Source organism: Phragmites australis, chromosome 17, assembly GCF_958298935.1.
Source record: "Phragmites australis chromosome 17, lpPhrAust1.1, whole genome shotgun sequence".
NCBI lineage: Eukaryota > Viridiplantae > Streptophyta > Magnoliopsida > Poales > Poaceae > Phragmites > Phragmites australis.
In genome coordinates, this window is record NC_084937.1 from 25646803 (window position 1) to 25769637 (window position 122835).

The following is a 122835-nucleotide window of genomic DNA, read 5'->3' on the forward strand; positions in this document are numbered from 1 at the left end:
TACTTCGTGCTGCCCCTGTCCATGCTCCGCCGGCGGCTGTCCGGCAAGGACATGGCCACGCTCGCCGTCAAGGCCAGCACGGCGCCTGCTGCCGACGCCGGTCTTGCGGTATGGGGAGGAGGGTATGGGGCGGCCGGCAAGCGGCGGCGAACCGCGCGAGTGGCTCCACTTGTCGACGTGAGCAACAAGGAGAACCAGTCAGAGGGTGCCTCCTGGAATCACCACGCGTACAGGGCGTACGGCGCACACAAGACGGTGTGCGTCGACGGTGATCGGACGGTGGGGAAGACGAGACATGGAGCTGGACGTCACGGAAGCGGCGCTCGGGCTCGGCAATATCGTGCCGGCGTGGAAAGGTTAAGCGCCATTGCGGAAGGCAGCGAGTGACTCGTTGGCCTACATCTTCGAAACACACTATATAAATTAGTGGCATACAAACAATTTTCTCCCAAGTTGATGAGGAGAGCCATACATGTACGTATATATAGTGTGTACAGGCAGTTTTGATTCTTTGATGTATTACATATAGATGTAATGTTAATTTGGGTTATGGAAGTGCAGCATTTGCCGTTCAGTTGTGATTCTGTTGCTCATCGTTTTGCCTGGAGATAACCTAAATGGCTGTAGTTTTGTTTCTGTTGGTGAACATTAATCGTCTTGAGACAGATTTGCCATGGCTACTTGGTTTGAGTCTACCCGGTCTTATGTTCTAGTTGGACTCGAAGTTAGGCCTGCCTCTCCTGTTTATAGTTTTTTTTTGTTGAGGTTGTTGGAAAACTTCTGCACGCTTCGTCGGAGTCTGATCTGGATGTAAGAAATGCTATATTCTTGATAATGGATATGGGTTTCCCGTGTTTGGAAAAAAAATCAGTCGTGATTCATCCGTGCTCTTTTGGGCTTGTTCTCGCAGCACACAACCACAGACGTACCAGTGCAGTGCAGCAGGGCTACGTACGCGCGCGTGCGTTGAAGAGTACGGAGCGAACGGCAGGCCGGCCGACGCGCCCGGGCGGCGACGCACGCCCGAGCAAAGCAGAAGTGCAAAACAAGCAAGCCCGATGTGTCGTGGATGGCAAGAAATGCTTGCTCGAACCGATCAAATCTAGTAGTACTGTAGTTTTGTGGGCACGACGTGACATGTCAGTCTGCCTTGAGCACTTCTGTTTCGATTTCGACCGTGAACTCAAGTCGATCGAGTTGATTCTATTTAGACTATCTTCCGTGCATACTTAAAAATTCATTCTCTATAATATTATTATAATATTTTTTAATACTATTACAATATTTTTTATTTTTTTATCTCTAACAACTACTCTATTTTCTACCTTCTATTACTCTCTACTTCTTCCTTCAGACTCATGTACATCCTCTGTAAACAGTGTTAGAGTCCCCCTTTTGCATTCGTAAATTTGCTACCGTCGAAAGGACTCCATGTCACTATGCCGCTCATTGCCGATCCTGCTGGAGCGCACGCCCGGTCGTGCCGATCGGCATCCGTTGCAGCATAAGGATACGAATTGGCAAAGCCGATCCTACTGGAGACGCCCTTAGTATTCATGCTATCCTGTATTGCTACCTTGTTAGTCACTATACTTGTCACTTATGCAGCTTCAATCGTTAAGCTAGCTTTCAGTTTTTTATTTTGTAAATGTGGATAGGAGAAAATGAGTGGAGAGGAAGATTAGAGCTAGCTACTAATTTTTTATTTTACAGATGTAAAGAGGAAATTTGGATAGCTATCTCTTCAACTCTAAGCATAAAGCATGCCTCATTTCAACATCTCTATTCTCCGTGAGGTATGAGAAATTAAAAATAATAAAATTTATATAAAATTTAAAAAATATGCTCTTAGCTAGCAGGTAGATTTAACTATTAGAACTGAGTGGACAAGTGGTACAACCGGAGTGGTGGCATGTCCATCAAGCGTCTCCTGCAACTGCATTCGGAAGAAAGAACAGTAGTGATCCTGGACATTCAGAAAAGTAGACCATGGAAGAAGCTTCAAGATCTACTACGGTTTGCATTGCGTGCGGGATCAAGGATCTCCGAATGATGAGACACCCCGCCCTGCTGCGACCGTCCCGATCGATCTTCGCGCGACCGTGCGGCGTCCCGCCTGTTTCAGTCCCCTGACGCGAGCCGTGACGGTGCGCAGCCGCCGCCACGACACATCTCGCTGTCTCTCTGCCAATCTGTCTGCCTACCAATCGGCGCCAATCACAGCGAAAAAACTAGAGATCTAAAACCCGAATACACGAATTATTAATATATTTAGACCAAGGCCAACGAATTTCCTTTGGATGAAAATCTCGTTGCGAAAAGATTTTTATTTCGTTTCAACGTTTTTCCTTCACGGTTCTCATTAAGAAGAGATTCTCAAGTCTATTCTTTTTAGATAAGATTCTCTCTCATTTCTTTTCACGATTTCTATCAAAAGAGAGTTATTGGAGATGAGAGAAAATAAAGTGAATAGAAAAAAAAAGAATATGAAAAGAAATTAAATGAAGGAAATATAGTTGAAGATGATCTTAAATTTAAATGGTATATATATTTGAGATTATATCTAAGACACGAAATGCACATGTTTGGATGGGCTATAGTAGCTTCGCCCCTGGTCAATCACCGGATTGCATTGCAGCGGACAAAGCAGAGTGTACCACGGAAGTCCTGGGGAACGTACGTACGTCCGTTGAAGATTAATCGTTCCTGGCTAGTTTTGACCGCTCAACTGAGCTGCAGTGCTGTCCTCAGTCCTCTAGCCTCGCTCGTTGATGCTGATTCCGATCACACATGCTACCTTATCACACTTTCAAGGCTACCAATCTGCTTCCATGTTTACTTTTCAGAAATTTGGATGGCCTAATGCACATATGCTGGTGCTGAAAAATTCCGAATACAATTTAGAGCTGCTTTTGCTATGAGCTTCCGGCCAACGATCTTCCAAATATACGGAGCCAGAGATCAGTCATGTTAAGTATTCTTCTGACATGCCATAGTCATTAAGCTCATACATGCTTCTGCCCAGTACAATGAAACAACATCAATTTATTGATTATTTATTATAATATTTTTAATTTTTTTATTCGTTGAAAATCCTTATGGACGAGTTTGCAAATTGAGTTCTGAACTAGTCGCAACTTGTGAAGTATAGAAGACGATCAAATTCGAGTTCGCGCTGGTAGATACCATCGAAGAGAAAAAATACAGTTACGAAATGGAGTAATTCTTTTTTATTCTTCTAATTGATTGCAATTAAATCAAACTCAACCTTTTCTTAAAAAAACTTTTTTTTTCTGCAAAGGAGAACAAAAATGAATCAGATCACGTAAAAAGGTAGTAGCTCTGTGACACCCATGAATATGACGAACATCGACGATTTTTTTTTTAACTTTCATCCGGAGGTATCGAATCTTTTCTGGAGATGAGATTGTAGGAGCGCCCCATTATGAACCGCTAGGAGTGTGATTAGTTGCCAGCAAAGGTTTTGCTCATATGGATCATATATATAGGTTGAGAAAAAATAGATTGAGTGAAATTATATTTATCGAAAAGAAGAGTATTTTGTCGGTTGTATCTATCTAGATAATTTGAGCTGAGTTTCTATTTGATTAATTAAATCTGAGGTCGTACGAGTGGATGCAATAGTGAGACTGTGATTAGTTACTCGTATAAAGATGATTTTATGATAATGATAAGTGGACCCACCTGTATGAGCAGATGCAGCTGCAAATCAAGCTTTCCTCGCGGATCAGGCTGCGGACGTACATTTACATCTATCAGGACATGTTAGAACAGTGCATACGAGCAACCAAGCATATTTCTCTCTTAGGTTATATGTTTGTTTGGTTACTTCACCTATGCGGACCGTATGTGCAGGCTTAGGAGAAGTATGCTAAACAAAATCATATTTGTTAAAAGAAAAATATTTTGTTAGTTGTATATGTCTTGAGAGACTGAGCTAAATTTCTGTTTGATTGACCTAATCTAAGATCGCATGAGTAAATACAATAGTTGAGATTATGATTAATTGCTCAAATTAATAGAATTTTGTAACACTGATAAGTGGGTCTGCTTGTATGAACGGATGCATGAGTCTACATCCTCAAGTCAGACTAAAGACGTATATTTGTATCTACCGAGCCAGACTGGAACAATAGGCACGAACTAAATTTGAGGATGGTCACAACATTTACTAATCAGTATTTGCATCTAGTTGTGCTAACTCTATTTCATCGATAAGGAGATAGCATGCAATAACATATTAGACATACAAAATATCAATAATGTTTACATACATTCCAAAACTGCTGATCAAGATTCAAATGTTTTTAGTCAAGATTAATCGAAAGGAATACCCTCGCTTGAGCCCTAGAGACTCGACAAAGGCAAGGATCAGAGTATCAACGCTTTGCATAATATTTGATGCCTCCTCTATTGAGCATCTGAACCCCTCTGTCACTACTGACACTTTGAAGTCGGGGTTGTAGCTCTTGAGGAGATCAAGCATAGTCTTGGCACTTATGGAGGCCGCTAGGTTCATGTGGTCGAGGGTTTGATCTTTCAGCTCTTGAAGTATTGTAAGTGCAGTGTTTCACTCAGCAGCCATGGTATCCCATTCGGCGGCAATGATGTTCTATTCAGCAGCCATGTTGTCCCGTTCGGCAGTTAGGGCCTTTCGTTTGGTTCTTGCAGTTTTCAGATCGCCTCTGAGCTTTTCCTAATATTTGGAGTTATCATAGATGGTTTTCATCGTGTCATTAAGGATAGCTTCTTTTTTTCTTAAGAAGGATTCAAGGACTATAAAATCAAATAAAAATCAATAAGTTTCCTAGTGATTGAATCACATGTGTATCGTCAGAGGGTAGACTCTTGTTCAATTCTTTCTTTCTTGGCACCCAAATTCTTTTGACAATCGTTGTGATCGATTTCTATATATCGAGCATTGGCAGTGGCAATCTTGACACCTACAACCTAGAAGAGATCCTCTATCTCCGTCCAAATATCATCAGTTGGAGTTGATGCTGGGATCTTGGCTTCGTTGGCTTGTAGGTTTGCTTTAGGTGCGTATGTGGATTCCTCTACTCGAGGAGGCGGAAGTGGCACGACAAAAGAATCCAGGACTAGCTGGTTGGCTGGGTCACTTTCTTCCTTCTCCTTCAACTTCTCTGGGCATGGCAACCTACCATCTACTGGCTAAGAAATAGGCAGGAAGACTGCAAACCAAGACAAATAATCAGATCTATCCTTGTGGCGACTAGGATACGGGCAAAAACACTCGACTTCTTCCTCTTGATTATTACTTTTCTCTACATCATACCGGCAACTTTGATCGGTTGTGCTGAAGGTAAGGTTTGGGGGTTTGATGAAGCCAAAGCTACCATCTCCTTCAGGAAATCAGCACGTAATGACTTATCATCATTCTGGACTTATCGAGTGAATGCTCAGAAGAAAGACCAATGTGAAGGGAGCAACTCGATAAAGGTTACCTTTCTTACCAAGTCATCAGATGTGTCGGCTACTGGAGGAGGCGATCGAGGAGTGGCTCCGGCTGTCTCCTGCAGAAAGGCCACCCATATAGACTAAGCGTTAGTGTGAAAGTGCTCGATAGCCAAAGTAGTAACTAAATAATCACTTGACAACTTGATGTTAGTACTAGTTGGCTTCTTCTCCGCGTGTGCCTGAGGGACACCGGACCATATAGCGGAGACGATCTCTTGGATCGAAGAGACTCTTTGGCCCCTTGTCCAACTGGTGTTTTTCTCTTGTCACCGATGACAAAAGAGGAAGTGCCATCAAGATCAAGGACCTCAGTTGGGAGGATGTGCTCTTAATGAAAGACTGAGACCTGGAATAAAAAAGTCAAGTCATGACGAGTAAGCAATAATCAATGCTAATTTCTTACTTAATAGAATCCCCATCTCTGGTCGAGGGTTCGCAAGGGAGTAGGGCTGTACAAAGCATTCTTGTGCTTCTTCAGAGAAGAGTTTGCCCAATCGAGCAGCAATATCTGGAGGAGACAGAGCTATAAAAAGAAATAAAAATGTCACTCAAAAGAGCTTAACTGCGATAACAGAAGCAACAAATTGCTATATAAATTTTACCTCCAACCGCGTCGTTGGAGCTATCCTTGTCTCCAGAATACTCCCAGGCAAAGTGATCAAGCACTTTCAGTGGGCTCAAACCTTTGACTTATGAAGTCTTTGGGCACATGCCATCCGGTTAAACCACTCTACCTTAGATCGCAAATCTTATTGGCATAGTAGGCAGTATGGTCGGACTCGTGGTGCTTCTTTGACCAGGATAGACTGATTTAGGGAGGAGGCCCTTATACACTAAGGGGAAATGGACTCGATTGGGGTTAGAAACATAAAACCAATGTTTTTTTTCCAATCTTTCTACCAGAAGGAGATTGGCAAAGAAAGATCAACAGCCCCCCGATCCCCGTTCCCCGACGGGGAATTCCCCTATTAGGGGACGGGGATGGGATCATTTTTTCCCCCACGGGGAGTTTAATGGGAAAAAAATCCCCCCCCCCCCGTCAGGGATGACGGGGGCAGGGATGGTTCCCCATCCCCCGTCCCCGTTTCCCCCCGGGCCCCCCGAATATCTATAAGCTTTACTTGTATTGAGCTGGGCTTACTTAACTCCAATCGGTCCAGCCCGAAAATTCCTGCCTAACTCCAACCGGCCCAGCCCAAAAGTCCCTAACACTAAAGTCCTGTGGCTGGTCCTCCACTCCTCCACGAGTCCACGTCTCCACTCGGCCACTCCCTCACCCAGCCGTCAGGCGCCCAATGCCCCAGCGACACGCCTGAGCCCAGCGCCCCAACGGCACGCCTCCGTCAGTCCGTCGCACTGCCCCTGGCCGCCAGCCGCCTAGACGAGTAGGCAGTAGGCCCGCCAGCCGCCATCCCTCTATCGCGCTCGCGCACGCACGCCAGCAGACAGCAGCAGGCCCCGGCCGCCGTCCTATCGTCGCGCTCGCGCACGCATGCCAGCAGGCAGATGGAGGCCCGCCGGCCGCTGTCCCTCCCCTTCCGCTGCAGATGGAGCAGATCGACGCCGTCATGGCTTCTCCCTCCTCACCGTTGAGCTCCAACGGCGACAACGCAAGGTGAGAAGCGAGCTCCCCCCCCCCTCCCCAGTCCTCCTCGTACCTTTGTATTCGAGTTCGAGTCGTCTCGCTGCGCCGTTGTGTAACTAACCAACGTCCGACGGTCCACGCGAAGGAACGCTAGCAAGGACCGGCCACACCTGCTCCAACCGACACAGCACTCGACGCCGCGATCGCTGTCGTACCCCTCGATGCGCAAGGTGCTGCACTTGCACCTGTCATCATCGCGCCTCGTAGCACTAGTGGGAGGGTTCTTAGTGAGCACCATAGCCGGCTCACTCCGGAGATCTTGGAGGCACTAATGTGTTCACAAGATTGGATACGCAACAAGTATAAAGGTATATATGTTGTATATTTCCTATTCATTCAATTTTCAGTGTCATGGTTGCAATGTAATTATTGTCATCTTGTGATTGTGTTTTGTAGATGATGATAATAATGACAAGCCTGAAACCTTTTGGAGTTGCCTTCAAGAGATCCCAGAAAAGATGGAGGTGATGTTCATGTTTTGTTACAGTAGCAAAATGCATGTTTACTCATTTCCTTGTTACATATTTGAGGACAAGAAGTCAAGAATGCATGTGCTTTTGTTGCCTTGTTGCTTCCTAGCTGTTCTGAGGACAAGAAGTCTTAAGACTCAAGAATGCATGTGCTTTTGTGCTTTTGTTGCCTTATTGCTTCCTAGCTGTTCTGAGGATAAGAAGTCAAGACTCAAGAATGCATGTGCTTTTGTTGCCTTGTTGCTTCCTACCTGAACATCCTTAAATCTATAATTATCTTAAAACTTGTAGTGTTGCACTATTGCTGTTGCTCTCTCAGTCTCTCTAGAACTATATCCGTGTGAATTGTGATGTTATTATGATGTTATGATGAACTGGTGCTCTTGTTAATTGTTATTTTTTTTTTCTTGCCTGTTGATCATGACTCATGAGCAATGTCTCTGTTGAATGTTGATCATGGCTAGTATGGGTGCTTGGAGCATTGACCAGTGGTCTGGTTCAGTGCCAGGCCGCAATGCCAGTTGACCAGCTCCCATCCAGATGTGTTGTCAACTTGCCATCAAACAGATTTTTAAAATTTTTGATGTTGAGATCTTGTTTTGATCACCTACTTGCAAGACCAACTGATGATATTTCCTTCTTGATAGCGGGAACGGGGACCCTGTCGGGTACCCATTCCCCGCGCGGGGGTGAGGATGGGAGAATTTTTTTCCCCCGCGGGCGGGGACGGGGGAAATTTCCCCTAATCGGGGACGGGTATGGTTACCCATCTCCGTAGGAATTTTCCCCGTTGACATGGCTACTTGTGCGAGAAGGTTGACGGTGAGAGCGAGGAAATATTGCTACAGTTCAGGATTGTACGGGTAAATAGTTCGAGCTAAACGTCTATTTGGTAACCACTCCAGTCTCTATGGTGCCTCGATCGGTGTAAAAGGTGGGATGATGACATTGGGCGAATCTCTGCCCACCCGTCTGCGCGCATTAAATGCTCTTATACCAAACGGTTCAAATTCCGAATGTTTTTTTTAACTCTACTCAGAGTCGGGTGTCGATTAGTTGAGTTTTAGTCCTTTTTATGAGTCTTGAGTGCGGTTAATAGCAGGACGCTTGACCCAATTATGTTTCCACTCGATACCCAGAACAGGATCCGTTTATGCTTGGTTCTTTCGACTACAAGCCTGATCAACCTTACTCAACTAGACTTCGACTTGGCAGTACTCGAGTGGACACTTGTAGAAACCTTTTCCTCTTGAGCAGAGTTAGGGGGCTATTGTCGAATATCTAACTATAGGGTATATACGTATAAAAAATACACCGTATACAGATAGGGTACACCGTGTGTGTACTTAATAACTCAGAATATTAGGAAATCGAATCTGCGGTACCTAATACAACAGAAAATATAGAATGTGTATACTAGGAAGGCCTCGATTGGTTACCCAACTCGAGTCCGACTATTATCTCAGCTGGATACATCTATTTTGTCTTGGCGGACAAGATGAAGGATTTCCTATCTATTACGGCTAGATAGTAGGTGGTACATCAGTCCTATATAAGGCGAGGACCCAGGCCTCGGGGGACAACAACTCAAGGCATACACATCTCGACGTGAGCACCAAGATCACAGGAGATACTTGACGACTTCATATCTAGTCTAGCTTAGATTCGATCTACTCCTGTTAATAGGTTTAGCTTCATTGCTTGTACTCGAGAGAATACATATAGATCAACATCCATACATGACGTATGATGTTACTCCAATCGAAGGCATAATCCTGTCTATATCGTGTCTCTCGTTTCTTACTCGATCCCTGATTAATGAAGTTAACCCCGTTCTTTACGGACACATTATCGGGAACAAATCTTCGACACGCGTAGAGCTAGGCGACGGTAGGAGGAGGAAAGAGGAGCCCGCAACGGTGGCCAGGGGGCCGCGTGCTAGGGAGGATAGCGCCAGGAAGGGTGGCACACCGCAAAAATGGGAGGTGCCGACAGGAGCGACGAATCATGGGGAGGGAGGCGGCAAGCGCGAGGTTGCTTTGGGAGGGGAGATGGCGGCCATTCTGTGAGAGGGGGAGGGTGGAGTGCCGCAAGGGAGACGAGGTGGAGAAGGGAGCAACGAAAGGATGATATTTTTGAGTCGGAGAATTAGACAACCGACCCTCCTATACCAATCGGCAGTTCACCGAACACGCGGACAGAATAGCGAAAACACCTGCATGCTTGAAATATAGGTTTTGCCTAATTTTATTAAAAAAACAACAAAAATAAAAAAGGCAGTTAAGAAACCGGTTATGTGGATCGTGATGTCGCAGTTATCCCATCCAACCTTTCGCGCGACCATGCCGTGTCCTGGCTCCCGAACGTCGCAATCCCCTGATGCGAGCCGTGACGATGCGACGCCGCCCGCCATGCATGACACCTCTCGCTGTCAGTTAGGACGCCAGACCCACCGTTTGCGCACAAGCCGTGCTGTGCCTGTACCTTTCAGGGACGCTGCTTCCATCCACGCGTTTGCCGCTCACGGCCGAGGTAGCACAGGACAAAGCAGAGTATACCACGAAAGTACTCTAGAAGACTAGAACGTACGTATCTGCTCTGAAGATTCATTGTTCCTGCCTCACTTTGACCGCTCAACTGAGCTGCGGCGTCTCTTATCAGTCCTGTAGCCTCACTTGATGACCCTGACAGGTGACGACTTGGCGTGCGTCATCGCTTGGCTTGAGCATGTCGTGCCTTCAATTTGCACCGTACCCGCTTTTCCATGCATCTCTCACCTATAAAAGTAGCAGGAAGATCCGCAGCTGCCCATGGCCACTTCGACTTCGCTCCATCACGAATTCACGATACATCTTCTGAGATACACAGAAACGGATATCGCAAGAGAAGCTAATGGGTTCCTGCGTCTCCCGCCCAGGGGTGATGTCAACAGCGAAAGAGTCCGTGCACGAGCTCACGGCCAAGGTCGTGGATTTGGACGGCGCCATGGCGCAGTTTGCGGCGCCGGTCACGGCGCACGAGGCCCTGGCCGCCGCCGCCGCCGCCGCCGCCGCCCGCGGAGCATCGTCGCACTTCCTCTGCTGCTCCGACGAGCTCTACTTCGACGCGCCCGTCCGCGCGCTGGGCGCGCGCGACGCGCTCCAGGCGGGGCAGCTCTACTTCTTGCTACCGCTGCCCATGCTCCACCGGCCGCTGTCCGGCCAGGACATGGCCGCGCTCGTCGTCAAGGCCATCGTGGCTCTCAGCGCGGCGCCCGTTGGCGCTGCCATCGATGCGGGCCGTGTCTCTACCGGCGTGCCGTCGCGGGACAAGAGCGGGGTTGGTGCCGGTGCGGCCGGCAAGCAGAGGCGGCAGACGGGACGAGTCGCGCCGCTCGACGTCGTGAGCGGCGATGGGAGTGGACACGCCGATGGCGAGTGCAAGAGATACCACGTGAACGGCGGATACGACGCGCGCAACGCGGTGCACGGTGATCGGACGCTGGGGAAGACGAGAAATGGAGCTGGTCACGAAGGTGTCACTCGTCGTCTTGCACCCGTGCAGAGGTTAAGCGTGATCGTGGAAGCAGCTAGTGAATGATCCATCGATAACTAATCTGATCATGGCTTAGGTAGCCTGTAAATTATTTTAGTTGGTTCGCCGTCACTTTGTGAGGAGATCGATGCACAGAATGTTCAGTAAATGTTTTGATTCTTTGATGTATAAGTTCCCATAACGTTTGGGATTCGATCATGGGAAAAATTGGCGATTGATCGATGAAATTACTAGTGATGAACCAATGAAGTGTTCCATTGGCCCTGCTTTGCGCCTGTTCGAGCGACTTGTCGACGAGAACACGACCTTTCCCCTATCAAGGAGCCTTGGGCCGAAAACAACCGGGCCGGCCCATCACCCATTTTCGAAATCACTTCCTCGTCTCACTTCCGCTTTCCGTTGGGTGCATCACTCGGTTCATGACTGCATGTGCATGTAGCTCGAATACGCAGCAAATGGACTTTCATGAAAAGACACCCAGATTCGCAAAGTTTTCAGCACCCTGTGACAGATGGATACACGTTTCAAGAAGTATTGCCCAGATTCCTCCCCTCTCCTTTGTTCCATCAACCGTACCGTACGTGCCATACTGCCATGAGAGAGGAAGAAAAGGAGAAGAGAGAGAGGGAAAGGAGAGAAGAGAAGTGAGAGGAATAAGAGGAGAGGGGGTGGAGAAATTTCTTACCGATTGATTTGTATTTATTACTGGTTTATTAGGATGACGTGCGTCTATGAATAGTGCGTATACTGAGATGTCGGTTCAAGTCAACTCGATTGTATTTTATTGTATCTTAGGTTAGTTGAAATGTTGGAGCATGAAAAACCACGTAATCATAATTAAGCGTGCAACTGCTGTGTTAACAGCCAATGTTTAGCGTAGCTAGGTTAGAGTAAGGTCTTGATTTGTTCGAGTGTCCACGGCACGCACACGAGTTTTTTTTTTAATAATCGAAGAGGAGAGATTCCGCACTAAAACTTTTGTTCAAAAGATGTACGTGACAAACAGGGGCGGATCCAGCCTAGTGCCAAGAGGGGTGCTGGGCTATTGGACTAAATTTATAGCTTGTGGGCTGAAATGATGAATTTTTTCAGAATTTTTCTCTATCTTCTTCTGGTTTTCTGGGCTGGACCCGTGCTGCAGCCCCCCAGCACGGGCCCTGGATCCGCCCCTGGTGACAAACCACAATGGGTCAGGAGCACGACGCAAATACATACAACATAAATACAAAGGACACAACAGAGAAACACAACACAAAAGACAGGTAAAAGAAGCACAATGCAACCAAATCCCTAACAGTCCCAACAAAGATCAAAACCAAAGCCCTAGATTAAAACTAAGAGCATTTGTATAGACGTATGGGTGCAACTGTAACTGCAAACAAGCATGCGTGCTTAGCTTAATTATTTGGATTTTGTTGGCCAAATCCATAAAAAACCTTAGCGGTTTTATGAGTTTATCTTCTTAAAATTTATGATGCGTTATACTTGAATTGTTAGGTTTCTCCTACTATTTAATACAACGGTCAACTCTCCTATCGGTTCTTAAAAATAGCAATAGAAGGCAATCAATCGACAGTTGAACAACTAGCCTAACGAATTACTAACTAGGTTCCATCCTTGATACTACGCCCTAAGCTACCGTTTGATTCGGTTTCATGATTAGTAGTTCAGTTCGATACTGATTTTGATGGAGAATTATATCGAAGGAAGCCGGTGGATTAGTTGTGCCGGCCTTGTCTCCTTGACTTGTCCATCGTATTTTTCTTTCACAGTAACTGAGAGATTAGTTGGTACTTAGGAGCGGATTGCAATGTTTTTGGCGTATTGCGAGCATGGGCTTCTTAATCACGAGCGTGATCCTGGAGTACCTTCTCCTTTGACATAGCATGTACTGATAGTATACCGTACCCTGATTAGAACAGTTTACCGTACACTGAACGGGGACCGAATAGTCGTGTGCACAATGATCTTTGGTCCACGGAAACGACTGTATATCAATACTATATACTAACCGCGGCGGGATTCGCGAGCCACCAGGCCACTTGGCTACTGTAGCTGCAGCAGTAGATAGATCCCACCGTTTTATACGTGTGTGTATATATATATATTACATATATAAGTTCAGATAAAACTAACGTACTCTTTCGATAACATATACTGACGGTAGAAAAATCAACACGCTACTGAGGCATCAATACTATATACTAAACGTGGCGGGATTCGCGAGTGCGCAGCCACCGGCTACTGTAGCTACTGTAGCTGCAGTAGCAGTGGGTCCCACCATTTTATATGTGTATATATATATATATATATATATGTATGTATGTGCACGTATATATATTATATAATTTTTATTTTCAGAAATTTCTAAAAAAATATCAAAAAATTGATAAATCGATTGAAACTATCTAAAATTCGAAAAAAAACTAAAACTAAAAAAAACAATTTATTTTATGTTCATATTACTGTCGTAGCTATTATCCACCAATATATTATGTACCTATATATAAATATATGTATATTACATACATAAGTCCAGAGAAAACTAACGTACCCCTCTGATAACATATACTAACGGTAGAAAAATCAACATGCTCCTAGGCATCAATACTATATACTAACTGCGGCGGGATTCGCGACTGTAGGTACTGTAGCTGCAGTAGCAGGTGGGTTCCACTATTTTATACGTATATATCTATATCTATGTGTATATGTATATGTATGTGTACGCATACATATTATATAATTTTTATTTTCAGAAATTTCTAAAAAAAATGTCAAAAAAAATTTGATAAATCGACTGAAACGATCTAAAATTCCAAAAAAAACTAAAACTAAAAAAAAGCATAATTTTTTTATGTTCATATTACTGTCGTAGCTATTGTCCACCAATATATTATGTACCTATATATAAATATATATACATACAAATGTACACAAATATATATTTAAATTTATATATTTATATATGTATATTACATATATAAGTCCAGAGAAAACTAACGTACCCCCTCCGATAACATATACTAACGGTAGAAAAATCAACACACTCCTAGGGCACTTGCTACTGTAGCTCAACATAACAATATAAAAATGCAAAGGAAAAAAACTAAAACTAAAAAAAACACAATTTTTTTTAAAGTTCGTATTACTGTTGTAGCTACTGTCCATCAATATACTATATACCTAGATCTAAATACATATACATACAAATCTATACAAAAATATATTTATATTTATATATTTATATATGTATATTACATATATGAGTCCAGAGGAAATCAACGTGCCCCTCAGATATAACATATTTAAACGGTGGAAAAATCAGTACGCTTCCAAACCACCTGGTACCAAACCACCTGCTACTGTAGCTCAACATAATATTTATTTGATACGGGCACAGCAAAGCACGCCAACCTACCTAGTGTTACCTCCTAACCGAAGACAATACAGGAGCCGTATTGATGCCACAATTGCTATTTGTCCCACAGCTGAAGCAATGGCCGGACTAGGATTTCTAGGCTGGTATGCAAGATTGCGAAGGAGTGAACTAGCGAAGAGTAATTAGACCGATGGGTGATTAGATACGTTCGTGTGTAGACCGTAGGCCGATGGGAGTATGCGGAAGTGAGAATCGTAGCATAAGATCTTACCTCATGATTCGTGCTCCAGAGGCTCGTCATTCGCCTCTGTCGTCTCCTTCGTCGTCAGTAGCGGATCCAAGACTAAAATTCATCTATAGCGAATCTATCACTAATAATATGTATAATAAAGTAAGCATATACAAAGTAGCATGCCAATGGATGTGAGGTTGTTATAAAAATTTTAACGAAAGAGTATGGAGTAAATTTTTTTACGTCGCTCCTGCTAAGATGCCCGCACTAGCTGTAGTAAAGGACGGGTGGAGGAAGGCAGGGAGAAAATAGGTACTCCCACTGTACTCGTAAAAAAAAAGGAGGATGGTTTGGTGGTCCTATGATCCTATCAATGTCGGAGCGGCTGCGGGTGCCATGAAATTTCCTCCAGATCACAAAAGCTTCGTCGCAGGGTCCGCCCCGACGGACAGGCGACGGACGGCGTAACGGCCAGATGCTCTGCTTTTGTTCGGCCCTTGGATCCGTCTGCCACCTAGCATGGCAGGCGGCACAATGATTGGATGGATCGTCTCTTTCCGATCCGGCAGACCGCCACCGACACACGGGCGCACGGACCCAACGGGGACAGCCGGACAGGTGAGGTGGACCTCCGCCCGTGCCTCTCTGGAGCCACACGTGTGACATGCACACCCTGCGACATTGCTATATCCTCGTGAAGCGCCGCACGAACCGATCTGTGCCGTTGATCTTCTGGTCACGAGCGTTAATCGCTCTTTTGCAGGACGCAGCCATGCAGGGCCGTCCCTGCCGGTCACGTTTACTAACTCGGGAGCAGGTGGTCGATGGCCAGCTCTCCTGATGTTGACACGAGTCGCCACGCCGACGTCCAGGTGCACCTGCCCGTGCATGCCGATCGGCTATCTCCTCGCCGTTGGCCCGGCCGGCCGGATCGCCACAGGCACGCAGCAGCAAAAATTCCAGCAACGGCGGGAGTACCGATCGGAGACGTTTCGCGCCATGCTCTGCCGGCGTCGGCAGGCATGGGATGGGACGCCTGGGAGTCGGTGCACGCGCGCGCGGACACCATTGTTTATGAGCACAGCGCAGACTCGCATGCCCTGATTCTGTTTGGCCGCTTGCCTTGCATCTCTGCCCTTGGGGTTTATACGGTCCCGGCTCGTGCTACACGGCGACCCAGTGCTCGTCTCCAACTGCTTGAGATTTTTGCAGTATTGTTGCGAAGACCACTGGATAGTGAGATGAAACGTTGCATCAGAGCAGAGACCAGACTGTTTTCTTTTTCTTTCCAGGGGCCACGGGAAGGAGCAAGCATGCAATCCAAGGAGCCACCAGCGTGGTGCTTGGTACTAGTACAATGCACCGTTGGTTCGGTTTGACCGTGAGTTGAGCCGTCCATCATGGCTCACTCAAACGCGTTGCTTCTGTTCCACAGAAAGGTGCAGCAGTTTGCCCCTAGCAGTGCCAAAGAATCTACATCTTCCATCGAACACAAATTTTTAGATGAGAGAGAGCCAATGCTCCATTAATTCCATATAAGGTTAGGTTTCAAATTCCCCATGCAAATTAAGATGCGGTTGAGCAGCCGATTTTACCATCGGATGGCTACAAATGAACTGTCCTGCTGCTAATGGAGCATCAACCCAAAAGTAACCAAGTTGGGTGCTGCCGTGGTGGTCATGGACCAAGAATTGTTATCTTTGGCTTGATTGGTCACTTTGCTTTCCCAATAAAACCAAGGAACACGAGAAGGCAGCAACCAAATCCCCTTATTCTCACGGATTGATGCAATGATGCCATTGTCCGATTCTTTCTGCTCCCACACAATAATCTGTCATCCTCAAATCTCCTTTGGACAAAAAAGAAATAATCATTTCAGTACAGGGATTTGGTGCTTTGTGCCCAGCCTCCCCCAGATTCTGATGCTACCATTAATCCAACGAGTATTATAGCCAAGCTATCATCATACCATACACCTGCTGCTGCTGCTGCTGATTAGACTGCAGTGGTTTGGGAATCGATCGATCGCTAGCCTTTCCTTGTTCCTCCGGTTAAAGAATTAACAGCGGTGGGACAGAAGGATTGATGCCATTGTCCGATTCTTCCATCTCTCTTTCTTTCTCCTCCATTTGCCTCCCTTTAAGCACTGCTTTTTCTGGCCGTCTTTTCCATTCCCATTTGTTTTGGCGGCTGCTGCACCAGCTTTCCTTTGCCTCTTTCGCCTCCCAGGCTAGTCTCTCTTCCATTCCCTCGGTCCTCAAAGCCTCGTCTTATACTAGCGCGGCGCCATTGGTGAGCAAACGATTAGTCATCTTCTCCGTGATCTGGAGTAGCCTGCTCTGCTTCTCCCCCCTTGTTCTTGGCTACCTGTTGCTCTTGCCGTTGATATCCAAGAAAGCCTTCGCCTTTTCCTTTGCATGAGCGAACGAGCTCAGTTCTTCAGAGAACCTGAGCAGTGAGATCCCGCCACCCGGACAAAGCCGAGCCACGGCCGACGCCTTTCTTGCATTCTACATGGACAGCTCACTCTTCCCGGCAGTAACAGCTCAAGGTATGGCATCCCTGCTGTCAGATTCTCTACTATTATTACATTAACGCTAATTGCTGATTCAACGAGATTGTAGAGTAAGTGATCAGACTCAGATGCATAGCTGTGGAGGTTGCTTGCATTGCATATGCTCTCGGATTGACGGTTAGCGCTTGGCAGGTTCTCGGTGAGGGGAGCGAAGGCTCAGGCAGCGATGGAGAGGGAGTCAAGATCAGGGGTGCTCTCGGAGACGGCGTCCTGCGCCGGCACGCCGAGGCTCGCTCACTCATCTTGCAGCCTCCAGCATCGGTACTCTTCACGGAGGTTAGTACTATTCTCTCAGCATGTCCTGAAATCTGAACGAAAATTTTCTTCTGTCACTTGTGCAATTCATGAGTAATTGGTACTGAACATATTGAAGGATTACCTTCAGTGAGAAATTAAAAGTACAGGAACACACATAGGAGTAATTCGCGAGCTCTGAATAGGTGTGTAAGAAAACTGAATAAAGGACACAAGTAGACAACCGCCTCTAGCATTCTGATCCGTGTTTAAACGCTGTTCAGTTCATCATTCACATGGGCGTACCAGAGCAATTACGCATTATTTTGTTCAGCAACTTGTTAATTTCTTGCTGTACCATTCGACCGTCTTCTTCAGATCACATTCAATACCTTTAGACCACATGTACGGTACCACTGTAGAGTGTAGACTGCTGTGCAGACTTCATCTTCTAAAAATGGTTGACAATGATGCCAGTGTAGAGTGTAGACTCAACTTTCTTAATGTTTTTACCGTGCATAACTGTACAAATAGATTGAGGCAAAATTTGAGCGTAGGATTTCTTATGCGTGATTTTATATTAGTGAATAGACCAATAATGGGATTCTGAACAGGCATAGTGCTGAATGTCCTTTCAATTAATGTGTTAACACATTCAAATGAAAAGTACTGTCTAATTATTTACTACTTGTCATTTTAGCATTCTGAAGACACATGAAGGTGCACTGGACATGTCACCGCGATTCTCCTATTGCAAGCCTGTGAGTAAATTGGATCCATCTTGCGTTTTTTTTTTGTTTGCGTAACATATTTTATTCAGTTTACCTATTGGAATGACTTTTAATCATGCAGACCACCCATAGAGATAAGTTACTCCACAGAAGGCACTCACTTAACTTGCCAGAGCAATTGCTGGGCCATTACTCCAGAAAAACAGCAGAAAGAACCCAAAAGGCTACCTCAAAGGTTTGTTTCAACTCCTGCAAAATTGTTTCAAAATGTCAAATCCTGTCTATTCTCTCAAAACCGAAGAAATATACAGACGCATGTGTTGTATTTGGTGTTCGCTTTTATGCTACTGTTTAATAATCTTAGCAAGTCCTAGTACGCCACTAACATTCATGAAACCATGCTTGTCATATCTGGAGGGGTATATGATTGTGGACCAAGACTATACTTAGAATTATGTATCTGATTTACTCAGGAAACTGGTTTAAGCTCAAAACACAAACATTCTCATGGCATAGTTTCTACTGGAAAGGGAGAAATTAATTCTGGGATGCATGTTCATCTATGCCTTTTAATTATAGATGTATTATAAGTTGTGACTTGCGGTTGTGCAGTCTGTTGCAGATTTAGTTGGGGAGATTGCAGCTCTCGAGCAGGAAGTCATACGCAAGGAACTGCATCTGCTTTCTCTCTATAGAAGAACATTTGATCAATATCTATCTGAATCCCGCAGTTTCACAAGTGAGGTACATAACTTAGGACGCTAGATTGGACAGTATAAAGTCTAAATGTCCAATGTCCTAATATTAATGTCACTAGCAGCAGGTGGATCAAGAAACACTGAAAAACATCGACGAGGGTGCGCTTCGATTGAGGGATATCAAGCATTCCGCAGCCATCAATTTGCCAACCGTCTCAAATTCTGTTAGTGCACAGACTATTTCTCTTCATTCTTTCATACTAGTATAATAATCTTTCTAGCTGGAAATATCTGACATATTTCTCATATTTATAGGAGGTATCAAAATCAGGTTCAAAGCATTCCAGCCTTGTGAACTTCTTGAGTGCTTCTATTTCTGACTATGTACCTAAGATCTCATGCAAATTATCAGAGGACATTTTAAGCTGCATTGCCTCTGTCTACTGCAAACTTGGAAGCATGCCATCACAAGATGCAGACTGTATGACTTCACCGAGTCCTTCGGTTTCATCTTCAAGTACTTTTTCTCCGATGTGCCGTAATGATAGCTGGAGCCCTCGGTACAACTTTGATAGCCCTCGCCAATATGGATTCCAGAAAGAGAGGAATGAACAGAACATAGGCATGATTATTGTTCCGAGGATACGTATAGATGCTGACAAGTTTGATTTTGCCTCAAAAATGCTTCAGACTATCAGGTAAGCAATCAAACAAGAAAAACAGCAAAAAAAATTGTTCGAACTATTTATCTTCTCGACCAGGACAGTAGACTTAAGTAAGACACAAGGGTTCAGTTACTGATTTATATATTTGTTCATAATGTGTCCCAGGTCCCTGATACAACGCCTCGAAAAAATTGACCCAATGAAGATGACACATGAGGAGCAGCTCTGCTTTTGGATCAACATCCACAATGCTTTACTGATGCATGTATTGCTCTATACTGAAATTCCATCTCACTTTTTCCATGTCCATGTTTAGCCCCATAAGTGCATGCTTAACTTATGTTACTGCATTTTTGTATGACAGGCTTTTCTGGCCTATGGTCTACATGATAAACACATGAAGAGCACAGATATGATTTTGAAGGTACATCTCATTTGCTAGTGCTATCTATACTTGCATACAAATGTATCTGACCATTCTGACAAAATTTTCGTCAGGCTACATATAATGTGGGTGGCCAATCAGTAAATGCTCAAACTATTCAGAACTCAATTCTTGGATGCCAATCCCATCGTCCATCATTGGTACGTGCAGAATACTGAATTTCCATAAGAAATGCAAACACAATCGCTTGAAACAAACTAATGAGCATGGCCTTGCAGTGGGTTCGTGCGCTATTCACACCGACAAAAAGATCCATGGCAGGGACGACCAAGCACCCCTATGCTCTCCACCGTCCAGAGCCGATTGCGCATTTCGCCCTCTCGACGGGGGCATTTTCAGACCCACCTGTAACTAGCCCTTCAGCATAGCATCATCTCCTGCTGCTGATTCAATTCTGTTTGCAAAATCTTACCGCGAAACCTTATCATTTCAGGTTCGGCTGTACACTGCCAAGAAGATACATCAGCAGCTGGAGGTAGCCCGGACCCAGTTCATCCAGGCCAACGTCATGGTCAGGAAGCAGGTCCTCCTGCTGCCCAAGGTCCTGCACTACTACGCCAAGGACGCCACGCTCGAGCTGCGCCACCTCATGGAGCTGGTGTGCGAGAGCATGCCTGAGGCCCAGCGCTGCCTCCGGGTCAGGAGGATCGACAAGTGCGTGGAGTGGATGCCGTACAAGTCGTCCTTCAGATACGTTGTACATAGGGACCTGGCTGAGTAGGCAGGCATGCGCCACCGTTTCTCTTTCTTCTTTTTTTTGGTTGATCTTTCTCCATCCTGGATGCGTCGTTACAACTTGCAGGTGTAAGTAGTGAAGCTAAGATGACCTATAAACCAATGGTGTAGTGGGGTGTGTATGCGTGTGTGTGTGTGAGAGAGAGAGTGTGTGTAAATACAGGTGTGGCTGTGAATTGTGATAACTAGTTTTTAGTTTGGGCTGGTGGCTTGAAACCTTGTACCTTTTTCTTTGTGATCGTGCATTGGGATTGAGACGATGAACTTGTTAATAACAACTTGTATTTAATGGTAATCCTATAAAAACAACATATATAAGTATGTAAGGGAAACCTTGAGATTAGAATATTACTATAATATCTTTGATTATTATATCCTTTACATCCCCATAAAATGCAAAGCATATGTAACGTTGCATTTGAAAAAGTGAACAATAAGCATTAACTTAGATTAATATATTAAAAACTTGTCTCTTCAATGTCATCATAGAGTGAAGCCTTGGTAATTCTATTGAATCAAATCGAAGAAGTGCAAAGCGAAACACATGAGTAGAGTCGTGATGATGACAACAAAAAAAATACCCTTGATTAAAAATTACAACAAAGCAATGATGAGTAGCAAGACGACAAATGAAATTGTCACTAGAATTACGGAAAGACAAGATGATAAAATGATGCTCGAGATCAAGAATTACAAACAAAACAATGACAAGTAGCAAAACAACAAATATCACACTCGGTTTCAAGAGAACAAACCAGATGTATTCCACATGTATGCCAGAATCAAGTTTCATACATGCGGTGACTTTATAAGTGATAACATAACAGTATCATTACATAACGATAGAATTCGTTACATAAGGACCCTAAAGAAAACACTAAGATAACTTCCAGCGGTAGCGTGTCTTCCATCCATCCACAGACGTTGTCCGGGGAGCACCAACCTAGAACATGGTCATCAGGTCGAAAACTTTCTTCGCCTATAACTCAGCTCTATCATCCGAGACGTCCTCAAAGTCTTCACCTTTTGAGTAGCATCCAGAGGTTGGGAGAAGGCAAGCGCGAGTACATGAAGTACTCAATAAGTGTAGAAAAATATGACGTGAAGGCTTAAGGCAAGAAAGGCTCAACTCAGGTTGACTGCATCTATGCCAACCTAATCTAGGACTCAAAAAAGGACTTATCAATTATTTACTATATGTAACGACACTAACATTAAAGAACAGCTTATTGGATTCCATCCAACTACCGAACTCAGTAGGTATTCCATATCCGGCTACCAACTCATCGGGGTTCCACCACCTGACTACCCAAAACCAACCATCCAAGATCCCCATTAATCATGAAGAAGTCCAAGCTCGCTCTTGACTATGAGCACGACCGATCAATCAGTTTTATACTCTACAGAGGTTGCACACTTTACCCACGAGACGTGATTCCCGTTTTGCTTCACACTTCTGGGGGGCGGGATCTCACTACAAGACCTTTACAAAGCACCTCCAAATCCATATGCACTCACTAAGATTTCACCGTTAACAGGGACTCCATCCACTGCAGAGGCCCCATCTTGTGCCACTCAACCGTCCACTTGCGTGTAAAAAATAAGGAGGATATCTAATTAATTAGCCAGACCGTACCCATATAAGCCTCGTGGTTACGCTGTTCAGCCGGGTTACATGCTTCACAAAATGGTCCTTAGGATCTAAAGCAGGTACTTGCACATCACCCAATGTGCACAGAGCAGCTATACCAACCAAACCAATCTGCCTAAATCCCTATGATCCATGTTGCTACAAAGATTACCCAAACCAATTCATGTCGCATAGACCGTTAATCAAATTAATATTTATCCCACCCAACTTGACAGCACAACTAAGCATTTCTACCCTTGTCATCTAAACTACAACACCGGCAGTAAGGATAATCATGGAAAGTACTAATAAACACTAAATATGGGATTCATATTAACAAAGCATGCAATTAGAAAGTAAAAGACACCTTTCATACAATAGTGTCAATGTGATCAAGGACACTTGCCTTCAACAACGGGTTGCTCAAACTCTTCAAAGATCAGGTCCTGCAGGTTCACGTACTGCTTGTCTCTTATTGCAATCACGCACACTGAAAATAAGCAAGCACAACATCTAAGAACAGTACACCAAACAGTAGCAAAACACTATAAAAAGCCTACTAACAGAAAGTACTCACTGCTACGATCGCGTGAACGTAAGAATCACATAAAATAGAGCTATAACGGAAAAATTATAAGGGTTTGAAGCTTTAGGGGCCTTTTTGTAAAAGATCAAGGGCTAAATTGTAGAAACAGAAAGTTCTAGGGACTTATTTATAAAATTTCAGAGATTTATTTGTAATTATATAAAAGTTTAGGGGCTAAAAATAAAATATAATAGAGGAGACAAGAGCTTATTTGTGAAAACAAAAATTTTTTGGGACCTAATGTAAAATTATCTAATTTCAGAGAATAAGAGATCTATTTTTTTTTACTGAAAACCCTATTTATTGTGTCAACATGCTGAGTGGGCTCAAACGGATGACACGGCTTGCCACGTAGGACAAAAAGGTGACGTGACACCTATGTGGGTGCTGACTGGGCCTATGGTCCCATGGACTGACTGAGGTGGCCTGGTCCACCAGTCCATGCTGGTTCAATTACACAAATGAAGGGGTATGCGATCTTGGCCTTCAATTTTAGATCGGATGACTCTAGATGGTTGGGGGGGGGGGGGTTTGGCGGCCGTGGCGACTGGAGAGAGGCGGTGCCACCGCAGGCATGGCCGACAATGCTCGATCGAGCGTGTCGGGGCACAAAACTTGAAGGGATCTACAACAATAGAAAGAGGCGTGCATGTGGATCCTCACCGAGGGGTTCTCAACGGTCAGGAAAAGCTCGGGGATGGCGGGCAGTGGAGAACGGCAGCCGGGGTCATTGGCGAGCTTTGGAGACGGGTTTTCGGTGTGGGAGACGTGAGATTAAGGGTCAGGGAAGCTGGTCGGCGGTCCTGTGATGCTGAAGAGGCGGTTAGCGGGCCTCGGGGTGTAGCGGAGAGTCCTGATGACAGAGAGAAGCAAAGCTTACCGGCACTCGCCAGGGAGATGGTTTTGGCGACAAGGAGTAGAATTCGATGGTCGGAGAAGCTTCTGCGTGCTCCTGTGGAGGCGATGGCGTCCTCAGATGCGCTAAGGAGGGCTCGGCTACGGCGCGCGGTGGTGCTCTGCGTGTCGGCAATGGTGCTCAACGCGTTTGACGATGGGGTGAGGGAGAAAGAGAGGGCGACGGGGTGCTGCGGAGATCATTTTATAGCGCAGAGAGGGAGTGGCCCGTTGCAGAGATGTGGGGCGTGGGTGCAGAGACGTGGACGGAAAAATTGGGCCGCGCGGTTGTAGCGGGAGCGCGAGCGCAGGCACGGGAGGAGCGGAGGGGAGGGGGATGACGGGTAGGTACGGCTTGTCAGAGAGAGAGATGGGCTGGGTTGTGCGTGGGGAGACGGGCCGCAACAAAAGAATGGGCGTCACAACAAATGAAGTTGTCACTGAAGCTATGAAAAATCTAGATGGCACTGTTGCATCAATAATGACAAGAAAAAATTAGCCAAACAAAGACAAATATTTGGCTAACCACAAAATAAAATGACTAAATGATGAAGAAATATGTAGACTCGCACGACATAGATGAATTCAAATAAAGACTAAGACTTGAATGGACGCAATGGAAGACGAAAACTAAAGCATGGACGCAATGAAAGACAAAGACTAAAGCTATATGCACAGTCCTGAGATCTCAGTGGCCTGGGGCGAAACTAAAAGTAATGCCCTATTAAATATAAATATTAAAATATTTATATACCAATTGCAAAGATAATATTTTGGCTAGAGTCCACGAGTATTTACGATGAGCTGGAACAACTTAAAATGCGTCATTTACGATAAGCTAGAACAACTTGAAATGTGTCCGATCAGACGTATTCTAGGTTGTTCCAGCTAATAATCAGATGTATTCCATATTATTCCAGCTTATCGTAAATGCTTGCGGAACAAAACTATCGTAAATGCTTGCGAGAACAAAATTGTGAAATATCGGAGTATACGTACGTATGCTTGCGTTAATACATGTTAGCTAGATAGAGATACTTACTCGATCAGGTGTATCTGCATGCCTATATACAACTTGCTGCGTGCAACTCTAGCTACTCACCAGTGCATGCAGTAGGCAGCTTGCAGCCACATTATGGCTTTGGAGCTATCTGCTCATAGGTGCCAGCACCACAGCTCAAACGTTGTGCTGGTAGGCAGCTGCTTACTGCTAAACGGCTAGGTTCAGCTGTGGGTGGTTGACCGGTTGTGTGCTTCTATGATTGGTAGCGTGAACATTGGGTTTTGTGATGGCGATGATTGGGCACACGCGGGAGCCGCCCCCGTACCGTGCAACGGAGCCGAACCCATCGATCGCCAAAGCGAGCGGAGACTTTTTTATATTTCAAACGTGTAATCTCAGTAAGGGTCAGATCCATTTGAGGTGGAGTAAAAACTATAGAGGAGAAAAACCAGGGACGCAAACTCATATAGCAATGGTTGACGCCTATCCTCGATCGAAGCTGTGGGCATATGGAACGCCTTGGAGTCGTGGTTCCACAGAACACAGAAACCTAGACTGACTGAACAGAAGAAAATACAAAATAGGCAAACCGCCAAATAGGTTAGGCATGCAGACAGATCACTTGATTTTTTATGAACCGAAAGAAACAGACCACATACGTCCTACTATACGGATTATTAGATCTACCTACTATTTTAAACCTAACTCTATCTATTATCGTACGAATTGTTAGATATATATTATACATAGGTATATAAAAAAGGACCTCTCGATTTTAAGAGCCCGGAGCGACCGTCCTACTCGACCCCCTCAGGGCCAGCCCTGGCTATATGCAAATGAAGCTAGCAAAGTTGCAACTATGACCACGGACAACAACAATGGACCAGGAGCAGTATCAACATGCAACATAAAAAAGGCATGGCGTGTTCCCTCGTCCTGCTTGATGCGCCCGCCCGCCTGAGCCCTCCAACAGCCGCCATCACCGACCAAGGAACGACACTTGACCGACGGAATGCGCCTGTGGCATCCCGTTGAACAGCATGAGCGCGCTGCTTTCAGTCGGCGACGCCATGTCCCACGTCCCCCGGACCGGCATTGCATCGAACAACCCAAGGGCATCGCCGACGCGCGAGCATGAACGTAGGAGGTGCTGCTGTTGGTAGTCGGAGAGGAGTTTCCGGAGGAGCTACTGCAAAGTTCACTTGATGCTTGCGGACCGCCCGGTGAACCAGTGATCAAAGCATGGGGCCAACGATGCCGGTGCTACTGTCATCGCAGGTGGATGCTTTCGGCTGACGATAGTTGCACGACATATGTGGTGACGGGGTTGGTAGCGTTCGCCGATGGCAGCCCGACCTCGCGAACCATCCGCTATGTCGGCCGCCCGGATATTTTACATGGTAGCCCTAAATTTTGCAAAGCCCCCTATTTTTATCATAATTAATTATTATCATGATCCTGTGTTTTATTAAAACCTTCTATGTTAGATCGATCCGGTATTTTACCTAAAACAAATAGATCGCGATCCCATATTTTGCAAAACGCTCCCTATATTGGACTGTGATTCATTTTTTTGCAGATAAACCCTCTTCCTCCTCCATTTAGCTCCTCGTTCTCTCCCCTCTCATCTCACTAACCCGTCGACCCCGGCGGCTGTCGCACCTTCCGTCCAGAGCAAGCGCAAGCTCCAGAGGAGATGCGCCGGCTCCTGCGGCAAAGGACCGAAAGCACACAATTCGCCGGCATCTCCAATGTACGCGGCATTGCCAATCCTCCGCCCTTGTTTGGTCAATGGGGGCGCGCGGGACGAGACGGGGCCTCCAGAGCCCTCAAAACTGTAGCGGAGAATGATCCGAAATAACTCAATTTGATGTTCTTTTTTAACTTCTATAGTTTCCTACAAATCACAATGAGAATAATCTTTTCCATGTACTTAACATCTATGTTTACATCCTTATTTGAATCTTATCCGCATATTTTTTTTCAATAAAGAAAGGTTTATTAACTTGTAGGTGGTCACCGGATCGGATGAGCTGATCCATCTAAGCATCCAGCGAGCTACGAACATTCATCAGTCGAGCTAAATCCGTGTGTTTCATTTTTCATGTCATAGAAATGTGAAATCAAGTTACATTATCTTTTGGGACGAAAAGGTTGCGGCAATGGCGTCAAGGACACCATGGAAGCTGCTAAACCTGGTGCTCACGACGTCCACGTCAACGCCGAGCCTGCCGGCGCCGTCGGCGGTTACCGGCCCGTGCGCGGCCACGACCATGCAGGGCCAGCGCGCCCTCAGCCGAGGCCAGCTCCATCCCGCGGCGTCCAGCCCCTTGAGCAGCCCCTCCACCTCGGCCGTGCTCGTGAACACGATGGCGTCGGGTGCGGCAGCGGCGCCAGGGGCCACCAGAGCCTCCGCGCAGCCCGGGCCGGCCCAGGACGTGGTGTACGCCGGCGCGCGCACGGCCACCCACCCGGCCGCCTCGAGCCCCGCGAGGAAGTCCGGCACGACAGGCGGCTCGCGGAGGCCGACGACCTCGGGGACGGGGCAGAGCACGCGCCTGCCGGACCCACGGCCCAGCGCTTCCACGAGGCCGACCGGGGTGGGGACGTCCGGGACGAGGACGGCTATCCTCCCGGCGTCGCGGCAGAGCTTCGACAGGAAGGCGCAGTCGAGGAGGTCCGCGTCGCTGCCCAGGGCGGCGACGGTGAAGCGGAGCGCGGAGGCGGCGTCGGAGAGGGGGTGGTGGGAGGACGGGAGGGCGCGGGAGAAGGCGGAGATGCCGGAGCGGGAGGTGAACGCGAGAGCGGCGAAGGGGTCGAGGGCGCCGGGCAGGAGGAAGGGGCGGAGGCGGTCGGGGTCGTGGGCGTGCACAGCGATGGTGGGCACGGGGACCGGGCGTGCGCCGCGCTGCCGCAGGAGCGCGTCCATGCGGCCGCCATATCCGCCGCCGCCGCCGGTCTGCGGCGTCGTGAACGCCACCCGGCGGCCGGCGAGCGACAGGGTCTCCGGCTGCGCCATTCTTCTCCACAGCAACGCGGCGATGCCAATCTAGAGAGAAGGATAATCCAGACTGCCTTGTGCCTACAGTTCAACTCGTCACGCCGGAAAGCTGAAGCTTTTTGTGTACAGTTGAGTAGTCAGAATTCAGAATCGGAAACGCAGTTAACCCGTCAGAATTCCCTATATCAGGTACTGTAAAACAATGGCGAGCTAATGAACAGATAACAACATTCAACCAGCAAACTGCCTACACGCAGTGGAATATATCCAAGATGTAGTTTCATCCAGTGAGCTAATCTTACAACGCTCGCGTTCGTTTCAGGATTGAGAAAATGAACTTCCTGGTTATCGGTTAAGTCAAGCACGGTTGACAAGAACAGCATCATACATTTAGAATCTGACAATCTTCTACCTTCCATTCCTCTTTCTGCCAACATTATTTGATAGTTCATACAAATAATACAGAGCCTGACAATACATAAGGAGAATTTTTGCATCAAGGTGCCACTTTTGCGCTTTATGAGAGCAGTAGCAGGTAGCATTTGTCAGTTGTGACCAGGGCACAAGGCTCTCTCTCTCTGGGCAGCTCTCCGCATATGATCAATAAGATGACGATGTCAAGAATTTCGGTGATACATTGTTGCTTGGCTTGGCAAAAACCTCACTTCTCAATGGAGCAAGCAGTCAGTTGGCTTGATTGCAATGCTTCCCAGTGCTGGTTCAGATACCAATCACTGGAATTGGGTGTCAAATGGGAGTTCGATGGGTGTGGCGTTGCCGTAGAACTCTTCCAAGTTATAGAATGCCCGTTGTTGCGGAAGAAATATATGGACTACAACATCACCTGTAGAAGTGTGAAACATTAGAAACTAGTTCCATGGAAACAGTCTGCATCCCAGCATTATGCATTCAGCAGAAGATTTTATCTGACAGAAGGGGTACAAACACACACTTACTGATCAACCCATTTAAGATCTAAGAACAGTATAAAATTATGCTTCTCAAAAAGTGAAAGGTAGAAGTAAGAGTTTGTAAAAGAATTGCGAAACCAGCCTAACCTATGAGTAGGAACAAATAAACCCTAAAAAACTCAAAAAGTATGATACAAAGCCAGTGTTGTTTTTCTGGTCAGACAGAAACCTGATATGAACCTGTTTCTTAAATTGAAATGTGAGGTATGGCAGCATAGTAAATTCATCTCAAAACTTTTGACTGAACACTAACAAAAAAACAATCTTGGACTTGAGTGAAAAGGGTCATTTTGCACTTCGGCAAAGTCAAAGAGTTAGTCTGTGTCGTCAAGGATATATAGTTCAAGATAGTTTTCTTTTTTTCTTCAGATAGCAAACCTTTAGATCTTGTAGTAGAAGTTGAAAATATGAAATGAGAAACACTAATATCGAAGAAACACACGCCAGAAAGTAGGAACTTGCCAAAGTCCAGTAAGGTCCAAGAATTTGGTTTCGTATCACCAGATGCAACTTTGCTAAACTGCTTCTCGCCAATATCTCTCATCTTGGAACTACAAGGTAAAAGCACAGTTCCGTATCAAACTAAATTGCATAAACAGTACATTGTCAAGTTCATCAGTAGAAATTACATGTGCAAATCGTTACATAATCCTGAAGTTCAACAATACAAAAACTCAATGTGTACCTGATAGCATCAATCTGAGCATTTGAGAAGGCAGTGATAATTATGAAAAACCTAGTCCAGTAAACGAGCCGCTCCACGCAAAGTACACGAATATCTTGTGCCTTTATCTCGCTTGCAACTTTAGCCAGTGAGACAGCAACTGAAAAGGAAGTAAACAACGATCGGGTTTAAGCTTTATAACAGAAGGCGAACTGTAAAAGAAACGACTTTTATTGGGTGACTATTAATACGAAGAACAACTTGCGACAAAGTAATTTAGCAGATACACTAGGCAGGTACAAAATTTGACATGACGAGTACTTTAGCAGCGAATCTTTTACGTGTATGGTTCATAAAAAGTGTAATAAAGAATTTCTGAATACTTCGGTTCAGCTAAGCCTGATGTCTTGGTTTATCTGAATACTTCTGTTCAGCTGAACCTGATGTCTTGGTTTAGCCTCACAGACTGGCGATAACGCCGCTAAGCATTAGCATAGACGAGACGGGGAGCGGGGAGGCACGTACAGGACAAGCACTCGTTGTCGTCGTCGGCCTCAACAGCCGGAGCCGGAGATCCACCGGAGCTGTATACCACATCGCCGTGTTGTTTGAGCAAATCCTCGAGCAACTTGTCTGCATCATCCTCTCTCCCAAAGTTCTACTCAATCAAGAGAAACCCAGAGAGAATAATCAGAGCAACCGTACAAGAACATTTACAGACAGGCCCAAGAAACGGGGAGCTAGCTAGCCCTTCCAGTACTCACCACATTAGACGAGGAAGAAGACTGAGAGCGAGCTCGGCAGAGGACGGCGGGCGCCGGCAGCAGGTCGCTCCTCAGGAGCCGCCGGGGACGGCTCCGGTGGCCGCCACTGCCAGCGGAAGCGCGCCGCGCCCGCGAGTTCAGCGGGATGGCGGCTGACGGTGCGCAGGCGAGGCCGTGGCTCGGGATGGCGGCGCCTCCCATGCTCGCTTCCGCTACAAAATCTTCCGCGGGAGGAGGACGAGGAGCACGGCGAGTGAAGGAGATAAGCAGGCGGCACACCGGCTGAAGGGGATAGGCCAGATTTTATTTTTCTCTCTTCGTTTTTTCCCCCTACCTTCTCATTTCTATTTTTAACGGTCACCTGAGGGTACCAGCTGCACCTTGAGATTCGTGCATAGGCTTGTTCCATTTGCCCCTGGAGAATATGCCTTCGATTTGTAAATACAAGGAATCGTCACGTATTTGCGCTACATACTTACTGCTCGCTAGAATTCAAAATTAGTATCGTTTTGGGTATTAGTCAATTATTTTAAATTTTAACTATAAATTATTATTTTTTATTAAGTTTAAAAATTTAAAAATAACACGAGTAGATTTGTCTCGAAAAATATTTTCATAATAATATATTTTTACTATATTTTATTAATATATTAAAAAAAGTAGTAGTTAAAGTTGTATTTTAACCTAGAGGGAGTATAAGTTGGCATGTGTTTGGACAAAAGGTTTGTATTTGGCTCAAATCCAGACTGAATTCAAACTTGCCACTGAAATGTCCTAAATCGAAACAGGCCCTCATTATTTTCTCTCATTTCTTTTCCTTCTTTTATAACAGAAAATATATTTGTTTTAGGTCAACAGAACTGACCATCCCTGTCAAACATAACTCAAGGTAGGATCGAGAGAAGAAGAATAGGACTCTTGATCTTTTTGGCTACCAAGTTCCAACTATTCTTGGGGAAACGGCACTCTGTTCACCTATACATTTTCCGTGTCAAATCTGAACACACAAGAGGAGGAAAATATCTGATCCAGAACTATAGTATCTATGAGGCTGCAGGTAGCAGCATGCCCATCAAATTTCTGTCTTTTGACGCCACTTGAAGATCAGAGACCTTTCCCGGAAGGTGAATCATGACAGTATAAGACAAATTCGTCAGTATTGGTTCTCCTACTAGTTGCTACCCCAGCCCTCATTGCAGGGCAGTGTGCAGAAGATCTATTTCTACAAGGTCTGGGCAGCGTAAATATTATGAGGCATTGTGCAGAAATGTACCACAAAAAATGTGACAATCCACTTCTCCAATCGGTAGCAACAGAGATATCTACAAGGACTTGATCTTCGATTTCGCAACCGTCCTCTTCACTGGTATTCGGTGGTATCATTATGCTATTGACAAAAACTGTCCTCCTCTTCACTGCTTATTTTTTTTAGGAAAATAATTTCTGTTAAACTATAAACACAGCAGGATCGCTAGTCACCGGTGGTAAGACATCCACTGGAACCGAATCGTGCCATAACATGATGGCATTCGGTTGAAAGTTTGAACCCACCCTCGCCAACTTTTTTTCCAATAAAAATAAGTTTTATTAATTTCAATCGTCATAATAAGAAGATATAATTGTATAAGAGCTTGCTCTGGCCTATATTGGTAGCATGTAGCATCTTGGTGTTAATGAAATTATAGGACAAAAGAAATTTGACAAGTCTAAGATCAGAGCTCCGTAAAGCTTGTTGCAACTTGGTTGCATCCATTTGAAAAATCACTCTACCCGTACCTGAATCGGTTGCAAAACGGATGGCCTGAATACATGCTCCCGCTTCCGCTTGGAGTGCACTTTTTCCGGTTTAGGGCCAGATTTTCTGGGTTAATTATTCTAGTTCAAATCAAAAATCTCATTATGAGGAGAATTGGATATTCCGGTATGACCGGAACTTATGATTGGAAACCAGAACTTCCGGTTCGAGTTGGATCCGAGATTTTAGAAAGAGATATAGTCGAATTTGAATGAGAGTTTTGATAGATTCTAACTCAAAACAGGGCAAGACCACCCCTCCCTATAAATATAAAGGGTCATGACTGATTGAAGATGACCAACATCCAATCAAATCAATTCAAATTAATTTTATCGCTCTTTTATCCGTTTTACACTAATTCGCTTTTCTAACCTACTATGCTTCTCGTTCTTGATCTCTACAGCCAAGGATAAGCCACCGATCATCTACGCTCTGACGGAGTCTCTCCCGAGATGGGTGACGATAAAGGATCAACAACACGGTGCCACGATGACGGTGTTGCCCACTGAGCACTCAGACCGAAACTTCCAATCGGGAGGCCGAAACTTCTGTTTTTTCCAAGGGAGCTTTAGTTTGATTTGCACATGAGGTGCTCAGTATGTTTGGTGTGACAACTTTTCGTAACAACACACTTTTTGGCTACTTCACTGGGGATCAAAGTTTTTCGGCTATTTCTTGGCTGAATTCTAAAACCCTAGGCATGTCTACTTTGGAAATTGACAAAGATAACATCATCATGATATCCTACGATGAGTTGCCGGAAGAAAGTGTGTATGGCAATTGAAGCCGACTTGGAAAAGAGTTGGCAACAATTGCTCTTGTGCTATATGAAGACTCGATAAGGTGTGTTCAAGAAAGAAGAATCTCCATCGCCCACTAATCAAACCCTTAAGGTACCGACCAATGTAAGTGTTCAACCCTCTCTCTCGCATGAAGAAGTTGTTAATATGATTAATCAATCTGTTGGTGCAACCATGACTAATAGTGTTCAAAAGATGGTTGATGATACATTAGCTGAAAAGATTCGACCTTTAATTTTATTAATTCATGAGGAACAAAATTTGAAGAAACCTCTTGCTAGTAATGTTAGTGATCCAATTCTTCCTACTGTTGTTAATACATGACCTAGCGTTTCTTATGCGTATTTGAGTAATCCTCATGATGGCCGAACTAGTGGAAGCTCCCATAACCTTAGGCTTGGTGCCATCGTCACTAAGCAAACCCTGACCTCCCATGCTGAAGCTGACTTTGGGACGAAGCAGGCGTCGAGAAATCTAATTGTGCTTCACCGTGCTCCTCCTGATCATTTCCAATTTGGGACATCAAGATCACCAATAGGAAGCTCACGGTCAATATGCTCCTTGAATGTAGCAACACAATTAGTGGTGGTAGGAACATGATATGTAGTGGTTTTCTACAGGTGATGTTGTCGTCCCTACATTTCCTCTGCAAACAGCGAGCATTCTACAACTTGGAAGAGTTCTATGGCAATACCACACCCATCGAACTCCCATTTGACACCCAGTAGCAGTGACTGTTATTTAAATATGCACCAGGAAAGTTACAATCAAGCCAAGTGACCACTTGCTCCACTATGAAATGAGGTTTTTGGTGAAGCTGAGCAACATTGTATGACCCAAGTCCTGACAACAATCTTATGAGGAGAGTTGCCCAGCCCAGTGAAAGATAGCCTGGCCACTGCTCTCTCGTGAAGTAAAAAAGTGGCACCTTGAATCCTCGATGCAGGAATTCTCCTTATCTTTTGTTAGGTTGTGAACCATCTGTATGGACTATCACGTATTGTTAGTAGAAAGAGGAATAACAGCTAAAACGAGAAGATTGTCAGATTCTAATTGTAGGGAAAATTAGATTTTTGCCACTATTATGTTGGTGTTTTGAACAATTTCCACCTAATTTTTTCTTCGATCTTATACCACTAGAATGCATTTTCTGTTCAGAGATTTGCCATTTCAGTCTTTTCGACCCATTTCAATTCATTTTTGATTGTTTGGGCGACATGAAATGACCATTTTGTTCCTTGCTCTATTTCTCCTTCTATTTCCCTATAAAATTGCATGCATCCTCTCCAGTAACGACCCCCTCCCCCCAATCTATTTCCCCACTCTCCCTATCCTCTCACACTCGGTAAAATCGAAGGCAGTGATGTCACTAGGGTCAGCTCAAGCCAATTCTTCGGCCAGCTCGGGCCGAAGGGGGGGGGGCACATCATTATCAACGGGTTGCCGCTAATCGACTGCCCAAGATGCAATTTGGGGAAGATCTTGGAGCTAACCTTGAGGACATATCAGAATCCTGATAAGTGCTTTGCCAAATGCCCTAGGAAACAACCAAATGTGAGTTGATGATTTGAAAATGTGTGTGCTTCTGGTTTGGTTTTGGCTTCTGTATGATGATTTAGGGGTTATGCTTCATATGTTCAAGGTGGATGCACATTCTTCATGTGGTTGGATGATTACTGTGATTACCTTGTGAGCAATGACATTGTTAGAGTGGAGGCCAGCATCACCGTGTCAATCCTGGAGCTAAAGCAGCAAGTAGAAGGCCTGAAGAATGCTCTTGGTGAAGTGAACTCCAAGTTGGTGCTTTCTACCTGTGCAATCCGAGAAGGTGAAGTGAAGTTGGATAGATTGATTGCAATTGGGTAGATTCTTGTGTTATCAGTTGTTGTTTTGGCTGTGTTTGTTGTGTTGAATGTGTTTGTCAAGTAGACAATGTAATGCTTGTCAGTTGAATGTGCAATCCGAGAAGCTAAAGTGAAGTTGAATGTCAGTGTTTGTTGATTCTCAGTGTTTGTTGATTCTCAATGTTTGTTGAATGTCAATGTTTGTTGTATTGAACTGAAAAAAACTTTCATAACTGACTTGGTTAAATAGAAGTTTTGAAAGAAATGGTGCTACTAAAAGAAGAGAACTACCCTGAAACATAACTGACGGAAAATGGGGCTACTAAAAGAAAATGGTGCTTTCATAACTACCCTAAAACATAACTGAAGTTCTCAAACAAACTGAAAGAAAATGCTCGGCATAAACTGAAGTTCAAACACAACACAAATTACAACTGACACAACTCACACTGACATAGTTCAGACATAATTCATAACTGACATAGTTCAGACACAAAGTACAACTGACATTCCCATCACACTTTAATTGGACATAGTTCACACTTTAATTGGAGTAATCTTCTTCCTCCTTGTAGTCATCTTCCTGAGAGTTCTGCCTAAGGTGAAGTTGTAGGTGTTGCTGGAGTGGCTACCGCTGATGGATTGTTGGAGTTAGGAGAGTCAACACCAAACAACACAGCAAGTTTTATGAAAAATCAGAGGCAATGAGCTTAATTACTGAGATGCATTAAAACATCATGCAAAATTGAAAGAAAATGCTAGAATTTCACCTCCTAGTCATCACTCCCGGGCTTTCAGTCACTAGTTCAGACACCTCGGCCATAGCTCTCTTTTTTAGAGTTGAAGTGCCCTTCGCTGCATTCTTCCTTGGATAGTATTTCCTGTGGTGCATAAAAAATAATACATAATTCAATTATAACTTACATGACAAGCAAAAATGGCTGAAATGAACTTGACTTTTTTTTTATTCAATTGGATGGACATCCTGCCTGTCTATGCCCTATTAGTCCACATTTCTTGCACTTGTCAGGATTCCTCTTTCTTGTACCAATTCCACTTTCCATTTAGGGCAGTAGAGTCTATGCTAATATAGGGTCTACAACCATGCACAAATCCATCAATGCATGGCCTAAAAGCACAAAAGAATATGTTAAAATACACCTTGCCATCAACTATCTCAGTATCAATCTCTACAGCACTTCCAGGAGACCTCAATTCTACCCCAGCCTTAAAGTTGTATAACATCCTAAATCCCTCTTCACATATCCCACATAGATACTCAATGGCCTTCTCTTTCCCTCTCCACATTGTGTCATAAGCAATTGTGACATTGTGCCTATCTTGCAGCTCCTTCTGAAGTTCTTCAGCACCCATATTAGGAGACTTCCTAAGAAAGCCACCCACCCATTAGAGGTCATTCTAGTTTTAATTCTGTTGGTGGAGGCACATTTATGGTCCTCAGGCGACATTGTGACTAATTGTTTTTTATCTGCCATAAGGTGGCCAACAAGTGAAGTGTCCCGGGTCATCCCCGATGCTTAAAACTTTATTATACCAGTCCCTAAATCAATCTTTGGTAAACAAGTCTTACAACAGGTGATACCATAGTCATGCAACAAATGGAGAGGTGAAATAAATCCACTATCCTAATAATACATAAAGGATTCCCGCGATCAATTGCATAGTTACACGCCACCACCTAGGTGCGGACGTGACCAAGACTTAATCGTCAGTCTCACCTTCAGCGTCGGTGAAGTCCAAATCTTCTTGATATCATAAGGATGAGTACAAATGTACTCAACAAGTCTCAGCCCTTGCTCTACACCAAGGGTTATAAACACATGCATACAATATTGGTAAGGGTAAGGCTGTACGTCAAACATTTGCAAAAAAGTTAAGTTTACACATGCAAGGGTTGATTTTTATAAGGCCGGGTTTTTTAAAAACCATATTATCATTATTAAATGAAGGAGGGTTCCGACCACGGTGGAAGTCACTAGGGTCCAAGTTTTAATATTGCTGGACACCCCATCCACGGCAACCCACGACACACTGTCGGACCTATTCTCCAAAAACAGGCACACCTTACCCACTCACACTCCAACGAATACGCAAACAACCCATGCTAGTTGTTGTGACCGAATCATAGTTCGTCTGTGACCATGGGCACGACTATTCAAATAGTTTTTACCTTTGCATAGGGATACACTTCACCCACAAGCTGAGTTTGGCAACTTACTACCGTCGTGGCAGTGTGACTCAACAAAGACATTACCCACCACAACATCATCCCACTAGCCATCCATAGGAACTAACCAAGGGTTCTTGGCCTATAGTAGGCCTCCAACCGGGTCGACAACTCTGCACCTACTTGTACCTACTCCATGGTCTCCCATTTCACACCTGCCTCCAGACATCTATCAGACTAGCTTGTGGGGTTTACACTAAGCCATACCTCATACAGAGTCAAGTGGTTGTATGATGAATACTAGGTAAGATGTCACACCAACTCGGTCCTTAATCGAGTCAAGGCAAACATCTCTACACTAAGTCTGTCACACAGGCAGCACTTAAACTCCCAAGGCATTCTCGATGAAAACCCTGATTTGCCCTAGCTCTAATATGCTCTCTGCTATTATCATTATAGCTCAAATATGCTCTCTGCTATTATCATTATAGCTCTAATATGCTCTCTGTTATTATCATTATCTAGTACATCTTCCCATCCCAACAACTCACTCAACACCAAAGTACCGAGTTTCACACATTTCGTAAAGCTAATTATGATTAAGCATGAAATGACAGTAAGGCACACAATCCTAAGCATACTAGTATCAAGGGATTCGTCTTAGCGTATTTGATATTGCCGTGACGGAATTCCTAGGGTTATCAAGGTTATATATGGAATGATAACAATCAAGTTAGCTAATCTACAATAGGACATAACTAGCTCAACAATTCAAATTATGCCGATAAGTAATACATCATGTAATTATTTGGTGGAAGAAGTCTGCTACGAATTATGGTGAAAAAATTGGGTTCAATATGATCAATGAGGGAAACGGATTGAGACTTGCCTCCGCTAAAGTCCTCGAGAGGGTCTTGCTCGAAGTCTTGCACTCCCAGCTCCTCCTCCTCCTTTAATTCTCCGATCTCTAAAACACGGGCACACAAGCAACACAAACACACAAATAAATATAAAAAGAATAAAAATTAATTTTAAATAAATATGAAACTGATGGAAAGAATATGATTTGAATTTAGATGAATATCGATGAAAGAATCGTCAAAATCGAAGTTGAAACGAAGGAGATATGGGCTTAGGAAGTTGGCCGGCAAAATAAATTTAGAAAAAGAAAAGGGGAGAATATTCCCTAGAATATTTTATGGAAATGGATTTTTTTAAAAAAATAGAAAAAGGTTACTGTTCTGTGGAATGGATTCCGGATTTGTGGAACGGAGGAACTCTAGCCTATGGTCTATGGTGAACCGGGGTGTGGACCAGATGACGTGACAACTGACTGGGTTAAAGGGGTGGGGCTAGTGATGAGGTGGTGCTGATGTAGCGCTGATGTGAATGACACATGTCACCACGAGAGCGGCGGTTGCTGGGGCAGCATTGGGATGGCAGTGCCGAGGCATCCGCGGTGAAGGCTCATCGGAGAGCTTGCCGTCGGTGGCTCCTGGCCTCGTATTAGACAGAGAGCAGTCCACGAGGGCCAGCACAGCACGCCAAAGCCGGTGGCGGGCACCTTGACGATAGACGGCAGCTGGGACAGTACCAGTCACATGCCAAAGCTAGGGAAGGTTGCGGCTGAAAGGTGAAACAAGTGGGAACGTGGTCTAGGTAGGGGTTTAGGGCGTTGAGAGCGTGCACAGGGTGTGAAGGAGGGTATTCCATGCTCGGCTTGGCTAGTGGGGCATCAAAGATGGTTGTTGACGGAGATGAAGGCTGGCAGTCATGGCGGCTTGGTGGTAGCTCAAGAGAGAGGGAAAGGGCTGAGCGGAGGGGCGAGGGAGGTGGAGAGTAGTACAGTGAAGCTCGCCGTGGGGTCCAATTGGCCAGTGGCAGCTCCAGGGAGTGGATTAATGGTGGCGGCCATCGGAGGGAAGATAGTGAGAGAGAGGGGGGGGGGGGAGAGAGAGAGAGAGAGAGAGAGAGAGAGAGAGAGAGAGAGAGAGAAATAGCGTCGAAGCTTGCCTTAACATGCTTGGTGGGAGGTGGTGAGGAGCGGAGGAGCGAGAGGTGGGGCTTTATAGCATGGAAGAGGGTTGACAGTGCCAATGGTGGGGTTCAACAGTGGAGCTCCACGTGCGGTACGGCATGCGTGTTTTCTAACAATGACACAATGTTGGTAGTGTAGCATTGAGGACTTCGCGCAGCGCAGGGTGGGAAAGGTCGGGCTCGGCAGTCGAGGTGGTGGCGCTCTTTTTCTTCGTGCGCGTGTTCGTGCCGGCAGTGCTCTCGGGCATGGTCATCGTGTGTGGTGTCAGTGGAAGGGAAGCGGCAAAATAGTAGTGTGGACGATGACTTTGTTGGTAGTACGGTGCAACGGTGGCAGAGTTAGGCGAGCGGCATTGTCACGGCTCGACGGCGGGGTCCAATGGCTGCAACGCTCGGGCTCGGGCACGAGTGGTGGGGGCAAAAGGAAGAAGAAGGAAGGGGAGGGGTGACGGGCTGGCTGGGCCGAAGGGCCGAAGGGTGAGCTAGGTAGCGGGAAAGAAAAAAAAAGAAAGAGAGAGCAGGCTGAGGAGAAGGAGCCGGGCCAGATTGAGCCCAAGGAGGGGGAGAGAAGGGAAAAGGTTTTGAATTTATTTTCTAATCTTTGATTTCAAGTTTTGTTGGAATTTGGGATGTTACAACAAGTTTCCAAGGGCAACCTTCTTCCTTGCAGTGAACCATGTACCTAGTCTTTTCTGATTTCTCGGTTGCAAACTGAAATTCCTTGTTTATGGCAGGCTGTCTGACAGCTAACCTAAACTCTTGCATTGAGGGGAATTTAGCACCTATTGCCATAACAGGATGCTCTCTATCATACACTACTTGGTTATCCTCTTGAATGTTGTCATCTACTCAAAGTGTATCTCCATCTTTGCTACTTGGATCACTACCTAGAGTACTTGGTTCACTAGGTACACTACTAGGATCAGTAGCTACATTGCTACGATCATCATCCGCAACCCCTGCAGTCCTCCTTTCCTCCTCATCCCTACCACACAACAACTCATATATAGCTTCGTCAGAGATTGGGTCATTCAATCCTTCCTCATCAATGATTTGATGATTTTGCATACTGCCCCAGTCTACTACTGCTGCCCCCTTCCAAATCTACTGCTAAAGACGCACCATTGCTACCTACAACGGTTTCAGACCCACGCATGTTGCCACCAGCACTACCAATCGAACAATGGTGGAAGCTACACTTAGGGTTCCAAAGAAAAGAGGGGGATACCAAGATTGGGAACTCAAATTGACCCAAAAACACGAGCAAATATGAGGAATACAAAAGGGACTACTCTAATCGGCGAAATGCTTGAGAGATCTAACCTTGGAGGCGCCGAATCCACCGTCTGGGAGCTGGTCGCCATGCTTGTTGTTGGGGGAACAACTCAAGTCGAGGAGGGTTCAACGCTATGTTGACGGGATGCCCGACTGAATATAAATGACCATTTGGGGCAAAACGGTAACGACACATTAAAAAATGAGCTAAAATGGGTCAAAATGGCGAATCTCCAAGCGAAAAATGCATTCTAGTGGTATAAGATCGAAGAAAAAAATTGGGTCGCAATTCTTCGAAACACCAACATAACCGTGGCAAAAAATCCAATTTCCCCCCTAATTGTATGGTATTACTGTTCTTGTCAACTATGTTTAACATACATAACCCATGGCCATGTTGTTCATCATGTCAAATTGTCAATTCAGAAACTGTGTATGAGCTTGCTGTTATTTACGTTGTCTGATAGACTCTGACGGTTCGCTATGTTCATCGCGTTTCCAAATTCGGATTTCAGAACCGTTAACAAAAGCTTTAGCTTTCCAGCTTGAAGTGTGGAACTGCACGCACAAGGCAGTGTGGAACCGCAGCTTCAGCTTTGCCGCGGAGGAGAATGCACAGCCAGAGCCCCTGTCGTTCGCCGGCCGCCGGGTTGCGTTCACGATGTCGCAGACCGGCGGTGGCCACCTCCTGGGCGTGCTCTTGTGGCAGCACAGAGCACACGCTGTCCCCCCGTGACCATCATCGCCGTCAGCCTCCACGACCCCCGCTAGACTTCCTCACGGTGCTCGACGCGGCAGGGTTGGTGGCCGTGCGCACGCCCGCGTACACCACGACGCCGCCACCCCAAGGTTTACAATATTATTTGGACACGAAAACCGGTCCCTAGCGGTAACCGAAAATTCGTTATTATCACAAAAACTACTCAAAATTCGGTGAGAATTCGTTCAAAATTCACTCGATCTAATTTGAAAATCGGAGAAAAAAATCGATCGAATCGACATTTGGTAACCGGTCGAATTGCACCGATAATCGAGCGAATTCACCAATTTATCAATCAGTTTTTCGTATTGACCGTATTTCTCAGTAACAGTTCGGTTTCCTAATTTATCGAGTGATTTTCTCGAATTTCAGTGAAGTTCAACCAAAAAAAACCAAAAAATGCTCAATATTGTAAAATCAATAACTAATTCATTTAAGCTTCAAATCAAGTGAAACAAATTTTGTTGGTTTCCTTGTAACATGATCTACATAATAAAAGTATTTATACTTTTAAAAAAGTTGAATATTTTCTGTGAGAATGTAATTGCTAAAACTAGTTAAATGCATAGTTAACTCTTTGCTAATTCAAAAATCATGAAACTAATTTTTTTAGTCTTCTTACATGATCATATGTATTTTAAAAATACATGAACTCATGAAATAGTTTTTGTAACATGCAGGATTGTGTAAATATATTGTAACTAGATTAATTCATAACTAACTCATCATACCTCCAAAATTAGTGAAACCACTTTTATTAGTTTACTTATACTATGATTTATGTAAGAAAAATAATGATGATAAAGTTAATTACAGTAATGTTTTTTACATATTCACTTTATGCTTATGAACTTTGTAAATATTATGAAGAAATTAATAAAACTCTAACTGAAGTGAAACTAATTTTAAAGGTCCTATTAAGATATGACTTAAAAAAAAATGTGTTTGCATGTTAAAATTTTTCTTAACATGAGTTGATAAATGAGCTGCACGTTTCAACTTTTTTTTCAAACTTCCTTCCTATAGAAAATTATGCAAACGACATTTTTTTATTTTTTAGGATTTTTTAACTCAAATTCGAAAACCGTTCATATTATAAAATCGATGCAGACCCATAGATTCATTTTTTTTAACCCTGCACCACCCGTCGTGGTGGCGGGACAACATGTTACTACTGGAAATTGAACGTAACCCAACCTAAACATGTGTGGCCTGAATAATTAGGAAAAATAAAATAATTAAATGTCTTCCTGTCTACTAGTATCTCCAAGTGATTTGCTTTTACTTATCTAAATTTGTATCCACTGTATTTCTATATTAAGGTTGATCTTGATTTAATATAGGTCCGATTTGTTTTATTCTAATTGTGGATTCTAGCTTTAAAAGCAAATCATCACAATCTAAAAGCTGATTCTTATCATCCACATTATACTATGAAATCCTACATTTTAAATCTGATGGGAATGAGTTTCTTTACCAAATCTAGATTATGGCAGTCTAGTGTAAAAATAAATAGGACCTTAGCCGGATACCAAAAACAATCCTAGTTTTAAAAAAAATGACAAATTCTTATCAGCCAAATTTGCTCTGAAACTCGTTGATTTCCGTTGGATCTACAAGAGGCCCTGTTGCTCTTGCGATCGATGACCATGCCTTAGGCCAGCTCCAGCAGTGGAGATATGCAGTGCTACAGTGCCCGCAAAGTACTGTAGTATTGGAAATTCATCTTCAACAGATCCCCTACCCAGTGCTACAGTGTTGCGGAGAGATATAGGGTCCTAAATTTGTTAGGTTACTGTAGAAGCCGCAACACTGTAGTAGTACTGTTTGTAGAGGCTGACCGTGGGTCCGGAGCGAGGAGAAGAGTAGTAGAAGGTAGGAAATAGAGTAGCTGTTAGAGATTAAAAAAAAAAGAGATGTTGTAACAGTGATAGAGGATGCTGTAATAGTATTTTTGAGGATAAAAATTTAAGGTAGCTGTTGGAGATGACCTTACCTACCATATCATCAAAACGAGAACAAATATGATGGTATTGCAATTTTGATACGTGAAACGAAAAGTGTATTGAACTAAACATAAGCAACATCGCCCTCCAGTGCTCCTATGTTTAATTTCTTCCCCACAAACATATATGCTGCTTTCCAATTTAAGTTGATCTATCCACTTTCTTTTTCCGACTTTCACACGACGATGAAATGAACATAAGAAAGCTGACCACAAGAGCTTGCAAAACTCATTGTAAATCACCCACTTTATTCTACACCAACTTGTCACCTGGAATGTGATACCTCCTGAATTTGTTGTAAATCCACTTTCAACCAACCCAGCTTTGTATCTGTTAACTATGATCAGCAAAATTGGGTTGATGCATCATGCTTTCTCTTCCTTCTCCAGAATATTCTTTCTTTCTTTCTTTGTGGTGCTTGCTTATAAGAGAAGGTAGATTTGGGCCGGATCTCAGCATCGCCTTCAGCAGTCTGACAAAATGGTGACCTCAACCAAGGGCAAGGTCTGTGTAACCGGGGCTTCAGGCTTCGTTGCCTCTTGGCTCATCAAAAGACTTCTCGACTCAGGGTATCATGTGCTAGGGACGGTCAGAGACCCAGGTATTCTACATACACCATTCCTTTGGAGTATCCTTCCTCTTTATTACATTATTGTTCTTGCATATCGATCCTTGTTACTCGCAGCTGCGAGCTAATGATTTTGTTTGTAACTTGACAGGAAATCACAAAAAGGTGGCACACGTTTGGAAATTACCTGGAGCCAAGGAGAGGCTGCAACTTGTGAAAGCTGATCTGTTGGAAGAAGGGAGCTTTGACGACGCCGTGATGGCTTGCGAGGGTGTCTTCCACACTGCATCGCCTGTCCTCGCTAAGTCTGATTCCAGTAGCAAGGCATGCTACATTTTCTTTAAACGGCTCACTTCATTTTGCCATCATGCGATATATGTAGCTGAATAATCCTAATGCATTCTGTTGAAGTGCATCGATCTACCCTGAAGTTCACTTTTTTTTTGTGATATTCATGCTGCAGGAAGAAACGCTCGTTCCTGCAATAAACGGTACTCTGAATGTGCTAAGATCGTGCAAGAAGAATCCATTTCTCAAGAGGGTTGTTCTTACATCTTCATCGTCTGCGGTGAGAATTAGGGATGATGCTCAGCCAAACATCTCACTGGATGAAACAACATGGAGCTCTGTGCCACTCTGTGAAAAGATGCAGGTGATATATGGAAACAATCTAGCCCTTAATACGGTTTACATTGCTATAGTTATATCATCTTAAACCTTGATCTGAAAACTGCTCTTCTCATTGTTCCTCCAAAGCTATGGTATGCCCTGGCAAAGGTATTTGCAGAGAAAGCAGCATGGGAGTTTGCCAAGGAGAACAACATTGACCTTGTGACTGTTCTTCCATCATTCGTGGTTGGGCCCAGTTTATCCCATGAATTATGCGTTACCGCTTCAGATATCCTTGGCTTATTTCAAGGTACTTCTGCCCTTCTAGTATCACCATTAATCTCCCAAAGTGTGCTTCTACGTTTTTCATATGCTAATCCTTTTTTAGATGATATGCTAACCCTTAATAGTACTAAGAGATCTCTAGTACTAAGCTAAACTACGCCGAAAAAAAAAAGTTATTCAGTTCATCAAACGGATGTTAGAAAAAATGGTCTTTCAGGTGACACTGGCAGGTTCAGTTCTTACGGAAGAATGGGATACGTTCACATCGACGATGTCGCAAGCAGCCACATCCTAGTGTACGAGACACCCGAGGCTACTGGGAGATACCTGTGCAGCTCAGTGGTGCTGGACAACAACGAGCTGGTCTCCTTCCTTGCAAAACGATACCCGATCTTCCCCATACCTCGGAGGTTACTCGTCATCCTAAACTTGGCTTCAATTCTTCCTCCACACCGCCACTGACGGATCGATCAATTGGACCAAAATTTGACTGAAATTTCGTCTGAAATTGTTGTGCAGATTGAACAACCAGTATGGGAAGCAGTGGTATCAGCTGAACACGTCCAAGCTGCAGGGGCTTGGCTTCAAGTTCAAAGGAGTGCAGGAGATGTTTGATGACTGCGTCCAGTCGCTCAGAGAACAGGGCCATCTGCTGGAATGTCCGTTGTGATGGAAGGGATCTCCTGCAGGATAATAACAGGCTGTAGCCAAACGCAGTTACAATCGCGTCTAGAAAATTGTTGGCTCTCCGTCACTTTGTTTTTTTATTATTAATAATTCCATGTCAGCTTAAACCGCGATTGTCAGTTTAGCGCTCACGGATTATGAGACTTAGTATGAAATATCTCCATTTGCTCTTTTTACTTGTGGGTGATGATTAACGAATCCTTCCTGGAACATCAGATCATGGGATAAAAATCATGACTGTACATTCCTGGTCTTAATGAAGGGACATTGGAGAAAATTTGGATGATCAATTCCTAGAGAAAAAAAAATGGAATGCCACAACTTTTCTTTTAAAAACGCTATTTGTTAGGAGTCTTGGAGGAAAACAACCATAAGGTTCAACCACATATTTTCTTTGTGTCTTCAATCGCCATGTATTCCCTATGCAGCATCCAAATGCTTCTTTTCCCGTGTCAAATCTGAACGCACAAGAGAACGAAAATAAAACACCTGATCCAGAACTATAGTATCCTCGAGACTTCAGCTAACAACATGCCTATCAAATGTTGCAGTTTTCTGACACCACATCTAGATCACAGGCTTTTCCATGGAGGTTAATCATAACAATACATGACAAGATTTGATATTGGTTCCTTCATGATTGCTAGTTGCTACTACTTGCTACCCCAGCCCTTATTACATGGCAATGTGGTGAAGATCCATTCATACAAGGTTGGTTTCTTGTCCAACGTTGTGATCGATGATATCTGTAAATTTGATGACACTCAAGAAGCGAACTGCAAGTCTTAAATGTACACCAAAATGAGACATCTACTTCTCAGACATAGAATTCTACTAATAGATCATGATGCTATGCTATGCACAGAAAACTTTATTTTCTTCACTGCTTAATTACATTCAGTATACATTTTCCTCAGAACAGATGAGGACAATAACTCATTAGTTACAAATATTACCATCATATATCATTTTCCTCCTAGCATTCTCTTCTTTTTTTCCCCTATCGCATAAGCTCATTGCTAACACCTGTAATCATTGTAACACCCTCGAAATGCTTCTACCTCTTTGCCCTTTTGAAAGGGAAGGGATAGTGAAACAGTAACTCGTACTGAAGACAAAAAAGAATTAGAGATGACCAGATTGCCAGCATAACAGGGAAAAAGTTGTTGTCGGTCCTGTCATGCAGAAGAGGATTTCCATAACCCCGTGAAAAAATTGACTGCAGACCCAGCGGTAAAGGTCCACATGACAGCAGCAAGTATAACCAGTAGAGGGAGGAAGATCAGTCTGCCACCTCTTGTAGCCTGAATAACTGGGATGCTTGCTTCTTCACTTGCAGCATGCTGTGACCTGAAGCTAGAGATGCGCTGAAGTGTTCTGTTAATAACAGTGTTTTCTTCACTTGCAGCTTGCTGTGACCTGAAGCTAGAGATGCGCTGAAGTGTTCTGTTAATAACAGTGTTTTCAATTTCAGCAGCCATTGCAGGACTGCTAGGTATAGAGTCCAACAACGCTGATAAAGCCGCATTAAACCATGATTGTGAAGCACTTGCACTCCGGTTAGGTGGCTCATTCTCTGTATGAAGATTCAGAGTGCCTGCAATGTTCAGGAGTAATGGGCCAAATCAGATATCGGATAAAGTTTATGTTTCCAGTGATCACGCAAAAGAAGTTCCTAAATGAAACGAAATAATTAAGCACCTGATGCATGCGAGGATAAGACAACATGATTATGCTTCATATGGCTCCGCACGTTAAGAGCAACCTGATTTTGTGTCCTTACTTCAGCTGTATACTGATATCCCTGGTTCTGGATTCCACTGTTACCAAAATCAACAAATTCATTTTCAGCTACCAATCCAGCTGTGTCAAATGGCCCAGGTAGGAACATAGGGGCATCGGAGTACTCCAAATTGTCAAGCATCCCACTCGTTGCAGATATCAAGTGTTCAGTTGCTGTACAATTCGTACTCTGTTCAACATCCTCCAGATCAAAGAAATCGTTGATTTCAAGGAACTCATCAGCATCCTGGCTGTTGTAACTGATCAGACCTGACACAGAACGTAACGCACTTGTTTCTTCAGCACAATTAGTTTCTCCAATAAACGGCACATTGGCGAGATTGGAATGTGGAATTTGACTACTTGGCTCAGTCCGTGGATCAAAATATATGCTTTGTTGAACTATACAAGAAAGACCACCAACTGGAGCACCATGAGATTCACGGACATCTCCAATGCCAACCTACATAAGTCAAAATAAGATATCTTACGAATCTGAAACATTGAGTAAAATACTTCACGCATATTATTACAAGATGTAGCTGCATCATGCAAGGTCAGAACATATTCTAAAATACGCAAAAGACACTAGAAATTATTGTGCGTCTTTTAAAATTCTAAACTGAAGTGATTGTATGAGCATGATGCATAAGCGATTAGAAATCACACTGCAACATGTTGAGGTTTCCAACCTTCTAAAGGATTAACAGGTGCAAAGTATAACTTATATACACACAACAAGACAAACCTGACTGAAGTTACAATCAGGAAATGGTGTGGAGAAATCTGACAGAGGTTCAAACATTTCTTGGTCATTGGCTATTTGCAGCAAAAGCCCTTCAAGATCCCCTAGTGGAAGCTCTGTGCCAGAACATTCTGCTGTCACCACAGCATCACTGCTGGTGGTAGGACCTGCAGCGCAAACTTCCTGCCCCCTGCCTGCATCAAGCCAAAACTGCTGATTGTCACACTGAAGCTGCGATTCCGGAAGTGATGTTGGGAAATCAGAGAACAATTCCGTGTTTTGCTGATCATCGGACATTTGCATCAGAAGCTCCTCAATATCCTCAAGAGGGAGATCAGTGCCAGTATTCTCCGCCAGTACCACAGCACCGCTACTAATGGAAGCATCCACAACCTCAGCCTTGTCGACACCATCACTGAGCAAACCCTGACCATGACAATGCTGAAGCTGACCTTGGGAGGAAGCAGGTGTCGAGAAATCTAACTGTGTTTCACCATACTCCTGATCATTTCCAATCTGCGACAGGAGCCCCTCAAGATCCCCAACGGGAAGCTCACGGTCAGTATAGTCCTCGACTATAGCAGCAGAATTAGCGGTGGTAGGAACAGGATGAGCGGCAGCATCCGAAGCCACTCCTTCCTCGTCGTCCAACCAATCCTCCTCCCGGAAGGGCGCGCCGTACTGCTCGCCGTTCTTGGGCCCGGCCCCGCTCTTCTGGAACAACTTGTACAGCGCGTACGCCTCGCGCGCGCCCGCGGCCAGCGGGAGCGCATCGGCGAGGATGGTGTACTCGTAGATGACCCAGTCCGTGCGCTCCCCGCGAGGCGCGCGGCCGTGGTGGTACACGAGTGTCTTCTTGCTCCCTACCGGCCGGCCGCCGCCCAAGACGAAGCGATCCTTCCCCGTGGCCTTCCAGTAGCCGTCGCCGGTGGTGCGGCTGGCGCGCGACCCGTTGGGGTACTTGCGGTCCAGCCGGCTGAAGAAGAACCATTGCCTGTCCCCCGTCTGCAGCGCCGACCTCTCTGCAGTGCAGCTCCGACGATTCCAGGTCATGAGACCGTGAAGGATTGAGAGAAACCGAGGCGATTGGGGGAGCACGCGTACCAGGGAGGTGAGAGGGGTGGGACTTGTAGACGTCGACGTCGGCGATGTAGGGGGTGGGACGGCCGGAGGCGATCCGGCGCTTGAGGAAGTAGAGGACGAGCTCCTCGTCGGTGGGGCTGAAGCGGAAGCCCGGCGGCCACCGTCGCGGCGGCGGGTTCTCCATCTCGCGCCGGATGGTTGGTGGCGCGTCGTGTGCCGGGTCAACTCGACGCTCCGGCTACCAAAAGCTAAGAACTCTCAATCTCTGTGGCCCCATGGCTTTACGCGGCTTCCTGGTAACTTCGCGCCAGATTTTCCGGGCCCAAGGCCCAAAGGCCGAATGCTACACAATACAAAAAGGCCTGTACCTCGTCTTAACAGAACTTTTTTATTTTTATATTTTTTAAATCAAAAAATTGTAAAAACAGACGTCTGTTTTGAAAAACTGTACATATAGATTATTAGAAAATTCAAAACATTATTAAAATAATAATAGAAAATATTTAAAAAAATTATAGTGTAGAGAATGCTATAATCTAGCTCTCCAAAAAATTTCAATTCAAACAATTACTTGTACAATAAGAAACAAAGAAACAAATTTCATTGAACAGAGTTTGTAGTATATTTGTCTGAATTTTTTTTAAAGAGCTAGATTATAATATCCTTTATACCACCAAATTTTTTCAGAATTTTTTATGACTATTTGATAATGTTTTAAATTTTAAGAGCAATGTAACGCATCAATTTTTATTTATAAATGGCAACAAGAGTCCAGAAGTGTGATTTTTCTCAAAATGTATGTCTATTTTTGTAATTTTTTGATTTAAGAATATAAAAATAAAAATGTCTTGAGAAGAAAAGGACTATTGGCCCCACTGGTCAGTGACAAAACACAGACAGACGAGCGATCACTTACACATGGAAATCGGGTGCATGTCCAATGAAAACAGGCTAACTAGTACAAATACGTGAAAATAGGGTTGAGAATTGGGCATTTTGACCAAACATTCCAATCCAATGTTACAGAGAAAACAGGAGATGATCGATTGCCATGAGACACGATGTTGTCGTAATCGTAACAGATGGGCCATAGGCTAAAACAATTATGCACCCATACACATGAAAGAAATAGTTCATATACAACAATGCCTGATCTTGTTGCTGCCTCAACAGTCAACAAGCCTGCCTGTACACAACACAAGACTGCCATCGTTGCATGCTTGATTACACAACTGAAGAATAGAAAGGGATGCAATGGATACCCAGCTGCTGCCTCACTCTACTACTAATGTTACAAAGACAAATGAGGACCATGCGATTATCTACTACACAAGCGGTATGGTACAAAATGGCAACCCATACAAAACGAAGCTGCTACCCTGAAAGCAGTCATGGAACGGGATCCCTCTGAGCGCCAGGTGGAGCAGTAGGCATGGGGAAGTTGAATGAACAGTAAGCTCCGCCAAACTGAGGGGCCTCCACGTATGGACTCTACACAGAAAGAAGTGCAGTTTTCAGTCTTTGTTCGAAGGAGCAATCTTTGATGTTCAAAAAGGGGTTTGTTTATCATATAGCATCTTTAATCGGAAACAACAAAAATGGACCCAATTATTTCCCAAAGTGGAACCAGTTCGCAGCGCCAAGACTGTGCAGCCCCAATACATTGCTACTAGCTGAGCTAACTTGACAAAGAACCATCTAGCAAGGCCTCTGACAAGGTGAGTGATGTGAGTTTTTCAACATCTTTTGCAGTGGAATTGAATGATATGCCATTTTCAAGACATACAGTTCAATGTTGTAGGTGATCAGAAAGAAAATGCAGTAGCAAATAGCAATTCTGTTAGCATTGCAGACAGAGAGAAATTTTGGGGGTTGTGTGATAGGCGGGCCCTTCTATGGATATCAGAGCTATTCATGTCTAATTTGTATGCTCAGATGCTCATTTTTCTATTTGTGTGTTAGTTAAATGCATCGTTGTATATGGAATTAGGGATTGTGTGTGTTCTTAGTAGAGGTACAACCAATGAAATGACCAATGGTTGTCAGTATGTGGATTGTGCATGAATGGCAAAAGTTATTCTTCATCATTTTGATTTCTCTTTTCATTGAGCTGATGGGATGAAAGACAATCTAGGATGGACAAAACTCAGAATGATGTTAAGCAATGGTGGTCTGAGCTTGGAGTTGGGCTTCAGAGCATAAAGTGCATGCATAAGACCAACAGATTGGTTGTCTTCAACGTGAGACATAAGTTCTTTTGCAAAGCTCACATCTCACAGTACACGGTCATTAGACCAGGTGGTGGAGAGACTAATAAAGGACGGTTGTATGTAATTGAAAGTGGAGATAGGTGGAAACTCAATGCAGCTTGACCTCAATAGGTCACCAGGAGGTGTGGTGGATACCCAGACATTTATGTTGGTCGAGGTGCACCAACATATGTTGAGATTTCTAAATAGCAGTGACATATCCTAGAGGCAAGTGGGAGTTGAAGGTGAATATGGAGGCGTACAGCAGCTAGGACAAGGAGGATCCAGTTAAGATGTCCTGTTTTTAGGTAAATCTCTTCCAAATTTACTCTAAACCAGCTTACGCTTGTCTCTGTATGCTAAATTATATTCATTTACACTATTCTGTAACACCTGAAATCTGACTCTATCTGTTGAACCTATCACATATTGCTTTTAAGCAGAACAAAAATGGCCAACTTTGTGATACTTCTTCAGCTAACACCATTTAACCCCTCTCCAGTACCATTATATTATCTCCCCCAATGCATGTAGCAATTAGCATTGGCCACATCACCCAATAGGCTAGCGCTGGTCGCCGTCTACAGTTCGGACGACTTTTAAACTCTTCTAATAAGTCAGGTTGGTGTTGCACTGCAGCAGTTCAATGCCACTCTTGATAGGCATTGCAAACTGGGCCTTTTTGGAATTTTCGTTGGGTTTTTTTCTTTTTGAAATTTTCGTTGGATGCCATTATTTCATAGTAAGAATCACAAATAGCAGAATATAAAACCTTGTGTGCATCAGGTCTAGTCCATGCTACTAAGTCATCAGGGAGTCCATAAGACTTGTAATTCCCACAGATGTGAGTGACAACAACAATCGTAGCAAGTACGCACCTGGGAGTATGGTGGATTTGGATCAAATGATTGCTCCATGGGGGATTTTGGTGATGAATCCGGAGAACTGCCATCATTATCCGAGTTATTTATTGTATTCTTCATTGCTGCTGGTTCCCCCTCGGTAGCATTGAGTTTAAAACGCTGCAGAATAAAAGCACAACTAGCTCATGAAATAACACTAGATAACTTACACATCAGAAATGCATGGATGAAGAACAGTACCTGGAATATCTTTCCTAAGGTTTTCAATCCTTTAGCTCGAGCTCGCAGTTCCTCTTTCCTGGCACTGCTGTCTTGAAGCACCTGATATTGGTAAAAATATTTAAATCCACTGTTACAACTTAAGACAATTAAATGTAAGATAAGTACAAAAACATCTATAGAAGGACTGGGAAAGGTAGTCGAGACATGAAAACAGACCATTTGACACACATGTGACAGGGTTGCCTCTATATCAGCAACATTAAGCTTCCATAAGGAATCAACCATAATACTTTTGTGGGTCTGCATGTACGCTTCAAGTTCCTCTTCGGTGTAGTGGCCCTCAGCACTGAGATGCTTCTTCCAGTCTTCCTGCAGCTGCATAAGAGCTACTGCACCTACAGAAACATAAGAAAACCGAATTCCACGAGCAAATTACAGATCTATGCTAACACCAACATTAAATAATTTATTTGTCACAATTCAAGCAGAAAATGATTAAACAAAATAAATTTTACCTGTTGCAGCTGTTACTTGGGATTTAATAAAATGACCTTTGTTTCTGAACCATTCAGCTATAAATGGAACACCCAAATATATAGCTTTCTTTCCAAGCTCCTTCGCAGCTTGTCTTGAATATACGTAACCAATAGTACCCAGCATATCAATCCCATATGCTGCAGAATATGCAAAACAAAACCAGAAAAAGAACTTTGAGTTAATACTTAATTGCAGTCAGGCTATCATCATCAAAAGGAAAAGAAAGTGCTATTGAGTGTTGATTTGTTGCTTGATTCATATAGGGATATAAAGGGAGAAAAGGGTGAAAAAGATTCAGAACTACTGGGTTGGGCTAAAAGCAGAAAAGGGTTATCATTAACAAGTGATAAAAGGGTTATCATTAACACTTTGGGGTTGTGATGGAAGGATTATCTGAACACATACCTGCATTAGAAAGTCTAGTCACCTCAGCTTCAGCAAGCTGGATAAATTCCTCCTTGTTCCCTTGAACATAGAGGTGCAATCTGTTTTTCAGTGTCTCTGCGAGCTTCTCCTCCCTTTCCTTCTGTACAACCTACAGTCATAATTGAACCCTTGAATGAATACTACAGCAGAAACTAGAAAAAGCATGAAATACGAAGTAGCATATTTTATATATTGAGTATGTAAAAGTAAAACAATAAAAAAAACAGAGATTTGGGTAGCATTTTCATACAGCTACAGTATAACTGCATCAAGCGCACTTAATCTCAGTCAATAAGGATAAATACCATGCAGAAAGAACTTAGAGAGTGTATTATGTGATGCTGGTGTTTCTCAACTTCATCGTGCGTGGAGGCTTGCCAGGGTTTGCAGTACATGAAAGTTGTCAAAGAGTTGAAGAGGCTGAGCATGTAAGCCGACACTCCACATGTGAGGTGTAACACACAGGTAAGGCATTAACTGCAAAAGGTAATCTGGCATTCTAACATTCAATTTTATTTACTTTGTTGAGTAAGTGAAAAGTAAGTCTGCCACAGATTGAAGACTTCTCCTTCCGTATCAGGATTTAACAAACAAATTGGAGAAATAAAAAATTATTTAAAAATTCAGTGTCAAAGTTTTAGTGTTTGACGATTGCCTTTGTATAACCAGACACACATTATGTTAGAAAATGTAAGTTTAACGAAGATAAGATAAACATTCACAAATATTTCCTCTGATGTCTCACGATGTTTCTGACTTCTAGTGTCAGGAGATGTGTTTCGCTGGACAAAAGTTTCAGTTTCACTATTAAATTCTTAAAGTAATAGTTAAAAGTGTATAACAATAAGATGCCATGACTTGATTGCATAGTATATAGTGGGAAGCTAAAAGAGAATCGTAGGCTTGTTTGGTAGAGCTCCCCCTGATGCAAATTCTTTAGAGAGAGTGATTCTCTGAGGAAAGTAATTCTGTGGCTGAAAGTGATTCTCTAAGGTAAACTCTATAGAGAGTGATTATGTGTGGAAAATGAATCAGAGGAAATTACTTTTTTCAGCTCCTAGCATTTAATTCATTTCAAATAATCACTCCCACAAATTCCACTCAGAGAGCTAAAAACTGAAAAAAGTTGTTTGGCAGAGCTCCCCCTGATTCCAATTGGGAAGCTGCTCTAGGAGCTCTGACAAACAGGCCCTGTCTTATATGCAAAACAAACAGTTCTGGATTTCAAATCAATAATGAATGTTAGATAGAATGGATTATCCATAAATCATTCTGTTAAAGGCCCATACTCGCATTTGCTCTTGCAATATCCTTTCATCGATCTGTTCCTCATCACCACTAAAGACATCAAGTGAAGCCATGGACACCATCACCAGTTGACCAATATAATCCTCAAAAAGCTCGCTACCAAACAGCAATGCAAAAATTGCTGCAGGATCAATTATTGCTTCCCTACAGGATGTTGACAGAAAACAAGTTAGAATGTTATCATCTCACAAGATTTGACAGCATATGAGATCAAATCACCAGTTACATTGTCAGAGCTACAACTGGGAAAAGAACTAAAGAAGAAAACAATTCATTGTCTCTCTAAGCACAGTCAACAACACAAATATTTTCTCCTAGACCACTCCAGTTCTTTGAAAATTGTTTTCACAAATAACATCATGGGAAGTATTTCAATTGTACGTACGTCGAAATACCAGCTTTCCCATATGAGTCATAGGCTTGACGCTGTGCGGGGTCATTGAGTACTTGGTATGCCTCCCCCAATTCCTGCACTTGTAGTAACTCAGATGAGGATATGTTTCCTCTTTTAAAGAGTCAAATTTGTGTAGTGACATCAAATCGTATTCCAAAGAGACAAGATGCATAGCAGAGTAAATATACTGCAACTATGCTCAGCATATTGCAAAGGAAACTTGATAATGCACTAAATGCTCTCGCAAGATAGCAGCTAATGCAAGCCATTAGCGGTTGAGAGAGTCACATGACAAAGTAAAATCACCCATTGTCACTGATATCAAATGTGGCCCTAGGTCCCACATGTCAGCCTCACATCAGATGGCATCCAATTTATGCATGTTTGTACCTGGTACTGAGCTAATTATACCTAATAATTACGATATTTTTTCTGCCAATATAGGACAGTTCATGATGTACAAATCAGTTGGTAAAGTAAAGTTGTTTTGGCCACAAAACTTGTAGGGGATCTAGGTTCTATTGTCTGATTCTTGATTGTGTATTGATGGGCAGAGAAGATGTATTTGCTTAGTTATTGCAAGGTAAACATCTTTCACTGAACCATTTGTAATAAACCTCAAAATAATTTTATCTGCTTAGCATCAGTTCATCACCCAATAAGTTTGCAACATGCCAACATAAATAATGCTCCCTGGCGTTTGTTTCGCTCCCTTCAGCACAACTAGGGAGAGTGAACACCTTTCACAATCACCCCATTGCAAACTTATGAAATATTTGTAGGCTTCATGGCGCAATGATACCACCAGATCCCGAAAGGCCACAATGCTACATTTCGAGATATGACAGGATCAGAGGAACAAGAGTGATTGCCCGCATCCGGGCGCTAGCCCGGTTGGGAAGGACGGCGCTAGCACAGCGCGAGCGCTCGAGCCAGCCCGCGTTCGCTCGCACGGAGCGGACGCGCACGGAGCGGCCTCGCTCAACCCCGCCTCCAAAGAAGGCCGTGGAAATGGGTCCCACTGTTCAAAAAAAACAGCAGACGATTGCCAGTAGACGATTTCCTGCTCAGTGGCAGCAGCAGCAGCATGATAGGTACAGAGTGAGTAGGATCACGGTGTTGCAGCTGAGAGGCTGAACAACCAATGAGTATGACGCAACCAAACAACAGTAGGACAGGGCGAACACTTGCCTGGAACTTCTCCGCCGCGAGCGGATCATTGGGGTTCTTGTCCGGATGGACCTGCCTCGCCTGCAACACCATCAGCAACCAGAATGAGCCCAAATCGACGCGAAACCCACCAGAAACATCAACCGGCAAGGGGGCGTGTCACCTTGATGTAGTATGCCTTCTTGATCTCGGCCTCAGTGGCCGCCGGGCTCACTTCCAGCACGTCGTAGTACCCCGTCTCCCTTACCATCGAACCAATCTACTCCCTACTCCTCCCTTCCGCTCTCTCTCTCTCTCTCTCTCTCTCTCTCTCTCTCTCTCTCTCTCTCTCTCTCTCTCTCCTCCCCCTGCTCCGGCTCGATCGGAGCCCCCGAGATCTCCGCCCGCCGCTCCTCTCCTCTCCCTCCCTCCCCGCGGCTATGTGGTGCGGTGCGAGACAGCGAGACAGGGGTCGGGGTGGTGGAGGAGGAGCCGGCGCAGCGCTGCTGTGGCGGCTGGGGATTCCGATGATAAAGCGCGTCGAATAATTCTTCGCGCACTTTCCCCGTCCGCCGTGTTACTATAATGCGAGGATGAGTCACATCGACATGGGACGACGAGACCCAGAGTCCAGATCGGGTTTCCTGGTAAACCCCACACGCACGCTCAAACCGAGGTTGTTTAGCGTAATCCGCTCGCTAATCTCTCTGGTTAGCGAGTGATTATCGCGCTGGCGTGGCTCCAATTAGTGAACTGGAGCACATGGAGCGCCGGACCACATGGCCGGTGGAGGCAGGTGGGCGCTGGCTCGAGGACCTTTCTTATTTTTATATTTTTTAATCTGAAAATTGCAAATATGTGCGTTCGTGGAAGCAAGGTTAATAAAAAAATCGTTTTAGCATTCGACGATTTATCAATCGATTTTTTTATTATCCACGTTGCCGATAACAGTTCGAATTTGTCTGTAATAGTTTGATTTTAACGATTTATCGAGTAATTTTCTCGAATTTTAGTGAAATTTAAAAAAATCAAAAAATGATTCAACCTTATAGAATTAATAACTAATTCATCTGAGCTCCAAATCAAGTGAAACAAATTTTGTTGGTTTCCTTTTAAGAAGATCTACATGATAAAGGTATTTATACTCATAAAAAACTTGAATATTTTCTGCGAGAAAATGTATTTGCTAAACCAAGTTAAATGCAAAGTTTATTCTTTGCTAATCCAAAAAATCATGAAACTAATTTTTTTAGTCTCCTTAAATGATCCCATGTCTTATAAAATACATTTTCTCATGAAATAGTTATTGTTACATGTAGGATTGTATAAATATGTTGTAACTAGATTAATTCATAACTAACCCATCACACCTCCAAAATTAATGAGATCACTTTTATTAGTTTACTTATACTATGATTTATGTAGGAAAAATAATGGTAGACATGAGAAAATTAGTTACAATGTTGTTTCTTAACATATTCACTTTATGCTTATGAATTTGTAAAAATCATGTACAAATTAATATAACTCTAAATAAAGTGAAACCAATTTTAAAGATTCTCTTAAGATACTCCCTACATAAAAAAATATGTGTTTATATATTAAGATTTTTTTTAACATAAGTTAATAAATAAGCTGCACGCTTCAACTTTTTTCTTTTTTTTTTCAAACTTCCTACCTATAGAATATGATGCCAACGACACTATTTCTGATTTTTTTAATAGAATGCCTTAGAATTGTCTCTAGTTTTTTAGACTTTTTAGACTTTTTTAATTTTTTTAATTCAAATTCGAAAACCGATCGGTTTATAAAGTCGATGTGGTTCGGTAAGCTCGATAACCACAGTTACAGATCGATAACCGGCGATTTTTCAAACCCTGCGTGGAAGAGTGACATAGATTTGCCTTCCAACAAGAGACAAGTTAAAAAAAATAAAAATACAGTGTTCCAATGTTCTAAAGAATTAAAACACTATTGAAATAGTCATAAAAAATCTAAAGAAAATTATGGTGTAGAGAATACAGTCGTCTAGCTCTGAAATTTGTCCTTTTTTCTCATTCTACAGGTAATTATTTGCGTTGAAATTTTTTGGAGCACTAGATTATAGCATATTCTACACCATAATCTTTTTAAAATTTTCATGACCATTTTGATAGTGGTTTGAATTTTAAGAGCATTAAAACATTGTATTTTATTTTTTAACTTATCATCCATGGGAAGGAACATAGAATTACATAATTTTAAAACAACGTAAATATTTGCAATTTTTTGACTTAAAAAATTAAAAAAAAAAAACCTGACTCGAGAGGCAAGCGGTGCCGTCGGAGACGAAGGCCTAGTACCGTGTGGTGACTGGGTTTGGGGTCTGTGCGGGCGCATCAGCTGGTAATCACTGAGCTGGACAAGGCCCACATGCTGCTGATTGCCTGATTGTACCTGAAAATTTCCTTTTGGACTGCAACTGAAATTGAACTTTTGGAAAGCATGAGCAATTTCTCCAGTCCTGAAAAGTTTTCGATTTCATTCAATACCCACGAGGCTAGAATGCAAGAAATTTTAGGGGTGTAAATTAATTAAATTAAAAGTATCCACTGACTCTCTTTAATTCAATCAATAATATTATTTTTTAAAAATTTACTTAATTTAAGAAAAATAGTATTATTAGTTAAATTAAAGATTGTCGGTAGTATCCTTGGCTCACCAATTGACAAATTCACTGGAACTTGTACAGATTTTAACAGCAAGCAATACCGATATCGTCATGGATAAATTCGCTGCAATGGAGACTTTATTCAGGGGATATAGTGGTTACTGGAAAAAGGCTTATGGAATTCCAAGGCTTATTTCGAAGACGCGTCAGGACTTCAGGAACTCGCCCCCATTTGGTCTGGCTTTTGCTGCACCCGTGGAGCCTGAGTGGATTTCTTCAAATCAAAAGAAGAAAAGGGGCTCGGATGGGCGGTGGATACAGCCTAAATTGTACGGAGTACATACGTGTAAACCCATTAGTCCGACACCCCTAAGCTCGGAAAGCCACCTAATCGCATCCGCATGTGTATAACTAGCGCAGAACATGCATGGATCACGTGTTCATATGCATGGCTACATCTAAGGATTAGGATTTGCGAAGAACATTATGGAGGCTACACCAGCGGTGAATCTTTAGGGAAGAGGTGGAAAAGTCTCAAACCCTCGTATCGACTGCTATTTCTCGATAGCCCTCTCTATTTCTTGTAAGAGAAGGAGGAGAAGATGAGAGAGGTAAGGTGGGAAAAGAGCAGAAAGAAGATTGACTCTTCTATGACTTTGTTCTATTTATTATTGGCTATTATAAGTGATGAAGTTTATGCCGAAATTTAGCGAGGATCAATAAAATTAAATGAGCTCTAACTGAACTAAGAAGAGACCGAATTAATAAAATATGAATAATTATGTCCAAAATACATTACAAAATACAGAAAATTTATTAAGCCGAAAAGACTACGGTCTACCTTGATCGCCACCATGGTGCACCCTTGGCTACGTTGGGCGGCGACGACAGGACGACAACCCTTCATCGCTAAGGCAGAACAATTCATCGGCCTGCTTTGTGTTTGTGGGGGTCTTCTTTTAAATTGCTTCCCATGGAATCTTGATCCAAAGTGTTTTTAAAGTCCCCTCAAGGCGAGCTAATAATGAATCGATGGTTCATAATGCATGCCTCCTTTAGTTGCTGAGCAAGCAAGCAAGGGCAGGATAGTGTGGCTGGGTTACCGAGGCTGACGCGGCGACGACCAAACGAGACGCGAAACGTGGGTGGGGAATGGATCACCGCGACAGGCTCGTGAATTATGTATGAGTGGTGAATGGCGAGAAGATGTCGCGACCTGGATGGCTGGCCAGGCCCGGCCCCTGGATCTGCTGTATGCGAATAACGCTTCTTCCCCGGGCCTCGCAGCCCAGCGTGGCGCGACCACCAGATATCGCCAGTAATTTGGATGTTGCGGCCATGATTAGTACGTACGCCCACCATCACGTACCTAATTCGATTACAGTATTCACATGACCAGCGATCTGCCTTTGGGGCTGTGAGCTTGTCGCTTTCAGAAATCAGAAATGGAGAATGCAAATTTCAATCGGACTCATGGAGTGTGTATATATCTCTACCGTATAAAAATGAGTTAGTACTTATATCATATCTTTCCTACTCTACTTTTATCTAATAAAAACTCTTAAAATTTAAATAATTTACTTATTTTTACTATTTATACTCGTCCTCTAACCTCTCAATCTTATTAAAAGCTATGGATATAAAATCAGTTTTACTACTAAAAATAAATAAATAAATTAAGAGAAAAATTAGCGGATAGTCTCCTTATTTTTTCGGATCTATCTGAAATCAAACTACAATATTACTCCTATGACACATCTACGTCTCCATATCTTGAGTATATGCTTAATGTTATCATGTTCAATGTTTTTATATTTTCGTTGTAACGAATAATGATTTAGCTAGTATATATCTAGCACTTTGATAAAAAAAAAAACTAGAATCAGGTGTTCCATAGGTTGACAAATAAGAAAATGAAAGAGCACGACTGAAATTTTATCTTGCATAAGCCACTGTTTACGGCTTTATGCCAACCACTACGTTTGGAGGGGGCGAAGGAAGTTGAGGTGCTGTTTGGTTTCTTATCATGCTATGTCAAAGTTTTCTGCTAAAAATTTGGGGTCTGTTTGGTTCTGACCGTGGTTTGCCACAACTAAGATTAGGTATATGCTAGAGTAGTGGCGTGCTAACTTTGCAGTAAAATTGAGTTGTTTGATTTGCTGTCATGCCTAACTTTAGTTGTGACAAATTTGAATGAGGCCACTATTTAGATTGTTGCAATAAAAGATACCATAAGTTTAGCAAATATATGCGGCAAATATTTGATTCATGACCAAAGTTGAGTATAATCAGCTCAATATATGAAGTGGTAAGGTTACCACTTGAAGTAAGTACATAGCATGTGGACATAGCATTGGCAGCGTAGGGCTGTATCTGTTGCTCACATTTCAGTTTTAGCAAGATTAGAAATAGAATAGTAGAATCTGCACTGAGTTATTGCAATGAAATCCTACTTCAATTTCTACGTTTTTGATTAGCTGGAGAAAGAAGCTAGGAACGTTGATAGAGCATTTGCTGACATTGTTGCAATGTATGAATGGGATTATTCTTGTTTTGTGCATCAGTTGAAGCATTCTATGTCATGCATCAAACAGAAGCCAAGACCTATCTACGTTAAATCGTTCTTATGTATATCTCTACAGTCTACATATTCACAAACTGTGAAGAGAACTCTGTACCTGAATGAAATTCTCCAGGTGAAGCCTTCAATTTTGAGAGAAAACAAGGCCCCATCTTTTGGCTCTAAATTTGGGCAAGATCAATAATATTGTGGGTATCTGGAACTACTCCAATCTGTCTATAAACAAGGTTCAACAATGGAGACATCGACATCATGCTTTGACAAGATAATATTGCTGGCCAGATCCTTTATTAATTGCTTAATGCTTTGAGCTATGATGATTCTACAAGTGCTCCAGTCGTCTGCTTCCATATCAACTCTCAGGTAGGTGAAATGGTCCTGAATGCTCAAGCTGGACATGGAGATGCACGTAGCAGCACAAATGAAGGGGCAAATGTTAGAACAGAAGCTACAGAGAGACCGTTTTTGAGTTGTTAGCAAGTTATAAACTTTTAAACCTGCAGCAATCTAGGTCTTCATCACTGTCATCACAAATCTACTCAATTGTGTTGCCTTCAGAATCCACTATACACCTTTAACCAGAGTAATACAAACAAATGAATATTCGACCTTTTGTTTTTATTGGAAAAGAGGGATAGACATATCACTAGCATTAACCTTTGCATTCGTCATGTTTGGATAGCTTAGATCAAGCTGCTTCCATATCAAGTCCTTGATCCAATTCTATACACTGGTTAATCAAGTTTAAATACAAATCACATCTAAACTGAAAACAATAACATGTAAAGCAGAATTAGTATAATTGAGAAGCAAATGCAGCTAGCTAAGTACTTGTTCTCTTGAGTTCCTTTGATTGCAACAACTATCGAATTTAGATTATGAGCTACGCCAAACAAATGTCATATATTCACGTTACATGAAACCGCACCACATAATTAAACGCATCAATAATCATTGACAACTAATTCAAAGCATTACATTACATAATTTTGCAGCTAGCATAAATTAAGATGTTAGCATAAGGCATGGCATCACATAAGTAAAACAAAAAGAGCAATCTTTAAATTGTATCCCACCGGATGCAACATAGCATCCCAAAATTACACAAAAGCATCAACAACTACTAGTCATCAATTGCAAAGGACCACTCCAATCTGCCCTATCCAAAAGCATCAACAAAAGCATCAATAATCTGTGTGCTTGGCTGATGAGCACATACATGTGCAGTAGCAAAAGAAGGTCACCAATACACTCTTTAATAGAATTCCAACTACCATTAGTGACCATCTTGACCACATAAGAACCGGTACACCCAAGTCTCCGTAGTAGTGTCACTGGAACCATCAAGCCAACCATGCATACCCTCATTTTCAGGGTGTGCCAAGTAAACACCAAGACTGATTTTATCATTTGTACGAATGGGCAAAGCCTCTAACCTCTTCCACAATGTAGCATGTGGGTTATCAAGCTTTGGGACTGGGGGTGAAGGAGGTGGCTCAGTAAGAGACTTTGCAATTACCTTCATAGTGGTGCTGATTTCTTCAGTGGCATATGACAAACAACTGTTAGACTTTGGTGACTTCTTACTAGAGGACTTAACTCCTCTTGGATAGCGATCAAGGCGTTTGACACACGTGGAGTGGTCTATCTTGCTGAAGGTGAGGGGTACCTTCGACCACTTCAGACACGGGCTCAGGCCCGGTGTGGTCACCCAATCGAGTTATCAACACGTACCGAAATGTAAAAACACGTCTCCTTACCTGACGCGCCAACTATCGATGGTTAATTCCTGACAATGTATCCATGATATGTCGGATGATGGGTGCATGATCAACGTTTCTGGTGGTTATTGGTGTGTGTATCGAAGGAACTCAAGAACACCATGGTTTATCTAGTTTCAGGCATCCCTCGGTATAATAGCCCTACATCCTATATATTTTCTTATGAGTTGGATGGACTTATTCAGAGTCTCCCTTACAAACTCGGTCCTCCTCCCTTTATATAGCAGGAGGCGAGATGTACCATATACATACAAGCAGACTACGCCAAATAGGTGTCTGCCCTATGCCTAACAAAAAACAGCTATGCCTAGGTCATCATTACAGGGGTATGACATGCCCGGCTCGCCCTGGTCATCCTGCACGCCTTGTCTCATCCGCCAAACACCGTCCCGCCCGCTGTAAGCCCGCCACGCTCGCCTGCCAGGCCATCCCGTAGCATTAAATGCTACGGGATCGGTCATACTGTCTCTGCACCAGCCCACGACTTCGCTTATTGAAAGGGTGCCTGAAGAAGAAAAACGCATGAGTAAATGACATTAAATGTGATTAGACTGGTTACGTCCCTCCAGAAAATATCAACTGCTAACTGGCATCTACCAGCTTGGGCTCTCCTGACAGGGGATCCCCTTATTCTTTACATTGACAGCAGGAGGACGGACGGTTGGTTGGCGTACACTAGCGGCCGGTCGGCGTACACAGGCGCATATACGGCCGGTTGTCGCTGCACACGGACTGATGGTGACGAATCCGAGCTCGGCGACCAACCCTAGCTCTGCAGCGCACCTAAGCCCCACGACCCTGACTCCAAGTGCCATTCACCGGCTTCTCTACCACCATGGGGTGGGGGGCTACGCACTAGGCGAGTGAGGAGCACGCCAGGTGAGGTGGGGAATGGAGCACCCCAATGGTGAAGAAAGGACAAGGCTAGGAGCTGTCCAAGAGCCGTGGAGAAATATCCAGACACCTGTTCACGCCACCGAGAGGTACACGTGCCAAGAGTGCACGCCATTTTCTTTCCCTAGGCTGTAATCGCAACGCAGACTTTGGCGTGGCGTCGAACAGGTGGCGAACAACAAACATTCGGTGAGAAACGCTATGGCAAACCTCTTTAGACGCGCCTAACATTGTTTATCACCCCACAGTGCGGCAACGAAGCAAACACATGCCTAACTCGGTGTGACACGCCTAACTTGCAGCGTGACAACTTGTAGATGCCAACTAAACAGACCCTTGGTTTGCCACGGTTTCTATGACAAACAAATCATCTGCCACAACTATGGTGACATAAATATAGAATTCAACTGTTGAAAACATTGATAACATGCAAAACTTTAGCTAGGTAATGGGGTAAAAAAAAAAGTACCTGCACATTATTCCATTCCATGTAGAATATCCAAGAAACATCGGCAAAGCACAAACCGGAAAATGCCAGTCCCATCCAATGGCAGTCCTGCGATGCTACCTTTTTGAACACGAAAAATTCAACTAGCAAAGTAGATATATAATTTATCAGAACTATTTATTTATATTAAGATTTATATTGAAAAGATAAATTAAAAAATTATAAAGTAAATTAAAAATTTATCAAATAAATAAGTATGAAACGAGAGATAAACAAAAGATATGAATAACCGAGATAAATCTTACAGGCGCAAAGACATACCAAGCTGTATTTTCCCTAGCTTCCCTAGTGCCTCTTCCCCTCGACGGCCTCCCGCCACCGACACTTACCACCCCCCTCCGTCGGCTCGGCACACGTGCACTTGCTGTTGCCACTTCTCTTTCACAGATTGATCTCCTCCTCTTCAACCACCGCGAGATCTCCAGCTACCGCGCCCGCATTTCACAGATCCAGATCGACCCCACGTCCGAGATCCAGCTTTCTAGCCAGCCTCCGACCGAGCAGCGCGGAGCTCGGGGGAGGATGAGGCGGAAGACGCGGAACAAGATCATCCTGTGGACGCTGATGCTGGCGGCGGCGGCGGTAATGATGGGCGGCACGGTGGCGTTGGTGCTGACGGCGGGGACGTGGAAGGCGAAGGTGAAGGAGTCGCACGAGAAGGTGTGCAACAAGGGGTGGGAATGCTCGGGGAGCAAGTACTGCTGCAACGACACCATCACCGACTTCTTCAAGGTCTACCAGTTCGAGAACCTCTTCTCCAAGCGCAACACCCCCGTCTCCAAGGCCGTCGGCTTCTGGGACTACCAGTCCTTCATCACAGCCGCGGCGCTCTTCGAGTCGCTCGGCTTCTGCACCACCGGCGGCAAGGAGATGCAGATGATGGAGCTCTGCGCCTTCCTCGGCCACGTCGGCGCCAAGACCTCATGTAAGCTTGCTCTGCTTGCTTGATTCCTCTGCTTCCGTGCTTCGATTCGAGGAAAGCAATTGACCCGCTGCGGCTCGCCTCTATTGTAGGTGGGTTCGGCGTGGCGACCGGCGGGCCGGTGGCGTGGGGGCTCTGCTACAGCCACGAGATGAGCCCCAGCCAGATCTACTGCGACAAGTACAACACCCAGTACCCCTGCAGCGAGGGCGTCGAGTACTACGGCCGCGGCGCACTCCCCGTCTACTGGTAATGGGAATGCTGAATTGCTGGCAATGCCAACGCAATAACTCGCATCGACCTTCCAGTTCATCATTTCAAGTTCCCTCTTTGCAATGTCTCGATCGATTGATTCAGAGTTGGAGAGCAGTAGAAGGTAGCAAGCTATGAATTTTCGGTCGAATTGATGTGATTGGTTGCTTCTGATCAGGAACTACAACTATGGCGCGGCCGGCGACGGGATCAAGCAGGACCTGCTCCACCACCCGGAGTACCTGGAGCAGAACGCGACGCTGGCGTTCGAGGCGGCCATGTGGCGGTGGATGACGCCGATGAAGAAGAAGCAGCCGTCGGCGCACGACGTGTTCGTCGGCAACTGGAAGCCCACAAAGAACGACACGCTCAGCAAGCGCTTCCCGGGCTTCGGCGCCACCATGAACGTGCTCTACGGCGACCAGATCTGCGGCAACGGGTTCGTCGACTCCATGAACGTCATCATCTCGCACTACCAGTACTACCTCGACCTCATGGGGGTCGGCCGCGAGCACTCCGGTGACAACCGCGATTGTGCCGAACAGGCCGCATTCAACCCCTCCAGCAAGACGGACGACCAGCAGCAGCAGTCAGGCTAGGCTTAAACGGATCATTGCTGCATGCTAGACGATTTCCTGGGCCGTTTGGCTCTCTTCGTCCGGCTCGGTCACGCGCTCACCGCCTGGACTCCTGGTGCACGACGCCACGCACGCGTCCGGCTGCCGTGCGTCCTGCCTCTGGCTGACGCCCGCCCAGCCTCCTTGTCTAGCTAGGATTCGGTCCCACATAGCTCGCCTACGGGACTATATATTGTAATCCTAATGACACGAATCGATACAACAATTATTCGCGTGCTAATCTGGCTTGCATGGTATCATAAGGTGTGTTCTTCCTTGCGACCACGTATTTCCACCTAACCCTAACCACATGCCACCCGCCAACATGGTTGACGCCGCCGCCGCTCGGCAGCGCGTCGAGGCTGAGGCCGTTGCTACCCAGCCCAATCGCGAGGCCGCTGCCGCCCGCAAACGTGAGGCAGCCGTCGCTCGCGAACAGGAGGAAGTCACGGCCCACGCACGTGACGACGCTGCCTCCCATGCGGACGACCTCACCCAAGCCCTGCTCCTCTATGAAGCTGCCGCCCTCGCCAATTTACATGCGCAAGCTGTTGGTTCCGAACATTCGGGCACTCGTTCTCGTGCTTCTGGACCTTGTCTCCCCTAACTACAAGTGGCATGATAGCTTTCTCGCTACCCTCGGGATGTACTCCCTCTCCGATGATGTCCTCTCCGACGCCGTCCGCCGCGATGTCTCCAATTGGGTTCAGATGGATTGCGTTGTTCTCGAGTGGATCTACAACACCATCACACTCGAGCTCGTTGATATCGTGATGGTGCACGACACCACCGTGCGCGACATGTGGCTTGAGCTTAAGCAACAATTCATTAGCAATTGGGAGACACAAGCTCTCTACCTCGACACCGAGTTCTGTGCTTTTGTCCAAGGTGATCTCAATGTCTTCGATTACTGTCATTGCTTGAAGAGTATGGCTGATGCCCTCAGTGATCTTGGGGAGCCCGTCCTCAATTGCACACTCTTTATCATCGTTCTGCGAGGCCTCAACGAGAAGTTCTAATATATGGCAGCTCTTCTCAAGAGGCAACAGTCATTCCCCACCTTCCTAGATGGCTACGCCAATCTCCTACTCGAGGAGCTCACTATGGCGTTGCACCCATCGCAGCCCTCCACTACCCTCCTCGCTGCAGCGCCCCCAGGTTCACGGGGCAACAGCGGCTCCTCCTTTAGGGGCAGCAGTGGCGCACTGCCTGCCGGGTCCTCGGGTGGGTGCCCGATTGCCACACCACGAGGCGGCAGCCAGACCTCCAGCAGCTCCTCTCACCGCCGTCGTCGCAATGGTGGCAACAAGAACGGTGGCAGTGCTGGTGCTCTCCAGTATCTGACGTTCACTCGCTCAGATATTGCTTACGTCATTCAGCAAGTCTGCCTTCACATGCATGATCCTCAAGAGCCTCACTTTACTGCGCTAAAGCTCATCCTTCGTTACATTCATGGCACTCTGGATCACGGACTATTTCTCCACCGGTCATGTTCAACGGAGCTGGTTGCTTATTCTGATGCGGATTGGGCAGGTTACCTGAATACGCAAGTCTACTTCTGGCTATGCAGTATTCTTGGGTGATAATGTTATTTCCTGGTCCTCCAAGTGTCAGAACATTGTACCCTGTTCCAGTGCGAAGACGGAGTATCGAGCTATGACGAATGCCGTTGTCGAGGCTTCCTAGTTGCGATAGTTACTTCAGGAGCTTCACAGTCCACTGTAGCGTGCGACCGTTATCTACTGTGATAACATCAATGTAATCTACCTCTCCACGAACCCGGTGCAACATTAGTGCACCAAACACATGAAGATTGATCTACACTTCGTTCGGGAACGTGTCGCCCTTGGTGACATCCGTGTTCTTCACATCCCGACCTCATCACAGTATGCAGACATCTTCACTAAGGGGCTTCTGACGTCAGTGTTCACTGAGTTCAGGTTCAATCTAAATGTTCGCTCTTGTGATGCTCTCACTGTGGGGGCGCGTTAGTCGATTTCCTGGGTGGTTTGGCTCTCTTCGTCTGGCTCGATCACGCGCGCACTGCTTGGACTCTTGGTGCACGGCGCCACGCACGTGTTCGACTGCCGTGCGTCCTGCCTCTGGCTGACGCCTGCCCGACCTCCTTGTTTACCTAGGATTCGATCCCACATAGCTCGCCTACGGGACTATATTTGTAATCCTTGTGACACAAATCAATACGGCGATTATTCACGTGCTAATCTCGCTTACACCACCGTCCGGTGTTGTATACATGCTCTTGCCATTGCCATTGCTGAGCTTCCCGAGCATAGCTGAGTCATTAATTCTTCAGAATGTGTGGAGCTGCTTTGGATTAATCTTGTTTTTGAGAGACTGATCTGAAAACTGTATGTGCTGCCAATGGGAATCGGTTATAGTCCTTGTACCTTGGTGTCCATAGGTAGTCTGTTTTGGTTTCTTTGATTTTGTCAGATATATCATACATGTTCAAAGAGGATGATTCAAATTGAACATACCATTACATTTTTCTGAACTTCAGTATGTTTGCTACTGAGCTGTTGTTCCCTTTCGTTTCCTTCTGTTTACAATTTCTGTCTACAGTGCTGTGCAGCCAGCCAGTGTGAGTGCTGTGCATTGCTAGCATTTGGACAAGAGTTTACACACACCATATTTCTTGATAGAATTATTTCTCAAATGTAATCAGAGACAAGCAAACAAAGCAAATCCGACACTTTTGGGAGCAATGGAAAGGAGAATATGTTAGTTTGTCACATAATCATATTGATGTACCTGTTTCTAAAGACAAGGATGACATCTCAGTATCTCAGTACCTTTGGAACATGATAGTATGAGCTCAGAAGATTTTTAAAGCAGCAATACTGCATTAGTACCGGCAATAGCTCAAAGAAAATTTCACGATCACAGCTACTGGTCCGTCTAATAAAGAACAGGAGATTAAATCCCATATACAGCAGAACTATGTCACTACAACAGTTTTTCATCTTACACAAAGAAAGGTCATAAAAAGCTAATCTTACATAAGCAGGTTCTCCTAGCTCAGTACATGGTAATAAACATACTTATCCAAAAGAGTGCGACAGGCTCTCAGATACAACATTTTGTTAAGTTGCTGCTCCAAAGCTCTCGATTTTGGGTTCAGCCAGCCTCTGGGCATGTAAGGCCGGCGTGGCCTCACAAAACAGTGAAACTGACTCCCGCAGACAATGAAAAGCAAATAGAGAATCAATATAAAACCATGGATAGGGGGCAGTTGGCATCACGGCGTGGCAGTTTTCACTTGTCAAGTAGATGTGTCTCCGTTCTGAGCATCCTCTAACTTGGGTTTGGGTTCGTCAGAGAGATGGTTAGCCTCTCCTGACAAAGTGCTTCCCGCTTTTCTCTTCCGGGTTAGCTCTATTTCTTCTGACCCAAGTGTCTCATCAGCACGGGAATCTTCTTCGCTGGCTTCACCCTCATGTGCTGTAGGAGCTGCCCAGGACAAGGGGCTCACTGAAACGAAAAGTTCAAATATGGGATCAGAAAAGTATAGTGACTATAGCAGATATACAAACTACAACAAACAACAGCCACTTGACAGCATAGCTAATTAGGTTTCTTATTGAACAGTGGAAGAGAACTTGCTGCATAAGCTAACAGTAAGTAACCATGATGAGCAATGGTTTGTGGCGCAATGTAGCAAGCCTTTTAGCATCTACAATAGAATCACGGGACATTACAGGATAATTTGTAGTAAACACGTAGCCAACATATGGCAGTTATGCAAGACCTGTTTGGAAACTCATTTTGAGTTCTTATGTACCATAAAACTATTTCAACAGGTTAAATTAACTCACCACTCCTATATATGATCAGGGCCTGAATCTAATTTAGTAGTCTGGAACCCAGATAGCTACTGCATCCTAGCCAATCTGATATTTTCCAAACCTCTGCTAGTCTGCCCATACATTTTGAGCCATATCATTCATCATTCAAAGGGAAAACTTTATCTGAGAAATAATAATTCATTCATCATGTCGACGAGTTATTTTTAGTTTGTCGGTACCCAATTACGGACCTTCTTCTGGTTGAAGAGACTTAGACGTAATTGTACTTGCTTCGTCACTTGGACTTATTAACTTAGCTTTCTTTTTTACATAGCCCTGCCGCAGAGGTCTAGGTATCTGGAACGAAAATTGAGCTAAAGTTATGCCCTGCGCAACATATTCTGGATTCTCTTGGAGGTACCTGCCAAAGTAAGGCATAGAAACTTTAAGACAGACGGGTTGAGGCATATGTACACAATTTAGAAGTAGAAAGAATAGAAGCAGTACATATAGTTCACATTTCATTTGGAATATCTAGTCATAAGAACTATAGAAGAAAACAGTCAATATTTGCAGTGTAAGTCCTCCATCAAGTTCAGGATGCTGCGACTTCCCATAGCAATTTCAGGAAAAAAATAGAGCCAGTGGATAAATAAAGGCGTTCAAGGGAAATTTTGGCAAAATAAGCATGGCATACCTATCGATTTCAACCAGAGACCTTAGTTTCCTCCCAGTAGGAGAGGTATAGTACCTGAAAGCAAGTTGAAGAGTGTTACACAAACATAGTAAGTTCACAAAATGCAGTCAGAAATGTAAGATTTTGCGCGTCCTCTTTATATGTCCCATGTATCAATATTCGTACCCACAATTGCAGGTGTGCAAGTCCCAATGCATCTCATATTTATGATATTTTGGAGAATCTTTTGGAAAACTCCTAATGTTCCAACCAAAATGCAAGCGAAAGCTCGTATAATCACTTATGCTTTTCCTAGGATTATATAACATTAATTTAAATATTTTGCAATTATTTAGAGGAAGGAGGCAGATGATTTTTTGGGTTCTTTTCCTGATCACAAAAAGTGATTTGGAAGGAAAGATGGCATCCACAAAAAAAGTGAAATAAAATCGTCTTGTAAAAAGCAACCAGAGCAAAGCAAATATGGCACTGAGAGAAGGATTGCTCACACATCAGCAAATTTGGTGCCTCCTTCACCTCTAATTCTGATCTGCCTTTCCCATCCACGAGGGGGCTGTGCAATGTTGGGTTTGTCAATAGCCCAAAGCCTGCTGCCATCCTGAGATATGTCTTCTGGGTCATCACATGTTACGTCGGGTCTCCACTCATGAGCTCGTTTGCATACAAAAGGTTTCTGTATAATACGTTCACGAATTTCTTCGTACTTCTCTTTTGTTGGAATAAGTCTCCATTTGAAACACTTAGCACATTGGACAGTGAATGCCCCAATAGATGGCGATATCCCCCTTGTTATGACTGGTTTCTGCAAGGACAGGGAACGATTTTCTCCCAGTTCATCTTGCTCTTTATCTACTGCTTCATGGTTGAAAACAACCATTTGATTCGATGCACTTTCAGACAAAAAACCATCATTGTCAAATCGGGGGCCATTAGTATCAGAAGGCACAATCTGACTCTTCTTTGATGATTGAGGAGATTTAGAACTTTCCATTGGTTTGGTACAAAGGCCTAGGTACCTGCAGTTTGGTAAACATAAGAATCATTCCACATGGAACATGTGTGTGTTATGTAAAGAACATGGGATCCCCGATTCACTAATGAACAAGCTAACATTGTAACACGGAATAAACAATGAAATACAACTGGATGCAAGTGATAAGAAGAAAATAAACTGAACATACTTAAAGATGACCAAGACAATGTTGTATAACATACTAGAGTCCAAACCGACTTAGGCCCACTCACACGTTGGGTGAACCACACACTTACACTAACCCACTTACGCTTCTGTCATCGCTTTGTATAAAAGGGTTAACCTGGGGTTGACGGTATGGACTCTATGACCTTATAAGTAGGTTCCACTAGTGCTCAACTAGCAATGTGGTACTAAACATGTGCACTTATGTACTCATGTGCTCGATCCAAATTAGGTTGGATGCCACGTACCCCCAACCCACATTCAAAGGACCCCGACAGTCTCGTCGGATCAACATACCCACACTTCGGCAAATAACTAGGAATGTTCCCTCTTAGCACACGTCTGTGCTAAGTCCAATCATCAAGTGCCAACACATATGCCGTGCCGTGTGATCACTTAGGGCCCGCACGCACCATGTGCCACATGTCCGCGCCCTGGCCCGCACGTGCTTGTGTAACCATGATGGTCAGCTCTGATACCATTTATAACAGTCCAGAGTCCAAACCGGCTTAGACCCACTCGCACGTTGGGTGGACCACACACTCACACCAACTCGCTTGCGCTTTTGTCCTCGCTTCGCGTAAAATGGTTAACCCGAGGTTGGTGGCATGTGACCTTATAAGTAGGTTCCACTCTTGCTCAACTAGTAAGGTGGTATTAAACATGTGCACTCATGGGCTCAATCCAAATTGGGTTGGATGTCACATGTTGTCTATTACTCTTTCACAAGTGATACAAAATAAAGTCAATTAATTTAGTTGATAATGCCCTTTTATCTTTGCCGTGTATTGCTCTGCAATAGCAGTAGTAACTACAGAAAGATCCTTAGAGTGCCGGGGAGTCATTAAAGGCTCGTTTGATAGGGATTCAGATTCTGTCGGAAACGTTTTGGTTCTGAATTTTTCCTGGAAACATTTCCATGGTGAATCAGAATCACCTCTGAAAATCGTTTGGCTAGCTGGCTAGGTTTCTTCAAAGAGAGGATGGCTGTGCAATTGACCACTTTGCCCTTATGTTGATTTGCTGTTTTTTTGTTTTTATACAACAAAATGTATTCCGGTGGAACAGATGGCTCACAAAATATCAAAAATCATTCTCTAATACATTCTCACTCGGCTCAAAACTTACACCGCAAAATATATCAATTGCAAGAAGGGATTAGCAACGTTGTAAATTGTTTCTCCACCAGAGCAATAAAAAAATGGCAATATGATACAGCACGAAAGATAACTAGGAACAGAGCTATACATCATGCAAATTTGACAGTATACTGCAAAGAAAAATTTGCTTCAGTAGCTACTCTACCCATGTCGATGCATAAAACACCTTTTTATTTTTTTTCTTCAGTAGCTAACCACACCCAGAGAATTGGACATTTGTTGCTGCTGCCCTTGGTCACCCAATCCCCAATTTGTTGCTCCTGAAGTCACCAGACGGAAGAACCAAAACCAAACAACACCAACAGCCTCTGATTATGACACAATCAATAACTAAACGAGCTTAGTCCTTGCAGGAATGCTTTCATGACACATCCATGCAGCACTAGCAGTGGTAAATACCAAGAAGAATGAACAGGGGAGAAAGGGACTGGGAATAAATATTCCACCTTTTTGCGCAAAAATCAGAAACCGAAGAGATTAAGTTTGGGATAGATGCCTCCGGATCTGAAGCTTGTGCGGATGCAGCTACTGTCTACTGCTACTAGTCTAATCGCACGAGGACAAGGAGACAAGCAAACGAACCTCTGCTCGTAGCTCCTGCGCGGCGTCCGGTAACACCTGAGACGCGGCCCGGCGTGGTGCAGGTCGGCACGCGGATCCGCGGAGCCTGGAAGAGCGGCGCGAGCCTGCGCCTGTGCCGGAGGGGCAGCGCGCGGAGCGGCGGGGCGGATCCGGGGATGCTGTTGTGCGCCTGGCTTTGGGACGGAGGTAATCGCGCTCGGGCACGGGCAGTGGCAACGCGTGAAATTATCGCTCAACTCGACGGGGAGGTAGGAAAGATGGAGAGCAGAATCGCTGAGAAGCAGCCTTCCAAGCTTTTCACGCCCGAAACATTTCGCCGGTTCCGAGACGAGGGGGAAAATTCCGCCAGGGGAAAATTCCGCCAGCTCCTAGAGATTCGTGCTAGCGACCTTTATCTGTGTTAATATTTGTACTGAAAAAATTGATAAAAAAATTATAGATAAATAAACGGATGAATGAATAGCATATAAGAGATAAATGTATGAGATAACTCGTTTACGTTTCTCATAGAGTAACCTTTTTCATTGATGTTTGATGAAAACTATCGTTTAATATGGATCAAGTGAAATGTTGAGAAACGAAACAATCCACACGTCCAAACACCCCTTAAATACAATGGATAATTCTAATCTGATGGCTTAAAGTGAGATACACCTACTAGTAGATACTTAAATTGTGGACCAAAGACTAACGTAAAGATAAAATGGAAGGCTATATAGGTAATTTGATAGGAGCTTTTTATCGATTTCCTTTTATTAGGTGACTCGAATTTTAGTAAGAGTGTCATGTCTAGAACTTGTGAAGTTCAAAGATTACATGTACAATGATAGTAAGATGTGTTGCAACCTTAACCTACGTAAGCGAACCAGCTTGGATAAAATGTAGAGCATACATGGGTGTAAAGGCTCATACTAGGGATTTCAATTTCATTTTATAATTTTTTCCATCAGTGAAAAGATTGAAATTCATAAAATTTTAATTATTTTTCTTCCTCTGCTCTATGAATCTCATGTGCCAGTAAAAAAAATAGAATTAGATATTTCATTTCCCTCCAAAATTCACGAAATTTCACTAAAATTTGGGTAAAATTTTAATCTCCAACTCATTCTACCTTTTGTACCAAGTTAAAAACGGGTGTATAACAATAACTCACAAAGCAGCCCTGAATTTAGATTAATGGGCTTGCCTGATGTGCCTATGTCTCCTTCAAATACAATTAATATCACCAATAATTCTTAAATCATACAAGATCCAATTACAAGAGCATATGCACAACAATTAGATCATCAGGTGAACTCATTCTTTACTGTTCATGTTTCCTTGGATGGATTACTACTAAATTCTTGTGATGTTTTATTGCATAGGAACGTGGGAGAAGCACCACAACCTTATTCGGACGTCACTCCTCGAAGGCCAAGTCTACTCGGACTCAAGGCTAAGCTCTAGTCGTGGTCGTGGTCGTGGTCGAAGTCATAGTCATGGTCGAAGTCGAGTCGCAAGATAGCACGTCAGTAAAACAGGCATAACTCTCTCATACGAAATCCGTTTTAGATAATTTTGGACATTCTAAAAAGCTTATGATGAGCTCTTTCCAATAGATATGAGCTCGACCAAATATTCCTTATAGTTTAGTAAGAGTCAAAGGAATAAGGTGTTGCGTCACCGTTTTGAACCCTGATGGATTTTATAATCGTGTCGGAGTCGGAGTACAGGTTGTGCACGCTTCTTTCCATGGTTACACAACCCTAGGTCAACCTCCTCACGCCCTCTATATATACACAGTAGCCGTCGTAGTTTAGTCTTGAGTTTAGCTTAGATTATTCTGTTTAATACAGTTTCGCCGTTTATTGGTTTGTTGAACCCCAAACTCGAGTGCTTCATTGGTAATTAGCAATATTCAGATTGCATCTACCTGTTCTTGCTTGTGTTCTCGAATCGCTTATAGGAAAAACTTTCTTGGCAAAACCAAACGCCTCTTAGCACGGTTGATAACCACGGAGTAGTGGTGTAGTGGTTGCGAGGTTCCTTGATATGTTCTAATCGGAGCCTTTGAATCATCAACATCGAAACTCCACTAATCGACTTATCATATTACCTTCGGAAGATCGGGCAAACGCGCATCATTGACGATGTTGAACTCCTTGATATAATGGATGTGCTTGGAATTAAGCATGTCCTTGAAGTTATCAGCGATGAGCCGAAACTATAATACCCGGGTTTATTAGTGTTTCTAGTTTTGGTCCGTGTGGATTAAGCATTCTAGTTTGGTGGAATTAATCTCACCTTGATAATTTAAATAGGTAAGGGCCATCTTATAAGCCTTCCTGCTCCAATATAGCACATCCGGGTTAATCCTTTTACACAAAATAAGGACGAAAGTGTAAGAGATATGCTATATGTATGCGGGCTTGCCCCATAGGTGGGCTGAGTTATAAGTGAATTTTAGACATGAGGTGTTATAGATAGTATCAGAGCCAACTCTCGTTACACGAGTGCATGCGTGTCGGCCCGTGAAGGGGACATAGCATGACTGTGGCACCGATGGGAGATCATGTGTATTTGTCTATCGTCTATGCGATAAGCTGCCAAGGGCAGGGGAGAATGTAATGTCTCAGCTCATTAGTGTTTCTCGTTTTGGCCTATGTGACATAAGTGTTCCGGTTATATGAAATTAGTCTCACCTTAATAGTTTAAATAAGTTGAGGTTGATTTATAAGACTTCATGCTCCGAACATAGCACCTCCAATGTCATGCCCTCAAAATTTCAGAATAAAATCGAAGAACAACATCAGAGAACAAAAAAAAAAATCTTTTCTCTCTCCCTCCTCTTTCAACTCGGCCCTTCCCCACCGCCATTAGGCGTGCACAATGTTGCGCTGCCCTGAACCTGTCACCGCCCGTTCTTGTGTGTCACTCGTGCTTCATGTCGCCCCCTCACACGTCGTCTCCCATGCGTGCATATTGTGCAATGCTACGAATCCCGGCCACAGTGGGCGCCACCCGCACTGTGGCCATCCTAGCCATAGTGGTCGCTACCTCCCGCTCGCCCCCCGGTTGCCTATAAAAGGGGTTGAGCTCCCCTTTTTCCTCACACACCTCGCCACCTCCTCCTAAAACTCTCTCTGCACTTCCACTAACCATTAATTCCGAGCACACCGAGGGTCAAACCTGTCACTGGTAAGCCACCTTCCCATCTCCTTTCTTCCATTTCTCACCTAAAATCCCTAAATCCCACATACATTGGCCTCCTCCACCGAGATCCATCTCCACCATGTGGTTTAGATACGGCCGCCCTCATCTCATTTTGCCCATCACCAGAGCCGCCATGCCCTTAACTACCAGCGCCATCACTGACCATCCCCTCCATCCTCTATGTTCTCTCTCTATTCGTCTCTGAGCTGAGAAGAACTATCGGCATCTCTCTCTCCTTATCTCTTCCAATGGGCCCATCAACTAAAAACCAAGCCCGAGCCAAGCCTAAAAATAACCTGAGCTAATCCCACTAAGCCGAGCCGAGCCACTGAATGAGACGCAAGCCAAACCTGAGCCAAGCTAAAACCATGGAGCTGAGCCAAATAAAATCAAGATGAGCCAACATCCACTTGATCCGCCAGTTGCCTGAGCCTGAGCCAAGCCGCCCAGGTGAGCCAAGCTAGGAATATTCTGTCATTTTCCTTTTTCCTGAATTAACTCCAGCAAATCTTCCGAAACCTTTTTCTCCTCCGTTCCAACTCTGTTTTTTTTATGATTCTTCCACCAATATTCATCTAATTTTGAGATCTTTCCAACCATGTCAATTTCATAATTTTTTAATCTAATTAGTTTTTAATATAATTTGTTAAATCATTTATGCATTACAGAAAACTTAGAATTACCTCTTTAGCTAGTTTTATCGTAGTTTTAGATGTTGATAAATTAGATAACCATGACCTAGGTTATATATGAAATCTTAGTGCCTTGTTTATGCTAGTTTAATTCATGTAGATAATAATTAAAAGTAACTTCCTTTAGATAAATAGTAGCTTAATTAGGATAAGTAATAAGTAAATACATGTTAATTAGGTTAAACTGCTAGATAAATATGAATTAGGGAATATGACACACGTGCACTTAATAGTGTACTCAATAGTGTAGAATCACCACATAGACCTCATGTTTCTGGCTCACATAGCAGTTGATAGTAATAGAGCCTATCTCTCTAGAGTCATTAGACACGCTCTCCCTAGTGTTTGTTCTTTATTAGAAATATGTATAGATGTTTTCCAATCAAGCGCTTATCGACATTCGCTTTCATAGATTAGAAGAAGTGTCTGAAGAAGACCTCGAATACTGAACTACGAAGGAGAAGCAGACGAGCACTACAATAAAGACAAGTCCTATATCATTGATCATAATGCACCTATATTTTCAAACACAAGTATAGCTTTATTTTAAACTATAGTAATATGCATGCTTAAGTTGTTAACTCGAATTTAAAATGCTGAGATAGTTATGACCTAGCTTGTTAAAGTCACGCCTTGTTATTTATTAACTTTATTCCGTTGAAACCCTATAAAATCCCTAAAATTAACTATATTGATTGTTTGGATGATTGATTGCCTACTAATATGCTTAGGACTGCTCTGCTTAAACAAAAGAATCATCATAGTAACCTGAATCATGTTTTTCGAAATGTGGTGTGTGTGCTTGGTGGTGTATGTGAGTGTGTTAATAAAGAAACCCTAAAGATGATTTGACGAAGGTGATTAAGATAAGCATGATGCTAGAGACACTCACCTCGGTCGCATAAGGACCGGTTCTTTTTGACATCTCACCTAGCGACCATCATGCAACCACATGTCATGTATGGGCAGGACTTGACCCAACCTCTTTCAACTTAGCTCGGTACCCACTTGGAGGCCGGTAGTAGCAACGGGGGCTAGGAGAAGACTTAGGCGATATACAATATGAGGTCTGGCTGTTTGATACATGGGATTTCTATGTGGTCATTCTCTTGATTTATACGGGCCATGTTTGAGCCATGGGGCGGCTAAGTGATCTTCCCCTTATATTATTCTAAGTCCCCTAATATCTTAGTGCCATGTGGGTAGATATCGTGGCTAGGTTGAAAGTGTGTTGTGTCTCGTTATAAGAGTTTCAACCGCAACAGTGGTGTGGGTCTGTACATATCATGTAGGTAAAGTTGTACAATATCTACAAAGTATAAATCTATTCGATTAGTTATGCCCATGGTCATGGGCGACACTATGGTGTGATCTTAATAATTAGCTCTGTGGTTTGAGTATTTTCTTAATATGTGAGTGGACAATGTGCTCGTGTTTTAAAAATGCAGGTTTTGAACTTTGAGTTGGCAAGGACATGACGTCCACCAACTATAAAACTTGAGAACTAGTGGGACAGATTTCATCCCCCCCAAGGCCAACAACCCCATGATCTTAAACTCAACTATGATTTTCTCAATTGTTTTGAAAAAAAAGGCTTTGTAAAACTAAACCCTGCATTAAAATTGGCTTTATGCAAAATCTAAAAACTCTATAGTCTTATCCTTGTTCTACCCTTATACATCATTATTCCCCTTAAGATAGAACTTGATGAGTATCTTATGTACTCACCTTTGCTTTCTTGAAATTCAATTAAAGATCTCGAGAAAGACTGAGCCGATGGCTATGAAGAGTAGAAGACTAAGGTTCTGTCCGCACCTAAGTTGTCTGTAGGGCTTGAGTTTACCCATTGAGTTGCAGCGTAAGTCTTTAATTCAGGTAATATTCGAAGTATGTCTGTGATATTCATTTTTGTTAAAATTGTGCGTGTCAGTTACCGATCCAGGAACTGATATTGTTTGCATAGGGAGACCCAAATCAACTAGAAATGCAGGCTTTGAATCTTGAGTTGGCAAGGATACAATGTTCACCAACTATAAAACTTAGAAACTGGTGGGACAGATTTCATCTCCCCCAAGACCAACAACCCCATGATCTTAAACTCAACTATGACTTTCTCAATTGTTTTAAAAAAAAAGCTTTGTAAAACTAAACCCCTCATCAAAATTGGCTTTCTGCAAAACCTAAAAACTTTATAATCTTATCCTTGTTCTACCCTTATACATCTATTTATTCTCCTTGAGGTAGAACTTACTGAGTATATTATATACTCACCTTTGCTTCCTTGAAATTCAATTTAAGATCTTGAGAAAGACCGAGCCGATGGCTATGAAGAGTAGAAGACTAAGGTTATGTCTGCATCTAAGTTATCTGTAGGGCTTGAGTTTACCCATTGAGTTGCAGTGTAAGTCTTTAATTCAAATAATATTCAAAGTATGTATGTGATATTCGTTTTTGTTGAAATTATACGTATCAGCTATCGATCAGGAACTGATATTGTTTGCATAGGGAGATCTAAAGATAGGTTCCAATATCCCGGTTAACTCTTCTACACAAAACGAAAACGAAAGTATAAGAGATATGCTATATATACGGACTCGCCTATAGATAGACTGAGTTGTAAGCAAATTTTAAATACGGGTGTTAAACAAGTCGCCGCGGGCCCCAACAGACAAACCGGCCGGCCACGCCATTACGCACGCACTGCTTCAGATCGGATGTTACTGATGCTTTAGTTTCCAAATCAATTGCATGCCCTCTCTTTCTTTCGTGTTGTATACATGGGCACGCCAGCTTATATATACATACGGTCGAGGCCGACATCATAGGCCGTTGAGGTGCCGCTGAGCCTGACCAACCATGTATACAACTGGGGAACAATTAACCATTCCTACCACTGGACTATCAGCCGGTTCTCAATTAGGGCCTAATTTAGCCCACGGTCGCCGAGAAGTATAACCCACCGTCACAAGCAACTCATTCTGCGATTCTGTCAGGGTGGTGGTCTCGTAGCCGTCGACAGTAGATCTCACTAAACGTCTAAAATACAGGCAAGGTTACATGCAAATTGCAATGCACGCAAGATCGATACACGCATCGAGGATTTCAACTGCATATCTCCTGGTTTAGGCCTTTGGTATAGAGTATTTAACTTGTTTGAAAACTTTTGCGATGCATCATGCATGACCATATCAGTTTTAAGATTTAGTCTGTTTTAATTTCTTTATGAAAGACTGGCGAGTGGCTCCGACATTGAGTTAAGTAGGTGACGACTGCCTGCGTAATTTTCTCTATTTTAGGCCATGTCTGAAAAACATGAATTTTTTTCCTATATATCCTAGTGGTGATTAAAATGATTTTTGCGAGAAAAAAACTGGCCTCCACTCAGGCCCTAATCATGCTTCGTCACGTACTGATGAGTACCAATTAACTGAGCATCTGTAGATCATGGATTTAATACTGTAGCTATGTACCAATCTTTGATGCACGTATCAGGGGTGGCCAGTGATTTTCCCCAAGAACTAACGGAGCAATATTAGTTATACAAACATGCATGAACATCCTAAAAAAAGAGTTGAAAATAAATTATTGAAAGGGTATCGACCGATTGGTAAAGTCGATTGTGTAAAACTTATTTAATATAAAGATATCTGATCATTAGTTATACGTATTGAAGAGAAGGACACCATATTTTATAAAGTACAAGCCTCGCTTAAAATAATAGTCATATGTTATGTTCCGCCTAGGGTTCCAACATTCGTCGAAAACAGGTCAAAATTCGTGATATTTGGTCGATTTGGTCCGCACCGCATTCTGAATTCTACCAGTTTTCAAATTTGAATTCAAAAAATTCAAAAATATCACAAAAATCACAAAAAAATTAAAAATAATAGAGATAATTCTAAGAGCTTATATGATTATTTTTCAAAAATAATATCATTTGCATCGTATTTCATGGAGAGGAAGTTTGGAAAAAAAAAACTAAAATGGGTCATATAAACAGGATGATTTGGCTCATCATGTTAAGGAAAAGCTTAACATGTAAACACATATTTTTCTTGTGTAGGGAATATCTTGAGAGGATCTTTAAAATTTGTTTTACTTCATTTAGAGTTTTATTAATTTCTCCATAATTTTTACAAAGTTCACAAACATAAAGTGAACATGTTAAGAAACAATATTGTAATTAAGTTTTTCATGCCTGTCATTATTTTTTATACATAAAGCATAGTATAAGTAAACTAATAAAAGTGGTTTCACTAATTTTGGAGGTGTGATGGGTTAGTTATGAGTTAATCTAGTTGCAACACATTTTTTCTAATTTTGCATGTTAAAATAACTATTTCACGAGTTCATGTATTTTTAAAATATATAGGATCGTGTAAGAAGACTAACAAAATTGGTCATGATTTTTGTATTAGCAAAGAATTAACTATGCATTTAACTAGTTTTAGTACATACATTTTCTCATAGAAAATATTCAACTTTTTTATGAGTATAAAATTTTTATCATCTAGATCATGTTACAATGAAACCAAAAAAAATTATCTCACTTAATTTGAAGCTCAGATAAATTAGTTATTGATTTGACAAGGTTGAACTATTTTTTGATATTTTTTTTTTGTTGAACTTCATTGAAATTCGAGAAATACGCTCGGCAAATCGGAAAATTCGATTGGTTTTTGATGAATTCGTTCAAAATATGGAAAATTTGGTTGGTAAATTGGAGAATTCACTCTGTTTTTTGTGGAATTCGAGCGGTTTTCGCTGACTCGATTCGATTGGTTTTTGTCTCCGATTTACAAATTTGCCCGAATTCTCACCAAATTTCAACCGAATTTTTCAGTTTTCACGAATTTCGAAAAAATGTTGGGTCCTGATTTTCGGTGCCAAGCGGTTTTGAATACCTTGGTTCTACCACGATTATTTTCAAAAAAAGATAATTACAATAGGATATGTCTAGATTTTCTTGTAAAGATCTCAACGAGTTCTCTCGTGTTCTAAATCCTAAAGATCTTGTTGGATGAATCTAATTGTGGTGCGATTTTGCTATGGATTTTGATGGGTTGTTTTTTCTCCTGTCCGATTAGGTTTGATCTGTATTGCTTGTCCTACTTCTCGCTTCCTTGGTTAGATAGCTCTATCTATAACCTAGGATTCAATTATCTGGCTTGTTCCCCGTTTGTCTCTAGACGACCCCTCCCCTTCTTACATAATCGGATCAGGAAAGCATAATGTACTTAGAATCTTCGAGTGTAATCATCCCAGATTGTATTACTTCTAAATATCCAGAAGACTCCTACCTAATATGAGTATCATTTCCTTACACACCAGACCATAATAAGTTGCCTGAAATATCGGCACATGTCTTATATGAACCCTACCGTATCGGATGAATGTCACGTACACGATGGTGATTTATCTTCAGGATATACTAGTCTGATTGGCGCACGTACACCGCGCCTATTTTTATTTTGCTGTGTAGAGCATGACAAAAGAAGACTAAAAAATTAAGTTCACAAATTTTGTACATTTCAATATTTATTTATAAAATTATTAATGTTAAACACATTAAATTAATTATAGAGAAAACAATAGTACTTTTATGCATGCACATAGTTTTAACATGTAGGTGAATGTAATACTAACCTAAAAAAAATTGTTTCATATTTTTTTGAGTTTTAGATATTTTCTTTGCATTTTAGATTTTTCCAGCTGATTTATTAATGTAACTAATATTCATTTCGATATTTTTCTAGGATTTTTTGAAAAAGAAAATTACATATATACATACATATATACGTATACATGTATACATATACCTATATATATACGTATAGATATACATGTATACATATATATACATGTAGGTATGTATACATACTTGGGCCTACTGCTACAGTAGAAGGTCCTGAGAGGCGCCATTACTTTCACCGTTAGGATATAGATATTGATATTAATATGCCGTATGTTTGGTAAATCTTTATTTATTTAATTATCATTTTATCGTAAGAGGTCGAAAGAAAAGCAATCTGTAAATAACTAGTGGTGTTTGCACCGGCTAGTAAAGGGGTCTTATCGCCACGCTTGTTTTTTTTTTCCCTTTCCAAAAGCAGAAATACTTGGCCTCCTGATCTGCAAATCAAAGCAGCACTGCCGACTCGACTACACACCAGGAAGGTGGGTGAGGACAGTGGCCATGCGTGATGCTCCCATGCACGGGCCGGGGTTGTACCGGGACGACGCCCCGGCCAGGTTCATTTGGATGCACTCGGCTAAGCTAATTCGAGTGATTGCATGTCAGCGCATATTTAAATATCCCCCATGGCCTTCTCCCTGGAATCTATACATGAGAAGTGTTTTTAGTATCACTCCCTCCATGTCTCTTTGCAATATGACGACATGATAATGATAATAATAATTTACCACTTGTAAAGTCATCGGTTTTCTTTTACTTTAGCTTTTGTTGAGAAATCGACTAGATTTGTTGTTTGATAGGCTATGAGTTGGTATATACGAGAGATGGTTGCCGATATCAATATAAAACAAATTAAACTACGCCGAAACTATGATCCATATGATAACCTAAGAATAACACCGATCCTAACATATTTTTTCAAGCTAATTTATATTCAAGTTGGAGCCTTCGACTACTTGATCTATGATCGACCAACTGTAAGAGAGCTTCAGCTTCAGCTGAAATTCATCAGGAATTTAAGCTTCCGCAAACAAGTTATTGACTCTTTTTTGGCTTTTGCCCTCTACCACCAAATAACTCCTCACATGAACCAGCTTGTGGAGAACCCAAAAGAAGGCACAGATACAGTCTTGAAATGAGCAAGTGACCAAAAATTCTTTATATATATATATATATATATATATATATATATATATATATACACACATATTCACGGTAGTGCTATTTTATATATATAGTGTAACATATTATTCTACGTCTTTTGAATAAAATTTCAATAATAACTATTTAACCGTGATTTACTACTGAAATTTTGTTTGTTAGTACTGAAATTTTGTTCAGTACTGAAATATCTTTACCGTTAACGTCAAGGTCCAGAAAAGAAAAAGTAGCTAAGCTTTGCTTTAGTACGTACGTAGTGCTGTCATATATAACATGACACGTAGCTTTCGCATCCCAGAATTGCAAGGTGGCCAAGCTCGAGCCACAGGCCTGAAAGGCTCAAACAATTGCCAACCAATCTCTTTCCAAAGAAAAAAAAACAATTGCCAACCAACGCAGACATGCACAAACCGCGGTCGGGGCAAGCGCCGAACCACGTACGTGTTGTAGCCCATCGATCTCACCAGCAGAACCAAACAGAGTTCCGGCCTTGCCTGCTCGCTCGAATATGACCACTGTGGAGAGTGTGAGTGTGAGGCAGCTGATCGAGTGAGAGTGTGAGTGTGATCACTGTGGAGTCCGCGTGCTGCGATTAGTATCTAAATCAACTAGCAATGCAAGTAAGTATCTAATAAATAGTTCTGAATTATTACTTAGTTTATTTTTTATTTAATTAGGTAAGAATGAATATCTATTTTTTTAGTTTTGGTTCGATTTGATAATCTAAAAACTACAAAACTTACGTCCTACAACCAACCTACCGCAGCTCAAGATCCTGCTTTTGAATAGAGGGAGGGATTTTATTTGGACATTCGGACATATAGTAGCAGAATCACCGTGGAACAACGCCAATCGTGACTGGTAAGTATGCTAGTAATAGTGATGAATATAACGAATTTAATTTTGACAAATTGAATCAGCTGGAATGCTGTATCATGCTAATTTAGGACGTGTGAGAACTTAATATCAATCTTGCTTAAAGTAAACAGAACATATTTAATTTTATGAATTTTTAGAGAGACGATGAAAAAGTGCGTCCCACTCTAGCAAATTTGCAAACAGATAGTATAAGTATCAAAGCATGTAAATGTTGTAGTCGAACCAACAATCTATATATCTATATACGTGAGGATTGGGATCAGACAAAAAATATTGTTGCCATCGCATGCCCTCCACCAGGTGCGGTGTTGTGGCAAATTCGGTTACCAGTGAGGTTAGCAACGCCGATATGAGATAGCTAATAAAAATATGATAATTGGTATCAGAGCCATCCACTCTGTCACTAACTGAGGATTGTTACAACAAAAGACCAGTGAAATTGTTGCGAAGCAAATAAGGAAAAAACACTCGAACACCTCCTCTGAGTTCTTCTTCCTCTCCGCGTCTTCTGTCTCGCGATGCTCCTCCCTCCCGACGTCGGAATCGCTCTCGCCGGCGAGATTGGCCGACGGGAACGTGACACAGCACGCGTCCGCCCGCGCCCCACGCGCAGCAAGCCAAACCCCGGCTCCGGCCCCTGCACGCGATCGAAGTGACGCTGTCATGCAGTTCTGCCGGTCTCCCGTGCTAACCGGCAGCATGCCGGCCTGCATCCAGACCGAATTACCTGCATGATGCCGAGAAGAGCTTGCGATTGCATGTGTAACTTGGCTGGCGATCACAGTCTTTTCTTCGTGCCTGATTTATTAGTGGTTGACGCTGATTAATCTGATCACCCTGCCCTGCTTTGGTTTTCCACTTTTAGTTGATTGATCACTACTGCTAAAGATTGTGGCATTTGTGTAAGATGCCACTATATCTTTCACCATCGATCACGATCAGTGTATCTCTCTGGAATCCTTTCCTTCTCTATATATATCTGCACCCGCGCACAGACAGCTCCAGACGCCTGATCGGAAAGCAACGTTTCCCCAATTCGACGCGTCGAAGGACCATTACAAGTCAGAGACGAGCATACTGCATATAGGCATTCGGCTAGCTTGGCCACAGACTTGCTCGCTTGTGTAGCGTTCCATCGATCCATCGGTTGGTTGATCATGGAGTGGAGGGACAGCTTCTTGGACTTGGTGCTGATCCCGCTCAGCTTGCTCCTGCCCATGGCGTACCACGTCTGGCTCTGGCGCGAGCTCCGCCTCCGCCCGCTGCGCACCGCCGTCGGTATCAACTCCGCCACCCGCCGCCTCTGGGCCATTGGCATGATGAAGGTACTACGAACATACGCACGCATTCTGACACGTACGATCGAGCTGGTGTCGCGTCGTTGCACCGGTGACGAACGACCCCACCCCAGGTTGACTGATACGTTCGCCGTGCGCGGGTGCTTTGCAGGACAGCGCGAAGAACGCGGTGACGGTGGTGCAGTCGGTGCGGAACGTGATCATGGGGTCGACGCTGATGGCGACGACGGCGATCCTCTTCTGCACGGGCATCGCGGCGGTGCTGAGCAGCACCTACACCATCAAGAAGCCGCTCAGCGACACCGTCTTCGGCGCGCACGGCGAGTACATGATGGCGCTCAAGTACGTCGCGCTGCTGCTCCTCTTCCTCTTCTCCTTCCTCTGCCACTCCCTCGCCATCTGCTTCCTCAACCAGGCCAGCTTCCTCATCAACACCTCCGCCTCCCTCTTCGCCGCAGACGCCGAGTCCGGCAGCCTCGGCCTGCCGTCCACCAGGGACTACATCAACGAGATCCTGGAGCGCGGGTTCACCCTCAACTTCGTCGGCAACCGGCTGTTCTACGCCGGGGTGCCCCTCCTCCTCTGGATCTTCGGCCCGCTCCTGGCCTTCGTGTCCTCCACGGTCATGATCCCGATACTCTACAACCTCGACACCGTGAATCTCAAAGGAGACAGCGGCTGCGTCAATGGGAAATCTGCAGAGATGATGAACGGGAGCGAGTGCATGCATGTCTCAATCTGATCAAACAAGCGATCGAAGCTAGTAAGCTGCAGTTGTTCTGAACAATTCGATCACAAGTGGTTTCTTATTTCTCTCGATGCTTAATCATGTGTCAAAAATGTGCCTATATATGATTCAGTAGACTACTGCCACATTGGTGCAATGCATGCATACACGCGAGTCATACTACAGTGTGTGCGGGCTTTTCTTGTCAGAAGACAGCAACTGGCGAGCACGTAGATTGGTAGTGCATGTCGTCCTACCTATCTTAGCTGATGTACTAGGAAAACCTACCGTTGCATGGATGACATGGAACCCATGCATGCAGTTGCTGCTGGTTAATTTCATTGTGAGTGCTGCTGGTTCTTGACAAGTTGACAGTGTGTGCGTGCCGACTGTTCCACCACAAGGCATAGATTTCTGGTCGTCTTTATCTGGTTGTCTCTTTGTTTTATTCATTTCAACATTTTTTCCCTGGCAACTGAAGCAGAAAAAAGGGCAGCAAATGCTGGTGGGTATTAGCATGCGCAATGTGCAATTGCACAAAGGGAGCGCAGGCAGCTAGCCATATCAGCAGGAGCATTTTCCGACAGGAACACAAAGTGCTTCTGTGTCGGGGCTGTCGTCCAATACCCATGCCCAAACCAACTGATATTATTATTATTATTGACCGAAACTTATGCTATTATTGGGATGTAGGGTGTGTGGTACTATGGGTAAAAAGTTTATGGGGAAATTTCTTATAAGCCACTGGATATTTGCATGACCTATTATATGCAACGCATCATTATATTGTGCTGTGGCAATCAGGCTAACATGCATGAAAAGAGTTGGACTCGGAAGCTTTCAGATTTCGATATTAGTATACGAATAAATTTTTCTCAAAATGGTATGTGGGTGAGGTGGCTTATCTCACAACATATTGTGCACTGCATATGTGTTTTGTCTCATGTGTACTGCACGAATCTCAGTAATAAAATAGATGGTGTGGATTAACCACCTCGTCCATAAGCTATTTTGATAGTGCATCTTCCACTAGTATACGATACACTCCGTTCGATGATGTTTCATGTGCAAAGAAGATGGATCGGTGGGTGCTCATGCGTATGTTGGCTCTGTTTGGTTTGATTCTCACTAGAGCAAAATCTGAACCTTGCCTTATTAAGATTTGAAAATTTTAATCGTGGCTCATGTAATTTATTGTATAATTCCAATAATTAATTCTTTAGTGTGATGATTGCTAGATTAAAAGATATGAAATTATTGTTTTTCACTACGTAAGAAATCAACATAAGAGACATCATATTAGTGACAGCCGTTTAGAAACCATCACTAATGTTCTATTAGTGATTGGTCCAATAACGACCTATCACTAATGTGACCTTGGGCTGGGACTCGGCTAAGATCCGTCACTAATGACATGTTATTAGTGACGGGAGAGGAAATCACTTGTCACTAAAGACCGCGGTGATGGCTCACATGAAAACCCATCACTAATGACAAAGTCGAGTAGAAACGACACACGTCACAAAACATAGCCTCTGAGCCATATAGTGTCGGGAGCAGTCATTAATGACGGGTGATAATTATGACCCATCACTAATACCTGTCACTAATGATTGGTCGGAATCTCAAGCATTTTATGAGATTTTATCCGTCATTAATGTGAAAGTCATCAGTGATGGGTCATAGTTATCATTCTCATAGATGTGCTTAAGATTGAGTCATTAGTAACAGGTGATAGCTCATTTCGGAGATTCATAATTTTTTCATACGGAGTCGGATAAAGATAAACTTTATATGAATATTATAGCCTTTGATGAGATTTACAATTTTGTAGTTGATCACTTTTTTTTTATTTGAGGCCATATAGATACACAAATAAACATATGAAAACTATCAAAAAAAAACCCACACACTTGACCACAAACTAATTGCTGGATCCAGTGTAAAACTAATATGAATGATTGAAAAAGTTACGCACGGGGTCACAAAGTTGAAAACTGCAAATTCAAAGATTTTTATCGTGAGTTAGGTAACTTAAATTGATGAAACGTCATTGCATCACTGACTTTTAGATGTAGCAATATGTCTCCAAAAATTACAAATTAGAGAAGGTTAATTTTCGATCAAAAACTTTAGAGGTCATGTCGATGATTTTTCGAGCCTTTTTGGTGTCAAGAAATATATATGTCTAAACACTTGTATTCTTTCGGATGCTTCGAAAGTAGAGGTCGAACGTCGAAATTGGACTATGTATGTAATAGTTATGGCTGTTTTACCAAACACTGTATGGATTGGACACATTTTTCATACGAACTCGGATGGAGACAAACTTTATATGAACATTGTACAACTCGATGAGATCTACAACTTTGTAGTTGATAACTTTTTATTTAAAACCATATAGATACCCAAATAATTATAATAATTTTTAGTAAATGAGAAATAAAACGAAAATATATCATATTGCCATCAGCAAACACTCTATGCTGGGATGGTAAGATAGCCTCGCGTAAGGGTTCTGGTCCCGGGTTCGATTCTCAACAACCACACGCGTGCGTATTTCGCGTGACTTGTGACTGGTTGGGTACGTGGTCAAGTGACTTGTGACTGGTCGGGTGAAAAAAAAAATTAGGCAAAAAATGTTTCCTGACAATCAGTTTGCGTTTTAAAAAACAAAAAAAAGGAAACATCATTAGTGATGAATCTAAATCCAAATCTATCACTGATATATATCATTAGTGACGCGTTCGAAGTGACGGAGACTTTACCCGTCACTAATGAGGATTATCATCTGTCGCTAATAAACTATTCTTACGTAGTGTTTAAATACCCTCTTCTCTTCCTTTTAATATGGTATAAATGAGTGTATACATGCTGTATCAAAGTATTTGCCATGTATATTGTCATGGGGACCTTGCACTAGCAATGCTCTTGTACCAATGAAAGAGGTTAGTCACCCGGTTAATGAACAGTGGAGTGCGGTTAGAGCAACTGTGACGTGCTGCCTTTTGCCGAGGTGTCAAACTGGTTCGCATGCATGCACCTGTTGGTGTAATACCCCTCCAGTCAAAATTGCTTGAAGTTTTTATTTTTTATGATCTTTAATATGCAATTTTAACCACTGTTTTTTATTAGAATATAGTTATAATGTTTAATAAAAATATAATATTATGAAAGTATTTAATTTTTTAAGATAAATCCACACGTATTATTTTTATATTTTTAAACTAAATATTTTGGAAGTTAGTGACGGTTAAAATTTTAAAAATTTGATCGAATCTTGATTAAAACTAAGTATTTATAACTTGAGAGAGTATAAATGAGTGCTCTCCAGACATACACACATGATCATGAGGACGATCGTTCTTCACGATCTGAGTGCAACCAAAAGAGATCAGCTCATGTTCGCGCGCACACACACATGCATATTAAAGTGTCGTTCTCTAATCATCAAGAGGCCACTTAGAGATGAAGGAAGAGGGGAGAGTGAAAAAATACTCTACAATAGGTACCTATGATGTGTATTCCATGAGACCGTGAAGCAATCAAGGTATGTATATTAAGTATTTAAAGAGTTGAATGTGCTTAAACGATGTTGTCTAAAAGTTTCCGCGTATAATTTTTTTCTTAAAGAGTAGTGTCAAAATTTTGGTAATGTGACATTCTAGCTCGTTTTTTAGGCAAAACGTAGTGAAGTTGTCGCACCTGCGAGCGCAGCGCTGCAAGCCGGCCCGCGCGCACGGGGCACCGGAGTCAGCTAAGATCGGTGGAGCAAGAGAGAAATAGCCGCATGCAAGCGATCGAGTAGAGGACGTCGGCGACGACATCTTCACCAGCGCACTCTGCATCTACGACGACTACGTCACTGCATCAACTAATCTACATCGCCAGACTCCACTGCGCTACTAAGAACTGATCCCTGTCACGACCCTACTCCGACGGAGCTGCAATGTCATCTTCCTCATCGGGTATGTCAATCACGCTTTCGCAAATAGCTGTTCATGCTCTAGGCTAGCGATTTATGTTGATTAGATAAGCAATTAGACCACATGTTTGTTTGGTTTGTGCCTAAATTTGTCACACTTAAGTTCCAGACGGAGGACTTCTTCGCCGTCCAGGAAAGGTTCTCGCGCGAGTCCAAGGAGGCGTGCGCTGCGCTCAAGGGCGAGGTCGTCGGCTTCTTCCGCCCGCTGCTGGACAACTTCGACCATCTCCGCTCTCTCAAAGACCCGATTCGATACGGAGGACTACCACATCGGAATGCAGTTCGGTACACGTACTCGCGGATATATATTCGGATCACACGAAACCGAGCAATATTTTTGCGTTGCTCTAATCTGTAATTGATCTTTGTTTAGGTGATCTGATCTCATCGCATGCGTCGGGTGTTATCATCTTTGGAAGATGGATCCTTCAATGTTCCTGGATGCAGCGCTTGGCTTTGCATTCTACGATGACCTCATCACCCGGGTTAAATTTGGCTAGTTCTTGAACTTGCAGTTTGTATGTAATATTTTGGAGCCACGTCCAAGCAAATTGGGACGTGATAGGCGGAAGTATTCCGGCCAGAGCCAGTAGGGACTTCTCTGATGCCGCTGAATCGCTGATTGCTGGAGCCCAAATGGTTTGGAGCACGTGTTGCTCTGCTCTTGCTTGGGATGTTTCACCTCACATGGTGATTGAAAAAGATTTTCTGAGGATTCTCTAAGATAAATTTTATAGAGCAAGTAATTTTATGTAAAAAATAAATTAGAAAAAATTATTTTTTTCAGTTTTTAACATCTAGTTTATTTCTGAAAATCACTTCTATGAATTTCACTTAGAAGCTAAAAATCTTCTAATTCCACTATAAGAACTGATTAAAAGTTCTGCCAAACAACTTAAGCTAGCAGCCGCAGATCCGCGGTTGCGGCATGAGGGCATGGACTCCAACAACAGCGACCGAAAAAGGCTGACATGTTCCGGGAGGAGACGATGGAAGCCGCCATGCTCGGCCGCGTGAGCTCAAGCGCGCGGTTTCTTGCTCGGCTCCGATGCGGCGACGGTGAATCGGGAGCAGAGCAGAGGAGTTGAGCTGGCCCGAGGGCCTGAGCGGGGGATTGGTGGGGTGGACAGCGGTAGGGGGCGACGACGGCAGCGGCGGACGGGCGAGAGGAGAAAAGCGACAGGGGGGAAGAGAGAGAAACGGGCGTTGATCGGGGAAGTGTTCGTCACGGATGCCGGCATCGTAACGGTAGCCGTGGGCGTGCAGGTGGCATTCGGGGGGGGGGGGGGGGTCCCGGCCGGCTCCGTCTCGTCCTGCTGCCAAAGGCTGCCGGGCTGGGCATCCGCGGTGGCGCCGTACGTGACGGCGAAGGGCACTTCCTTGACCGTTGACGGTGGTCTCACATGCATTATTCAAGTGTCATTTTGGCGGGAGAACTAGATCCTGTCTCCTGTAGCTCTGCAGTGTCGTCACGGATGGATGGTCTGTGACTCTGTGTACGTCTGTAGGATTCATGTATCGTCTTGTGATGGGGTCATGCATGGTGTAGCTAATTTGATCGCTTGTGAGCTATCAATGGGGAAATCATGTCAGTGTCAACCAAACATGCATTCCATTACTTGAACCCGATCGCGTGACTTGCGCCCCCATGTACAAGGAGTAATTCGCTACGCATGGCAAAATGGCACCAGGCTGCGCTTCAGTTTGCGCCCTCTCACGCACTCACGCTTCAACCTGTGAGCATCTGATTTATTTGGCCAGCCTTCATCGCTTCAAAAAGGCGATTCAGCTGAGGCTGGAGCTTTGGTGAATGATGCTTTGAATACCTTAGTCTCAAGCTCGTGTATTGGATCTATCGACACAGCTTAGGTTTTCTAAAGAGGGTTTAACATCATATTCTTCATTAGGCATATAAAGATCCTGCGACATAAGCATCAAGCGGTGATCCTCTCAGGGGTCTAGTGGTTGGAGAGCAAAGAACTCACCCAGCCTACCCGGATTTAATTATCACATCAACTTAATAAAACACAGGAGGAACGTCTTCCCCTCGTGTTCTCATTTTTGTATATAAGCATCAAGCAAGGACAAACACGCCGGTAAGTCGTACCAACAAAAGGTAAACCTAAAAGCAAAATTTCAAGCATAACATTTATGAATATATGAGGAAATAACATTTGACCTTTTGCTTTTATGAATACGTGCCTACAAAAGTTATAGCCTTATTTCACTTGGAATCGTACTTTCACTATCCTGACACAGGGGCAAGTTATAACAATGAACTCTAGTCGCTGTATTTTCTGTGCAGGTTTGGAACTTTTTAAATTTTGGGGAATAGGCACAACACAGTAGACAAAACTAAGTCATGCACACGAAAATTCATTGAACTGTCAAGGCTTCGTTCTGACCAAACACACGTGATATCTCTTCTCATTTTGAAGTACACCGGCAGGTACATGTATTGAATTCTGTCAACGCTCTTGCCACAAGGGTGCTATTTGCAAATATTTACAGGGCAAAATTGGCTTGCAGTTCTACAAGCATTTTAATCACTTTCTACTTCGTCTGTATGGTCCCATTTTGTTCGCATTCAAATGGGATGGTAAGGGGAAAGAAAAGGCTCCAAAAAACAATCTACGGATGTCAGAAGAATTCCTGCACTAGGAAAACCAGCTGCTACTTAGGCTTTCGAAAATGGAAAGACACAATTCAAGCATCTCCAGTGCTGCGTTATCAAAATCGCGATACAAAAGCCACAGTATCATAAGATCAGCCCAATCCCATCAGAATCTGTTAAGGATCTGCAGTGCAGATGAATTGATCTGCTGCCACCTGATTTTAATTTTACAGATAAGTGCATTAGCTTCAGAACAGCATATCAAAACACTTGAAGTGAATGGGGAATACCAATATACACAAAGAGATGAAACCTTAACACAAAAGTAAAACTTGCTTTCAGGAAATACATAGAAGAAAACATGAAAGGTGCAGATATTTAAGTTGATGTGGATATACAATTATTACTTAATCAATTATATGTGGACCCAGTATGAAAACTCTACCATCAAGGACATTTTAATCAAAAAGGGAAAAAGTTTTATTAACAACAATAGAAGATCAAACATAACAGAACAAGAATGTGCAGCCTTCAACTATAGTGCAGACATAGAGTTCTGTATATAGAACACAGTGACCGTTGGCAAACAACCCTTAAGTCTTAATGGCAAAGCACTGACTAGCAAAAAAACATAAAACCAGTTCTGTTTTTATCCATAGCAGTGAAGGTAGCATGAACTTGCCTTTGCTGGAGCCTCTCATTTCTGTTTCTTGGTAGGACGCGTCAAGGAAGGTTTCTTTGATGATATAAGAGCTGAAGGAAGCAAAGACTCGACATCCTCACGCTGTCGTTTCCTTGCTGCAATCAAATGTTTTTTATTGGTTAGAGCTAGGTTAGTAGCTTGACTTTTCTTGAGCTTTGGCATATGGCTACTAGCTTCATCAAAATGAGATGAAAGTGAGGAATCCACTTGATTTGAGTTGCCAGATCTTGGTTGCTCAGAAAACTTCGTAACTCCTTCGGCCTTATTCACTATCTTCTTCATATCAGCGTATGTTTGTGAACGAGCACCATCATTCTTATTTGCTGGATCCAAAGCTTCATCATGTTTAAGTAAGAGATCCACCTGATTAGAATTATCACATCTAGGTTTTTCAGAAAACTTCCTTGGTCCTTTAGCTTTTTGTATCAATTTCTGCAGATCAGGATGTGCTGTTGGAGAAACATCATCTTTCTTGCCTGCTGATTTCAAATTGACATCATGTTTCGATGAGCCCTTGATGGCTCCCGTATCATTGTTTTGGCTGCCATTATTTTTATCTTTCCTATGTATTCTCACCTTGGAATTCTGAAATGAGCCTTGGTTGGATGAGGCCTTATTAGTTTCCTTGCAAACATTCTGCTCCATAGGTTTATTCAATTCCTTGCACTCGTGATAGTCCCCCGTCGCCAAGCTTTTAGAAAGCTCTAGATGATTATCATTATGCACGCTTGACTTTTTTCCTTCCCTTTGTTTTCTCAGCATAGAATGTTGATCAATATTTTGTTCCGATGAGCACTTGGCAGCTCTCAGATTATCATTCTGTTTTTCCGACTCTTCACTAGATTTCCTCACGATGGACTCTTGAGCTTTAGGAACCTTTTGATCCCCGTGTGAAGCCCGTTTTAATTGCTCATTTGGTAGACTTTTACCTTCTTTTTCTACATTCCTGGCAGCATGTGACAGTTGCTCTTTCCGGAATCGAGCATCACTTCTCTGTGAGCTCGTCATAGCAATTTTTTCGTTTTCCTTCTGCTTAAGATGACTTGTGTGGTAGCTACGAGTAATACCATGAATATCTTTGGAATAAGGATGAACATTTTCAAACATCGAACCATATGGTCGCTTAACTGAGATGAACAGTTTCCGCTCTTTAGAATTCTGTATTAAGGAATCCCAATGTGAATTGGTCTGCAAAGTTCTTGCATTTCCAACAATCCATAGAGAAAGCCTGGCACGTGTTAATGCAACATTCATGCGTCTGACATCTGCAACAAACCCAATGCTGCGTGTTTCACCAGTGTGATGCCTATCACCTGAGGAAATTGAGGCTCTAACAGTTGACAACACCAAGATATCAACTTCACGACCTTGAAATCCATCCACAGTATTTATTTCCATCTCAGCAACAATCTCAGGCCCAAAAAAGGAAGTGAACCTTGATCGCAGTAGAGAGAGTTGGCTTCTATATGGAGTGATAATCCCTATTTTCATAGAGGAGAACTCTGATGGATATCTGTTCATGAAGCAAGTATACAGCCTCACAGTTTCCAGCAGAATTATAAATGTTAAGCAGGCAGAGAAAGACAATATTCTTACCTGTTCTTTAAAAAGGTCAGTATTTGAAGAGCTGCATCAGCTTCAAACTCATTACAGAGTGATTGTGTAGCAGCATTTCTTCCACAATATTCACGGCCGTCAACAATATCAAAGAACATGTATGGACCAAGATAATTATGATCATGGAAGGGAGCTGATTTATCATCCATCTTAGCACCATCAAGCAGTTTATTTTCGTAGAAATGCAACGATGGAAATCTGCTAATCTCTGGATGCATGCGATACTGCAAACAAGTAAAAATAATAATTCACAAGAAATCAGCCTAAAAGTTAACTACTATTTCAGACATATCTAGCAATACATGACATACAAGATAAGAGAATAAAAGCACTCTGAATGCACACAGACATGACATAGAAAAATTCACAGGCCTAGTTACTTCTTTTAATCATGTCAACAAGGTTGTTGTTATTTTCCTGTAAGATTGCACAAGGTTATTCATACATTGGAATCGGTCCATGTTGCACATAATAACAGACAACATTAAAAATCATAAACTACCCTCCGACAATAACATTGAGCCCAGGGGATTCCAAGTCCTTGTGGTAACTGGACAGTTACTGAAAATCCGAGGTAGGTACATTAATTGTAATGCCAGCCTGTTTTCGTGATGCCATATGCTATTTCAAAAGAACTAAAGCTGGTACATGCTTGAAGGTACACCAAAAATCAAGAATTATCCAGGACTAATAAATAACCTGTTTAGTGAGCATAATAACTGGGTAACCAGCTCTTTGCAGGCGTTCAAACATGCTGCACTCATAGAGAAACTTGCTAGCCAATCCAGACATCACAGTAGCGGGTAGTTGCCTTGGGTCACCAACCTTCAAAAAGGACATCAACAAGTAAAAAACTAGAAATCTTGAAATTGTTTCAGTGACTCAGTGTACTTGAAAATAACTGTACGGTCAAAAGTACAAATAAGAAAAGTAATGCAGTACCATTATACATTTAGTTCCTCTCGATTTCAGAAGCTGAAGTGGAATCAAAGTTGCAGGCTCAAGGGCCTGTAGAGAACGAGACCCAGAGAAACTTATTGTTTGGTCCAATAAACATAAAGCTATCATGATTTAAAAGAACCAACTTAGTGCTCAGACAATACCTGTGCGGCTTCATCAATAACAACAACATCAAACAAAGCATGCTCAGAAAAATTCCCATATTTATTAGATGAAGCAGTTTCTGAGCAAACTCCATAAATGTCACCTCCACACCCACTGAGTGTAGTCACAATAATTTCTGCTTCTCCAAGAATTGACCTTCGTACCTTGTGCTTTAGAAACTTGTTTTCATTGGCTATTTTCTTTTCCCGTGCATGAGCAGTGGCAAGTTCTGCAGAAACTTTCCTTTTCTGTGCATACAAAAAATTGAGCTTTCCACCAAGCGCTTCATCAGAAATTTCACCTATCTCATCTTCATCAGGTACAGAAGAGCCATTTTCACCTTTATCAGCCTCAATTAATTTTCGCCTTGACTCATAACATCTAATTCTGTCCACAACCTTCTCCAATTGAGCCCTAAGTGAACTAGAGGATTCAGCATCGGATGAATTTTTGCCATCATTATTAGTCTTCAACTCATCTGATAATCTTTGTTCAACAAGTGTGTCAATGAAGAAAGGCATTGAATTAGAATGAACAGTCTTTGCATTACCAACCCTCACTATATAAGGCCTATACAGCTTTCCGTCAGCACCATACAATCCCTCACTGAGTCTTGACACAAGCTCATCAACTGCAGCATTTGACTGCGCACATATTAGAGCCCGTCCTCTTGGAAGTCGTTCTGTCATTCTAGGACTTTCTCTCTGAGAATCCTTTAACTGTTGCTTAGCAAGGGCTGCATCCTGCCATGCTCTAGTTATTGCGGCAGATTGACTGATCTTTGCTCTTGGCTTGGCAAAATCAGCACTGTCAATGGGATCATTTCTTGGCAACTTGTAAGAATTATCCGCGTGTAAGGATAGCAATGCACTTACAATTGCTACGATTGTTCTAGTTTTACCTGTACCTATAGAAAAAAAAAACAGGTATAAATGTTTGTGCTCTTGACAAGAGATGGCAGAGTTGCAGAAAATTGCTAGTAAAAATCAGGAAAGGACAAACCTGGAGGGCCCTGAATAAGAGACAGATCAAATTTTGTTTTAGAGCTTGCTGATCCAATGGCAATACTTACAGCTTGGAGCTGGCTGCCATTGTATAATGACTTCAATACTTTCCGCATAGGGTGCGCAAGTCTATCAAGATAAACTTTTCCAGATTCATGATAGTTTGCAGCACAAGAAACAGGATTCAAGATTGCTGGAAGCACTGGGATATCATTTAATGATGAGAGAGCACTGAATTCTCGGATTTGGGGAGTCATGCTCATAACCCGATTCAAGAACCACTTACTTCTTTCAACAAGCAGTCGTTTCACTTTATTTAGACGTGCATTGTCATTAGAAAGGAAGAACTTTATCACAAAAATCAATGCCTTATTTTTATCAGTCTCACGCCGCTCCACCTGAAAGAACAGTAAAATATATTAGACAACACTTACAAGAGTATAGTACATCGGAGTACCAAACAATGGTAGGCAACAGCAGTACCTTTCCAAGCACATGGACCTGATGTCCAGAGTTTTTCAGCGGATCTTTGGTGAGCAATATCAAATCATTCTCTGTGCAGCTTTTGAATTTGACAGACTCACTATTCTCAGGGCGGCCACGGACGATAAGGAATTCATCAACTCTTTCAACTGAGAGGATAGACATGCATCCACACATCATGTCATCAGGAGGGGTTTCTACATAAGCATTCTGCAACTGAGCTTTGAACTCTTCTAGAACTAGTGGCTGGAAAATCTCAACATATTGAGCTTGTGAATCGAAGCATACAGGAATTTCTTTTAAAGCAGCTTTTTTTACTATCTCGGAAGAAGATAGCCCAACAACAGCAAAGTAGTCCATTTCCAATATGCTTTTAAACCAGCTTCCCAGTTTAGGTGGCTGAAGTCGCCGAGAACTTGTAACCATGCTGCCAGAACCCAATCTTTTTCCAGCAAGCAATGGAAGCTGAACTACTTGTCTTTTAGGAACTACTATGCTAGGCTTAGCAGAAAGATGTTGTGGCCTTCGGCAATTATCAAGGGCATGATCTAAAGGATCATCTTCATCATCAGATATATCCCTGAAGATTGACTTAAATTTTTCTGTATCTGACGAAAAATTTGGACGCGATGGTTGAGAAGTGGCAGTAACAGATGATTTCGCCGTTTTTGGTAAACGGGAATTATTATTTGCATTCACTGGAACTCCCGGCTTTTTCATTCCACCTAATCCTTTTGATGCAGCAATGCTGCTTCTACTATCTTTTGATACAGGTCTAGAAGAGGGACTAATGTTACTAACCAGGCTACTTATCTGCAGTTTCAAAGACACATGCCTATCATCAGTCAGCATTCTTTGTTCAAGAGGCTTAACTTCTTTCAACATATTGGACGCAGTGGATGCATCATTGTCCATAACTGATGATAAAACCTCCTCGCTGGACACATCAGCAGCTGGCAAATTTTCTTCGTTGTCTGAAAGGAGGATTATTTCTTGAATATCTGGTGCATGGGAGGGCTCTGTGCTTTCAACATTCACGACATTGTCCCTGCCAGTATGTCTCTCCTGAACTGCATGGTTAATTGGAGAAGGAACCTTAACAATTGGTTCTTTAAACATTGGTGCATCAATTAACCCTCTCTTTTTAGTTTTTGCAGGAGCCTCCTTGGACAATGCAAGTTTAAGATTTGAAATTCTCTCTTCAAGTTCATCGATATTGACTGCATCTGAAAGCAAGACATAAGATGTTACCAAATATTTATCAAAACATCTAATGTACGTGAAGAAATTGGACATTTGGACGCTCTTAAATATCTAACCATGTGAAATGATATCATCAAGATCTTCAATGTAGCGCTGACTGGTACCACTATATGAGCCTTTTAGTTCTTTCGATATAGATAGCATGCACTGTTTCCAATGTCTGATAATCACAGGGAGAGATGATTTTCCCCAATGAACCAAGTGAAAAAGCCATGCAATATCAGTAAGGTCCAGAACCATTGTCATCATACTGCATGATTGGGTGCGACAATATGAATTGACCCCCTCATAGACCAGGGGAAGCAACTCAAGCAAACGAACACATGATATCTGAAACAAAATGTGAATATGAAGTGAAGAGGTGGAAATAATGACAATCGATCTGTGCAATGATGTTAAACTTATAAGAAATCACAACGATAGATATGTACCTGACACTGTTTGGTACATACTAACTCCTCTCCTCTCAGGCATGTGGAAATGAGAGGCCAGAGAGTTGCAGAAAGCAAAGTGCAGAACTTCTGCCAGTTAGTAATATCCACAACATGTTCTGGTGGCCTAATTAGCACGCTTGAATAGGATTGCCGCAGAAAGCCCCCTTCAGAAGGTTTTGCTGGTTGTGCAACTGAAGGTTTTTGAGCAACAACCTCCTTGAATAGTTTGCACACGACAAAAAACAAGTGATGAAAACTATGAAAATCTGCCAAAACTGATCTCGTTTCCACCTGAATATTCCAAAGAAATAGATCATATTATTATTGACTATTACCAAGTTCAACAAAAAAGAGAGAGATAGAACCGAATGAATAGGTAGGAGAAAAATAGGATTCTCTTCGATCCTCAAATTGAATAGTACTACGCCCTTTAGAACTTAGAAAATACCAGATTGTTCCCATCCTAAAATCATTTCTACACAAATTCAGATTTAAATTATGATCAAATTGTTTCTGCAGGTATTCCTCCAGTAACCACAAGAAACTGGAACAAGCCTGCCACAAACCAAGCGAATTTCAAACCTAGGTTCATACTCCGATTCCAACACAATTCAGTGAATATAAATGCCAGAGATAAGGAAGTCAAAATCTTACCAGTTGCACTGCATATCTAAGACCCAGAAAAACAGAAGACAGTGAAGATGCACTCGAGCACAGAAATTGAAGCCCAGAAGTCAAACCCCGTGATTGGGATACATGTTCCAAGATAGCCCTCCCAACTTGCCGCACATTCTATACCAGTACAGTAACAAGAAATAGTACCTAGTTAGATGCAACCAGGGAAAGGATGGAAGACGATGGAAGTAACCTTACATCATTATGATCAACTAGCGCCAATATCAAGCTTTCTGCCATCATTGGTTCCCAACTCCATTGCTTTTGGAGTCCACGTTGCTCAATTTGCGTCATGACATGAACGGCTAATCTAAAAGGTATTAATTTCATGTAAGTATGACATATTGACAAAATATGTAGGACTTCATGTTTGCAATCAGTACAAGATATGTCAATGCAAGATATCGATATAGCTTTAGGATATAAAATAGACAGATAAAATGAGATGAAAGAGAAATTAATAAAATAGAGCCAACCTTTTAAATATTCTCAATAAGAGAGTGCAAAACTGTGACACCTTGAGAGTATTGAGGCAATCCTTCCCATCTCCACCATCATCAGCACCATTTGGAACTTGCCAAGTAAATGTTGGGGAGACTTCTCCAGCATGTAATGATAACCAAGCATTCACAGGCATCAACGACTCTGTAGCTAATCCAGGCTCTAAAATAGAAATATGAGACAAACCCCAAAGGACTGCTTTTGAAAAAGCTATGGGCAGCTTAGAGGGCTCCAACTGAACCATTGTAAGATACCATAGCAAGGGGATGCATTTCCAATCCTTGCATTCCTGACATGTCAACTTGTTCAGAACACTGAAGTCGTTCCAACAACTCTGATACTTTTCTTCAGCGTCATTCGAGAAAGGCAATTCATCGTCGTCGTCAGCAAACATGATAGAATTGCTTATATTAACCTTTGTGACAGCCTCATACTTCAGGTTATAGGAAATCAAGGCAGAAGCATCAGAAATTATGACAATATAGATGAGACCAAGTGCAGGTTGACGCAATGAACCATGTAAGGATGTATCCTCTATCGAGCTAATCAAAGATGGCCCCCTATTCAGTAAAATCAAGATCAGAGGATGACATGTAACAATAGATAGATGAAGCTAACCTCAAAGGAGAACATTAGTGGCAATCCAGCAGCAATAGAAACATAGGTTTGATAGAAACAAACTAATAATACTTCTCCAAATTTATTCATTCAGAGAACAATGGATTGCCTTGTGAAAAATATATGAGCAGTCAGTAAGACAGGATAGTTTTAGTTTCATTGGGTTACTTCATTCAAGTAGCCCATCAATCAAATCCAAGTCAGTACATTGCAACAGTCGAAACAACTTGATGCAACCCAGTTCAGTAGACAATTGAACCCATGAACAGCCCATGCAAACCACTCAGCCCAAACCTGGTAGCATGCATGTGGATTGTGTTGCAAACCCTGCTCAACCTGTGAAACCAGGTCCATTATAATCCTAATTTCCATATGGCCACCAATCTAGTATTAACTAGGATGTTGTTGGTCAGAGTTAAAATAGTTTGACAGCACATGTTCTAGGGCACCATGCTATTTTTTACTGGGTAATTTTAAAAACAAGACAGGTGCAGAAGAAATTTAAAAATAATGACCATCGTCAATACCTGATATGTTGGAACCATGTTCACCAATAATATAGCACATTAGCACCCAACAAAAGCAAGCGTGACGGCATAAGAATCCTATGAAATACTGAAAGGCATATCTGTTATGGGATATTCTGTGAGCTTTCCTCTCTAGTCTCTACTTCTATTAATCAACATCACTAAAGGCTCAATGAATTATTACAGATGGCCTCATGATGAGCTATCTAATATATAGTAATATATTGTCAGGATAAGCATGTTTGATCATTACCACATATGGGCGCATTCGGAAGGTGGGCACGGAGGGCTCATCGTGTAGCCTCTTTGTACAATAAGAAGAGCAATCTGGAAGGGGATTAGAAAAACCTTCACAATCACCAAGTAATAACAGTATATGATATTTTGCAACATCAGTAAACAAAAGGATGACCAACAACCAATACAATTTGAAATTTCCAACAAGACTCTGTGGTAGCTTGGTCTAGCTGTTTTTACTTGTGGCTATTGATGACTCAGCTTACACGAAACGGTGATATAGAATTTAAAATTGAAATTGAAACTCCCATGATAGACAACCCATTCAAGGACAAGTTGGCTCCTCAAACCAAACACCCCATGTATGACAAATCAAAATTGTTTATAGCATTTTTACACTAATAGTATAGAAGCTGTAGTACTAGGATTCTGGGAAAGAATGTCCTATCCAATTCATGTGGCTAATCCTTTTAAGTCAATCTTCAGGCATCACAACAGATGTGTCACTTGACATTATGGACAACCTTTCAAACAAACACAACCATTGTGTGTATCTTATATTGTTTTGAAAGAATGTGTATCTTGTATTGTTAATCTTTCATAATGCCCTTTGTTTTCTTTTTCGATTTTGTATTACAGTCTGAAGCCATTTGAATGTGAGCCCAAGTTCCCAAAAAAGTGGCACTTAATAACCAAAAATACGATGAGGGGATACAGGAAAATAAGTCTGTGAGGGCACTTAAATAGAAATTTGAATAACTAAAGAAGCAAATATACACCAAGATAAGCTAACCTTAGTAGCATTTTTCCTCATCAGAACACTGAAATTACTACTCCGGGTTACTTGATGAAGAAGGAAATACAGAATATTCCTCCTTTGCTTTTCATGTTCACCGTCCTGTAGCGCTTCAAGTGACTGCATATAAAGAATTGACTTAATATTTCATTAACATTTGGTAGATGAGGAGGACAAATCAGTAAAGGAACAACAGACATGCCTGAAGAAATGGGAGGAAAAGATCAAAAATTTCTTTGTGACTTTTCTCATCTCGAGTGTGAAAACAGTGACCCAATAATGTGTTCCGCATAACACCAGGTGATAGTGTTGTTCTCAACCAAAGCTTGCAACCTACAGCAAGTGAATGTATAAGTTTGCAACAGGGCAAGTGTCATACATCAGCAGAAACTCATAACACACTTACCAAGCATTTCAAATGAAGCTTTGAGGCAACTTACAGCACATGATAAATCAGATCTGTCATCACTGACATGGTTAAGTACAATATTCAGGAATACAGGGTATTTCTCCAGAATTCCATCTTCATAAGCAGGCGCCTCAAGAAATCCCAGGCTGCAAAAACCAAGTCAGCACATTAACAGGCACGATATTTAGAATTTATACGTGGTAAGTCATGTGTTAAACTTACATACAGTGATTTAAATCCAAGCCATATGTCGGCTCTTTTGAGGTGCACCCTAGGCCTCGAATATTCTGAAGTAGATGGAAGAACTTCCGCTTCCAAAAAGTTGATATACTTTTGCATTAAGGGTTGCAATGGTTCCAAATCAACTGCTCTCCTGCAAATTATTGTCAACATAATTGCATGTGATGACTTTAGACTTAAAACTGGACCTGGTTAACAAAACCCAACATGTTAAATCCGGACTGTGTTAAACTAGACCCAACATGCTTATATGAAGTGATGAACAAAAGTAGAATGCAGAATTATTATTTTATTAGACCCGTGGAAGGATAGCTTGATAGATCATAGGCAAAGAAGAAGGAAGAGATGGGAGGGTTTTTTTTCAGTGACAAGATTGGAAAGGGGGTATTCAAAGGACAAGCACAGAGGAAAGAAGCATTTATATTACTCCCACAGATTCACATTATAGGTCCACCTACACTTCCATTTGTATTTTACAGTACAAGTCATTCTATCTTTACGAGAATAACTTACCACAATCTTTCCAACCAAATGATCTTCAATAAATTGCAAAAATGTACCTGTAATTAATGTTTTGGATATTCCAAGAGCTATCACGGCAATATTTGGTCATTTTACCAATCGTCTTAATTATTGTGCCAAGGGCTAAAGAATGACTTACAATATGAAAAAGATGTGATAGTTTTGTAAAGAACTGTTTAAGAGTTCCCCAAACGCTGTACATGAGTTAAAATTTGGGGGGAAATGAGACTAGATGTATAAATAAATACAATACAGCTTTACCAAAAGTTACTCAACTTATATGAACAATAAACTGATTTATTGACTCAATATGGACAGAAATATGGAGAGCATATTACCTCAATTTCCCCATGGATCGAGCTAATCGAAGCCCAATAGCCCGCGCTTTGCAACTTTTTAAGAAAAGTAAGGCATAAGCACCCTAATTTTTGAAAGATGTGAGATACAGGTGTTAGGTGAAGCTTAATGGAGAGAAACAAGTATCCTGGACTACTTGATTATTCAGAATGTATCCATCTTTCAAGGCTCCAATACTCAAGTGGGACATCACTAGTTGTGTTATGCGCAGAAATCAATGAAAAGAAGTGACTTACAGGGTATTGCTGATTAGTTGAAAGGCTCAATTCATATGATTCATCAATTGTTTCAATGAACATCTGAAACTGATTAGCCAATGATTGGTCGTCTAACAGGGCAGGATACATCAAAACCTGCAAATACAAGGTTGCCATGAAACTTAAGAACCAACATGATGGTTTATTTAGTGAAATATGACTCGTAAAAGATATTGACGTTGCTTGTTATACAGATAAAAGAAACAGGTTTAATGGCAAGAACAGAAAAAGGTCAAAAAAAAAAAGAGAAAGAAAATAAGGTGTTCATTTACACAGTACCCCGTAAAGGCCAATCATGTTTTGCTTATGTTTTCAATCACGCTTGATTAATTCATGGAACACATATGAATTCAGTCGGTGTCGATCTCCACCTAACGAAAAATAACCTCAACTGGACAGATACTGCAACATTGGTAGATAAAACGTGTATGCAGATGCAGTAATAAATAAATGCTAGTCGTAGCTAGATATACTCTAGTAGTGCTGTCATTTGTAAGAATTTCAAATGTTACAAAGGGAAATTAGTATTATTATGTTGCAAAAAAAGGAAACTAAAAAGTATCACATGAATGGAGCATACTTCAAACATTATGCTAACAACTTCTGCACCATGGCATGAAGGGTCATATTCCTTGCGCTGAATCTTTGCATTGATCTGTGCAAGATGCTCTGTTACCCGCTCTTCATCGAGAAGACGTAATACTTTGAGAAGGGGGTCAACAGTATCTGGTCGATATTCAGTATCGAAAAATCCCTGCCCCTGGTGGTGTTCACACACACATTGTGTGCAAATACCCAGTTCTTGAGAAATTCGTTTCCATATTATTCTAAGAGATGAGTTGTCATCTTCATCATTAAAGAAGCCATGGAATGTCTCCAAAAAAGGGCCCATAATATCAGCATATCCACACCAAATATGCTCTTCTCTCGGCAAATTTACCAGAAAATTGTAACAATGCGAAGACCTGCAGGTGATTAGAGAAACATGAAGCTTCGTATTTCATTTGGATGACCAGGGAAAATAATAGAGAGCATCATAAACTAGTGCATTTACAAACTTTTGGTGTTCCAGCGCAAGTCAATTCCAGATAGACCAAAATGTCCATTTGTAATAACCATAGATTACATCAGCCTTCGTCTAGTATCAAAATGTCAACAAAAAAGCACTTGATTTACAGAGCTGTATAAATTGAAACCCCTCTCACCATTAACTACGAGTTATTTCAAGATCTCTCTTAGTGTGGTAAAAAAACATCAATAATGACAGTTTTCTCCTAAACACGATACTAGAGAAGTACAGACAAAAGATTGGAATTGTAAGATGTAGAATAGGAGTTGAAAAGTTGGGTATTGGTCCTTGAACTTGGTGCCCAAGCAGTGGCCTATACTTTGTTTGTTTTGTCAGTTGCTTGCCACAAAGCTTTAAGCATTTTGAACTAATAGTCCTCTGGAAGAAGCACTATTGTCAAGCCAACCATTGAACATTGAAATCATTCAGCTTAGCACATCCATAATCCCTAAACCAAACACCTCAACACATCCAAAATCAGAGTGACAAACAGAAAATCAGCAACATAACTCATACCATGCTAACTAAGATTTTCTTGGGGCTTACTGTATCTTCTGCGAAAATGTCAATTCAATTTCAGAAGTTCCTTGTTTTTCAAGTCAAGTAAATGTGACAACACTTTAAGATTGAAATAATCCATTAATTAAGTTTCCATCAATGAATACGTCATCAACATACCCACAGTACATGAAACTGTTCCAGTGACCAAACTAATAATAGAAAATGATGGGCCACAAAATAGAGAAATGTAGGTTCATGCCATCACTTCAATTACCGTTTCGGCTTTTGCCATCACCTTTGTAATTATTCGGTTTGTGCCACTGGCTTTCGAAACTTGTTCGGTCCTTGCCACTAGTTGGACCGAACAAGTTTTTCGGTCCAACCGCGCCAACTAGTGGCAAGGACCGAACAAGTTTTTTGAACCAGTGGCATGAACCGAATAATTACAAAGGCGATGGCAAAAGCCGAAACGGTAATTGAAGCGATGGCAAGAACCTAAATTTTCCCACAAAATATATAGAAGTCAGTTATAAATGCTCCAATCCACTGTCTAGCATAGCAGCCTGACGTTAAAATGCTACAAGACTAAACCAACATTAATAATGTCATTTAGAGTTATTTTGAAACTTTCATTCTTGCCAGTGAATCTTAAACCCATAGAATCCATTTGGGCTCACACCGTTAGCTTGCTTAGTTTCCATTCTGGTCGTAATCTGATCGTTGATCTACACTGTAATTTCTTACGCTTTATGTGCAACAACAATCACATGGCAACCTATAATCATCTGATTCTCTAACTTAGCATCAACAAACTCAGAAACCTGAACAATAAATCTTTAAACCCTAAACTTTGTCAGGCAGAGCTCCTGCAGTTTCCCAAAAAAAAAACCCTACACTTTGTGTCCAGTGATCTACATTTGTGCACATCAGAAATCTGATCACAAATTTACTAGTGTGTCTGATAAAGCCATTTAAAAATTTCAGTTCCACAAAACCCAATTCCCATCAACTAAAAAAATAGTAGCGCTGAACTTCCAACAGTACGAATGCTTACTATCAATGCTCATATTCACGGTGTTAATAAACCTTGAAATCTGCAATAGTTCCTCCAAATATATCGATCCAGCTACACCCCAAAGTCAATGTGAGGAGAGCAAATCAAGCCATAGGCACCCACATTCGCATTTTTTGATCCAAGTACCCAAAAACAAATCCCAAGCTTTCTGCGACGCAGCCAAGCTGCCCGAGTCCTAATCGGCACAGGCACTGATCGTTCCAATTGGTGAATCTCAAACCCGCGATGAGACCACTAAACCCGCGCGCGATTACGCATCGTAACGACCGCCGCGGAGTGATGCGAAGTGGGGAGCAACGAAGGGATGCAGGGCTGCAGCTGCACGTACCACTCCTCCTTGTCCTGGATGAGGCGGCGGTGCTTGGCCGCGGACGGCTCGCCGTCTTCGGCGGCCTCCTCGTCCTCCTGGATCCCGCGCCACCGGTCGGCCAGCTCGAGCCGCCGCGCCGCCGCCATCGCCATCGCCGCGGATGGCGGAGGCCCGTGGTTGGCGCCGAGGCGCGCGGCGGGGTTCTAGGGTTCAGACGAGGCGGCGATGTCGCGCGCGCGCGCGCGAGAGAGAGAGAGACGGGAGAGTGGGGGGCTTCGGAATGGAAGAGAAATTTGTGAATTGTGATTGGTGAAAGCTGCCGCGCGAAATTTGTGAACGGTGGTGGGCTGGTGGGGACTGGGGATGCTGCTCCGCCTCGTGCCCGCCAATCTCCCTCCCCGGTTGCGGGAAGTACGACGAGCGTTCTCGCGCCTGCCGCAGTCGCCCAATTCGTTTCTCGAGTTGGAATACTATATAAAATATGTGTTGATTTTACATACATATTCTCCGTACTCTTCTACTATTTATAAAAAAATTAAATTTAAATAATTTACTCACTTTATTATTTATACTCGTCTTTCAACCTCCCGTCTTATTATCGACTATAAATATAGAACTTATTTACTAATAAAATAAATTAAAAAATTAAGAAGAAAATTTGTAGATAATATCTTCTTTCTTTTTCACATCCCATTTAAAATTAAACAACAATATTACTTTGATGTATTTATTAGATGGTACTTCTATAATATATCTATATTTTCTGTCTTAAATTTATACTTTATATTATCATAATGGATATTTATATTTTGATTGCATCCTATGGCTAGTCAGTGTAGTATTTCATAGATCACCCGGTACCCTCGCCCTCCCGGGACCGCGAGGCGCTCAAAGCAGCAGCGACAACGTTTGCATTCGTCCCCCCTGTGTTCCTTTTATTTACACTCTCGCCCTCTCAAATCCAAAAGCAGGACCGCGAGGAAAGCGGTCACGCGCCGCCATGGGCTACGAGAACGCGCCGGGCGGCGGCGGCGCGGGGAAGCTTTCGCTCGCCAGCGTGGGCTTCGCCGGGGCAGGCGGGAACGGCGTGGGTGGCGGCTACAAGGAACTGCTCGTCATGGCGCTGCCTAATGACGACGGCCTCGACGGCGCCAAGGTCGCCGCGGTCATCGGCGTCAGGCTGCCGGACGTTGGAGGGGCCGTGAGGGTAAGGAAATCTCCCCCCCCCCCCCACTTTAGATGGTTTCTTGATTCCTGGAGCGACGAAATTGTGAAATCTCAACGATTTTGCTTGGCTAACCTTTCTAACCCGATTGAACCGGTAAACTGTGCTTTTCCCCAATTCGATGCGTGGTTCTGTTTCAGATTGTTGATTCAATGATTCGTTATAGGGTTTCGAATCCCTACGTTTCGTCATACGGGCAAGCAGTTTGCTGCAGAGCATATGAACTTTGTATGATTTTGCGAGATTTTTACTATCATGTCGCATGTAGCTTTCACCGGCGAAACTGCTTAGTTGTTCATTTTAGTTGCTACTTCGCTGCATAAATTTTTCTTTGGCCTAGTTCATTTCCAACCCAGGAAGCACCTCTGTTGTCAACTGCAGGTGCCTCCTGTTGATAAGTGCTCCCCACATTGATTTTCTTAACTTCACACAAATAATTGTTTCTACCTTATTCTTTCCTTCATAGCTCTATGTGAGTATGTGCCAACTTTCCATTGATACGTAAGATACAGCTGAGGCCATACTATTGTTACGACCATATTGATGCATACAATCAATTTGCACGTGCCCTGTTGTCATATTTCCAATATTTTTCTCACCTTAAGTTGATAGCTGGTTTGGGGAAAGTTCGATCTGGCTTTAGATAGTGATGTACAGTGCTAACGTAGGATAGAAGTGAAATACTAATATTTAAAACATATGAGCTGAGAAAATTTATGCACTTTATACCTTTTGCAGCTTGCACCCATCTTAGTTAGTTGAAAATAAGAACTTGAAAGCGAAGATTGAACAAGCTTCAAGAAGTCAAATGGAATAAATAAGGTTCAATAGAGAGTACTATTTTCAACCTCACTTTTATTTTATTGTTTGTTTGAATGACTCAACTAGTTTTGTGCATTAGCCAACTTAGAGAAAATTTTGGTTTATGTAGGGAATAGGGATATTGTCCATTATAGGTCTGGACAAAGTGCTTCTTTCAAATGGAACAATATTTGTCCTTCTCTGTTCATGTTTTTTTGGTGGTTTTCATCCACATATCTGGATGATGTCATGTATAATATAAAATCGATTGTCTCTTAGTTGTTCTGTGCCTTCTTCATTTACTTCATGTTCTAACTACCAAATTGGACTGTGTTATGTGCAATAAAATATTCAAACTTGTCTTTACTGTGATGTTGCTCCTGTTTGAGCACTCTTATGATTGACAACATTGCAAACTCTGTCCGCTGTTTGTGAAACCAACCTTTGGGCTATGTGAGAGGTCAAGACGTGGTGGCCCCCTGCCCAGAAAGTAAATAATTCTAGATCAGACAATGTGATTAATAATTTGTTACATTCTCCAAAAACAAAAGAACTGTCAGCTGTACTGTGTAAAATAAAGAATCTCGCTCTACCATCTTAATTACATCAGCAACTATACAGTACCCAAGCGCTTGCTGGTAGGTTTTCCCTAGAAAAGTAGTTTTAATTTATTCTCTCATAAACGCCTTGTGCATTTATCTTTGAAGCTGGTGATGAATTTATGACTGATTGTTTGAGGCATTCCTTTTTCCCAATTCACCTCAGGCTATTTTGGGGCGCAGAGAGGTCAGAGAATTTGCCAGTGGGGCATTAGCTGGTGCTATGTCTAAAGCTATTCTGGCCCCTCTTGAGACTATCAGGTATTCACTGGCTTTGGTCTGTGTTAACCTTTGCACTTTACTTGGCCAGTTTAATTTTTTTAAGCATTACAAGGGTAGATGCAAATCCTACACCTAATTCTCAAAATAACTGTAAGCTTGGTCTTTATTGCTTTTTGATTTGACTCCGATGCATGCACTTCAGAGACCAGATGTGCCACCAATTTGGCACCAGCTAACTGGCAATAGCATCTTATCTTTTGCACCATGCTGTGTTCTGAAAGATGACATGTACCGACAATTCGCAAACAACTAAGGCCCTGTTTGTTTCAGCTGTAGATTGTGAAAAGCAGCTTATAGATTGTGGATTGTAAGAAGCTGGATTGTAAAATCTGGATTGTAAAAAGCTGGATTGTGGATTGTTAGAATCTGATGGAAAGCAGATTGCTGGATTGTTACAATCTGTGTGTTGGATTGTAACAATCCAGCTTTTCCAACCAGCTGTTTGTTTCAGCTTTTGGATTGTGATCAGAATCCAGCTTTTACAATCCAGCTGTTTGTTTCAGCTTTTGGATTTTGATCAGAATCCAGCTTTTATAATCTGAAACAAACAGGGCCTAAGTTTCTCTAGAACACCACCTTAGTGACATGCTACAGAACTTCATAGGATTGACCCTCTAACACAATGATTAGGAAAACAACTTGTGTTTCTGATTTTCTCCATCCAGTTTCTCATTTTATTGTTCCAACATATAACCAAAACCATTTAATATTGAAAATGGAGGACTTTCCAACATAGTTATATTCTCATGTATAAACATATTATTTTGTTTAGTGCACAGCAGAATATAGGTTTTAAAATTTATGGGATTTTTTTCAACTGTGCTGTAAAAAACATGTAGTTCTATGCATGCTGACGGTTAATTTGTTTCTGCGTCATACAATTAGTTTTATAACGTGTCTCTTGATTGAAGCAAAGGAATGATCACATAATATCATGGTATGCTAATTTCAGGACAAGAATGATTGTAGGAGTAGGATCTAGGCATATTTTTGGTAGTTTTGTGGAGATCATCGGACAAAATGGGTGGCAAGGGCTTTGGGCCGGTAACACAATCAACATGATCCGTATTATTCCAACACAAGCAGTTGAGCTCGGAACATTCGAGTGTGTCAAAAGGAGCATGGCAGAAGCACAAGAGAAATGGAAACAGGATGGATATCCAAAGATACAACTTGGTAATCTGAAAATCGAACTTCCGCTCCACTTCTTATCTCCGGTTGCTATTGCTGGTGCAGCTGCTGGAATAGCTGGCACATTGACGTGCCATCCTCTTGAAGTTATTAAGGTAATTGCCGAGTGAGTCCTTGTTGACACTCAGCGCCATTTCTTCTTCCATTTTTTTCAATTGTAGAAATCATATTACTTAATGTCATAATATTAATTTTGTAACAGGATCGCTTGACAATCAATCGAGAGGTTTATCCTAGCATTAATCTTGCCTTCAGCAAGATCTACCGAACTGATGGTATTGGTGGTCTCTATGCTGGCCTCTGTCCAACGCTAATTGGCATGCTTCCTTACAGCACATGCTATTATTTTATGTACGATACAATCAAGACCTCTTACTGCCGCTTACATAAGAAGTCATCTTTGACTCGTCCTGAGCTACTAGTTATTGGAGCTCTGTCAGGTAAGGATTCAGCATCGCCTACATTACATCGAGTTTCAGTCAATCACCTTCGGTTTACTAGTTCAACATTTTATCTCAAGTTATGACAAAATACCAGAATCAGGGACATTCATTCCATATGTTGCTTAATAATAACTTGGAGTTTGAGCAAACAACATTGTTGACATTGCTGTTGGATCCACAGGTCTCACTGCAAGTACAATTAGCTTCCCACTAGAAGTAGCGAGGAAGCGGCTAATGGTCGGTGCTCTGCAGGGGAAGTGCCCGCCCAACATGATCGCCGCCTTGTCAGAAGTGATCCAGGAGGAGGGCCTCTTGGGACTTTACCGTGGGTGGGGTGCGAGCTGCCTGAAGGTCATGCCTAATTCCGGCATCACCTGGATGTTCTACGAGGCATGGAAGGATATCCTTCTGGCTGACAAGGACAAGCAGCACGCTTAATGAACGAGCTGTTGAACAATGAAGGCATTGCCGTAGATGAAGTTTGCTCCTTGGCAGGGATTCCTGTTCCCTTTTCAGTTTTGGAATCCCGCCCGTGCTGGTTAGATAGGATGCACCGCTCTTTTTGGCCGATGAGTAGAAGCATTTATTGTTTCTCACCAATTCAGAACATCTAAGCACCAGTTTTTTTGTTTTTGTTTTTTGTTAGCAAACCGAATTCATGAGCTCGTAATATTATGAATGCAGTGATTCATCGAAAAGAAAATATTATGAAGGAAAAAGGTTTATTTTTCGTCCCTATCGTTTCAGTTTAATTTTCATCCTTTAACTTCAGTACTAGAAATTTTTCATCTTCCAACATTTAAAACTGTTCGGAACTTATTCTTCGATTTGTTTCAGAGTGGTTTTGCACACGTGGCGTTGTTGACTTGCATCTCGTGTGGTGAGACGGCTAGCAGGACAGACACTAGGAATCGCTTGTAGATGCCTTGGGTGACCAGGTCGAGCAGCTGGAATGCGTTGATGATGCCCCTCTCGCCCTTCTTGGACAACTTCTGGTAGCCACTCGACGTCGCTGGTACCGATGTTGCAGATCTCGGCCAACGCCATGGGCAAGTTCCTGCACGCGGGGGTGCCGAGGGAGACGAGCTGCAAGAGCAATAGGATGGCACCCTCATCGCGGAACGATGGGAGGAGGTCCGGGAACACGATGAGGTTCCGGAGAACGACGACTGCAACAGCTTGGGTGGTCAGCGTGCCAACGGCTCACAGGCTGAGGAGGGCCACCTCCACTCCACCTCTCATCTCCTCCCTCCTCCGCTCCGCCTCCCGAGGTCCTCTCTCCTTCTCCTTAGTCGAACAACACAGAGCAGAGTAGAGCGCCACAGAGCAGCCACCGAGCCCAAATATGTCGCGCCTGAGGTCGAATCAGCCAAGCCAAGCCCTGAGAAGCAAGGAGGAAAGCCGTTGAAGCATCCCCGAGCTTCCCTCACTAAATCCCCATTGAGTCCTGGCCAGATTTGGTGTGCCGGCCCTCTTTTCCCCAACTCTAGCGTGTGTCCTCACCACCCCGCCGTTGAGCCACCACGACAGATCCTACCCCGACAAGCTGAGAGCATGCTGAGCATCGTAGGACCTCCCCAAAGCTTCCTTGTGCGCTATTTTGGCTTAGGCCCATGACCGGCGTGGTTGTCCACGTGATCCGCCTCTCGCCACTATCTGAACGTCGACCACCTTCTGGCTTGCTGTGGATCGAACTCCACCTAGTCCAGTTCCCCGCAATCCCTTGAAGCCTTTTGCGTGCGCTTTTTGGTCCTCGGCTCGACACTGGCACGGCCGCCCGCATGCGCCTTGTGCTGCCGTGTCGCTCCGCTCATCGGCGGCCAACTCCAATCGAGCTCACCGGCTGCGGACCCACTAGCCAAGTTCCATGGTCGTCGCTGCAGCTACAAGTGCCCTCTACAGAATATCGCCGCTGCCCGTCGTTTCCATGGTTGCGTCGTCGTGGGTACGCACGCACCTACGAGCCGCTGGATCCAGCACCTGTTCGACGCGTCGATGGAGGAGCGCTCCCGTGCGACGCGCTAGCGGAGGCAGCTGTCACTGGTCCCACACCCTCGCTGGTCGGTGGAGGAGGCCACCGACTGAGACTCGTGCGACGCAGCGGAGGAGCAGGAGGACCCCTGCGGCTAATTCACATGTTCAGGCCACGTAGGATCCTAATCACCAGCACCATATGTGTAAAACCACTCTGAAACATGTCGATAGATGAATTTTGAACGGTTTTAAATGTTGGAAGATGAAAGATTTCTGGTATTAGAGTTGAAGAATGAAAATTCAACCAAAGCGATGAGAGACAAAAAATAGACTTTTTCCTATTATAAAAGCAGTTGCTCCAGTCTCCAAATGTAGCAGAGGAGCCTCGATAGTGGTATGGGAATACAGGATAAGCAGTGTGTAATTCCGTCATTCGCAAGTCTGAAAGCGTCTTCAGATGCGAAGGTTTCGTTCCATTCCATGTCCACTGGACAATTGATGGAGGCCGACCCGTCGTGGTCATGCCATCCTGCGGTGCCACTGCAATTGTGATGCCTACAGGAGAAGCAGGCTCAAACGAATGCCAAGGCTGCCCATTGCCCTGAAGGGAGCGAATGGGTGGTCCGTGGTTGGTCGGCGCCCATGGCGCACAGGAGAAGCAAGCCCCATGGCCTCGGCTATTAGGCGTGGAGCTGGGGACTAAGGTTAGGTGTGGAGACGTGGACTAAGGTTTTGTTCAGTATAGCTTCAGCTTCGAGATTTATATGAGGCTAAGGTTTTGTTTTGAATAGCTCTAACTTCGAGATGTATATAGTATTTAGAGTTTATAGAACAAAATAAAGTGGCTTAAACTTCTATTTTTAGTCTAAAGTAAGGACAAGATAACTCAATCAAGTATTTTTAATCTATCCATAGCTCTACTTTAAAAAAAATTGGAGCTAAAATGATCCACTTTGAGAATTTTAAGAACTAAAGTTATACCAAACATGCCATAAGATAGACTCGCTGACGTTCTCTGCGCTCGTGCGCTCTGGATAGGCACATGCGAGTCTTCGTTGTGGCATCGACTGCCAAACGACATCATCCCTCGATGTTGCCATAGAGTAGGTGGGCGGATGGCCGATAACTAAGTCTCCGGCTACCTGGAAACGCGGGTCAAGTACCTCCTCATCTGCAACCAAACGCTCTTCGACCAATCCCATCGCCAAATTCGCATTTCCGCGTCAAGCTAGACGCCACTCTCTCCATGGATGTGTTAGCACCCACAAGAACACTAAGAATATGTGTATGGATGTATGTAGTGTTTAATCACAGTTACACGTCGGAGTTCATCACCGGCCACAGCTGGGATGCCACTGCCACCTATCAAGGTTCTTCTTCCTCTCCCAGTTCCCCGTTCTCTACCGTGCTCCCTCTCTTTTGTTACTGTGTCGCTCGTTACACAACCGTGTGGGCTTCTCACACCGCCCAATTCTCGCCAATGTACTTTGGGTTGGGCTTGCCAGCCCGCCTGCCTCGATCCATTGCTTCCTAGTTGATTTCCACACCGCCTTGCTCTAGCGCGTCCTGAGCCTTGTGTCGAGCCGCCCTCCTCTGCTTGACGCCTTGGTGTACCCTCTTGCTGACATCCTCCCCTCCTTGTGAGCTAGCTTGTCCCCAAGCTGACACGTCCGAGTACTAGTGATGGAGGTTTGCTTCATTCTCCTAGGTAGCCATCGATGGTGGCCAAGCAGACCACTTAACCAGTACTTGAGGTACCACCCGTCCGGCAACAGAGCGCAATCTCTGATCTAAAAACATTACAGGAACTTATGAGTCAAAAGGAACATCTAGAATAGATGTACTGACCTGTGTAGCTAGACCAATAGCACGCTTCAGTTGAGAGACATGAAAAATGGGATGAACCAAACTAGAAGCCAATAGTGTCAATTTGTAAGCTACATTGTTCACTTTTTGGATGATTTGATAAGGTCCAAAGTAACGGAATGACAATTTGTAATTGGCATGAGGAGCAACCGATGATTGCACATATGGTTGTAGATTGAGATAAATATGATCACCCAAAAAAAATTGACGTTCAGTTCTCTTTTGGTTTGCCTAAATTTTCATGCAGTGCTGGGCACACTCAAGGTGTTGTCGGACAACATGAGTCATGAATCGTCGTTCCATAAGCCATTCCTTCAGATCTAGTATGGCACAAGCTTTGGTGACATCATAGCCAAAGTGCTTAGGAGGATGACCATATAAGACTTCAAAAGTTGATCGGCCTAATGCAGTGTGATAACTTGAGTTGTACCAAAATTCAGCTAAGGGCAACCATTTGCTCCATTTGGCAGGATATGCATGAACAAAACAATGCAAATAAGTTTTCAAGCATTGATTTACACGTTCTATCTGTCCATCCGATTGAGGGTGGTAAGAGCTGCTCATGCGCAATTGTGTTCCTGTTAAGCGAAATAACTCTTGCCAGAAAAAACTAGTGAACAATCCGTCCTGATAAAAAACAATGGATTAAGGCATGCCATGCAACTTTAAAATATAATTCATTCATGCTGAGGCAACTTTGAGTGTAGATAGTGGGTTGGCAAGAGGTATAAAATGAGCATATTTAGAAAATTTATCAACCACCACTAATATACAATTGGACTGACTAGATTTAGGAATGCCTTCAATAAAGTCCATGAAAACCATTTGCCATGCATGATCTAGAATTGGAAGTGGTTCCAAGAGACATGGGTACTTGTTTCTTTCAGATTTTGCTTGTTGACAAGTGCTACACTGACTGACTAAGTGCTTAATTGCTTTTTTTTAATCCAGGCCAAGCAAATATGCCTTTCACCCTTCTATAGGTAACTGGAAAACCAGAATGCCCACCAATACTGCTAGCATGTAAAGCTTCTAAGACTTTGTTGTATAATGGTGTGTTATTGCTCAGCCATACTTTATTTTTATATCTGATCACTCCATTACGCAAAGTGAAATGCTTCATTGCATGACCAGAAGAGAGAGCGGTGAGTACCTTCATAGCAGTAGGATCCTTTTGATATCTCAGAATCACATCTTCTAACCACATTGGTTTAATGGTCGAAACAACAAAACAATTGACTACTTGTTGATCATCTGCAAAGTTAGGGCGTTTGGATATTGTGTCAGCTGCTTCATTCTCTACACCTTTTCGGTACATAATTTTGTAATGTAAGCCTAGCAATTTGGTGAGAGCTTTTTGTTGCCATGGTGTTGTAAGTCTCTAATCATCTAAATTGGTTAAACTCAGCCGATCTGTTTTAATAACAAATTAAGCATGGGAAAGGTAAGGCCTCCACTGATCGACAGCAAATAATATTTCTAACACTCTGTTCCATAGGTAAATAATCCTCTATTTCGAGGTCCCAATGTTTTGCTTATAAAGGAAATAGGGTGTCCATCTTGTTATAATAATGCACCAATACTTTTGTCACTAGCGTCAGTTTCTATCACAAAAACTTTCTTGAAATCTGATAGTGCCAAAATAGGTGCAATAGTTAAGGCTAGCTTGAGAGCCTGAAATGCCTCTTCAGTTTGAGCTGTCCAAGTGAACATGGTGCCTTTCTTCAACAGATTTGTCAATGGTTTGCTTAGAATACCATAATGTTTAACAATTTTTCTATAATACCCAGACATGCCCAAAAAACTCCTAACATCCTTCTAGTTGGTTGGTGTAGGCCAATTTTGCACAGTGGCTATCTTAGTTGGATCTATAGCCACTCCATTCTTACTAATGACATGACCCAGAAATTCCAACTGAGCTTGAGCAAAGGAATATTTGGAGAACTTCAAAAGAGTTGGTGTTGTTGTAATAAAGAGAATACTTGTTGCAAATGAGAGAGATACTCCTCCAAGGTAGAACTATACACTAGTATATCATCAATGAAAACCACTACATATTTTCTTAAAAGAGATGCCAAAACTGAGTTCATAATGCGTTGAAAAGTTGCAGGAGCACTTGTTAAGCCATAAGGCATCACCTTATACTCATAATATATATTATGAGTTTGAAATGTTGTTTTGAATTCTTCTCCTTATCTGATTCTGATTTTGTGGTAATCAGCTCTATGATCCAGTTTACTGAAGATAGCAGCTCCAGCTAACTCATCAAGCAATTCATCGATTACTGGTAAAGGATATTTGTTCTTCACTGTGTAAGCATTAAGCTTTCTATAGTCCACACATAGACGCAAACTACCATCTCTTTTCCTTACTAGAAGGATAGGAGAGGCAAATGGACTGGCACTATGTTGGATAACCCCATTTTTGAGCATTTCGGTTACCTGAACTTTTATCTCATCTTTTTGCTATGGGCTATATTGATAGGGCCGCAGCCTGAAGGGTTGAGCACCTGACAACAAAGGTATGCTATAATCTTGACTTCTTGGTGGAGAAAGTCCCTTAGGTTCCTGAAACAAGTCTGCATATTGCTGTAAAAGTTCCAGTACTTATGAGGGAATGGTTGGGTCTAATTTGAGCTTATCCATAGCACAAAGTTCCAATACTTGCAAAAGTGAGTCATGTTGTGTACATACTTCTAGTTAGGCCATAGATATCAAAGCACAACTATGAATAATATGTATAACTCCTTGAAAAGTAATAACTAAGTGCTTGTATGTGAAGGACAAAGTCTTGTGTATCCAATCCACTCTCATATGACTATGTTTTTCCAATCAATCCATACCAAGGACCATATCATAACAGCTTAATGGCAACACTTTGATATTGGAGCAAAATGTGTGACCCTGACAGAACCAATTGCAAGAAAAGATCTCTTAGGTGCACCATAATATACCCCCATCAGCTACCCTAACTTTTACTGGTGGAACTAAAGTTTGTACCCCATGGACCTTATCCAAAAAGTGAGCACTTAAGAAACTAGAAGAGCTACCAGAGTCAATAAGCATTAAAACTTGCACATTGCCTAGGTACCCTTGCAATATGACAGTGTTACTAGAGGAAGTACCTATGAGTGCTTGTTTGGAAATGGATAGCAATTGTTCTTCCCCTTGTGAATTGCTCTCCCACCCTTTTCTTTTCTTTCTCTAGACAATTTCTTTTCTTCATGGTCTTGTACTAAAGCCCACATTTCTTCCACTACATGGAAGGGTACTGTTGAAGAACATTTGTGTGTGTGGCTCCATTTTTCCCCACAGGTATAACACAGTCCCTTGGATCTTCTATAGCTTCTAAGAGCAGACAATCGATCTTCAACCTTTTTGCCACGAGCATTGTCAGACAATGAACTTCTCTTTTCTTCAGAGATTGCAGTAACTCCCTACTTCCCAATACCTGGAGGAGGTGGCAATGGAAAAACATGTCTGAAGGTAGTTGCTGCAATATAATTTTGGACTGGTCTGAGCTAATGTTCAGAAACATCTCCTTTCTTTACCGATTTCTTGACTGAATGGTTGATGACTTCTTCCTACAATAAAGCCAAGGAACTAGCAGTATCCAGGTCTAAGGGCCTTTGAATTAAAACAACTACTCTGATATCTTCCCTAAGACCATCAATGAATCAGGTAGTAAGAACAGTGGAGTTCAGAGTAGCATCATACGTCGTCAGTTCATGAACTAGGCAATCAAATCATTCTATGTACTCCCCCACTGAACCCATTTGGCTAATATGGAAAAATTGCCGAATCAACAGGTGATATTGATCCCACCCAAAATGAGAACACAAGAATGCACATAGTTCATCCCAGTGCATATGACGCACCATGTGTTCTACAGATTGTAGCCAGAATGTTGTCGTCCCCTCAAAATGCATGATCGCCAATCTCACCCACAATTCTATTGGTATCCCATACAATTCAAAGAAAGTTTCACATTGCTTCTTCCACATTCTAGGGTTAGAACCATCAAATTTGAGGAAATTGAGATGAGGAAACATCTGATCCCAACCCATGAGCCACACTGGTCAAATTACCTATTGAGAAACTAGAGCCCGTAGTATTTTGGTCATAAGGTGACACACCTGTGACCGAAGGCAGGATTAGGGTGGTCACCACCCCCTCCCCTGTCCTCTGGTGAACATGCACAGAATGACGGCCATTAGGCCCAGGCACCTCCACGAAGGAAGAAGATCCCAGATGAGCAAAATCCGACACCTCAAAGCTTAGCTTCTCGGTAGATGAATTTGATGGCTTCAAGAGCAGCTCATCAATCTTGACACGCAAATCCGCCATCGAGGCTTGCAGATTAGTGACCTTCGTCTCCATGCCCGATCGCCACGCATCAGCCGTCGCCTGCAAAGTGGTGATATGTTGCATCACATCTTGCATGTTGCTGACCACCCGGCTCATCTGATTCATCCTCGAGCTCCACTTCTCATCCAACACTGTCACCATCGCGCTGCCAGAATCCTCTCCCCTCGAAGCCATGGCTTGCAAACGCGATTGAAGGCGAGTCTGATGATCTTGAGGTGGATCCCGAACTGGCTCTGATGCAAGGATGTTAGCGCCCACAAGAACACTAAGAATATGTGTATGAATGTATGTAGTGTTTAATCATAGTTATACATTGGAGTTCATCACCGGCCACAGCTAGGATGTCGCCATTGCCGCCTATCAAGGTTCTTCCTCTCCTAGTTCCTTGTTCTCTACCGCGCTCCCTCTCTTTTGTTATTGTGCTGCTCGTTACACAGTCGTGTGGGCTTCTCACACCATCCTGTTCCCGCTAATGTACTTTGGGTTGGGCTTGCTAGCCCGCCTGCCTCGGCACATTGCTTCCTCGTTGATTTCGCCATCGCCTTATTTTGGTGTGTCTTGAGCCTCGTGCCAAGCCGACCTCCTCTGCTTGATGCCTTGGTGTACCCTCTTGCTGACAGGGCACACGACCATGAGACCACGACCATGACCTATGAGGGTGTTTTTGCAATGCAAAGCACTTCATAGTGGGATTTTCAAAAATATTTCCTCCCGATACACTTCTCCTGGCATTAATCTGTACTGCCCAGTTATGATCCAACGTGCAATTTTTATATTTTGACCTTTTTAAAAAACATATTCTATCAATAGACTCCCGCAACCAATTTCTAGAAATAGATATTTATACGGCGTCATGATATGTGGCATTATGGTTGAATAGCACAACACCGTGACATTTGACATCGTGATACCCATATTTTATTTTGGATTTCAAAGATCGTATGTGGTAGCTATCATTGTGTTAATTATTATGATACCGTGCTATTTAACTACGACAATAAATATCATGACGTCGTAGAAAAGATTTATTTTTGGCATTATTTTCTTATAGATTTATACGTAGAAAAAGTTTTATAAAGAGTCCAAATTCTAAAAATTTCACCGATCCAACGGTCAACTAAACCCCCGCCGGCGAGTCAACTGATCGTTACTTTGTTTACCGTCCAGGCGTCCACCTGCGCGGCGAGTGAACTTCAGAACGAGGGGTCCCTCGAGCGAAATCTCCACGCGTCTCCTCCCACCGCCGCCGGCGAACGAACGTCGGGCGCCTTCGTGGCCTGATTCTGAGCTCTCGTGTCGCGAGTTGCGGTCGTAGCAGCAGCGATGCTGTTCGACGTACTTGGGGATGGGGACACGAGGACAGCAGCACTGCTCCGCTGCTGCGTTATGGATGCATGTCGCTAGGAACTGAATCGAGAGCCTACCCTATCCTTCAGCATTTCATCATGTGGATTTCCTGCTCACCCGGACGAAGCTAGAGCTTTAAAGATCTAATGGCATACTTCAATATATTTAGATTTAGAT

At 43.0% G+C, this 122835-nt stretch overlaps 13 protein-coding genes across 20 annotated transcripts in view; 7 read left to right on the forward strand and 6 right to left on the reverse strand.

The window, feature by feature from the left end:
* Positions 1 to 563, forward strand: part of LOC133897706 (uncharacterized) — an 849-nt gene extending 286 nt beyond the window's left edge. Inside the window, exon 1 of the mRNA XM_062338513.1 lies at positions 1 to 563. This exon is cut by the window's left edge and continues 286 nt beyond it. Within this exon, the coding sequence (XP_062194497.1) occupies positions 1 to 387 (387 nt within the window). The 3' untranslated portion in view covers positions 388 to 563.
* A 9849-nt stretch (positions 564 to 10412) lies between these two features.
* LOC133897462 (uncharacterized) lies at positions 10413 to 11312 on the forward strand. The gene has a single exon (XM_062338194.1). It carries the CDS (start codon positions 10507 to 10509, stop codon positions 11191 to 11193), a length of 687 nt encoding a protein of 228 aa, XP_062194178.1. The 5' UTR covers positions 10413 to 10506; the 3' UTR covers positions 11194 to 11312.
* Positions 11313 to 16465: 5153 nt separating this feature from the next.
* On the forward strand, positions 16466 to 21141 carry LOC133897925 (uncharacterized). Of its 2 annotated transcripts, none has more exons than XM_062338755.1 (12): positions 16466 to 17313; positions 17470 to 17613; positions 18272 to 18332; positions 18424 to 18537; positions 18915 to 19046; positions 19126 to 19224; positions 19316 to 19698; positions 19831 to 19930; positions 20030 to 20089; positions 20164 to 20250; positions 20329 to 20457; positions 20544 to 21141. In XM_062338755.1, the coding sequence occupies exons 2-12, from the start codon at positions 17504 to 17506 to the stop codon at positions 20829 to 20831; spliced, it is 1563 nt and encodes a 520-aa protein (XP_062194739.1). In that variant the 5' UTR covers positions 16466 to 17313; positions 17470 to 17503; the 3' UTR covers positions 20832 to 21141. The 2 variants fall into 2 exon arrangements, with proteins under 2 accessions (XP_062194739.1, XP_062194738.1); XM_062338754.1 differs by having other exon boundaries at positions 16470 to 17313; positions 19123 to 19224; positions 20544 to 21140.
* A 5892-nt stretch (positions 21142 to 27033) lies between these two features.
* On the reverse strand, positions 27034 to 28215 carry LOC133897372 (uncharacterized). The gene has a single exon (XM_062338087.1). The coding sequence runs from the start codon at positions 27975 to 27977 to the stop codon at positions 27087 to 27089; it is 891 nt and encodes a 296-aa protein (XP_062194071.1). The 5' UTR covers positions 27978 to 28215; the 3' UTR covers positions 27034 to 27086.
* Positions 28216 to 28344: 129 nt separating this feature from the next.
* Positions 28345 to 30647, reverse strand: LOC133897373 (protein Iojap, chloroplastic). Its single transcript, XM_062338088.1, has 5 exons — positions 30359 to 30647; positions 30120 to 30252; positions 29616 to 29754; positions 29393 to 29481; positions 28345 to 28803 (listed from the first exon to the last, which is right to left on the reverse strand). The coding sequence occupies exons 1-5, from the start codon at positions 30557 to 30559 to the stop codon at positions 28691 to 28693; spliced, it is 675 nt and encodes a 224-aa protein (XP_062194072.1). The 5' UTR covers positions 30560 to 30647; the 3' UTR covers positions 28345 to 28690.
* A 12884-nt stretch (positions 30648 to 43531) lies between these two features.
* On the forward strand, positions 43532 to 45203 carry LOC133897137 (tetraketide alpha-pyrone reductase 1-like). The gene is made up of 6 exons (XM_062337724.1): positions 43532 to 43664; positions 43783 to 43955; positions 44095 to 44283; positions 44388 to 44550; positions 44743 to 44935; positions 45045 to 45203. Exons 1-6 carry the CDS (start codon positions 43544 to 43546, stop codon positions 45193 to 45195), a joined length of 990 nt encoding a protein of 329 aa, XP_062193708.1. The 5' UTR covers positions 43532 to 43543; the 3' UTR covers positions 45196 to 45203.
* An 857-nt stretch (positions 45204 to 46060) lies between these two features.
* Positions 46061 to 49083, reverse strand: LOC133897135 (NAC domain-containing protein 16-like). Its single transcript, XM_062337723.1, has 4 exons — positions 48844 to 49083; positions 47743 to 48761; positions 46914 to 47457; positions 46061 to 46809 (listed from the first exon to the last, which is right to left on the reverse strand). The coding sequence occupies exons 1-4, from the start codon at positions 49004 to 49006 to the stop codon at positions 46391 to 46393; spliced, it is 2145 nt and encodes a 714-aa protein (XP_062193707.1). The 5' UTR covers positions 49007 to 49083; the 3' UTR covers positions 46061 to 46390.
* An 803-nt stretch (positions 49084 to 49886) lies between these two features.
* On the reverse strand, positions 49887 to 56588 carry LOC133896753 (chaperone protein dnaJ 10-like). 2 transcript variants are annotated; one of them, XM_062337361.1, is made up of 11 exons: positions 56320 to 56588; positions 56155 to 56273; positions 56013 to 56072; positions 54813 to 54895; positions 54409 to 54571; positions 53099 to 53228; positions 52672 to 52830; positions 52373 to 52551; positions 52175 to 52255; positions 51950 to 52093; positions 49887 to 50313 (listed from the first exon to the last, which is right to left on the reverse strand). In XM_062337361.1, exons 2-11 carry the CDS (start codon positions 56239 to 56241, stop codon positions 50212 to 50214), a joined length of 1188 nt encoding a protein of 395 aa, XP_062193345.1. In that variant the 5' UTR covers positions 56242 to 56273; positions 56320 to 56588; the 3' UTR covers positions 49887 to 50211. The 2 variants fall into 2 exon arrangements, with proteins under 2 accessions (XP_062193345.1, XP_062193344.1); XM_062337360.1 differs by having other exon boundaries at positions 56155 to 56587.
* Positions 56589 to 64673: 8085 nt separating this feature from the next.
* On the forward strand, positions 64674 to 66443 carry LOC133897938 (chitinase-like protein 1). The gene is made up of 3 exons (XM_062338770.1): positions 64674 to 65309; positions 65399 to 65555; positions 65737 to 66443. The coding sequence occupies exons 1-3, from the start codon at positions 64907 to 64909 to the stop codon at positions 66155 to 66157; spliced, it is 981 nt and encodes a 326-aa protein (XP_062194754.1). The 5' UTR covers positions 64674 to 64906; the 3' UTR covers positions 66158 to 66443.
* A 2655-nt stretch (positions 66444 to 69098) lies between these two features.
* On the reverse strand, positions 69099 to 73888 carry LOC133897367 (methyl-CpG-binding domain-containing protein 2-like). 2 transcript variants are annotated; one of them, XR_009905898.1, is made up of 6 exons: positions 73619 to 73888; positions 71167 to 71694; positions 70679 to 70732; positions 70233 to 70402; positions 70012 to 70112; positions 69530 to 69667 (listed from the first exon to the last, which is right to left on the reverse strand). XR_009905898.1 is itself a non-coding variant. In XM_062338081.1 (5 exons), exons 2-5 carry the CDS (start codon positions 71667 to 71669, stop codon positions 69459 to 69461), a joined length of 936 nt encoding a protein of 311 aa, XP_062194065.1. In that variant the 5' UTR covers positions 71670 to 71694; positions 73619 to 73882; the 3' UTR covers positions 69099 to 69458. The 2 variants fall into 2 exon arrangements, 1 of the variants encoding a protein (XP_062194065.1); XM_062338081.1 differs by lacking the exon at positions 70012 to 70112 and having other exon boundaries at positions 69099 to 69667; positions 73619 to 73882.
* Positions 73889 to 86173: 12285 nt separating this feature from the next.
* On the forward strand, positions 86174 to 87629 carry LOC133897470 (uncharacterized). The gene is made up of 2 exons (XM_062338202.1): positions 86174 to 86562; positions 86687 to 87629. Exons 1-2 carry the CDS (start codon positions 86395 to 86397, stop codon positions 87275 to 87277), a joined length of 759 nt encoding a protein of 252 aa, XP_062194186.1. The 5' UTR covers positions 86174 to 86394; the 3' UTR covers positions 87278 to 87629.
* Positions 87630 to 93585: 5956 nt separating this feature from the next.
* Positions 93586 to 108992, reverse strand: LOC133896754 (helicase SEN1-like). Of its 5 annotated transcripts, none has more exons than XM_062337362.1 (22): positions 108582 to 108992; positions 106189 to 106573; positions 105588 to 105704; positions 105333 to 105415; positions 104459 to 104605; positions 104230 to 104378; positions 104026 to 104156; positions 103821 to 103943; positions 103044 to 103117; positions 101621 to 102205; positions 101343 to 101454; positions 101124 to 101261; positions 100467 to 100760; positions 100092 to 100365; positions 98773 to 99998; positions 98288 to 98687; positions 97285 to 98192; positions 97124 to 97189; positions 96881 to 97006; positions 96161 to 96405; positions 94544 to 96077; positions 93586 to 94076 (listed from the first exon to the last, which is right to left on the reverse strand). In XM_062337362.1, exons 1-21 carry the CDS (start codon positions 108713 to 108715, stop codon positions 94559 to 94561), a joined length of 7236 nt encoding a protein of 2411 aa, XP_062193346.1. In that variant the 5' UTR covers positions 108716 to 108992; the 3' UTR covers positions 93586 to 94076; positions 94544 to 94558. The 5 variants fall into 5 exon arrangements, with proteins under 5 accessions (XP_062193346.1, XP_062193349.1, XP_062193350.1 ...); XM_062337365.1 differs by lacking the exon at positions 108582 to 108992 and adding an exon at positions 106667 to 106757; XM_062337366.1 differs by lacking the exon at positions 108582 to 108992 and adding an exon at positions 105888 to 106010 and having other exon boundaries at positions 93587 to 94076; positions 106189 to 106330.
* Positions 108993 to 109450: 458 nt separating this feature from the next.
* Positions 109451 to 113834, forward strand: LOC133897586 (probable mitochondrial adenine nucleotide transporter BTL1). The gene is made up of 5 exons (XM_062338374.1): positions 109451 to 109770; positions 111355 to 111449; positions 112423 to 112756; positions 112864 to 113101; positions 113286 to 113834. The coding sequence occupies exons 1-5, from the start codon at positions 109564 to 109566 to the stop codon at positions 113540 to 113542; spliced, it is 1131 nt and encodes a 376-aa protein (XP_062194358.1). The 5' UTR covers positions 109451 to 109563; the 3' UTR covers positions 113543 to 113834.
* Positions 113835 to 122835: the final 9001 nt, after the last annotated feature.

Excerpts from the sequence above, each read along its gene's own strand:
- LOC133897462 (XM_062338194.1), top strand. The coding sequence starts at position 10,507 with ATGGGTTCCTGCGTCTCCCGCCCAGGGGTGATGTCAACAGCGAAAGAG.
- LOC133897925 (XM_062338754.1), top strand. The coding sequence starts at position 17,504 with ATGGAGAGGGAGTCAAGATCAGGGGTGCTCTCGGAGACGGCGTCCTGC. Across the intron at positions 19,047-19,122 it reads CCCGCAGTTTCACAAGTGAG|CAGGTGGATCAAGAAACACT; the intron begins GTACATAACTTA and ends TGTCACTAGCAG. Across the intron at positions 20,090-20,163 it reads GCACAGATATGATTTTGAAG|GCTACATATAATGTGGGTGG; the intron begins GTACATCTCATT and ends AATTTTCGTCAG.
- LOC133897372 (XM_062338087.1), bottom strand. The coding sequence starts at position 27,977 with ATGGCGCAGCCGGAGACCCTGTCGCTCGCCGGCCGCCGGGTGGCGTTC.
- LOC133897373 (XM_062338088.1), bottom strand. The coding sequence starts at position 30,559 with ATGGGAGGCGCCGCCATCCCGAGCCACGGCCTCGCCTGCGCACCGTCA. Across the intron at positions 30,253-30,358 it reads CTTCTTCCTCGTCTAATGTG|AACTTTGGGAGAGAGGATGA; the intron begins GTGAGTACTGGA and ends TTGATTGAGTAG. Across the intron at positions 29,482-29,615 it reads GCTCAGATTGATGCTATCAG|TTCCAAGATGAGAGATATTG; the intron begins GTACACATTGAG and ends TTTACCTTGTAG.
- LOC133897137 (XM_062337724.1), top strand. The coding sequence starts at position 43,544 with ATGGTGACCTCAACCAAGGGCAAGGTCTGTGTAACCGGGGCTTCAGGC. Across the intron at positions 43,665-43,782 it reads AGGGACGGTCAGAGACCCAG|GAAATCACAAAAAGGTGGCA; the intron begins GTATTCTACATA and ends GTAACTTGACAG. Across the intron at positions 43,956-44,094 it reads AGTCTGATTCCAGTAGCAAG|GAAGAAACGCTCGTTCCTGC; the intron begins GCATGCTACATT and ends TTCATGCTGCAG.
- LOC133897135 (XM_062337723.1), bottom strand. The coding sequence starts at position 49,006 with ATGGAGAACCCGCCGCCGCGACGGTGGCCGCCGGGCTTCCGCTTCAGC. Across the intron at positions 47,458-47,742 it reads CTGATTGTAACTTCAGTCAG|GTTGGCATTGGAGATGTCCG; the intron begins GTTTGTCTTGTT and ends TGACTTATGTAG. Across the intron at positions 46,810-46,913 it reads CTTATCCTCGCATGCATCAG|GCACTCTGAATCTTCATACA; the intron begins GTGCTTAATTAT and ends TGAACATTGCAG.
- LOC133896753 (XM_062337361.1), bottom strand. The coding sequence starts at position 56,241 with ATGGTAAGGGAGACGGGGTACTACGACGTGCTGGAAGTGAGCCCGGCG. Across the intron at positions 53,229-54,408 it reads TATTGCAAGAGCAAATGCGA|GTTGTACAGAAGGAAAGGGA; the intron begins GTATGGGCCTTT and ends TTATGACTGTAG. Across the intron at positions 52,552-52,671 it reads CCAAGTAACAGCTGCAACAG|GTGCAGTAGCTCTTATGCAG; the intron begins GTAAAATTTATT and ends ATGTTTCTGTAG.
- LOC133897938 (XM_062338770.1), top strand. The coding sequence starts at position 64,907 with ATGAGGCGGAAGACGCGGAACAAGATCATCCTGTGGACGCTGATGCTG. Across the intron at positions 65,310-65,398 it reads CGTCGGCGCCAAGACCTCAT|GTGGGTTCGGCGTGGCGACC; the intron begins GTAAGCTTGCTC and ends CCTCTATTGTAG. Across the intron at positions 65,556-65,736 it reads GGCGCACTCCCCGTCTACTG|GAACTACAACTATGGCGCGG; the intron begins GTAATGGGAATG and ends GCTTCTGATCAG.
- LOC133897367 (XM_062338081.1), bottom strand. The coding sequence starts at position 71,669 with ATGGAAAGTTCTAAATCTCCTCAATCATCAAAGAAGAGTCAGATTGTG. Across the intron at positions 70,733-71,166 it reads GGCACCAAATTTGCTGATGT|GTACTATACCTCTCCTACTG; the intron begins GTGAGCAATCCT and ends ACTTGCTTTCAG. Across the intron at positions 70,403-70,678 it reads TCTCTGGTTGAAATCGATAG|GTACCTCCAAGAGAATCCAG; the intron begins GTATGCCATGCT and ends TTACTTTGGCAG.
- LOC133897470 (XM_062338202.1), top strand. The coding sequence starts at position 86,395 with ATGGAGTGGAGGGACAGCTTCTTGGACTTGGTGCTGATCCCGCTCAGC. Across the intron at positions 86,563-86,686 it reads GGGCCATTGGCATGATGAAG|GACAGCGCGAAGAACGCGGT; the intron begins GTACTACGAACA and ends GGTGCTTTGCAG.
- LOC133896754 (XM_062337362.1), bottom strand. The coding sequence starts at position 108,715 with ATGGCGATGGCGGCGGCGCGGCGGCTCGAGCTGGCCGACCGGTGGCGC. Across the intron at positions 98,193-98,287 it reads TCTTATTCAGGGCCCTCCAG|GTACAGGTAAAACTAGAACA; the intron begins GTTTGTCCTTTC and ends TTTTTTCTATAG. Across the intron at positions 97,190-97,284 it reads TTATTGATGAAGCCGCACAG|GCCCTTGAGCCTGCAACTTT; the intron begins GTATTGTCTGAG and ends CGTTCTCTACAG.
- LOC133897586 (XM_062338374.1), top strand. The coding sequence starts at position 109,564 with ATGGGCTACGAGAACGCGCCGGGCGGCGGCGGCGCGGGGAAGCTTTCG. Across the intron at positions 109,771-111,354 it reads ACGTTGGAGGGGCCGTGAGG|GCTATTTTGGGGCGCAGAGA; the intron begins GTAAGGAAATCT and ends AATTCACCTCAG. Across the intron at positions 112,757-112,863 it reads ATCCTCTTGAAGTTATTAAG|GATCGCTTGACAATCAATCG; the intron begins GTAATTGCCGAG and ends ATTTTGTAACAG.